This window comes from Eubalaena glacialis, chromosome 17 (assembly GCF_028564815.1).
Source record: "Eubalaena glacialis isolate mEubGla1 chromosome 17, mEubGla1.1.hap2.+ XY, whole genome shotgun sequence".
NCBI classification, from domain to species: domain Eukaryota; kingdom Metazoa; phylum Chordata; class Mammalia; order Artiodactyla; family Balaenidae; genus Eubalaena; species Eubalaena glacialis.
In genome coordinates this window covers 67,056,394-67,200,572 of record NC_083732.1, presented here as the reverse complement: position 1 = coordinate 67,200,572, position 144,179 = coordinate 67,056,394, and the positions used below count along the sequence as shown (strand labels likewise).

General features: G+C 38.4%; 2 protein-coding genes across 3 annotated transcripts; one reads left to right on the top strand and one right to left on the bottom strand.

The window, feature by feature from the left end:
- Positions 1-4,927: 4,927 nt before the first annotated feature.
- Positions 4,928-10,960, bottom strand: UTP23 (UTP23 small subunit processome component). The gene is made up of 3 exons (XM_061171969.1): positions 10,695-10,960; positions 6,715-6,889; positions 4,928-5,438 (listed from the first exon to the last, which is right to left on the bottom strand). Exons 1-3 carry the CDS (start codon positions 10,880-10,882, stop codon positions 5,058-5,060), a joined length of 744 nt encoding a protein of 247 aa, XP_061027952.1. The 5' UTR covers positions 10,883-10,960; the 3' UTR covers positions 4,928-5,057.
- A 13,786-nt stretch (positions 10,961-24,746) lies between these two features.
- Positions 24,747-109,391, top strand: EIF3H (eukaryotic translation initiation factor 3 subunit H). 2 transcript variants are annotated; one of them, XM_061171557.1, is made up of 8 exons: positions 24,747-24,913; positions 43,547-43,703; positions 94,807-94,974; positions 96,506-96,605; positions 97,837-97,986; positions 105,152-105,269; positions 107,280-107,412; positions 109,168-109,391. In XM_061171557.1, exons 1-8 carry the CDS (start codon positions 24,782-24,784, stop codon positions 109,263-109,265), a joined length of 1,056 nt encoding a protein of 351 aa, XP_061027540.1. In that variant the 5' UTR covers positions 24,747-24,781; the 3' UTR covers positions 109,266-109,391. The 2 variants fall into 2 exon arrangements, with proteins under 2 accessions (XP_061027540.1, XP_061027539.1); XM_061171556.1 differs by having other exon boundaries at positions 105,149-105,269.
- The last annotated feature ends 34,788 nt before the right edge of the window (positions 109,392-144,179 follow it).

Genomic DNA, 144,179 nt, shown 5'->3' with positions numbered 1-144,179 from the left:
TGCAAGTAAGATGATGTGGGCTGTTGGCAGTAGGCTTCCTTTCCTCTCCACGTGGAATTCTTCATAGAGCTACTTAAATAGCCTCATGACATGGGAGCTGGCTTCCCCCAAGAACAAGTGATCCAAAAGAGAGCAAGATGGAAGCTACTTTTTTTTAGGACCTAGCTTCAGAAGGTACATGCCATCATTTCCATAGTATTAGTATTCTATTTGTTATATGGGTCAGCTCTATCAAGTGTGGAAGAGGACACACAAGCTTATGAATACCAGGAGGTGAGAATTTGGGGGCACCATCTTGGAGGCTGGCTATTGCAACTATGTGTTCCATGTTTCTTTTGACATCATCCAGAACCTCAATTTGTTCTTTAATTGGTGAGGCAACACAAACCTTCATTCCTGAAGTGTTCGAATACACCGTGGTTCTGCCTCTCTTTGTTTGTAGTAGTTTTTTATTAACATTTACTATCAGATATAGAAGTAATAAGAGGCATCTTAGAGACTCTCCTCAGTTCCAGAAATAGTCCTCCCTACTCTCATCCTGTAGTAGGAATCCAATTTGCTCTTTGAAATTGGGATCAATTATTTCAGCCAGTAGAGTAACTCTCTTCTTTGCCTGTTGGTTCAGAGGAATAAGAAAAAACCCCCAAATGACCTGGTGGCAGTCTCATCTTCCAAATGAATGGAATTATTGTTGCTCCCTTGGTAGGAGCATTTCACCCTTACAAACAAGACCTCCAAGCCAGCAGAGCTCAAAGTTGTGTGGGGAGGAAGCAAACATTCTCTGAGTGGGTTACAAAATGTAATAGTGAGAGGAGCTCCTCCCATTTCTATCCTTTAATTCCTGGACCCATGTATTCTAGGTATGGAAGAGACACACCATATATTGACCTCTGGTTCAAAGTTTATACTGCATCTTGTAAGAGAATATCCAGCCTTTCAAGGTGTTGTCTCCAAACTGGCATTACTTACATAATGATGTATTATAGCAAGACCATTTAATACCACAAATTCCTTGATTAGAAGCAGTGTAGGCAGAATACCATGATGGCAAACAGGCATTTTGTTAAGTGATACTGACAGAAGCATTATGGGAAAGAAAAGAAAACTCATATACAGAATAGGCTCTGTTCCATTAAGGATAAATTTCTATTCCCTCCATGATGGAAAGGATCCAGTGTAATCAACCTGCCAGCAGGTGGCTGACAGGTTCCTTTCCCCTCCCCACCAGAATGGTGCCATACTCTGGGCTCAGTGTTGTTCACAGCAGTAGTGATAACTAGGTCAGGTATGTTGTTGAAGCCCATGCATAGTCTCCATTCTGTCACCATAGCCACTTTTTTCATGGGCCCAGTGAACAAGCACTCAGCAGCGGGAAAAGACATCTGACATCTATAGAAAGTGCCATTCTGTTCACCTGATTTTTGAGAGCCTCCTCTGCAGTGAATGCCTATTGATGGATTTTCACATGGGACACAATTATCTTCATACTTTGTGCCCATTCTAAAAGATCCATCTATATACTTCTTCACCAGACATCTTTCTCACAAATCTTCCAATCCTATTCTTTCCAAGTCCCTAACTTGACTAACGTGGTTGTAGTACTTGCACCTTCCTGCTCATCAGATTCAACCTGCAAAATCCCATCATTGCAGTGGGTCAGTGTGACATTGTGTGGAATATCAAGATGCTCATGATCTCCACAGACTATACTATGGCTGAAGGCAAATGAGCTGACTTAGCATGAAACAAGACTGTAAAGGTATACTATTGACCCTGTCAAGTAAAAGCAAACTGATTTTTGGTGGTGCTCCTAGCAAATTGTTAAAAATTGAAGCAGAAAAAAAGAAAAAAAAGGATTTTCCACATGAGGTGCCAGGAGCTGTGTTGATTTGTTCCAGCAAAGATATTACATCTGGAAGAGGTCCTGCAAATGAGTTACCCTCTGATTAACATTAAAATAATCTAGTCATGCTTCAAGATCCATCTGTCTTCTGCACAGACCAAATAGATGTGTTAAATGGAGATGAAATAAGAATCAACATTTCTGCATCATTCAAGTATTTGGTGATGGTAGTAATCCCTGCAATTCCTCCAAAGATGTCTTATTCTTTTGGTTTACTATCCTGGTAGGGAGGAGAAATTCCAATAGCTTCCCTTTGACCCTTCATACCCTAATGACCCTTAGTTCATAAATGAGAGAGCTAATACAGGGACACAATCAGTTGCCTAGTATGTCTTTAAGTTACACATTCTGGAACTGGAGAAAAAACACAGGGTGGGCTCATGGACCTACTGTGATTCAAACTTGGCATGTAACTCAATTTATCACCTGACCACCATAAACCTCCATTTTGAATGTTGGACCAGTTGCATTTTGAAACCCTAGCAATCAGCATCGATTCAGAGTCAGGGTGTAGTAATCTCCAAAAGTTCTAGATATTTCTATTCCCCAAAGCACATTCACTCTAGAAAAAGGCCACAGGTCCCTTTGGGGAAGGCTTTGCGCGGACTTCAGTAGTTTTGGCTCGCAGGCTCTAGAGCGCAGGCTTTGTAGTTGTGGCGCACAGGCCTAGTTGCTCCGCGGCATGTGGGATCTTCCTGCACCAGGGCTCAAGCCCATGTCCCCTGCATTCTTAACCACTGCGCCACCAGGAAAGTCCCTGCATTTTATTTTTTATATTTTAACTTAAAAATTACTATTTTATAAAAGTGAGTTGACTTTTCCAGCTCTCCAGTTTGGACTCTAATAATAGGCAATCAGATGGCACTGAATAAATATAAACCTTGTTAAAAATACCTAAAATTTGTGCATTTGAGGATACTGAAACAAGTATCATCAGTGTACATTTCACTTGCTTTATCACTTCATCTACATTTGACTTGCTAATCTTAACTCTTGTCATTATTGACAAATGTTATTTCTCCTCACAAGAACTACAGAACTATATTCACTTTTTTCCAGTCCCTTTGCTTTCCTTTTAAAAAAGTATTCCTACCATTAAGAATTTAAACCAGAATCATGAAATGACAATAGAAAACACTCATCTGGCTTGACAGGTAATATAGCCTGTGTGGTCCTCCTGGTGTAAAGCTAAAATTCCACTTTCCACCAAAAAAGCACCTCTGAATTCAACTGAGAATGACATTTCTATAGGAATAAGTTTGAATTTTCTCATATTTAAGAAAAGTTATTTATTTTAGCCATAAATAAGAACTTATTCATGAAGTACTTCATACATGATCATGATATTCTAAGGATACAGATTAGAACAACTATATGAAGGTATCACAGGCAGCTCAAAGTCAGGAGCTACTGATCAATCTGACAACTTTATACTTCAAACTTACAGTGCAAAAATACTTTAATTTTGGCCTGAAGGATGATTAAAACAATTGGGGAGGGGGCCAAAAAAGAAAAGCTTGATTATTCAATTCCTAATTGAATTAACCCTTTAGACATTTTAAAAATTTTTTATTTTATTTATTTTTGGCTGCGTTGGGTCTTCGTTGCTGTGTGCAGGCTTTCTCTAGTTGCGGTGAGGGGGGCTACTCTTCGTTGCACTGTGCGGTCTTCTCATTGCAGTGGCTTCTCTCATTGTGGAGCATGGGCTCTAGGCGAACAGGCTTCAGTAGTTGTGGCACATGGGCTCAGCAAGTGTTGCTCGCGAGCTCTAGAGCGCAGGCTCAGTAGTTGTGGTGCATGGGCTTAGTTGCTCCGCAGCACGTGGGATCTTCCCTCACCAGGGATCGAACCCGTGTCCCCTACATTGGCAGGCGGATTCTTAACCACTGTGCCACCAGGGAAGCCCCCCCTTTAGACATTTTTAAAGTAACATTTAAAGCCAACCTGAAAGAGTATTATTTTGGAATTTTTGCCATTTAAGATAACATTTACATCTAAAAGAAAATCATCTTCCAGAACTCAAAAAAAGTAAAGGGATGTTTTTTCCCCCCTAGGATCTTATAAACAATTAAGAAGTTCTCAAGAAAAATTGAGAGAAATGATTTTTCAACAAAGAATTCTTTATCTTGCTAGATTATCAGTGCAACAAATATAGGTTTAGACACACTGGTTGAGCCTCAAAAAATGTACCTCCTACACACTCTATGCTCCACCACAGCAGAAGAGGAAATCAAGAACGAGCAGAATGAAGAATCTAGGCTACAGAAGTGACAAAGTAGATTCTCTGGATAAGGACAGGAAATGCCTGGGTGATAGCTGAGCAACATGCTTGGCAGAAAACCTTTCCACATTGGAGGACAGAGGGCTGGCTCCAGAAGTATTCCAGGGGTAAGAAATGACCCAATATTATATTGAAAATTATGAGATCCTTTCCAGAGTTACTGGAGAATATGGCAAGATCAAGTCAGATGCTAGAAGAAAATGAGGCCATTATTAACTTCTGGAATAACAAAAAAGTAACATAAAAAACAAATTCAACCATAGCATTGCTACTTGGTTTAGTAGTAAACAGAGTTTATAGTCATCAAAATGAAAATACTGAATTTGGGATGTATAAAGATTGAAATATTAATATATTATAAAAATGGTGGAGTAAAATAAGTAAGCAAAATTTCCATTCTTTCTAGTAGGAAGTCAATAAATAATGGGCAGATCCAAAGGTAGCAGCAGATTCATATTATTTGGAAATATACAGGTAAATTCTACAACCACTACATGAGTTGAAAGAGAAAGTTTCCTCTGTGAATGTGAAAAAGGGATTATCTCTTTTTTGTCACAAGTGTTTTGGTACTATATGATTTTTTTAAACTATCTGCATATAATGTTGGAGGGTGGGGGACAGCAGTAAGACAGAAAGAGACAACAGTTTACATTAAAAAACAACCTCCAAATTCTCTAAGAAAAGTGAACATGATCACACCTAAACCCATCCACTCTGGTTTTTTTTTTTTTTACAAATAATTTTAAACAAAGGCTTGTGGGTCAATATTCATTTACAAAAATAAGTTTAGTCTTTTAAGGTAAGTACTTCCACAGTTTCAAAAAGAAATTCATTTTCATATTTGCATGTCTTTAAAAGTATCCAAAGGACTCATTATCCTGCATTCTGCTTTTCAGAAAGTACTTTTGAGGTAGATCTGTTTCGGATTCTTTTTCTTTTTCTTTTCTTTTCAGAGGCAGATGAGTTTGTATCCTGTGTTTTTTTCTTTTTCTTCAAACAGCTAAGAGGATTAGGGCCACTTATTTTCTTGCGCTTTTTTTTTCTTCTCTGTTCAGGGTCTTTTACTAAACCCTGTTCCTCTTTGAGTTGCTTGATACTTTGTTTCTCTTGCCCTGAGACAAGCTGACCTGACTCTACTGCTTTAGCAAATGCAATTGTTTTTGGAGAAGGTTTGTCCAAGACTATAGTGTTCTGAATAATGAACATGAGAGGAATTCCGGGCTTTTTCTTTACTTTCATAGACAAATTCTGATCCTATTAAAAACAAAAATAGAATTATTTAGTTCAAATATATCAATTAAATCAGATGCCTTAAAGAGATTCTAAGAACTTAAAGAGGGCTATACCGAAAATAAAAGCGATCACAGGTTTTACTTTTCAAATCAGTATGTCTTACTAATGGGAGTATATTTTATGATAAAGAAAGGAAGAGGGCTTCGCTGGTGGCGCAGTGGTTGAGAGTCTGCCTGCCAATGCAGGGGACACGGATTCGAGCCCTGGTCTGGGAGGATCCCACATGCCACGGAGCAGCTGGGCCCGTGAGCCACAATTACTGAGCCTGCGCGTCTGGAGCCCGTGCTCCGCAACAAGAGAGGCCGCGATAGTGAGAGGCCCGCGCACCATGATGAAGAGTGGCCCCCGCTTGCCACAACTAGAGAAGGCCCTCGCACAGAAACGAAGACCCAACACAGCCATAAATAAATAAATAAATATTTTTTAAAAAAAAAGAAAGGAAGAAAAACATAAAAACTGGGCACAGTTAAGTGGCAACAATGTGAACTGGATTTATCAATATTTTATATTGATCAATATTCTAAGACCACAAATTTTCTAGGACCTCGAATTACAAACTAATACAAAGGTAAATATACTAGATGATGTCCCTCATTTCTACTCTGAGATATGTTTCAGAAAGGGTCAAGAATGCTCACAGAGATTGAAAGAATAGAAATAAAGTAGGAATTAGCTGACTCAGATTCTAGACTCAGCTCTGCTTCTAATTGTGTAATTTTATAATCCTACAAGCAAATTTAAGGAAATCTGTATGTATGCAAGCTTATTCATTAATATCGACCCCGAGAGTCTCTCCTCCCCTGCTTCCCAGTCTTTAAAAGCCTGAAACAGTTCCATGCTGGTGGTATAGTCTCAAACAATATGAAACACGACTTTCTAAGAAATAATATGAAATACGGGAACGTGAAAAAACATGCATAAACATAAAATGTAAAATCTTTGCTCTACTTACCTTCCCTTCAAGAGCCCTAAAACATATCATCACATCTGTCAATAACTTTTATTTTACAAAAGGAAACTTCAGTAATTTAGAAGAAAATCATTATGCTCAAGGTTCTCTCCTCAAATTCTCAAATGACAATTGCTTTTGTTGACTACAAATTAACTTGAAAGCTTGCATTTTAAAAAGTTGAAACACTTAAACCACTTCCACCTAATTTTTCTAATGATAAATAGCTCCATATGGAGTATAAATGGAAATGATTAAGATTGACTCTGGTCTTAAAAGTGGTATCACCTGTGTTGCCACAAAATAATGGTGAGGATTCCCATCTTCAACCATGGAAAGCAGACATTCTGATCCACTCACTGAATTCTTGAAATGGGGACAGTTTCGAACCTGGCATTTTTGTGCAATCAGCTTTGCCCCATATAAGTCCTTTCCCAATGTTTCCAACTCTTTTAACACACACCTGAAAAAAAAAAGTTATTAGCAGCTCACAATTATAATAGACGCATATCTGTTGTTCACATAAATTATAAAAAAAAAATACTCAATTCTTCTTTTTAAACTACAAACCATACATTAAGCATTTCACTCTTAAAAGACCCGAAAAATGCATACATGAAGTAGAAGGAAAATAATAAAAAGTTAACATGTACTGAGCATTTATGATGTGCAGGCAGCATGCTAACTGCCTTTACATAAATTCTCGCTTATCTCAAAACAGCCCTACAAAGTTGGGCAGCTTACTTTATTTATTTTTTTTCTACTTTTATTCTATCTATTTTTATTAATTTTTCTTGGAGTATGGTTGCTTTACAATGTTGTGTTAGCTCCCACTGCACAACAAAAGGAATCAGCCACACACATACAGATATCCCCTCCCTTCTGGACTTCCCTCCCATTTAGGTTAGCACAGTGCATAAGGTAGACTTCCCTGTGCTATACAGTATGAGGGCAGCTTACTGTAAAATTATCCTTATTTTACAACACCTCATTCTGAGAGATTTCAAGTAACAGGCCCAAATTCAAACAACTAGTAAGAGGTAGAGTTGAAATGTGAATCTAAGTAGTTTGACGATAGATGCTTTGCACCAAGCACAGTGCTACAGGCTTCTCCTTCAAGTGCAAATCAGTGCACCTTCAGAATATTTTCAGCTTAGAAAAGTAAACATTCTCAAGTCACCAGCGTGTTTAAAAACAATCACAACTTTCTTTCACTTTGCATTTTCATATTAATATCAGGTAATGTTTTACAAAGTGTCATCTATAAACTACCCCTAATGGAATGACACAGTGATATTAATTTCTAGCTCCTTTCTCATCTCCAAATCTGAAACTCTTGTGGAGTCAAACATTAGTATCTTAATAAGCTCCCCAGGTACTTCCTCTGTCCCACTTAAAAATTATGAGAACTACTGAGTCAAAGATTTCTTCAACCCTAGCCAGCCCTTACCTGACTCTACCTTGCCTCACCGGCTTTATCACACCATTCGTTTTTGCTTTTTTTAAGAGATTTTGCTTTCTAAAGTCATCCATTTTGAACTCCATTTTGAGTTTCAGGCCTAAATTGCCAACTACTTATTGAATATTTCCTGTGGATGGCCCGCCATCAGCTCTTCGTCAAATTCACGATGTCTAAAATCAAACTACTTTCCTGCCTCCAGACTTCTCCAGGGCTTGCTATCTCTTTGAATTTATTATCTTCTCAGATACTGTTTCGAAATCAGAAATCCTATTTAACCTTTGCTTCCTCACTCCTACCCCTGCCCCTACCCCATCAGTGGTAGTCCTATCTCAGCTGTTGGTATCTACCTCTGTAACGTCTCCTTGTGGAAGTTCCCACTTCTCCTCTCTCAGGTTCAGGCTCCCATTATTTCTTGACTAGACAACCACAGAACGGGTTTGCCTGTCTTCATTCTCTTGCTTCTCCAACTTACCCCTCACATAGCTGCAGTTATCTTTTCTAGAAGATACTTATCAGGTCTGATAGCATTTATCTCTTGATACACACCAAGAATTGACAATCATATGCTTTAAAATAAACTAGCAGTAACTTATTCTTAAATGAATAAGAATGGCCATGTCGGGACTTCCCTGGCGGTCCAGTGGTTAAGAATCACTTACAATGCAGGGGATGCAGGTTCGATCCCTGGTCAGGGAACTAAGATCCCACATGCCACGGAGCAGCTAAGCCCACGAGCCACAACTAGAGAGAAGCCTGCACGCTTCAACGAAAGATCCCACATGCCGCAACTAAGACCCACCCGAGGGAGCCAAAAAAAAAAAAAAAAAAAAGAATGGCCATGTCAATAATTGCAAAAACTGGGTGATAGACATTTCGTTATACTATTCTATTTTTGTGTATGTATGAAATATTCCAGAAGTTAAAATAAATTCTCCAGGCGGAAAAATGCTGCAGAATATAATTTCATGCAGTACTTCTCAACCTTCTTTATATTACAGCCCTGTATTAAAAATGTTAGTATTTCTATGGCAGACAGGGGTAAGTGGACAAGGCTTGTAGCCAGAAGCAATCAACTCTGGGGCACAGACCATCTGAGGACTTGTCTGGCAGCTCCGAAGGAGATGGGGATCAAAACTTAGGGGGCGGGCTTCCCTGGTGGCGCAGTGGTTGAGAATCTGCCTGCCAATGCAGGGGACACGGGTTCGAGCCCTGGTCTGGGAGGATCTCACATGCCCTGGAGCAACTAGGCCCGTGAGTCACAACTACTGAGCCTGCGCGTCTGGAGCCTGTGCTCCGCAACAAGAGAGGCCGCGATAGTGAGAGGCCCGCGCACCACGATGAAGAGTGGCCTCCGCTTGCCACAACTAGAGAAAGCCCTTGCATAGAAACGAAGACCCAACACAGCCAAAAAAATAAAATAAATAAATAAATAAGTAAGTCAGGAGCTCTTTAAAAAAAAACCTAACCCATGAAGGATTTAAAAAAAAAAAAAAAAAAAAACTTAGGGGGCATCTATGACCCATTTGAGGCTCTGCTTGAATGAAACCCACATGAAGTTCTGAATATAGAAAGCTGTTCATGGAGTAGTGTTTTGTGAGAAATGCAGGCCATTAATATCACATGCAGAGTAAGAGCCCATTCGTGTGTGTGTGTGTAAAGAACTGGATGATACACCACATGTTAACAGTGGTAAGTCACTGGTGTGGTATTATGGGTCATTTAAATTTTCTCTGTTCACTTTTTAAAGGAAATATTCTACAAAGGAAAAAAAAAAAACCAAAAACTAAGTTTATGAATAGTAGTTCTTCATTATGCAGCCTCAACTTATCTTCTTCCCAGCTTCTTTCCCAAATATACAGTGTGCTCTAATCTCTTTCCCTGGCATTTCACAACTCCACTCCTTTGTTCAAGAGGTCCCTACAAGTCACTTCCCTTTTCTTTCACTCAAAAAATGTCCTTCCCCTCAGAACTGAACCGTGACTGGGCTCAGAAGTTATCTCCTCTATGGAACCTTCCTTGATTCCATCCTTCCTCCAATCAACCCCCCAAGATTCCATATTAGGTGTTCCCACACTTTGAAGAAGTGAGGAAACTAGGGGTCAAAACACACCAATCAGAGGTTGATTTATGCACTTTGCTGGCCATACGGGCTGGGAGATCATCCTGTTCACCAAGTTATCCTCTGGCTAGAGCAGTGCTCGGCGTATGGCTGGTGCTCAATAAACACAGTTGAATAAACAAATGACCTTGCACAAAGTTCTTGAAACATCGAGTCCTGACTTATCTTTCTGGGACTCGAAGATATTACCTCATGGGGCAGTTGTGAAGCTTGAAAAATTCTTAAACTGGGAAAAACTATGCAAACAACAAGCAATCACTTAGAGGATATAGGTCTGAGATACCAATAAATGCTCTACATATACTATACCTCGTCCGACTTCTAGCAAGTTTGTAAGTAGTTACGAGCCTTTTTCTACAAATGAGTAATCCAAGGCTCAGAGAGGTTAAGTAACTTGCCCGAAATCACAAAGCTGGTAGAACCGGGCCCAATACTGGAAACCAGGTCGAACGGCAAAGCACGTGTTCTTATCCTCCAGGATAAGATGAATATTCGCCGGACCTTATACTGTCTATCCACTTGGTAGATACTCGCCCACCCTCCTTAGCGGCCCCGCTGAACTGTCAACTCCTCGTGGGCGGCGCGCTTTGCCCCTCGAGGGCTTCCAATGGATGCCTGCGAGCAGCGGCCTCCCCTCTACCGCACCCGCGGGGCCCCCGCGCCTCCACCCGGACCAGCCAAGCCCACCTGGTGGTGCACAGCTGAGTCTCCCCCATGAGGTAGCGGGGCAGCTGCTCCCGCAGCTGGATGCGGCCCCGCAAAGCCGCCTGACAGAAGGTGCCGTCCAGCAGGATCTGGTACGGCTCGCGGACCCCAAAATTGTTGCGGAAGAAGCCAAGATGCTTCTTGGCGTGTTTCTGCCTCGTGATCTTCATGCCTGGCTTTCCCGGAGCGAGCCACCGGACCAGAAAGCAGCAGCGAACTCCCCCCAATACAACCCGCTATTGGCAAGACGAGCTTCTCCCGGAAATGAAGAACCCTTGGCCCCGGAAGCAAACGCCCCCATCTGTGGGCCTGGTTTACGTCACTCCCAAACGAGAGCGCGCTTTACCCGGTGCCCGCGCTTTAAGGGGCACGCCCTCGGGGGCGGAGCTTGCGCGTAAGTGGGAAAACGACTAAGTGCGCGATTAGAGGCGCACGTGCGCAGTCATGGGCCAGGTTAAAAGAAATACACACTGCCTCTTGCGCGTTACCTGGCATGGCATCTGAAAAATCCGCGGTATAATAATAGTGAAAATATTGAGCCTTAATATGTCGTTGGCACTGTTCTAGGTAATATACCTTATATTTTCCCCTTTAATGTTAATAATTCTCAAATGAGGGAAGAAAGCGACCAAAGTATATTGGGCGACTATGATTGGGCAGGTTTGTAGTGATTGCCTTCCTATAAAGAAGTTAAGCACGTTTACTAAGGGCACGTGGTTCTTTAGTGTCAGAACTATCACCGGAACTCAAGTCCCCTGCCTGAAGTTCAAATATTCTTGCACTCCCCCTCACCTCCCGCACACATTCCCGCCATAGGACCACTCCCACTGAAAAGCCAAATGTCAGGGCAAAAAGTCCCCATCGTTTTGCATTTCCTCTTCTCCTGGAGACCATCCTAAATCACTCGCAGTGTTTCCGGAGGACTTATTCAAGAGCTTCGTTTTCCAAGAGTCAGTGTCCCTAAACTAGAGTGCTAATTCTGCCCCTCACCCAAGCCATTTGACCTTGAGCAACTCCCCAAGAAACCTGGGTTCAGCTTCCTCACTGTCAAATAGGTTGGCAGGACTAGATGACTTTTAAGAACGCTTTTTATGTCTATAGTCTCTGAGGTAGGAGAACGACATACTGGGCTACTAACAGGGAGGTACAAAGCTGACCGAAAGTTTAGAAATTACTTGGTCAACTTGATTAATGAAGAGAGTAAATCTGAAAATTTTGAGTTCACCCGTGGCTAACTGCCACATATCCACTTCAATTCTAGGCAAAATAATCAAAGAATGGGGAGTATGGAATTTTGCATTTTTTCTTCTGGCCTGGAATCTGTCCCAGATCTTGTTTTAGCTAAAGATTGAGAGAAAGAACCAATGCAGAAAAATAACTTACAAAGTGATCGAGGTGTGTTATTTGCATTTGGGGTTTTATTTGAAGATATAGGTTTGTGAAATTGGAACCAAAATCTTCTATAATGTTAACCCTGTCTTGATTCACAGCACAACATCACTTAGATGACTGCTTTCATTTAACTGAAAATAAATTTAGGAATTGGAAGCCATGAAGAGTTATTGTAGGATTGGATTCATGGTTCTTGAGTATAATTGCTCATGACCTTCCAATCTGAATACTCTCTTTATCCCTGTGTGCCAACACCCCACTCTGACTATAATCCCACCAAAGACAGAAAATATACTATCCCAGCCTTGCAAAACAGTTTTAAAAACAGGCTCACAGATTTATCTACCAGCTCCATCCTGTTGGCCACGTTTCACTACTAAGAAAAATGAGGTTCAGGACTAGGGATTTGAGTCATACTCTAGTTTTGTTTTGTTTTGTTTTAATTTACTAGACTGTAGCATTTTTTTCAAACTCTATGTATATGACAGTGCTATTTACACAACTGACCCTTATTTCACCAATAAGAAGGCAGTCTATACTGCTGATTATCAAGTTTAAAACAGAATTTTCTGTTACAGCAGTGTTTCTCAAAACATGATCCTGGGACATGCAGAAAAGTTCTTAGTGTGCTTGTTTAATATGCCCATTTCTGATGCAAGACAAGTACTGAGGGAGAGGAATACTAATCAGAGAGGAAGTGACATTTATTACAATATCCCCAAGTCATTTATTATGCATATTGGTGTTCCAGAAGGACTGTCTGCAGTAAAGCATCACTGTTTACCCAATGCGACATTTTCATTAAATGGTCCACTGAATATGTTTTGGCCTGATGCCAAATGACCTAGTATTGGAAAATCAATATTTGGCCACAACAAAGGCAGAAGCCAAATATTGCCATTATTGGAGAAACTATTTGGATATAAGTTTAAATCTGAAATTTTACTTTGAAAATTATTATAATATTATTAAAAATTTTTAATAGTCATTGAAAAATTTTTTGACCTTAGAGTACAGGAACAGTAATGTCTCAGTATTGCTAGCTGCTATTTTTTTCCTCAGGTCAGTACACTGGATATTTTCCAGGCCAAATAGACATTCAGTTGAGGTAGGGGATTAATTTATTTTTCTTTATTTTTTCATACTCTTCATATTCTTTATTACATCTGGATCAAATATAATTTATAATATGATGTTGTTGTACATGATTTTGAAGTTCTTTCTTCATGAAATTTTGATGAAGCCAAGTTGACCTGAAAATGATTTATTCCTGCAAGGTATGACTAATTCCCAAACAAGAATTTTCATGAAAGATTCATGTCCTAAATGGAATTAAATAGGTAAATATTAAATACAATTCATAAAGGTTATTTTGTTTAATTTCATAAATACTAGTATACCAAATAATTCAGCAAAGATATCTATTGTGATATTATTCTGCCTTATATTCATATTTAAATATTTATAAATAGTTGTTAACATCCATTAGCTCCAAAGGAATACGTTTTCCCTAACGTTATCCAGCTAACATATTCTTTAAATAAATAATTTCCTTAAATAAATAATTTAAAACAACTTAGGTAAACTGGTTTGTATTGAGGGCTTATTAGTCCTTCACTAAGATCCCCTAGGATAAACTCCATCTGGGACTTGCTTACTGTGAGTTTTTATATATAGGGGAAGGTGTTATGAAGGTTGGTTCTGGAGGCTGCCACATTTTTAAAAAACATCCTTACGGTTTTCAAATTACAAAAATAACACATGCCTGTTATAACAAGAGGAATAATGAAACAACACAGAACATTCATATCCTCTTCCTTGCCCAAATAACACATGTTAATCTACTGTGTAACTTCTGTAATTTTTTTAATATTCATATACTTATTTGCCTACCTATATGCATACATATGTAGAGATTTTTGTCACTCTATGTTATTCAAAGATAGAATCATATTTTATCACTTCTGTACATTTTGCTTTTCTTACCCAACAATCCTTGTGGAAATCCTCTCCACACATACTCCAAGTCAATTGGCATAGTTCTTATTCATTATTTTTAATGGCTGCATGAAATTTCCCACAAAATCACCACATTTAACATAATGACTGTGACACAGACTGTAAATTGACGCTCAATATCTCTTCTCTTTAGTAATACGATCCTAATTTTATTCTGGACAATAGTGTGCCCAGAAAAGAGAATCCATTTCCCAGCCTTCTGTGCAGTGAAGTACAGTCATACGATTAAGTTTTAGCCAAGGGTATGTAAGTATAAGTGTTACAACGGACTTCTGGGAAAGCTGCTTAAAGGAACTTGACTTAACTTGGTGACGGGCACTTTTGTTTTTTTCCATTGCCTTTCTAACCACTCCCTGGAATTTGGATGTGACGAAGGGAACCCTAGCAACGTATTTTAGACCAAGAAGTAAACTTGAGGATGGAGGCCATGTGCTAAGCTAGCAAAGTAGATAAGAGAAGCAGCCTGGGCCATCAATGACTATGAAACTACCTTTCCAAATCTAGACTTTCTACCTCTGGCCTTGTTTTACATGAGAAGAAAAATAAACTTCTATTTTAGTTAAAAAAAATTATTTTCTTTTTTTTCTTTTCATTTTTTGAGACTGTATTTTTTTTAGAGCAGTATTAGGTTTACAACAAAATTGAAGAGAAGATATGAGACTCCCCATGTAGCCCCTGACTCCACACATGCATAGCCTCCCCTATTATCAACATCACTCAGGACTTCCCTGGTGGCGCAGTGGTTAAGAATCCGCCTGCCAATGCAGGGGACATGGGTCCGAGCCCTGGTCCGGGAAGATCCCATATGCCTGGAGCTACTGAGCCCACATGCCACAATTACTGAAGCCCGTGCGCCTAGAGCCCATGCTCTGCAGCAAGAGAAGCCACCGCAATGAGAAGCCCGCGCACCGCAATGAGAAGCCCGCGCACCGCAATGAAGAGTAGCCCCCTCTCTCTGCAACTAGAGTAAGCCCCTGTGCAGCAATGAAGACCCAATGCAGCCATAAATAAATAAATTTATAATAAAAAAAAAAATCACTCACCAGAATGGTACATTTTTTTCAACCAAGAAGGAACCTACATTGATAAATTGTTTCTTTTATATGCAGCCAAACCCAATCTTAATTGACAGAGTATGTTAAAACTACTTGCCAGAATTAGAGAATTTTATATTGGCAGAGGTTTTTGATAAAAGTTTGATGTTGGTTAGTGTTTGCCAATACAATTACCCTTTCTTTGAACAGATTCAAAATCCTAGTTTATAAGTTTTCTGTGAAAGGTAAAAGACTTTTTCAAAGTAAAATAAACTAAATCCTTTTTACATACTATAGAAATTATCTTGACATTTGTTTCTTTTGAACGTATAAACAATTTGATTTGAACTGAGAATGTCAGTGGGATATATCTCCTGTTTGGAAAAGTTAGTTAAATATGAAGAACCCCAGCTGCTTGGGCAAGAAACATCAAGGAAATGTTAGTGTCACCCAGTTGTCAATCAAAGAAAGCGAGCAGAATTTCTGTCTGTCGGCCCAGCTAGTTAGTACCAGTGGGCTCTTCCTTAAATGACAAAGGAGAAACTGTCTCTTGGAAAAAAATTTCAAGGGATTGCTCTTTGTCAAGGATATTTCTAAACAAGACAGTGATCAGGAAGTAGTTCACCGTTGGTTATCAGATGACTGTTGTCAGATGGCTGTAAAATGAGACTAGCAAATTTGCTTGCTAAATAGTTTATTTGAATGAAATTATACAGAGAACAAATACTGCCATGTGAGGTAAGTTGAAAGGAATTCATTATTTCACAATAGATCTGAATAGTGCTCTCCATTGGGATTTTACTACAAAATGTTCAGTGGCATTAATTAAAGTAGTAAAAACATACAATGGTAGAGAAAAAAGAAAAGTTAAGAAGTGGTAGCAACGTGCAAAATGTTTTACTTTGATACGTACATAACAAACTGCCCTTTGAAATTTAATTAAATCATAACTGAAACGGGTAGAGAAGTTCATACTGTATGGGGTCATTCATTTTTAACCTATCAAAGCATTTTTAGACGATTAATGAATCCTTATAAAATTACTCTAAGTAAGCAAATATTATTACTGTTACTTAAAGGAGTTTAAAGATTGAGAATTATGTCAGATTATGGCATTAAACGAGTTCCTTAAAACAGTATTTATTTATATTGAACAAAATGTTGAAGACAATCCTTTCACTCATAGTTTCGTATATATTTTTAAGCAGCAGGAGGACTTCAGGGCAGAAACTGAACTTCTGGTGGCAAGAAATTAAACAGGCTTTCAATAATTCAGTAGAATATTATTTCAAAGTCTTGTATTTATAATTGAATTACACCAATACAAGGTATTAGTTACATGATATTATACCAAATAAAAGTCTCTCTTAGAATCTGTGCAAATGTTTTCAATGTGAGATCACTTTCTTTTAATATTAGTTGGTAAGTCATACATCAAAATACTGGGATGAGAAGCTCAAATGTCATTTTAAAAATTATTATTTTAGCAAACATATAGAAAATACCCACATGCTGAGTCATAGGTATAAATGAATATTATTTTCTTTTTATTGGCTCTCTCTTTACCCTCTCTATAGTGACTTTTCATAATTTTGAACAAATCACTTAGTTCTTCAAAGTATAACCTCACATAGTATGTACGTACACAGAAGAAGACATATGACTTAAATTGATCCCAGACTAAAGAGAAAGACTTTTTCCCCATGGTTAGGGGGAGAGGTTTTCTTTTTCTTACAATAAACATTAAAAAAGAAGCACATTGTGTTCTTTGCTACTGGCAGCTATTTTGAGGTTATAGGGGTAACCAGTCAGTTTGTGGACAGAACCAAAACACGGTAAAAGACAGAGTCAAGAACCGGAGTCTTTATGCTGCTTCATTTGGAGTCTGCCCCCTTCTAGACATTTAGTTATGTGATAGAATACATTTCCTTCTTGTTTAAAATAACTTAAATTGTTTTTTGTTTACTTTTTTTTTGGTTGCTTGTAGCCCAAATCATCCTAACTGATGGAATATTTGTTAAATCTATGCAACAAAATGTACTTTTAAAGGGAAAATGATAATATTACCTGTATAATATTTTGCCTTAAAGAAGTTTAAGATGTTCTGCATATGTTCTTGTTTTATCCTAGACACCATTGTGAAGAGGCTGGGATGCAAAGTTAAGTGTTGCTGTTAGCTGCTTTCAACTATCTCCCAAAGGCATCTTTTCCATTCTAGTTAAATATTAAGGAAAGCGTTTAGTGTTTTAAGCCAAATGATTTCTTTTGGCCAAATGAATATTTGTGGACTTCTGAAGAGTTTATGAACTTAATTCAGAACTTTAGTTTTGCCCTATTTATATGTTGTTTCTTCTGGCTTTGCTTATGTCTAATTTTTGTGTCCCAGGCCTTGTTCATGAATTGTGATGGCACAGCATATTCTTTTGGAGGGGAGGAGATAGGATGGCTTTTGCCCTTTCCTCCCGTTTCTATAGAGTAGGGAGTTTCTGATCCCCTCCTTATGAGTGAATAGTATTGGAAGGTAGGCTTCCTGTTTCTCTCTATACCTGGTTACTTATGACTCCCTAAAAATGGAGTGACTAATCTGATGTTTGGGGAGATCCTGTCACCATGCCATAATGGTATCGCCTTCTCAAGGGGAAAAAAAGATCTTTGTGTTCGTTTCCTAGAAAATAATCTACAAAGAAGAGATAAGAACATACACCCCTTACAGGCTTTCATTGAAAATTTGATTGAAAATGGTGCTTCCTTGATTCCTTTGTTTCTAATGGGTACTAAAGCAGAACCATTCCTCGGTTGTATGTCATGAATGTGTGGTTACTTTCCAGATGGACAGTAAATAGAAAGGTCAGATGACTTTCTACCCTCTTCCTTCATACCAAGGCTAGAACCGATGCTAAGTTGGTCCTATAGAGGTTGCCTGCCAACCCTGAGCTCAACTCAGACTGTCAAGATGTCCAAAGGAACCTTGCCTTCCGTAGAGGTCTGGAAGAAGGCAACAACTGAATAGGAATAAACTGACATTAAAAAAAAAAAAATCCTTTGGCTCATCTGAATACTGAATAGGAATAAAGTGACATTTTAAGAAATCCTTTGGCTCATCTTTGGTGTCTTGACTCTTCTATTTTATTGCATTGAAAGGGATTTAGGTAAATCTTAGCCAAGTGAGGGAAAACAGCTCTAGTACTGGCTGGGTCTAAGGCATGGACTGGTCACAGTCTGACATTCACTGGGCTGTGTTTTCCGAATGGGTTGAGTTACGATGCCACAAAAGCAGAACTAGTCAGACTGTTTATTTTTTCATTTTTTCGCTCAGGCATGGCAGGCTATCCTTTGCTTCCTGTCCTTATGCGGTAATCACCGTGGACAGGGCCCACAGCCTGCTTTGGAAGGCCTTTACCATCCTCTCTCTTTTTGCCTCTGACTAAATTTGAAATATTTCTAGCATATATAGAAGTATGCTAAAAACTTTAGTTCCAGTGACAGAGAAAATGAAGAACATATTATTGGGAATACAGGATAAATTTATTTTATCCAGTATATGAATATCCACAGTGAAATTAATAACCACAACATCAAAACTGCCTTTTGGAGGGCGGCTAAAGTACAATTTAATGGTTGTGAGCAATCTTCTTTGGGTGATCAAATGTATTCAGTATTCTGTTATTTAATTTCTTCTGCATGTTTGCATGCTTACTTTGCTCTAGGATCTAGAAGAGGAAGTTTAGTTTATTGATTTGAGATATATCCTCTTTTATAATGTATACATTCAGCTATAAACTTTCCTCTCAGTACTGACGCAGCTGTGCCCCACAAATTTTGACATTTTATATTTTCATATTCATTCAGTTTACTGTGTGTGTTTTAAAATTTCTCTTAAGACTTCCTGTTTGATCCATGGGCTATTGGAAGCATGTTGTATAGTTTCCAAGTATTTGGAAAATTTTCTGTTACTTTTATATTTTGATTTCTAGTTTGAATCCATTGTGGTTGGTGAACATACTCTGAATGATTTCAGTTACTTTAAATTTGTCAAGGTTGGTTTATGACTCAGGATATGATCTCTATGTTCCATGGGGATTGGACAAGAATGTGTATTTTGTTGCTGTTGGGTGGAATGTTTTATAAATATTGATTAGATCCTGTTGATTGATGGCATTGCTAAATTCCTTTATATCCTTGCTGATTTTCTCTCTAGTTGTTCTATCAATTGTTAAGAGAGGAGAGTTGACATCTCTAATTATGACTGTGGGTGTGTCTATTTGTCCTTTGAGCTCTATGAGTTTTTCTCAACATAAGTTCAGCTTTGTTGCTAGGACATACACATTTAGAATTGCTGTGTGTTTTTGGTGATTGACGATTTTATCATTATGTATTTCCCACTGTCTCTGGTGATTATCTTAGCTCTGAATTCTCTTTTATCTGATATTAATACAGCCAGTCCTTCTTATTTTGATTGATGTTTGCATGATACATTTTTCCGTCATTTTACGTCAATGTGCCTATATCATTATATTTGAAATCAGTTTCTTTTAGACAGCCTATGGTTAGGTTGTTTTTATCCATTCTTCCAATAGTTGTATTTTAATAGGTGTATTTAGAACATTTATATTAATCTAGTTATTGATATGTTTAGGCTTAAGACTGCCATTTCATTTTTTTCCCCTATAATTCTGTTTTTATTTCTGTTTTCTTTTTATTGCATTCTTGTGGGTTATTTGAACATTCTTTAGAATTTCATATTGATTTATCTATGGTGTTTTTGAGTGTTTCCCTTTGTAAAGCATTTTTAGTGGTTCCTCTAGGTATTATATTAGATAAAAATAACATCACAGTTTACTGTTAAGTCATTTAACCAGTTCAAGTGACTTGTAGAAACCTGACATTCCTATATGTCCCTTAAGCAGCCCTTATTTGCTTTAAGTGTTTCTTCTACGTATATTTAGAGCCACACTAGGTAATGCTATAATTTTTGCTTTAACTCTCAAAAATAATGTAGAAAATTCAAGAGGAGAAGGAAAGTCTATTGTAATTACTCATATTTTTTACTGTGTTCTTTCTTCCTTATGATGTTCCAAGGTTTATTCTTTTATTGCTTCTTTTCTTTTTAGAGAACTTCTTTCAGTCATTCTTTTAGGGTAGGTCTGCTGGTAACAAATTGTTTTAGTTTCCCTTCATCCAAGAATGTTTTGATTTCCTTTTTATTCCTGAAGGATATTTTGGCTGGATATAGGTTTCTGGGTTGGTAATTCTTTCTTTTACCAGTTTGAAAATATTATGCAACTTCCTCTGGTCTCTGTGGTTTCTGATGAGAAATCCACTCTAATCTAATTGTTTGTCTCATATCAATATAAGGTGCTTTTTTTTTTTTTTTTTTTTTTTTTGCTTTCAAGATTTTTTCTTTGGTTTTCAGAAGTTTGACTGTAATATGTCTTGGTGTGAATTTCTTTGGATGTATCCTGTTTGGCATTCACTCAGGCTTCTTGAAACTGTAGGTTATGACTTTTCCCCTATTTGGGAAGTTTTTATTCATTATTTCTTTGAATACCTTTTAACCCCTGCTCTCTTTCTTTTGTCTTTGTGAGACGTCAATGACAGGATTGTTAGATATGTATTTTTTATAGTTCCAAAGACCTCTGAGTCTCTGTTCATTTTTTGTTCCAGTCTCCTTTTTTTTAAGTTGTGGTAAAATATACATAACATAAAAATTTATATTTAAAACCCTTTTTTGAGTGAACAATTCAGTGCCATTAAGTATGTTCACATTGTTGTGCAACAGTTACCACTGTCCATCTCCAGAACTGTTCCATTATCCCAAATTGAAACTCTGCATCCATTAAACAGTAACTCCCTATTCTTCCCTCTTTCCAAGTCCTGGTAATTGCTATTCTACTTTTTTTTCTCTACAGATTTCACTATTCTAGGTGCCTGATATAAATGGAATCATACAATATTTGTTCTTTTGTGTCTGGCTTATTTCATTTAGCATACTGTTTTCAGGGTTCATCCTTGTTGAAAAGGTTCAGCATGTCTCTGACTTTCATTTCTTTTTAAGGCTGAATTTTATACCCTTGTATGTAAATACCACATTTTATTTATTCATTCATCTGTTGAAGAACATTTGAGTTGCTTCCACCTTTTGGCTATTATGAATAATGCTGCTATGACACTGGTGTACAAATATCTGTCTGAGTATTGCTTTCAATACTTTTGGGTATATTCCTAGAAGTGAAATTGGTAATTCTATTATAATTTCTTGAGGAACTGCCATACTCTTTCTCACAGTGGCTGTACCATTTTATATTCTGTTAAGTTATGTACAGACTGTGTGATTTTTATCATTCTATCTCCAGTCCTCTGATTTTTTCCATTGTCCTTTCTTTTCTGCTGTTAAGCCCATCCATTGAGTTTTTTTTTATTTTTGGTTATTGTATTTTTTAAGTTCTAAATTTATGTTTCTTTCTTATTTATATCTTTTATATCTTGGCTGAGACTTTGAATTTCTTTTCTGACACTTTTCATTTGTTTCAAGTGTGTTCGTAATTGTTTGTTGAAACAATATGGTGACTACTTTAAAATCCTTGTTGGATAATTCTAACATCTCTGTAATTCCAGTGCTGGCATCTATTTGTCTTTTTTCATTCAGTTTGAGATCTTCCTGGTTCTTGATGTGATGAAGAGTGATTTTTTTAAATTGAGACATAGACTTTTGGGTATTTTGTTACAGAACTCTGGATCTTCTTTTTTTATTTTTTAAACTTTAAAAAAGTTGAAGTATAGTTGCTGTACAATATTATATATGTTACAGGTATATAGTGATTCACAATTTTTAAAGGCTATACTTCATATATAGTATTATAAAATATTAGCTATATTCCCCATGTTGTACAATATATCCTTGTAGCTTATTTAATAACTAATAGTTTGTACCTCTAAGTCCCCCACCCCTATTGCTCCTTTCCCCTTCCCTCTCCACACTGGTAACCACTTGCCCTCCAAGTCCATCCATTTTGCTGCAAATGGCAAAATTTCACTCTTTTTTATGGCCAAGTAGTACTCCATTATACATACATACCACTCTTCCTTATCCATTCATCTGTTCTTGGACACTTAGGCTGCTTCCATATCTTGACAGTTGTAAATAATGCTGCTGTGAACATTGGGTTGCATGTATCTTTTTGAATTAGTGTTTTTGCTTTTTTCGGGTATATACCCAGGAGTGGAATTGCTGCATCATATGGTAGCTCTCTTTTTAGTTTTTTGAGAAATCTTCATACTGTTTTCCACAGCAGCTGCACCAATTTACATTCCCACCAACAGTGTGTGCGGGTTCCCTTTTCTCCACATTCTCGCCAACATTTGCTATTTGTGCAGAACAATGGATCTTGAGACATATGTTTTAGCTGGTTTCCTCTGACACAGCTCTGGCAATGGAAGGAGGAGGGAGTCCTTCTTATCACTGCCCTAGGAGGGTACAAATAGAAGTTTCACGTTCAGCCTCCATTGATTCCCTTGGGGGTAGGACTAGTTCCTTGCTACTGCTGGAGGATGGGAGTTCCAGCTCCCACTACACGTGAACTTATACCTCCTAGATGGGAGGGGTAGTAATGCTTCATTACTGCTCTTCTTGTTTCCTTCACTGGCATTAGGAGTGGGTGGCCTCATTACCAGCTGTGGTGAAATCCTTAGTCTCCACTAGGCCTTCTTTGACATCACTCCATTGGGGGATGGAGTGGGTGCCTTATTACTGTCTGGTGGGGGTGAAAGTTCAAGCTCCCCACATGGTCTCTACTGGCAGTGTGCAGAGAACAGACTTCTGTTGGAGTTTTAAAATCTGTGCCTGTTGACATTTTCAGGTGACTGGACTTCAGCTCCAAGTCTGGGATATATGCGGCAAATAGAAACTGGAAATCATCACTGTGTTGCTCCTTGGGTCCCCATGTCCCTAACCAGTCTTTCTCCTTCTCTTCACCTTGCAGAGTCTTCTTATGTTTCTTTTATATATAATAGCCTGGGATTTTGTTGTACTTATAGGGAGGAATAGGAAAAAATATTTCTACTTCATCTTCCCAAAAGAAGTCTGGATTTTGAATACATTTTTAAAATGGAGCCTACAGAAGTTTCCAATGAATCAGGGGTAGGGTGTGAAGGAAACAGAGGAGTCAAAGATGGCCCCAAGGGCTTTGTTCTTATCAACTAGGAGAATAACACTGTCATCAAATGACAGGGGGAAGACTGTGGGAAGAACATTATTTTCGAGGGGAGGTGGTATTTGGAGCTCAATTTTTGAAAGGTTAAGTTGGAGGTGCTTGTGGGACATTTAAGTGGAGATGTTGAATAGACGGATATGCTGGTGTGGAGTTCAGTGGAGAGGTCTGGGGAAATATAAATTGGGGAATCATCAGCATTGCATGATGAGCCTTGAGATAGGGAGTAAAGATAAGGGAATGAAGATGTACAAGGACTGAACACTGCTGCTGTTCTTAAATTAACTTAATTAAAATAAATTAAAATTTAATTTTAATTTTAAAATTAGGGAAGGGTAAAGAAATCAGCAATGGTGACGGAGAAGAAAGGATCAGTCAGTGAGATAGGAAGGAAACTAGGAATCCAAGTGAAGGAATGTCATTGCTTCTAGACCCTTTCTGGTTAGGGTGATCATATTGATTTCCTATTTAAAATTCTACTTCATTCTCGCTCTCTTTCTCTCTCTCTGTATCTTTTGGCTCTGGGCTATTTCATGCAGAGGGCCCACATACACTGTCTTTGTTCAGATTACAAGAACCCATGTAGTGTGTTTAGCATACATGACTGGAAAATCTTAGTGGGATATTTAAAAGGACAAAAATTGCAAAGAAATTTTAAACAAACTGCAATATGGCTCACCACTAATTAACAGAATGACGTTAGACAAATCACGTCTCAATTTCCTAACATGGGAGTTTGTATAGCTCTTCATAGTTTCCAAGATTGGAAATGGGGATTAATTTAAAAAATTAGAAGTGAAAGCATTTTTTACGAATGGGACTTTACATAAATGCGAGCTATAATGCAGTTATGATCAACTGCCTAGTGGAGACTGACTAAACAAAGTGCAAAACATTTTAAAAAGTCCATTTTTGGGGCTTTCCTGGTGGCGCAGACGTTGAGAATCTGCCTGCCAATGCAGCGGACACGGGTTCGAGCCCTGGTCTGGGAGGATCCCACATGCCGCAGAGCAACTGGGCCCGTGAGCCACAACTACTAAGCCTGCGCGTCTGGAGCCTGTGCTCGAAACGAGAGGCCGCGATAGTGAGAGGCCCGCGCACCGCAATGAAGAGTGGCCCTCGCTCGCCGCAACTAGAGAAAGCCCTCGCACAGAAACGAAGACCCAACACAGCTAAAAAAAAAAGTCCATTTTTGCCTTTCTGAAAGCTTTCTGAAAGTCGCAAACGCACAACGCGCATGTCCAGAGGATTCCATTGCCGAAGAATGTGACTGGAAGTGAGAAAGGAGGCGGGGCCTCCCCCGGCCTTTCCTAAGAGCTCCGCCTCTCGAACGCCAGACTGCGCCTGATGTCACGTGAAGCTTGTACTTCCGCTTCCGGTTACTCACGTTTTTCTCTTTTCCTGTCCGGCTGGAAAGATGGCGTCCCGCAAAGAAGGCACCGGCTCTGCGGCCACCTCTTCCAGCTCCACCACCGGCGCTGCAGGGAAAGGCAAAGGCAAAGGGGGGTCCGGAGATTCAGCCGTGAAGCAAGTGCAGATAGATGGCTTGGTGAGTGGGGTTCTGTCTCACCAGGCCCACGTGGGGAGCTCAGTTCCCAGCCCGGTTCCGCCAGACGTGCTTCCCGGCAGCCTCCCCTCTGGGCTTGCTGAGGCTGGGCCAAGGTTTTTCCCTAAAACCTTTTTTTATCTTCACTTTCTGCTCTGGAGACGCGGCCGCCTTCTCTTCTATCTGATGGGGGAGGTGAGGGCTGAGAAAAGGGACCTAGGCTAGGGTGTGTGTGTGACAGATTCTTGGGGTCTTGTTTTGAGATGCCTGGGAGAGGGTATTTGGAGAATGACTCTTCTGGGAGACAAGTAGGTGACGGAGGTGTCGAGAAGGATCTAGGACTCTAGGGCTTTTGGAAGGGGAGAGTAAACTTTATTGCTTCCCTGCTGGGATCTGACATCTGTAACTTCACAGGTGGAGATTTACTTTGTAGCCACTTTTGAGCCTGTGGTTCAGCGCTTACCTGAAACCGCGTAATTGGAATAAATATCTTTTATGTTGGCTTCTCCTTTCCCTATCTGTGAACATTGGAGTGCCTCAGGATTTGGGTTTAGGCTTCTACTTCCTTTGACAAAGTAGATGAAAGCACAACTCTGGAGTCAGACTGCTTGGGTTGGAATCCAGCTCTAAAATTAGCTGAATGACATTGGGCATGTTACTTAATCTCTTTGTGCTTGGTAAATTAAATGGTAAAACGTGTTACCATTTAATTTTAGCTGCTGCTGTTATTATTTGTAGAAGTTACAGTGGTAGACTTTCTTTAAGGCCCCTTTTCAAAGCTTTAAATATTATTTGTATTTTGATAACTCCTAGATTTATATTTCTTGCCAGACTTGGTTCTTGAATGCCACTCTTATATATCCAACTGCCTGCTTGCTATCACTGTTTGGATATCTCATAGGTACTTCAAATTTAACGTGTCCAAAATAAAATTATTGACTCTCCCTCTCCTTCTCTCCCACTCATTAATCTTACCTCAGTCTCTCCCATCTTAATAAATGGAACTACTATCTCTCCATTTGAAAAAGTCAAAACCTAGGGATTAATGTATGCATGTTCTTTTTTTTACCCTCAGCATACAGTCCCTCAGCAAATTCTGTTTGTTTCACCTTCAAAATATATCAAATTCATCTGCTGCTCATCTCTATGCCTCCAACCACATCTACTTACAATAAAATACAGACTTCTTATACAGACTTCAGGGTCCTGCTACTCTTGTCTCTTTCTTCAAACTCACCTCATACTTTCTTCTAGGCTTCAGTCACAATGAGCTTTCAGAGTTTTGTTTTCTCGGCCTGAAATACTCTCTCAAATATTCTTCCTTCTCCGTGGCTTCTTTTGAGCCTTTAGGTATTGGCTTAAATGTCAGCATCTCAAGAAAGGCCTTGCCTAACAACCCGGTAAAAAATAGCCCCATCCCCATCACTCTTCATACATCACCTTTATTTCCTTCGTAGTATTTTCTACTGCCTGTAATTGTCTTGTTTGCTTTCTTGTTTGTCTCCTCCACTAGAATGTAAGCTACTGAGGGCAGGCAGGGATTATGGTTTTTCACCTGTTCCCAAAACTGAACAGGTTAATTAACATAGATAGGATAAACTGATGAATTTTGTACTGCTCCTGTTTCATGTCCCGATATCTTCTTTTATAAAGATTATATTAATGGCATCTTGACTTGTTTTCGTAGCCTGCATACTTTTATTAAAACATTCACTTAATGTGAACGTTCAGACCTTGTTAACTTTCCTCTTGAAATGGTTTTTTTTTTCCCTCCTGGCCGCGTTGCACAGCATGTGGGATCTTAGTTCCCCCGACCAGGGATTGAACCTGTGCCCCCTGCAGTGGGAGCTCAGGGTCTTAACCACTGGACTGCCAAGGAAGTCCCTTGAAATGTTTTTAGTGAATTGAATTTGCAATGAATTCAAGGCCCACCAAGATGTTGTCGTTGCTTTTGTGTTCACATTTATTTGCTACTATTTCCAAGCTTCTACGTAGGAACGGTTCATTCCAGCCACACAGGACTAATTTGGTTAGCCTCATGTTTAATCACATTTGTTTCCAGTGTCTTGGTAATGGCCAAGGTCAATTTTTCTTCTTTTTTTCTTGAGCCTTTCCTTTCTAACTAAGCTTTAGTCCTGTTTCATCAATTTTTTCTGTATCTTTAATGTTACCTTTCTCTTAACATGTGACCATTGTCAGACTTTCCCATATTGAAATGTTCAGCCCTGTCTCTTTTTGCTTAGTATTTTGTGTTCATTCTTAGTCCCCACTTTTTTCCTTGAAGTCAGTGGTTAAAGAATTTGTCTATATTCGTGGTCTTCCATTCTTTTTTAACTCACTGCTACTAGAATCTGCCATCACCAAGTCCCTGACTTAGTTTTTAAAAAGGTCATTGATAACATTATCAAAGAACTGTAAAAAAAAAAACAAAAAAAACAGGATATATTATACATGCAAAATAGTGTCTGTAGTACATAATTTAAATAATCACAAAGTAAACATCCACTTACCTGGCATTTAACTTGAGAAATAGAACATTATGAGTATCTTTGAAGCCCCTTCCCCTGTTTCATCCTTTTCTCCCATCCCTTCTTCGAAACCTATAATCACTCTTGTGAGCTTTGTTTCAGTGACTTCTTAGTTTTCTCTATAGCTTCACCACACAGAGTATTCCCAATTTGTTTAGTTTGTTCTGTTTATATTAATAAAAAAATGAAATATTAATTAAATCATAGTATATGTTCGCCTGTGTTTTGAATCATATGTATGCGTATCTCATACCATGATTTTGAGATTATTCTGTTCTAGAGTGAGGAGCTATAATTCATTCATTTTCATTACTATATAGCATTTCATTGTATGACTAGAACATAATTTTCCTCATCTAAATGTTAATGGACAGTTAGATGGCTTGTTTTCGTTGTGTGAAATGATATCTCTCAATAATCTTAATTGTGCATTTCAATAGGCTTGTCAGTGTGTCTTTTGTTGTACATTGTGCAGAGTCAGTGCTCAGTGTATCTTTGTAGAATGGATGAGTGAGTCTTCATTGTAGTCAAGTGGTCTCATTGTTCCTAGAGCAGATCAAGCTAATTCTTCCTATTGGACTTTTCATGTAAAAACCCACCTTGTTCCCCCCAAACCAGGCTGAATCTTACCTTTCTTATGTACATTATACTTTTGATACTCAAAGTATGGTCCAAGGACCAGCAAGACAAGCAGAATTGGCCTTGCCTGGTAGCTTGTTAGAAATGCAGAAATTTAGTATTTCAGAATTTTTCCTGATCTACTGTTTCAGGTAATTTATAGCATATTAATGTTTGAGTAGTACTGCTCTGGGCCACATCGATCTCTTCCTTTCTCTGAACTTTTTGTGGTGACAGCTGTGTTGCTCATCTTGGCGTGTAATCGTATGCTGTTACTGAAAGGTTTACTGTATATTAAGGAGAGTCAGGAGGAGTACTAGTAGGTATCCCTAAGTAAGGTAGTTTACCTGCCTTAGGTAGGCAAACCTAAGTCCATCTGACTTTTTCATCTCAGGTTGCTTCCAAGGTTTGGATAACCCTGCAGACATCCTGGGCATTGTTTCTTTCCCTTAAGGCAAGAAAGCTTGTTGAAATCCATTTCCTTTTTTAAAAAAACTTCATGACAGTGCTTGCTTCCTGTGTTTATGGCATATACACCATTGGTGACGAGCTATATTAGTGTTGTTCCTTGTAGCTTTGTGGGGATGATTGAAGGAGCTTAGCATACGTCGTATTTCACGTGGAGATGATTTAATAAATAGCATTTCTGGACCTTAGTTTCTTCTGCTTTAATGTGAGGATAAGGCATGGCCTTCCTACTGTAATAAATAAAAGCTTAACATATAAAATTTCCTACTGATGTTTAATCATTGTCAGTAACAGTTTTACTGGCTGGGATTGATTTTAATAGTTGGTATTAGTTACAGTGGGATTCCAAACTGGATGCCTGACCAAGTAAATGGACTATAATGAGAAATTTAAACTGTAGTTGTTGCAGTCTAGATGAAATGGCATGTATCACTTTGCAAATGCCTGCTTCGACATTAAAAGGTGTGGGCACAGTAAGTCTTTTACATCAGACTACTGGTTTTTTATCTTTTGCTTTCTTGTCACCTTTGGCTTCAGCTAGCTCCTGTATAATTAGAAGTTCTGATCTTATTATCCAGGATTTCATAAGTTTATCCAGATATTTTAAGCCTTGGCAACCTTTTTCTGGGCCTTTAGCACCGATATTGGGGAGAAAAGCCTCTATAAATCATTAGGCTTTGAAGAGGGTGTTTGCCAGTTCTTATTTTTGTGGTCAGATACTCTTACTTTTACTTTACCAAGTCTCCTTTAGATGGTTTTTTAGATAAAAGTTCCTGATTTCAGCACTACATGAAAACTTGGTTGCATTTGCTTTTCTCTGGGAAATTAGTTCATAATTTTGTTTTTGTAAAATATTTAAATTACGGTACTTGGATATTATTTCATTTGGCAGGATATGGGAAAATATACTTAAAGAGAAAATAACTTTATCTTTTCCCCCTGCAAACTACTGTTTGTAGAAGATTGTTCTATAAAATGGTTATCTCCTGTAAAGATTAGACTTGATAGCAAAGTATAGTATAATTTACATATCCATCTATTTGATGACAAACTGTACTTGTTTCATCAAAACTGAAGGGCTGAAGTGCGTACTGGTATACACCAGAGCCGTATTCTGGAGTTTTATTGATGTTGGTACCAAGCCCAAGCATACAAGAAAAAAAAAATGGATTTAGCAAAATAGTGGTAACTCAGTATTAACTTACTCAAAATATAAAACTTTTTTACTATTTGATTCTGAATATCAACTGTATTTTGGCATAAAATTTTAAGGATTTATTTTCCTCCCAAATAGTACCTAAATGCTACAGGTATTCATTGTATCATGATGATTAATACGAAACATTTTTTTTTCTCAATACCTTTACCTTCTATCCCTGTCCCCAACTAGTTTCATTTGATATAAGTAGCAAATGTTTATCTATGGGATAGCAGTAATGTGCTAAAATTGGATGTTTTAGAAAACAAAAAATGGTATACATTCATAGTAAGAAAAATTTGGAGAAATATAAAAAACACAAAGGAAATTAGTTTATAAGCTCGTAACTTGAGGGTGGGTACACTATTAAGAGTTTGGAATTTTCTCTTCTAGTGTTTCTCCAATGCTTTAATAAATATCTATAGTTGAAGTTAATGGGTTAAAGGTGGCTGTGCACATTTTTAAGCGTGTTGCCAAACTGCTCTCCAGACAGTTGTATAGTTCAGTGTGCTTTCCCACTTACAGAGTATACAGTGCTGTTTCTTGACACCATTGCCACCTGAAAGTTATGGTTTCTAAAAATCTTAGTCTTTATTTTTAAAATTAAGTATGCATGTTAGTATGCTTGTTACAGTGATTCATCAATTCAGTAAACATTTCCTGTCTGATAGTGATAACACTCACAGATCTGCCCAAGTCACCCAGTCTTCTGGTATTATCTTTGATTGTTCCTTAGGGTTTCCCTTGGATTCTCTTAAAGTCACTTACTTAGTAGCTGTGGTCCTAGAATGCAGAAACTCCGTGGAAAAATTCTCATTACACAAAATAAAATCAAACTTTACAGCCTGACTTTTAAGATCCTCTTTACCTTTTGTTTGTAGCCTCCAAATGAGAGCTTGTAGATATACTGTTTTCAAGTTTGGTTTAAGGGTAGCCTTGAAAACAAAACCAACATCTTTTTCTTTTGGGTAGAAGAAAACCCATTTTAGATTTTGTACAGAAATGCATAACCTTCAGTTTTGTTCTGAAGGACCTCTTGAGGATAAAGAAGGTGAATAATCACCTCCCCCTGGGATTATTATGGTATAGTTTTTATGCTGGAAAGTTGAAGTGCTTTTAATTTATTAAACCTGTTTAATTAAACACAGCCATTTCTCTGGGTACACATGGTACACAAATCAAAACGCAAAAAAGAGTAGGTAGTGAAAAGAAACTGTCACTTTCATTCCTATCTTCAACCACCCTCTTCTCAGGGGCAGTCACAGTTACTCTTTTTGAATGTTTCCTTTTGGACCTATTTTGGCAAGTATTGCCTCCTGTTAAGGAAGCAGAAACAAACTGTAATCGAAGCACCTAAAAATCACCTTAAGGCCTTCTAATTAAGCAGTGGTTCATGCTCCTGAATATAATAAACTTAAACTGTGTTGGGAAGCAGACAGCTTATAACAGCTTTGAAATTTTGTTTGTTTTGTGTTAGAGGGGAAATGAATTTTGTTCCAGCTAAGCCTTTTACTTTAGGAAAATTATCTTCTAGCTATATGTGGGAAAATTTGCTTATTGGTTATGTATATTGAGTTGGTAAAGTAAAAATTTAATATTATAAGTTAAATATCCTTCTCAGTTAACATTTATTTGAAATTATACATTTGTATGTTTGATTGCATCATTGTACATTCTGATGACTAATTTTTATGATGAGAGCAGAGCTATTCTGTTGAATTTCTTGAGGCTGCGTTGTCCTTCTTCCCCTTTCCCCAACAATTAATAGTTGATTTAACTTTAAAACTGTGGACCATCAGTGAGCATTAGATTCAAGAGAATAATTATGAAATACGGTCTTTCAACTGCAATATTATAGAAGCAATATTGGTTAAGTGTATTGGAACATTGTAACTAATCCCATATGTGTCAGGAGCAAAATATCTTTTTTTTTTTTCTTATTGAAGTTACTTGAATTTCTTTCACATCAAAACTTAACAGCAGTGATTTAAATCCTATTTATTATTTGACTCAGCCAGTTATGAAATGGAACCCCATCCCACTTGAGCCATAAAATGTGTTAAATTTAAGACTAATGCTGCTTTCTGTTTTTTGAATTTACATTTTGGCAGTAACTACCTTCTTTGTTCAGTGTTAGAAAAAATGATCCAGGCTTAAGCAAATAAGAAAACTGCCAAGTTCACAGATCAGTCAGTGAGAGAAGCCAGAATTAAATGAAAGTCTAGATATTGACTTTACAGAATATGCTAAGGGGAGATTCTGTGGCATTACAGGTTCTTTGAGACTAAAATTCTTCTACAGTAATAGCTGTTCTTTGACGGTGATTGATGTGAGAAGTTCAGGCTGTGGACCTTACTTCCCAGAATCTACAAAACTGGAATAAAGCCAGCTAGGAATCATGCATCCTGTCTGACCTCTTCTGTCTGGCTAGCAACTGGTGCAGTTTGGGCTTTACCTTTTTATTTCAGACTTTTAAGAAACTCTTGTAGTGGATCTAGTCTTTATTTTTAGCAAAGATAATGATGTTTTTAAGGAAACTTACATCCATCCATCCATACACATATACACAATATTTTGAATAAATCAATTAATCAATTTACTCACACTCTTGACTTTTTAATGCAGATTAAAAAATCTTGTCCTGAAACCCTGTGGTACTGGTTGTTATAAGAGATAGCTCTAGGTACAGATGCCTGATAAGTCTTAACAAAAATGGAAATTTGGCGTTAGGTGGCTGATTTTTAATAAGTCGTATTTATATCTTTTAAGACCGAAAAAAATCTCTGAGGAATAGACTCTGAACATTCTGAGGAGACAAGGGTAAGTGCCATGAGGGTATCTGGCATATTCTAGTCACTCACTAAATTTTTGTGGGATAGATAGATGGATGGATGAATGAAAGAGATTAGGTAAAATATTTATTGTAAAATAGTAGTTGTAATAGTAGCTAATGTTTATTGAGGCTTTACTAGGCACAGTGTGATAGGTACTTTGGGTGGGTTATTTTTTAATCCTTGTAACTATGCTGTGAGAAGAGGTACTGACTGATTTATCTCCATAGGAGATAGGTGGTAAGGTAACCTGCTTAAGGCCATGGAGCTGGCGCTCAAGCTTAATTTTGAATTCTAGTGCCCAGACTAAACTATGCTATATGGTTTTCCTGTTTGTACAGACCAGAGGTTCACATTTATGTGTACTTGAAAGAATTAATTTTAAGCTTTTACTAAAGTTTTCTCTCTCACTTGAACATTATTTTTTTTCCACAAAAATAAAGATTAATTCTAGAGTTACTGTGTACTAGACAACAAATGGAAGACAGCAAATCAAGGTTTGCAGGTTGGGGCTTCAGCTGGGCTCGCTCACTCGATAAATGATTTACTGTCTTACCTCTGTCTTACAGAGCATGTGATTCAAAGTGGAGTTCTGCTGCTGAAATGAGTTTGTTTTTACCCTTTTTAAAAATACAGAGTTCAGAATAGAATCAAAACTAAGAGAATAGTGGTCTGAGCCCAGCAAGTGCCTGTCCTCTCCTGTAGCAAGCGGGGGTTGGGGGGAAGCTATGGGTTTGATAGCTACACAGTTTAGAGTTCACATCTATTGAGATAATGTTATATTTTGAGAGACTTCGTTATCAGTGACATAAATTAGGAAGTGTTTGATTATAAACCCTCAATGTTCCACTCCTGGAGTTGGGAGAGAACTGTACCTACCTCACGTTACAGTTTCTATAAACCAGTGCTGATTAAGTGTGAACTGTTACTGGTCTGCCTGAGACAAGCACGGGATTCAGACTGAGTCTTTAGAAACTTTGACAGCAGTTTAATATTGCTTTGTAGCCAAGCTTGTGACCCCTGGGCTTGTGTTCTCTATGTCTTTAAAAATATGTTTTCACTTTCTAGTAAGTAATTTTTATTCTTTGACTAAAATATTGGTCTGTGGTGGACGGGAGGAAAATGAGTTCTTCGCTGCTTGTAGTTTGAGAAGCACTGTTATAAATGATTTTTATGTCTATTTTAGATAATAGCATCTTCCTATAACCAGAGTCTAATAATATTTAGTAGAACCTACCTAAAATAATATTGTGATCACTAAATACCACTACTTTTACCTTTTTTATTATCAGGTTTAATGGTAAAACATTTTAATAATGTCAACATTTCTTATCTGTGAACTCTAACAAGATGAACAAATAGATTCAGTGTTTGTTTACCCTAGGTGCACAGTACAGGTTGCAACCTCAGAGCAGTCCTTATGAGCTCAGCTTTATAAAAGAAGGTTAAAAATGATAGATGGTATAGTTCTAACAATTTGGAACTACTTAGGTCCCAAATCTTTTAAACTGGGCTTTCAACAGATCCTTTTTATGTGTAGTACAGAGACAGTGGGAAACCTGCTGCTTTTCCTGGGGAAGATTTATTGCCATAAGTTTGCACAAAGTTTCAATTGATATTTTGCTGATTTATAATTGGCTTAGGTTAGGCTTCTCTTAAACAGATCTCTCCGCTTGTTGAAAACCAGTCTATGTTTCTAGAAGTTACCTCTTTCACCTTGATGGTGTGTACATATGCATATTTTCTGGTAATTTTTGTATGTGTGCAGCGACATCTGTGAATTGAGTTGAAGAGTAACCGCATCAACAAGAGATTAGAATTTAAAGTCAGCAGGTGCTCAGGCTTATAGTGTGTGGATTTTTTCTTTTTCTTTTCCTTTCAGAGCCACTTAACCATGCTTCATTCAGTCCATATTTTTTTTCAATGTACCCCAAAGAACATGCTAAAATCAAGATATATTATGTCCATACCATTCTGTCAACTTAGGAGCACTGTCAAAAAAGGAATTTAAATTAGTTTGTTCTTCTTTGTGCAACTCCATACAGTAAATTGCAGTGATTGCTGTATTTTAAAATCATTTCCCTTAATTTTTTCTTTATTTGATGTTTTTTGAATTAAAAACAAATACATGCTTATTAAGACTAAGTAAATAATACAATGATTTATAGAAGAAAAGGTATGTCCTTCCACACCATTCTTGTTCATACAAACATAAATGCATAACTGCACGTATATAATACATTTTTATTACTACTTTTTAAAACTCTTTCTAACCCTTTGTGTGTCATGGGCCTCTGGGAATCTGGCAAATGCCATGGACCTTTTTTCCAAGAAAATGCCCTTAAGTATGTAGACACAAAATATTGCATTTGATTTTAAGAGGTTCTTAGATCTCTTCAAGTTCATTTGTGACCTTCAGGTTTGAATGTTTGCTTTGAGGGTTTATAGACTTGGAGAAGTATACTTGTTAATGTAGAATTTTGGGTAGTGTGGATTCTTTTTTTAGCCATGTCTTTTTTTTTGGGGTGTGTGTTTGTAAACATGTAAACATCCAATTTCTGGTGAATTAGTTTTACATAAACAGATTTTTCTAGGTAACTGAAATTGTCTGTTAATTACCTAATTAATCTCATTAAATTCTAAAATACTTTAACAGAAAAATTCTGAATGTTATACTTTGACTTCTAAAATAATACAGATTTATTTTTGATTTATTTTGATTTATTTTTGATTACTTAGACTTATTATAAACTTGAGTTATTTTAAACTTGAGTTTATATATACACATATAAAATATAAATAATGTCAGAATATAGCAGTGGTTCTTAATCTAGTTCCTTGGGCCTTATAGCATTTCAGGGGATCTTTGAACTCTGAAATTGGGGATAAAATTTGGAGTGGGTACATATGAATTGTTTCTTCATCATATAGACATTTTAAAAGTACATACAGTTTTTTAAAGTTAAGGTATTATTTATACACAATAAAACCCACTCATTTTAAATGTACAGTTTGATGAACTTTAGTAGTTGTAAATAATTATATAATGGGAACCACAATTATACAGTTATTTGTGACCTTCTGCTCTCAGTATCCTCCCCCTCACCTTGGCCCCAAGGCAACCACTTATCAGCTGTGGTTTTGCCTTTTCTAGAATTCCATATAAAGGAAGTCATATAGTACATAGCATTTTGTTGACTTCTTTCACTCAGTATAATGTTTTTGAGATTCCCTGTTGTTGTATTGATACTTTGTTCCTTTTTAGTGCTGGGTAGTATTCCATAGAATGGATAGCCTATTGCAGTTGTTTATCCACCTGTGTTTGGTAGACTTTTGGGTTGCTTCCAGGTTTTGGCTATTATGAATAGTGCTACTGTGAACATTTGTGAACATATCTTTGTGTGAATATGTTTTTATTCTTCTTGGGTAAATTCTGAGGAGTAGGAATTTGGATCATGTAGTAAGTTTATATTTAACTATACGATATTTGCAATTACTGTTTTCTATCTTTCCACCAACAATTTTCATGGAGCTCTAGCTTTTTGGAAAGGTCTTAGTTTCCACTTCCTTGAGTCAAACAAGTCAAGACCCCATCTGCTGACCCAGGACAGAGATTGGGCTGCAGACCAGTTCCTTGCCCTTGGGGATTGTATCTAGGTCTGATGTACCTTTGGATACTGCTGTGTTAGCTCACAGGGTTAATGCTCTGGTCTGTGAGTTTTCTCTTCTAGCTTGGTTGACTGTCTAGTTAAGCTTTTCAGAAATGCAGCTTATTCATCATTTCTACATGCACACAGGAGTAGAGGGGGTTGAGGTACTTCGTATTCGTATATTGCAAGGCCTGAAAGTTCTAGATTCAGTTCTTAAATTACTTTTTAACTTTGAACTTCATTAGAGTTGCTACCTTGATTAGAAGAATTTTGGGTGGTAACTTCGTAGATGTATGTTTACCAGGTAAAGATTAACCTTGACAGTGGTATTAGAAATATTGCTGATTATAAAAGCCATGGCAGACCTTTCCTGAAAGGATTTTATTAACATATTGTTTCATAATTCATCAACAAAAATGATGTGAGATTGTTAGTTTTGAATTATGTAGTAGTATCTTAGGATGTAACTGAGTCTGCTAGGAGATTGGGTTTATTATTTATATACCAGAGCTTTTGGTAAAAACATGAAAGTGTACTACTACTCCCACCCTACTGTTCATCCCTCTTTAGGCCTTTTTGTTCCCTTAAAATACAACTTGTATATTTTATGAAAAGCAAATATTAGTATTTTTTTGAACTAGTGTTTAAAACCCATAGATGGCAAATATTCACTTCACCCAGCTCTTCGTAGGGCTGACTGCTTGTTCTTCAGCTCTCTGCTCAGGGGTCATCTCAGAGAAAGGCCCTTTCCAGATCAACCTAGCTAACAGCACATTTCTCTATTTTCTTCATGGTGCTTTTAACAATGTATAAGCACGTTAATTAATTGTCATTCTAGAATAGTGGTTCTTAAACTGTGAGAATCCCCAACACTCTTTTAGAGGGTGTCCGAGATCTAAACTATTTTCTTAATAACTATAAACATTATTTGTCACTTTTACCCTCATTCTTTCATGAGTGTTTAATGGAGGTTTTCAGATGCTACATGATGTGTTATGTAAAAGACTGAATGCAGAAGCAGATAGGGGAATCCAGTTGTCTTTTATTAAGCTAGACATTAATAGGATTTACAAAACTATAAAACGGTGTCATTCTCCTATCCTGGTTAAAATTTGTTTTTGAAAAGGTAAATGTTTTACAGAAATGTGAAACAATGTCATTTTTGTATCCTGATTAAGTTTTTTGTTTTGGAAAGTAGTTATTTTTCATAAAAATGTAATTTAAGTTAGTTTGTGATGCATTTATTGTTTTAAGTGAATAAGGTATTTTGAACATTTTTTGGTTTGAATTTTCATATGTAAATATCAATATAAAAGTTCTTTGAGGTCCACAGTAGTTTTTAAGAGTGTTAAAAGGGCCCTTTGATCAAAATATGTGAGAACTGATGTTCTAAAATATAAGCCCCATGAAAGTAAAGGCCTTATGTATTTGATTTAGTTTCATATTCACAGGGCCTGGCATTGCTATAACTGGCCTGTAGAAGTCACTCAGCAAATATCTGGGTGAATGGCTTAATGAGTGAATGAAAGAAACTGAAAAGAACAGAATTCTGGTGATTCTGTGCAGGACTTCCAAGTTTTTCTGTAGTAACGGGTCTTTGTAGACATCATATTTGATAGAAAATTACTCCAATTCATCAGAAAGCATAATCTTTATTTTGGTCAGATTTAAATTGTTCCCTGGTATGGAACTGAAAGTTTCTGATGTGATTTTGATTAGAGATTCTGCTAAGTGTTCCTTTTCAGGAAGGATGGAAGATTTAACCCATCATGCTTATTAATTAACTCGAAGTTTAGGTTGATTGACTTCTGGTATAATTAATTTATTTAGATATTTTAGATTATTATATTTTATTCTATAGTATTGAGAATACTTTCTGTCTTGGAAGTTAAATTCTGTGTTGCTTTTAGCCTTTTGGGCAAAGTTAGGTTTTCATTTTTTTTTTTAAATGCCAGACACTTAAATAGTATTTTGTTCATTGGAGATTAGAAATAGTCTGCTTTGCTTTTTCAAATTGTCTGCACTGAATAGTAAACAATAGTAGGAAAAAATGGTTCCTCTAGGGTACTTCCAGCAGACAGGAAGTCTGTTTACTGTCTTGCAGGTTGAGATTCTTTGGCAAGATTTGCCCATCCTGAGAACATGCACACTTCAGAAAGCTAGGAGATGGTTCTAGAGACTGTTGACCTATTCCAAGAGCAGTACTTACTGTGCAGGGCGTATCAAGGAGGTTAATAAGCATTTAGACTCAGAATATGACAATGTTAAGGAGGTGTAGAAGAATTTGGTAATTTCAGATTCTGCTGGCCAGTTTGTTTCTGTCCCGTAAGGCATAATTTGTAGAAGAATCTTCACTTACCTGCTAATTTATAGGATAAAGGAACCTGGTCGGCACTAGTTCATAAGTAGTCATAAATATGGGGTCAAGCTATAAAGAGTAAGTTTTACTCTGCTAATAGACACGTGAATACTTCTCAGATGAACTGCTCACATTACCTTTCCTCTCATTTTTTTATTGTAGGGATCCTTCCAGGTAGGGCTTGAGCTTCTCTTTATGCTTTTATAAATTAAAGGTTCATTCTTGGGTCTGTATTTCTCAGTGTACTCACTTTTTAGCAACACAGGGAGTCTTAAAACAGGAAAGAAAACTTGTGGTTTAACCAGTTGAGGGCATTGCAATCACCTGAGAAGTTATAACAGAACAAAAGGACTTCCCCGGTGGCGCAGTGGTTGAGGGTCCGCCTGCCAGTGCAGGGGACGCGGGTTCAAGCCCTGGTCTGGGAAGGTCCCACATGCCGCGGAGCAACTAAGCCCATGTACCACAACCACTGAGCCTGTATGCCACAACTACTGAGCCCGTGTGCCTAGAGCCCGTGCTCCGCAACAAGAGAAGCCACGTCAATGAGAAGCCCGTGCACTGCAACAAAGAGTAGCCCCTGCTCCCCGCAACTAGAGAAAGCCTGCGCACAGCAACGAAGACCCAACACAGCCAAAAAAAAAAACAAAAAACCCCACCTCATTAAAAAAAAAACAGCAAAAAACAGAACAAAAAAGGAAGGCTGGTCCATACCACCTCATTAAAAGTTAGAATGAAGTAGGATGTTAGAATCACCTGGAGAATCTAAAAACAAAAATAGAAACCAAAACCAAAAAAAAAAAAAGCCCACAAAACCCCAAACCCAAAAAAACAGTATAGGAACCCCAACCCAGGTTAACTAACTCTGATTTTCAGGGATTGGGTTTCAGACATCAGTATTTTAAAAATACTGATGGCTGTCATATGTAGCCAAGGTGAAGACCTCTCTTCATTTATTTAAAAAAGCTCCCCAGGTCATTTTGATACGCTAAGAACATTTGTGATGCTTATAAACAAAATATAATAGAGGGGTATGTTTTTGTTTTGGGGAGCTATGAAGCTTTCCATGTACCTTGCTTTCAAGAGTCAGGACAGGTAGCATGACATCAATAAACAGGATTAATTAAGAGTATATCAGCACTGTTTTATGGACAGAAGCATATGATTGGTTGGAGGGAGAGAAAAATGAAAGGCCAGTGAGCATGACTGAAACAGGACATGTGTGGTGGAACGTTCCCATCTTGTGGCTTGTGAGGATAGTGCTGCTAAAGATAAAGAGCTGAATCGCATTCTTACAATCAGTGGCAGTTTCCTGTTCATGCTACTTCTTGTTGTCAGGGCACAAAAAATGTGACCACCAGTACCATTCCCTCAGTCTTTTTGCTGCAGGTCCCTGTAAATCCTTCACTGAACTTTTCTTACTCCATGCAGAAACCCTGCGTCTACAACTTAGTTACAGAGACTTCTTCCAGAGCTGTTGCCCCTGCATTCTGTTTCAGCCTTGTTATGAAAAACATATTTGGAGCCTAAAGTTACTCATTTACTGTGACGTAAGTAATTAAATGTACCTTGGTGTCAGAAGTCAATCTCACTTTCCTGATTTAATAAATCTATGTCAGATTATCTGTTTTCTCCTCTGTAAAATGGGAAAATAATATTACTGACTTTATAGAGTGATTGTGAGGATTAAATGAGTAATTGCATGTGAGGCACTTGGTGGAGTGCTTGACATAAGTGATTGATAAATGTTTACCATTCATTCCTTTAGCAAACATATTTTGAGTATTTTTTATGTGCTAGTACCTGTGTTGGGTGTTGAAGATGCGGTGAGTAAAAGCATCCCTTCGTTTTTACGAGGACATTTAAGGGGGGAGGCCATGAGCAGTACATGGATTCTTACTTATAAATACCGATAACATGTGGAATATTTTTCTGTGCACAGTAAGTTCTTGGTTATGTGGGTAGAATGTCAGAAGTTTCCCTCTGCTCAGGAGTTTCCTTTTGACATCTACGTGAGCCTGCTCTGAAGTTTGTAATGCAATTCCAGTACCTTATTTTTTGAACTAAAGAATTGAGATTTTAATGTGTATATAGGAAATAGGAAGGCTATAAGATGTCAAAGTGAAGAATGAGTTTGCTGAGTTTTGATAAAGTTGTTTTCTTTCTGAATGTTTTTATTTCATCAGATTTTATTAAATTGGCAAGACCATTTTAGTGATCACCAGGCCTTTTCTAAAGGCTTCTATTTTGGACAGCCATAAATGCTAGAGAGACTTCATCTTTAAAATTGAAATACTCTTTCCTGAAACTGTCACCTGTGGTCCTTAGTTTGCCGTTCAAAGTAAGACGCATCCTCTAGTGCTTCACTATTTGGAAAGTGAAGCTCTTTGTGAGTGTCCCTAGCGTGGAGAGAGATCTGAATTCATTGAACTGGTTCTCATCACAGAGTGTTAAACTCTCTCTCTCTTATAATTAGCCCTTTTGGGGTATACTTATTCATGTTGATTGTGTTTAGCCGATGGTTAAACCGCTGTGCTTTTCCCGTTGCTCAGTTGAATACTGTTACTGGTAAATTTTCTCTTGATTGTCATAGAGAACTGGCTGTTAACAGGTCAGCGATGCTAGAAAGAGTGAGATAATAATTTCTTTTACTTGGAGCACTGTACTTCTGTGGATGCTGTATAAATTGCATTGATTCTTGGGACAAGCATATCAGGCTGCTATGCTGTTTGGTTACATTGCTCCCAACCCCTTTACAGTTCACTTTGGTAAGAGTGAAGACAGTGTTTCAACATAAGATATTTTAAACTATTTGTTTAAACTTATTTGTTTTTAAACATAATAATTATTTTTTCTCACCTCTATTTTCTTTATAAAAGGAAATAAGGTTATTTTGGCCTGGCTTTTTGTGAAACTATGCTGGGCCCTAGTCATCAATACTCCTTTTTGCACACACAGGAACCAGCTGTTAGGAATCAGTTCTAGGATTTGTGCAAAGAGCTACGTTAAGCTCAGATATCTTCTAGCATCTCTCATTTACTTTGATTTCAACTGTGGTTCAGTGATCTCATTAATAGGGTTAAGTATCCAGGAAACTAGGTAAACTACACAGGTTGGTAGGTGTATTTGTGATAACTCTTTATCAGTTTTGTTTATCCCTTCTTAGTCATTCATGTTTCTTCTGTTCTTTAAGTGTGTGAAATGATTGTTCTTGGCAGAGAGTCAAGTTGAATAGGAATTAAACAGTTCTGTTTTCTTTTTATTGATAGTCAGTAATATTGATGATTTATTGAGCATTTATTACACGGCAGACCCTGTGTGAAGTATTTACTGTACATTTTCTCATTTTTAATAGTGTCAATAATGCTATGAAGTAGCTCCATTTTGCAAGTCAGAAGTCTAAGACTTAGGAAGATTAAATAGCTTTCCCAAGGTCACAGCTAATAAATGCTAGAGCTGTAAATCATTCCTGTTCCTGCATGACCCCTTAAGCCCATTTTGTGCCTTTCAAGAAGTGGAGAGGTCTTTTATACAGGAATGTGTAAGGTTTGTACACTCTCGCCACTTCACAGCACTGAAGTAGTACACCAGCTAGTACTGCCAGTCCTACATTAAGCTCTTTTCCCTGCTGACAGCTTGCTGTTCTTAGGAGGTCTGGATCTTACACTGGTGTAAAGTCTTTTTGGGTCTGTTCATCACAGAGTCTTTGCTTCATATCTGTTCCTAACTCATGGTTTTAATTATTAAATTACTGATATGAAAGTCATCTCCTTGTTAAAGTATGCACATGAGCTTTGGAGTTTGACTTGGTTTAAATCTTGGTTCTATCATTTCCTGGATGTGTGATCTTTAGTCATTTACTTCTCTCTGCTTCAGTTTTCTTATTTGTAAAATGAGTATGATAATGCCTTTTCCCTAAGGTAGTTGTGAGAATTACATGATTGATAATACATGTAAAATAATTAGAATACTGCCTGGCACATGATGTTCAATAATTGTAACCTGTGTTACTAACTGGTTACCAATGATTTATTTCTGTCAATAATATACTTGTTTTAAATTAAACGCTAATCAATAAGATACTCATTATCATTTTGTTGTTAGACTTATTTTTTCCCTCTGAGGACTTTCCGTTATATTTTAGACTGTATTGCCCTTTAGTCTTCAGGCCATGGGCTTGTACTGAATAATAGACTACTATTAATAAATACTATGTGCCAAGCACTATTCAAAGCCCATTAATGTATTACCAATCTCATGTTGTAGGAATTATTAATCGTTGCTGTTACTGTGAACTTTTAAATTAATTGCCTGTTCAATGATGTTACCTCTTTATCTTTATGGAAATATTAAAGGAGAGAGTAATAGTAAGAGCTGACTAATCCATTAGAGATTATTTGGTGTATCCTTCTGGTTGAGAAAAATTAGGTAGTGCTAGAGACTGGGTTCTCTTTGTGTTCTCTGTTACCAAGCAGATTCTTCATAGATACATGTTCCCATTGTTGCTTCCTCTGATTAGTTAGATGCTCTGTTCAGGAACCATCTTGAGGTGTTGAGAATTTGTCAGAGGGTTCTGCTTTTAGGTGTTCAGATAATTGAGGTCTTTATCTCTGTGTTTTAATGATACTTTTATCATCTGTGGCAGGAAATTATCTTACTATTAACAAAGGTTAACAGGATCACTTTGTAATGATCTCAGGTTGAGGTGATGTTGTTTGATTTGACTGAAGGAACTCTTGGATGCCAGACCTTTAGGGAGCCTTGACTAGAAGGTTGTGAGTGCTATACATGGACATTTTTGACATGTCTTCAAATTCCAAGAGTTTCAGATGTACATTTAGAGTATGTAAGACTCTATTATTTATGTAAGGGTAAAGGAAATGATTTGTAAGGAATTTGGTTAGGCAGGTTTTATTTTTTCTTTGAAATAAAGGAAGTGTAAACTATAAGATGGTATTTAAGCTTCTTTCTGTTTTTTTTCTTTTAGGTGGTATTAAAGATTATCAAACATTACCAAGAAGAAGGACAGGGAACTGAGGTGGTTCAAGGAGTGCTTTTGGGCCTTGTTGTAGAAGATCGGCTTGAAATTACCAACTGCTTTCCTTTCCCCCAGCACACTGAAGATGATGCTGACTTTGATGAAGGTAAGGGTACTCGTCTTACTGTGTCTTTGCAGTGCGCACAAATGGTTATTAATCCAATGTTCACCATAACCTTGGATAATCTGTTATTGGGAGTCTATCAGGGTAGCCTAGTTCTGAGTTTCTTGAAAAAAAAAATTATACAAATTCTCTGAAATGAAGATTTATTATCAAAAACTTCACTAGTTTGGCCTTTACTTATTTGGAATTTGTGATTCTGATAATTTGGATAGGAGCTGTGCTGATGTCAACTTTCCCATTATGAAATCAGCTTGCCAAATACATTGTGAAGGACAGGGATTGTCATTGTGTCCAACACCCATTTCCTGCTATAGTATTTGGCTTACTGTTTAAGAAAAGATGAGTTGAGCTATCTACTTTAGAAAGACGACACTCCTTAAGCATTTCAGGAGCATTTTATTTTTGTGCTACAGGTATAATTGCTTTGTTAGCAAAGGCTAATAGTAGTTAAAAGCTCATCCCAAACGCCAAGGTCAGCATCCTAAAGGATTTAAAAAAAAATGTAGTTGAAAATAATTTCTCACTTGTCTGAACTCTCAGAACTCATTTTGTACATACCTTTTTTTTTAATGGCAGTTAAGACAAATTTATCAGCTTAATTATTTTTAAGTGTACAATAGTGTTAACTTTATGCCACTTGTTGTGCAGCAGATCTCTAGAACTTCCATTTTGCAAAAACTTAAACTCCATATCCATTGACCACTCCTCCCCTTTTTGCCCTCCCCGAACCCCTGGCAGCCACCATTCTACTTTCTGTCTCTAAGAGGTTGACTGCTTTAGATACCACTTATAAGTGGAATCGTGCAGTATTTGTCTTTTTGTGACTGGCTTATTTCACTTAGCTTAAGGTCCTTAAAGCTTATTCGTGTTGTAGCATATGGCAGGATTTCCTTCATTTTTAAGGCTGAATAATACTCCCTTGTATGTATATACTGTACTTTCTTTTTCCATTCATTCATTGATGGATATTTAGATGGTTTTTACCTCTTGGCTACTGTGAATAATGCTGCAAATGTCTCTTCAAGATCTTATTTTCAGTTCTCTTGGATATATAATCTTGTCAGAAGTGGATTTGCTGGATCGTGTGATAATTCTGTATGTAATTTTTTTTGTAGAACTTTCATAGTGTTTTCCACAGTGACCACCAGTTGACATTCTCACCAACAGTGCGTGAGGGGTCCTTTTTCTCGATCTTCTTGCCAACACTTGTTATTTGTTGTCTTATTGATGATAGCCATTCCGACAGGTGTGAGGTGATCTTTCATTGTGGTTTTGATTTACATTTCCTTGATATTAGTGATGTTGAGCATCTCTTCATATGCTTGTTGGCCATTTTTATGTTTTCTTTAGAAGGAGAAATATCTGTTCAAGTCCTTTGCTAATTTTTTAGGATTTTTTTTGTTGTTGTTGCTCAGCTGAAGGAGTTCTTTATATATTCTGGATATTAACTCCTTCTCATATATATGGTTTGTAGATGTTTTGTTCCTTTCACTTTTTTGTTTCCTTTGTTGCGCAGAAGCTTTAATATAATTTGACTTATCTATTTTTGGTTTTGTTGCCTTTGCTTTTGGTGTAACATCCAAGAAACCATTGCCAAGACCAATGTTATGAAGGTTCTTCCCTGTATTTTCTTCTAGGAGTTTTATGCCAGTGCCGTACTCTTTTGATTATTGTTGCTTTGTAATATGTTTTGGAATCAAGAAGTGTGAGGTCTTCAGCTTTGTTTTTCTTTCTCAAGATTATTTTGGCTATTTAGGGTCCTTTGGGATTCCATACGAATTTTAGATGGTTTTTTCCTATTTCTGCAAAAAAAAATGCCATTGGGATTTTGATAGGGATTACATTGAATCTGTCATCACATTGGGTAGTATGGACATTTTAACAATATTAAATCTTCTAGTCCATGAATACAGGCTGGATGTCTTTCCATTTATGTGTGTCGTCTTTACTTTCTTTCAGCAGTGTTTTGTAGTTTTCAGTGTACAAGTGTTGTGCCGCATTGGTTGAGTTTGTTCCGAAGTATTTCATTCTTTTTGGTGCTATTGTAAATGAGATTGTCTTTTAAACTTCTTTTTATCATTCATTTTCTATATAACTTTTAATTGATCAACTTTAACTTTGATAAAATGTTATCTCATTTGACTTCACATCCTCATAGTACTTTGAACATTTAATAACACGAAGTATATTCTTACTGAGGTTAATACCTTGATATTTCAGTTTGGTCTGCGCATCTTTTTTGCGTTAAGATAATACTTCTAGAAACTAACCAAGGCTGTTTTATTTTAGGCACTTAAGTATTTGCATTATTAAAAAACTTTCGTGCAATATGCATTTTATTTTATTTTAAGCCAGTCAGGATCTCCTTGTTTCATTTGAACTACTGTAATATTAATATTAAATGTCTGTAATACTCACATAGGATTATGGTTGGGATTTCTCTTCAGTCCGTTTTGGCAGTATTAAGTTATCTCTATTCCCATATTCACCAGCCTATCTGGAGATACTTAATTAAAATTCAGTAATAACTATTTTAGATCTGGAAGACAAGGGAGAAGACCAGGGATTGTTAGCACAATTTCTTTGATTTACAAGTTAGGAGCCTGAGAGGTTCATTTGAAGTGACTTACTCAGTTTCCTTGTTAGTGGCACAGTTGGGAGCAGAATCCATTCCTGAACAGTTTGCATTGTCACGTGGCTTTCTTGGGTAATTAATTTTGTTTTATAAAATTCTCAATTTAGAATATGAGCAAGAAATAGCTGTTCAGTGCAAATATGGTAGATGAACAAAGCAAAATGTCTGACTAATTTTAGATCTTGATCATTGGAAGCTAACTTCTTTTTCCTGCTTTTTAAAAAAAAAGAATTTTTTTTATTATTAGTCATCCATTTTATACATATCAGTGTATACATGTCAATCCCAATCGCCCAATTCATCACAGCACCACCACCCCCCCCCCCTGCCGCTTTCCCCCCTTGGTGTCCATATGTTTGTCCTCTACATCTGTGTCTCAATTTCTGCCCTGCAAACCGGTTCCTCTGTACCATTTTTCTAGGTTGCACATATATGCGTTAATATACGATATTTGTTTTTCTCTTTCTGACTTAGTTCACTCTGTTTGATAGTCTCTAGATCCATCCACATCTCTACAAATGACCCAATTTCGTTCCTTTTTATGGCTGAGTAATATTCCATTGTGTATATGTACCACATCTTCTTTATCCATTCGTCTGTCGATGGACATTTAGGTTGCTTCCATGACCTGGCTATTGTAAATAGTGCTGCAATGAACATTGGGGTGCATGTGTCTTTTGGAATTATGGTTTTTTCTGGGTATATGCCTAGTAGTGGGATTGCTGGGTCATATGGTAATTCTATTTTTAGTTTTTTAAGGAACCTCCATACTGTTCTCCATGGAAGCTGACTTCTTTTATGGACTTGAGATAATTGGCCTTTGTACCTTTTCATTAACATGTGCTTTAAGAAGCTCATTAAAAAATGCTTTAATAACACCAAGATTAGAACAAACTTCAATTTAATGTTAAATAATAAAAAAAATTACAGGGCATTGTTTGCTGTGTATTATATGTGCATTTCCTATAATCATTTACTCTACATAGTTGAAGGTTTTATCAGTCCCATTTTCCAGATTAGGAAACTGAGGCCAACTTGTCCAGAATCATTTAACTGGCAATTGGTAGAATAGGGATTGAGATCTTTGGGTTCCTGGTCCCAAATCCCATGATTTTCCCACTAAAATGGTGTTGATTTTAGAAATTTAATGAAGTAGAAGCCAGTGATTAAAGGGTGTTGAGTGCAGAGCATCATTATTCTATATCATAAATTTGTTTTTGGGAAAAACAACTGAATTTGAATTAGATTTTCTTGGTTTGCCTTTGGAAGCTAGTAGGTTCTGCCATTTTTCTTATATATGTGAATAATCTAAGACAATGCTCTGTATTTCTTCATAGCCTCGTGTAGTAGTCTTAAATTTTAGGTTCTCTCACTTAATCCATTTATTTAAGTTTTTTCGATGTGAACCATTTTTTAAAGTCTTTATTGAATTTGTTACAATATTGCTTCTGTTTTATGTTTCGGTTTTTTGGCGGAGAGGCATGTGGGATCTTAGCTCCCTGACCAGGGATCGAACCCGCACCCCCTGTATTGGAAGGCGAAGTCTTAACCTCTGGACCGCCAGGGAAGTCCCCATTTATTTATCTTAATGGGCATTGGTATGCAGTCACCATTAGATGTTTATCAAACCTTGATAAAAGCTAAATTTTCCCATTATAGTCCTGCATGCTGATTATTTTAAATCATGCTAAAGTAAAGGCCTGTTGTTTTGCTTACTGCTATTCTGGTATTATATGCTTGCTAAAATTAGTATTTATTCAGGGAAGGATCTTTTCCTCTGCTTTTCACCCTATGGAAGTAAAATACTCACCGAACATTTAATAAGTTTAGTGATTATGTATTTCGAGTTGTGTTAGGTTGGGTTTTTTTGGTTTGTGTGTTTTTGTGCCTCATGTGAAGTTGAGATTTCTAATCTGTGGTCCAAAAGAGAGATGTTTTAAATTAGGGCCTGGCAAATTTTGATCTGTGGGCCTGCTTTTGTGTATAAAGTTTTATTGAAACACTCTCATGCCCATTCACTTATGTATTTTCTGTGGCTGTGTTCCTGCTACAGTGGCTTAGTTGAGTAGTTGTGACAGAGACCATATGGGCACCGAGCCTGAATTTTTTTTTTTTTTTTTTTACTGTCTGGTTCTTTAAGAAAGTTTGACTACTTCTTTTTTATATATAACTTTTTCTTGTTATTTTCCTGCTCTCAAAAGTTAAAGATAGTTCCTTCTTTTCATCATAAATTGATAGCTTTTTGTTTCTTACTTATTTCTTCTAGATGTTGCCCTTGACATTGACTCTCATCCAGAATGTATTATGGGCACTGTAATGAAAATGCTGGTATTATCAGGTGTTTGTTTCTCTGGTGCACCTGGAAGGTATCAGAATGATATTTACTTTAATTTTAATGCATTTTTCTTTTCAAAAAAATCCCACATATTATTGATATTTGTGGGAACTGTCTGTGGATAACAGGGAAGAAAGGCTTTCAATTAATGGTTGTAGACTTGTGACCAGGTATTGTGGAAAGGTAGTGGTATGAGGCCTGAAAACCCGGGTGGAAATTTCAGCTCTATACTTAGGATCTGTGTGACGCCAAATAATTCACTTCTGAACCTGTTTTTATCTGACTCGCTAATGTTTTTCATCAAGCACGTATTAATTGCTTATATACTGAACATTGGGAACATAGCTGAAGGATAATTTCCTTATGAGATTAACTTTCTGAGTAGTGCTACCATGGATGATGTTACAATAAGCTGATACAGAAAACAAGAAACAGTTGTGGCATGAAGTTTCTCTTGTTTCTTTCCACGAATTCACATTTTTTTTTTTGCATATGTGATAACTTCTCCTTTGAGTGGTTTAAATCTCGATAAACTTATGTTACAGAATTTACTTTCTAGAGAGATAATATGCTCATATTAGAGAATATATGATATTTAAAAAATTAAGTAGAAAAACTCATATTAAAATTCCCATTAGGGGGCACTATTATCAAGCTTAGGAGAACTGGAGACTAATTTGTTTTCTCAGACATGCAACCCGAGGCTTGCTGAAAGGGAAAAATATTTTCATCCGATAAGATTCAGATACTGTTTTATACAACTGAATTCCTTAAATATGTTATAAAGTGCAGTGAATTAAACACAGATCCAATAACTCACTGTCTTGTTTTTCAGCAGACTAAATCAATATAATATTGTAGGTGATACAAGAAGCTTACTTTATTCTGCATCAGAGCCAAATCCATAATTTTCATATTTGGAATAGACAATTTTTAAAATTTTCCTCCTTTAAGTCAGTCACAAAGGATGATCCTTGGCCTTCAAATAAGTTTCTTTCAGAAATGAAGCATGAAGACTGTATTGTGCTACTAAAATGCAGTTAGGGGAATGAAGTGATGCCTAACTGAGACAGTATTGACATGTGCAGCATGTGTAATTACTGAAGCAATTCCACACAGTGAAGTGATATGTACACACACATAGCTCTTAACCTTTCTGTTTATTTTCAGGTACTTGAAAATTATTTTCTTAAACTCAAGTTTAGTGTTAGAGCAGGAAACACTACTAAAGACTGTGTTATACGCTATCATTTTATCATTAAGCTACCAACAGAAGAGCAGTAAGTATATCGTCTTAAACAGACTCTTCAAAGGCTAAAATAAGAATTGGCAAAAATGTAATTAAAATAAATGTAATCACAGTAATTTTTCATGGCATAGGTGTTATTTTTCTATCACTGGGTTCGGAGAGAGTGGGTTTGTATAGTTATATTACTTGCAATACTTTCTGCATAGGTAAGCTATATTTTACACTGGAGAAAGTCTCTGCTTAATTACTTGCTTCCTGAAGTCTCACCTTCCTTCTCCTTAGTTTGCTTGCAGCCCACACCAAGTGCAAAACTGCTTTAACCCTAGCTGATGATCACTATTTCGGCTTTGTATTGCTTTTGAGTTCAGGGAAGGGTTGAGTCAGAGTGGAGAAAGCTTTTCATGTTTTTTCAGACAGATGGGGACATTTTGTAAAAAGACATGATGTTTACTTATTATTTTGTATTATCTTCCATCTGTATGAACAGTCATTGATCACTGTGGTCTGTTCGACAGATTTCGTTTTTTTAAAAATCCTGTTTTATTGCTTTTTTCCCCCCAAAGAGCTTTTCTTGGTGGAAATATTGGGAATATTATATATAGATAGTTTTGAAGTGTGTTTTGAAACTTACTGGAGAAGTAGGAGCATGTATACTTTGTGACCTCAGATCATCAAGTGGAGGTATGATAATGTTTCAGATATCAGGAAAAAAATTCCTTTTCAGCTTTTATCCAGCAAATTGCATTGAGTAGGTGGTGAAAAAAAATTGCATTGAGTGGGTGGTGAAAAAGATACAGATATGAAATCCTAGTTACTGCTTTGAAAGATTTTAAGTGGGAGAGACAAGTGTGTAAATAAAGAATTGTGAAACAGAATTAATCTAAGTCTAATGTGAGGAAGGGAAAAAATGATGGCAACACTCAGATATGAGCTACTAATTCCTTTTGGAGGATGACATCACAGGGGAGGTAAAGTTTGAGTTTGTAGGTGGTTATTAGTTGCATTTTAAGTAATTTTTAAGGAAGTTATGTCTTGTGAGTTTGTGCCAATTATTCACATTTCTGGGCCCTCATAAATAACACAGGCATCTCTAGAATTTAATATATATTCATTTTGGCATCTTTATTGTTCAGAGCTAATTATGTTCCTTGATAATATTTTTCAGATTTTGTTGCTGATTTTATATTAGGTGGAGAAGTTGTTTTTGACATCTAGGCTCTTTTGATACGTAAAAAGATGCCTGACAATGATAATTGAGTGCCTTGTTTATAGAAACTCAGGACCCATGCTGCAGTTAGCTCTATTTAAAATATTTAATAAATATTTAAATAGGATACTTAATAAATTTTAAATATTTAATAGCCTATTTCATATATATTTCATTTTAAATGAAACATTTTATAGTCAGGTAACTAGAGAGAATCTGTACACTGAATTATGGCACAGTTCTCCAGGGTACTGATGTCTTTGTTGTTTTTCATGGTAGTATTTTGAAAATGTTAAACCATTCACATTGAGTGAGTTATCACTGAATATTCAGGGTAATGAACTTTAGATTATTGCTTAAATTATTTTGCTCATTCAGAAAGCTATAGTTTGAGATTTGAAACTAACTTAAAAACCTTAACCTTACTTTATATGTTTAGTTTTTGGCTTATTAGGGTGATTAGAATATGAGGGGTAGAATCCAGATATAAAGCATCAGTCCTGATTATTTTTATGCCTTTTTTGTTCTCTCAGTTTGGGCGTCTCAAGATTTTAAATACAAGAGTAGGAACAAAGTCTGACTTCATTTTAAAAGCTTGAAAAATATTTTTGTGTTTATTGCATGTTTTAAAATTTAGGGTTTTTTCCCCCTTTTAAATGAGAAACTCCTGTGCATGGAAGGATATACTATTGAAAATGTGTTCAAGGTAAAAGATTTTTCTGCTTTAAGAAATTAAAGTGCTTTACACTGTACCCTCCCTCGGTCCCTAAAGCGTAAGTGCTATGGTTTGGAAAGAAGCCAAGTAAAACCTGTTCAAATTTTGTCCAGACTTAAAGTAATACTTTGAGATTTGAAAATTACAGGTGGATACAATACTTAAATAGTATTTAAAATTCCTAAGTTTGCCAGGTCTAAAAATGTAATCCTTAAATTACTATTCCCAGTGGTTTAAATTTTAATTAAATAAAAATTGCCTTACTTTTGAACCACAGTGACATTAGGTATAGATATTTGAATTTATTACTAAACTTTAAGGTAATAACCATTAGAAATGAACTGTTTTGGCACTAATTAAAATGTCAGAAAGCCACAGCTACAGTGTGTAATCAAAGATCCTGGCTATTTCTGTTTTTCCAAAAATGGTCCTAACCATCACAGTTCAAGCCTGCTTCCTGTCTTGCCCTGGAGAAATGCTACCTGGCTTCACCCCCCCAATTAAATACATTACCTGATCTGCAAGTTTTATAGATTGATAGATTACTTACAGTTAGATTTGACGTTTTGGTGCTAATACTGAGTTTTGCAAACTGCCTTTTAATATAGAGTGATATCTTAGTCATGCCAGTGAAGTGTTCTGTTTGTTTTGTTTTCATCTCTCTAGGTGAAATTTTCATAGCTCTTGAAACTTTTATCTGTTTGAGGTTACTCTTCAAGGCTTACCTATTATCAGTTTCAGACTGGTGTTTTCATACCTTTATCCCTTTTCAACATGAGGATTATTTGCTGCCTTTTTTTTAAATTGGTAATTTTTACTCAGTACATTTTGGATGCTTTCTGATACATTTGAGAACAAAGACAATATTTATTTTGACTTCAGTAACAATATAACGGCATAGGTTTATAATGCAACACTATATCTCCCCCCTTCTTCACCCCGTACATCTTCACCCTTTGTTTTCTCTAATATGTAACCTACAGACATTTTAATATACAGACAGCCTTTCTTCCCTCCTTGATCGGTGAGAGGATCACAAAATTACTCCAGGGGTCTTTGCAGAAATGTATCTGTCTTGTTGCTGTTTTGTAGAATTGGATACGTGAGGACCTTGTGGACATGGTTTTTGGCGGCAGGCTACTAGTCCCACAAGCAGCAACCGTGGTTGTTAAGAGTCAGGCGGCAGAGTCCTAGTTAGGGAACTTTGGACTTGGGGCACGTGTCAACAACCCCAGCAGGCAGCAAAGGCAGCAGTCACTCCACAAATAACAGTTGTCCTCAACGCTACTGTAGCTTCCAGGCTCCTCTGTTCTCACTTTACCTTCTCCTTTTCTTTTCTTTCTTTATTCCTTTGTTATTCATTCATCAAGTCAGTATTTCAGTGGGAACTATGTGCCAGGCATTTCCACTGGGCATTTTGTGCCTGTATCTGCTAAGGATATTTTCTGAAGTGTTCATTGAAGAACTTAGCTGTTCTGAGCAATGTGTTTGACTTGAAGCATGGGGAGATTTGTTAGCACATTACATTAGTGAAACCAGATTATTGTATAAAGTGAAGATTATGTTGCTATTCAGGTGCAAGTGTCTAGAAAAATTTTTGTGTAGTTGGAGAATGACTTGGGTTTATAAAGATGTGTCTGCAAGCCTACACATCCCCAAGTTTGCGATTCAGAGTGATTCCATTATTTTGTAACTTAATTTGGTTCCTAAAGATTTGTAAACTCATCATGTTTTTCATTTTCATGTTAGAAATATTTTATTTTTATTTTTGATCTCACTTGGTAGGGACTCCCAAACCTTTAGATGAAAACTTCTCTGTCAGTAATTTAATCTGTAATCAAATGTACTCAGTTTAAAAAGTCTATTAGCAAGACTCTTTTGGTGAGGTGAATTATTTCTTCTTAATTTTGAAATTTCTTCTTTTCCTCTTCATAACACTACTCCTAGCTTGAAAACACAGATAAAACAAAACATTAAAAAGATTCATTACTAGAAGAGAGTGAAGGGTTGTATGAAGAGTGGTGATATAACACCTTTATGGGTATTAGCCATTTTCCCTGGTGAATGAATGAGGAATGGGATGGTATAGATATACTGTGAAATGTTACATACTGCGAAATGTTGAAATCACGGTAAGCATGTCTGGGTTACTTCCCTGCTCCTTTAGGAGATGTTTTACATGATGAACCGTGAGAATGATGTTTTGCTATAATCCAGATTTGTATTTCGTTCTTGTCTCCTCCTCCTATGGGCAGCCTGATAAAAAATAAATAGTAACCAATTCCATATATATGGAAATGGTGTGTGTACACATTTACCATTATAGCTGTTAGTTGAGAAAAAATTTTAAATCATTTTTATACAGCTCTTGCAAACTTTCTGAAAGGCATAAAAGGAAGGGAATTTAGACTGAGTTCTGGTAAAGTTCTGGTTTATTACTGATTGTAATCATTTGTCTCTAGCCTCAATTTTCACATTTGCAGAGTGGATCACAGTAGGAACTTTTGTGATTCTTTTTGCACGTGGGAAACTGAAGCCCAAAGAGGCCCAAGTTTAAAATGAGTGGCTAATCCAGAACTAAAAATTCCGACGTGCCCATCTAATATGTAATTCACCACAATTTAGGAGGGTTGTCAGTAATGCCAGTATTTTGTTGAAAGCACTGTGAGTGATATAGATGCATGCAATTGTGACTTGTAGGCATGATATATTTACTTAAAAGTGACTTCTTGTTGTTGTCATTTACTGTCAGCACAGCTGGAATCAAATGTTTGTTCAGTTAAACACTAGATTCAGAAAGTTTCTTAAGTTTCTGCCTGTATACTAGGTATTAAATTAAAATGAAGGGCAATTCTGACCTTCAGGTCAACAGAAAATTAGTGGTAGTTGAATATATACAGTCACCTCCGGCACTCTAAGACCATTTCAGTGCTGAAAGAATGGAGAAACTAATTGAAAGTATAAATTGATCTGGGTGGGTTAAGGGAGGAAAAACACGTTCTTATTAAATGCTGTTGAATGCAATTACAAACAATAGGTTGAATAGATGGTTTAATTTGACTTAGGAGATCAGCCTCTGATGACACAGGAAGACTTTCTAGAATACATTGCTTTGCAGATGACTTAAACAGACAATACTGATAAAGCTTGTCATGTGAATTTCCTTCTTTACTGAGTACACAGTATGCTTAAGTGATATGTTGTGCAATGCTTCCAATCTGCTGTGACTGCCATCTGCGCAAGCAGAGTGAGAGAGAAGAGAACGTGGAAAGGAAATGGATCAGTTAGTAAGTTGTAAGGAATCTGTGTGAACACTGGGTGCCACTCATGAAACACGAAGCAGTGAGTGATTTTCCTTTGTAACCAGTACAACCAGCTGTCTGTAAACTGGAGGCTTGCGATGCATTCAGCTCTCAACTTCCCCTTTTGGATGTTGTGGTACCTATGCTTGAGACCAACTAGAAAATCCAGGGATAGTAACCATGATCATGCCAGCCTCTTACTATTTTTCTCTTTTTTTTTTTTTTTGATAAAATCTTTTTGCTGCTTCAGTGTTTGACACCATTGTTGAGGTAGATTTAATAATGCTAGCTAGCATTTTTATGTTGCCTAAATGGAATCTTTTTGGAAACAAATTATGCCATAAAACAAGTTTCCTGAGAAACAAGTACTTTAAAAAAGGTCAGTAAGACCTATAGATGGGAAAATTGCTTCAAAATCTTAAAAGTTGTAACCAACAGGGAACCAACCATATGAATGATGGAGAAGTTGTGTATGGGTAAGAGGAGTTGACTGGCAGAATCTATCCTGTATACCTTTGTCAGTGAGTAAATCTCTTATTTGACTTTGAGGCTTATAACTTGTAAAACAGTTCTTTGTGTGTGCGTATGGTTACCTTTTTGATGTAAACATATGAGCTCTTATGAAACTGTTAATCATGAGTCATCTGGTACCTCCTTAGGAATTAACATAACCTTATATAGATGACTAATAATACAAAGCCACTGTGGTTTCTGTGGTTTTACCAACCATGGCTCTAGTTCTAAAACATTTAAAATGAGACTTGCTCCCTCTTTAAAAATTTTTTTGGACAAAGAGATGTCTTATCAGAAAACTGCAGTAACTTAAGCAGATCCATAACTGGAGGGAATTAATAACAGAAAGTTTTTGTTGACACCAGGAAGTAGATTAAATAGTGCAATTGTGGTAATGAGTACCGTATATGATAAGCTTGAGCCACCTGGGTTTTATTAGGCTGCTTGATACTTTGATCACAATATTATTTCAAGGCTTGTCTATTTAAATTGCTAAGGTTTCTTGTCATCTTTGTGATTTAGACCATAATTTCTTTCACTGCAAAGAGATTTTTTTAAAAGAAAGGCTCTGGCCAAGCTGAGATTCTGGGGAGGTGCAAGTTCAACAGCTAAGCGAACCTTAGAACGAGAAAACCTTTTAAACAAAATTAAAAGCTTGAAAGTGCAGCAGTTGAGTATCAAGTTCATCCGACCTTGCTTGTCTTTAGTTTTTTGCTTGGATCATAATTACACTTTTGTTTATCCTGTGGTAGTGGAGCACTATAATGCTGTTTGGTGTAATTCAATTAATTATTGTTTGATATAAATACATCCATTTAAAATATATATTTCATGTCTTGAGAATGTAGTAACTAACTGCTATCGGTTTCCCTTCAGCTGGTATTAAGTGGTTTTGATGAGCATCTTTGAGAATTTATGGAAAGATTTTTAACTACTTCACCCATAATGAATGAATTATACTAATCACAGAATTTAATTTGTTTGATAAATTGTCGTGCTTTGTCTTTGAACTTGAAATTTTAAACTTTAGCTAGTCTATTAATATAGATCAATGAAATTTTTAGTCATCAAAATCAACAGACTTTCCTTCCACTAATTTAGAAATAGTCTTTCACAGGTATTTAATAGTATCTTTGTTGTGTAGTTAAGCAAATGTTTCGGCTTAGGAAAATAAATATTCATTTGGACTAGTAAATGGAGGACAGGGAAGATTTTAATAACTTAAGATATTGTTGTCCTTAGCATGATAGTAATAATAATAATTATTAAAAGTGCTGTTTTGAAAATTTACATGTAAAATGCTTTGTACATTTATTGATGTGCTGATTAATTTTCCCTGTCTTGATTCCCCCCCCCCCCCCGCTTCTTGATTTTTGAGCACTCTTACAACTATTGTAGTTTGGCTTGAAGTTTCCATGTCCCAGTGTAACTTTTAAGCCTGGTGAAGGGTACTTAAAAATATAATGGTCTTCTTTTAATATACCTGATTTGCCCTTGGTACTGAAAGACGTATGGAAGTGATAATCAACAGCCTTTTTGTTTTCCCTGATAAGACAAAGGAGAAAAGTGTTAAAAATAGGAAGAGATTTGAGCATTGGAAAGATTGCTTACCAAGAGTTTGTAACTTTCTGTTTTTAGAAAGTAGGGTAGTACTTTTAAGTTTTAGAGGTTTGTGACTCATTGAGGAAAGGTGAATTCATACAAAATGAAGAGGCATAGATTTAGGAACAAGCATGTGATACAAACATAGGAAAGTGAGGTCTGTCACTTAGAGCAAAGACTTAGTTTGGGGAAATGGTCTGAAATAATAATAGATAGGGTCAGATTATGGAAGACAGTGCGCTTGAAAACGAGGCTTAGACTTGAAACAGTTGTGTGTCATTCTGGGTTCCCCAGCAGAGGTGTAAGGGTATAAAATCAATATTTTTTTGTCTAGAGGCAGGAAAAACAGATGGATAATGAAGGTTTGGATGAAATGTGAGCAGTAGCGTTAAGAATGAAAAGGTGAATACTAGAGAGATGGAAGAAATTGTAAAAGGTTGAGCTCAAGGTTATACACATATTTTGAGGGCTTGACTTCATGTATCAAATAGCTTTAATATCTGACATATTCTAGAAGAATTAAATCCTGTTTGTCATCCCTTTTCCTCTTGAATAATTTGTAAAAAGCACCCGTTCTGTGATAATGGTATGTATGACAGAGCAGGTGGGTACAGTAAATGTGAGCTGTTGATAAACGCCAGGGCAATACGAGCTTTACTAAAATATTAAATATTTAAGATTTTTCAATTCAGGGAGCTTTCGGGGCCATTTTGAAAAGTACACGCCTTGTTTGGAATAGTCAATATGATATAGATGTGGATTGATATTTTTAGGGCTGTCTTAAGGAGAGAGGATTGATCTTTATTATAAAGCTCCAAAGGGCAGAACTAAGATCTTCTAAAAATAGAAATAAAGAGTAAAGTAGATTTACTTCACTCTTCCAACAGAACTGTCCATTCATGGGATGGAATTCTTTAGACAGTTGTGCCCTGTCTTGAGAATAGTTTTTACAAGTTGGTGGATTCATTCATTCATTTAAAAGATATTTACTGAGTGCCAGCTACCGCAGGAACTTTGCCAGATATTGAGGGATAACATAATGAACACGTTGAGGAGAGAGACATAAGACAGTTAACCAGATCAGATAATTACAAATTGTGTTAAGTAGTGTGGAAGAAATAAACAGATGCTTTAGCGGGTGGTGCCCCACCTTAAATGGGTCCCTTCAGAGTCCCTGATACTGAGGTGTATTCAGCTGTGTGAGAGCCAGGAGTAGAGGAAAACGAAGTGTGAAGGCCCTCCCTGAGGTGGGAATGAGCTTGCCATTGTTTAGCAACTTTTAGAAAGCTAGGCCGTCTGAATAAATCCTTCTGAGTGAGAAACAAGGGGCTGTGTCATTCAGAGCCTTATAGGAATTTAGGTTTTGTTTAGTAAGCAGCAAGAGGCTACCGAACTGAAGGGTTTTAAGTTAAATGGTTGAGTTAATGACTGTCATGTTCTTTATAATTCTGTGACTTAATCTAAGACTTATTTTTCTTCTTGGTGGTGTATTTGAAATATTTATGAAAACTCAGCTTAGTGATTGAATGCATTGGTGATAGTGTTTATTCCAAGGAAGTTTATCTGTGGCTACTAGATAACTTTTATAAACAAATTTGTCTGGAGTTTTTATTTTTTATTAACTTTTTTATTTTGGAAAAATTTGGGGTGTACTGAAAAGTTGCAAAGATAGTTCAGAGAGTTTTCCTATAGCCCTCGACCCGGCTTCCTCTAATGTTATCATCTTACATTCCTGTGGTACATAAGTGTAACTAAGAAACCAACTTTGGTACATTACTGTTAACTAAACTCCGGACTTTATCCAGATTTCACCAGTTTTTCCATTAATGTCCTTTGCTTTTCTGGGATCCAGTCCAGGATACCACATCACATTGCTTTTAGTTGTTGTGTCCCCCTAGTCCCCTCTGGTCTGTGGCCATTTCTCAGTCTTTCCTTGTTTTTCATGATATGGGTAGTTTTGAGGAGTACTGATTAAGTGTTTTGTAGAATGTCCCTCAGTTTGGGTTTGTCAGATAGTTTTTCATGATTAGACTGGAGTTTTGAAGGGTAAACCCACAACGGTGAGTGCTCTTCTTATTACATCCTGTTGGAGGGTAGAATGTTATCCACATGACATCACTAGTGATGCTAACTTTGGTCACATGGGTAAGGTGGTGTCTGATACCCTTTTTGAATTATCACTCTGTCTTGGAAGTCTTTATAATTTACGGAAACATTAGGACATTGATGTTTTGGTTGAAAAAGTAGAGTTTCTCTCTTGGAAGAAACAACTAAACTTTTCTCCTTATACTGTCTATTCCTAATAGTGTAATAGCTAAACAACATGGGTAGAGTTATGTATTATGTGCCTTAATATGTAACTTTTCACAGTTTAGATGAACTTTTTTTTTAACTTTTATGCTATACCATCTCAGACATACTATTGGGTATCTAAATTCATTCAGGCCAGTTGGGATCTATCTCTGACAGAATATGAATTAGATGTTGGAGAACATTCATTGTAGCTCATCAGCACTTCAATATCAGGAATATTTGATGCAGGAATTAACATTTCCCATGTGTGATCCTACGCAGTGTTATTGGCAATAGTTTGTATCCACTTCAAAATGCCTTTTGTACAAAGGAACTCGCCAAACTTTTACATTTGGTGTGAACACAACTTTGTCCACTGACATAGAGAGATGTCATGAGAGCTGACATAGAATATACTACCACTGTGAGAGCTACACAGTGTTATACAGTCTGTGAAATTATTTGAGAGATGAAGAAAAAAAGCTTGAAATAATTAAAAACCAGCCTTAAATAGCTTGTGTTTTCTTTGGGATGTTTGAAACATTTCAGCTTTTAATTAAAACTACTAAATTTTGAGCTTTCCAGTTAAGAAAATAAGAAAGGATGTACAGCCATCCCTTTGTATCCACGGGGGATTGGTGCTAGGGCCTCCACAGTGAATACCAAAATCCACGGATGCTCAAGTTTTTTATCTTATATATTCTTATTTTGGAACCTTCTGGAATTTTTTTCCCCCTTCCCTGAATACTGTCAATCTGTAGTTGATCGAATCCACAGATGTGGAACACGGGGGATATGGAAGCCTGCCTGTATTGAAATTTTAGGGACATTCCTTTGATTTCCGTTTTCTGCAGTTCTTAAACTTTTGTTTGATTATTGACTCCAAGTATCTCTTCATATTTGTTGACTAACCTTATTACTCTTCTGTGTATGGGGAAAAAAGCAATTGTACATCAAGATTTTACTATTATTAGTAAAATAGGTATTTTCCCTAGCTATTAGTAGGAAGAAATTGTCTTTTTTCTCTTTTTAACTGGGAAAGATCACTAAAAAGTAAAAATCTTGAAAGTTAGCCATGGGGAGGCAGTAATCTTTGAATGTTGTCATCATCATCACCATCATCATTATTATTGTATTGGTAATGATAACATTACAACCTCAGTTGTAATGGCTAACATTTATTGAGCACTTATCAAGTGCCAAAAATTGTGTTGAGCATTTGGTATGCATTAAATATAATCCCCATGGCTACTTTATGAAGTAAGTACTGTACTATTCCCAGACAATACTTGGTTATATACAAATGGCTCGTATAGGAAATGATTTCAGAAGAGGAAGTCACTTCAGCACTAGGTTGGAACTAGTGGAATTTGCACTAGATCTTGAAGATGTGTGGTTCCTGCTTCTCTCTCTGACATGTCCTTCGACATTACCCTCAATTTTCCCCCTAATATGCCAGCTGTGCTAAACCACTTGTTTTCTACCCAAACCAAGATCTGTCTTGTTCCTGGTTAGTGGATTATTCTGTTCTCTTAATTTGAAATAATTTTAGATTTACAGAAATTGCAGAGAGTTCTGGTATACCCTTCACCAGGTTTCCCTTATTGTTAACATCTTATATAACCATAACATCTTACATAACCATGGTGTTGTCAAAACTAAGAATTGGGGCCATTAACTAAAGTACAGATTTTATCTAGATTTCTGCAGTTTTCCTACTTATGTTCTTTTTCTGTTCCAAGGTTCAATCCAGGATACCATGTTGCATTTAGTTGTCATGTTTCTTTAGTCTCCTGCAATCTGTGCCTTTTCCTTGTTTTTCCTGACCGTGACATTTTGAAAAGTACTAGTATCAGGTCTTTTGTCCACTGTCTGTCAGTTTGGGTTTGTCTGATGCTTTCTCGTGGTTAGATTGAGGTTGTGGAATTTGGGGAAGAATACAAAAGAAGTGCCTTTCTCATCACATCATATCAGGGGGGTACATCATCTCAACATGTTTTACTACTGGTGATACTAACCTTGGCCGCTCAGTTTAGGGGGTGACTGCCAGGTTTCTCCACTGAATATTTACTATTTTTCCCTGGAAGTGAGTTACTACTCAAGAGGAGGGGAGTTAAGTTCCACCTACTGGTGGGACAAGTAGCAAAGAATTTTTGGAGGTAAGTGAAAAACACCCCAGTAATTAATAAATATTATGAGGACTATCAGGATTAATCTTAATTATCTTTTTCAATTATTCACTTTTATTAGACTGGATGTTTATTGAGCTCAGGAACTAAGACTGATGTATTGTTTCTCTTGTATGTAGAACAGTGGCATATGGTAAATGCTCAAAAAAATATTTGTTGAATGGCTAGAACCAAAAAAAGGAGATTGTAAATTGCACACAAAGCTAAATTAGTTAAACTTGATCCTTTAGGTAGCAGAATAGTATTAACAGTGTTTGCATAGTGTGACAAAAAATTTTACTGTTTTAGTTTCCTTCGTTTTAATTTTGTTTGTGATTGAAGAATAGATTCTTCCCTAATTTTAACATATTTAGAAAAAGTATTTTTTTTTCCTTAGCTTTGAAGGAAAACTGATTAGAATAAAGAAATTTAACAAAATAAATTTAGGCCAGAAGTCTTATTATATGATAGTTGGTTGAATGTTTTGAGCATACTCTATATTTAGAAGGGTGGATTTAACTTGGGAAAGCATATAATTTCTAAGTAAATTAGCAGTGATAGAAAAATCCCATCCCATTTCTCAAAAAAGGTGTTTAAAAGTTACAAATGTTATGTTTAACCTAGCTTTTGCAATATAAATGGACTCTCTGAACCCCAAGCATGCTAAATTTAACTTCCATATTGGATGCCGGTTTTACTTATGGATGCTTCTGGCTTCCCTTCAAACTGTATAAATCTTTTTTTTTTTAAAAGAGTGTCAGTTGATCCACTAAAAACAGGAAAAATAAACCATACTTGCATTTGACCATTGGTGTTTTTGCTAAGTAGTGACTAAAAAGTGAAGAGGAGTTTTCTTTAAGAAGATGTTGAAGACTTCAGGAGATTGATGATTGGTTAATCAACTGGATAATCTTTTGTTTCAGCTGCTGTTGCCACCATCCCACTAAGGATGAGTTTTGTTACCTGCTTTTTTCCCTAGATGGTTAAGCAGTCTTGCTCCAATGCCAGATTATCGTTGGCTACTTGAGACTGTTAAAATACTGTCTTCTCTTTCATTATTTCCATTAAAAAAAACCTACACTGTCATTTGCCATTGATCTTAAGGGCCCTTGCCATTCGAAGAGAATAATCAGAGCACCTATGTGTTCATTTAAATAAACTGTTAAGGAAAAAGTTTGTTGAGCTTAGAGGAGTCAAATGTCAAGTGTTTTACTGATGACGAAAATTGTTGGGAAATTGAATTATGAAATGGATGGAAATATAAGCAAATGTTATCAAATCAATTTTAATTAATAAAATGGGACCTATAACTCAGTGAGTTTTGGCATACACACGCAAATAAATGTATATATGTCTGTGTGTAAAATTTATATGTATAAATTCCTAACAGTCCCACTGCTGTCCCTTGTTAAGATGAGCCACTGATATTAACAATGTCTTGCATCTCAGTAGAAAAAAATCATAAACAATGAAATTTAGGGGTTGGCAGCATTAAAGAATTGGCGTTCACATGAGAGATTAGGATTTCTAAGAATGGGGAAAGAGGTTGATTACGGGGAGAGGTTTTAAAATAGAGGCTGTTACATGAGCAAGGTACTGATAGATAGATGCGGAGTATGGTAAAAGTCCTTCAGCTTCAGTTTCCTCATCTGTAAAATGGAGACAGTCGATACCTACAACATGGATTTATATTAGTTTTGATCATTTTGTTCAAGAGTTTGGCCTTTGTACCATTGACAGTGGGCAACTATGAAAGCTTTTTGTATTATGACAGTGTTCAGATCTGTCTTAAGACCAGTCTGAGCACTGGTGGTGGGAATGAGAGAAGGGGTAGATATGAGAAATTTGATGTCTTCTGAGTAAAGGAGTGATTTGCATTAGTGAGTGACAGCTAACTTGACTTGTAGACTAGACTTAATATGATGATCTAGAAAATTGCAGCTTAAATTCTGTTTTGAATTAAATGTATAAGAAATGTATAGGTTTACTTTTTAGAATAATCAGCCATGTCAAATTTATTTTATATCACATTGATCAACTTGTTAAAGCTAAAGGTAAAAATTACTGCAGTTATAATTATTTTGCATGTGAAACAATAGCTACCTAATAGCCAAGCCATGATAATAGCTCTCTAGTGTAGTGGTCCAGGGGTAGGCTCTTGCTGCGATTGAATGTGATCTGATCTGTACCATGGTGATAGCATCTACCTGTAGGGTTGTTCTGGGGATTAAGTAAGAATGCATGTAAAACATTAAAACAGTACCTGACTCACGGTAAACACTTAACGAGTGTTAGATATTGTTATTTTTCACAAAAGCATAACTTTGGGTACATTTGGGGTAAAATTTTGAGTTCATTATAGCTTGGAGGCATATGAAATATGTAGGGTCTGTCTTCTACTGGAGCATAATTTAACTTAATCAGTTGAGATTATGTTTATCACATTTCAAGATCAAGCCTTATTGAGTAGTCTAATTTGCATTGTATAATTCAAACTAATCAGGGCAAGTTGAAATTTAGAAGATTTTTAAACAGTGTGATATTTAATAGGAACAAATAAAGGTTTAGGCCCTGAGGGAAGAAACATAAACCTTTAGTACTAATTCAGTGTGAGGAGGACAGGCTCAGCTAGAGGTTCCTGGTAAAGTGGGTAAAAAAATGTTGTAACATAATGCAGAGGGAGCCTCACCTTGGTAGTGGCTTTAAGCAGTAGGGAAAGTGGCTCGAGTACAGACTCAGAGGGCTGTGGTCATCCTAATTCCATTTTAATTCACAAGCTCACTGGTGGAGTGAACTCCACTTTGTTCCCAGTCTGTAGCAGAACAGAGGAGGAAAGTGAGCAAATTTGCCAGCCTTTGGGTTGGTGAAGGCAACAGTAGGTCTTCAGTGTCCATATGTATGCAAATAGGCATGCATTCAAAAAAAAAAAAAAGCTTTTCTAAAATTCTAAAACTCAATCCTTTTTTTATTTTTTCTTTTAAAAAAATTTCATCCAGGCCCAGTATTTCCTTAGGGGTGATCTGGAACCCCTTGGAAAAGCCACAGTGAGACTCTTATGTCTGTGTCCTTATTGTAATGATCGTAGTGTAATACAGGCAGGCTTGGCGTCCTAGCCTTTTTTATTTGACTGCATGTACTGCCTTAACTGTTTTCATTTTATTTTGTTTTCTTAAAAAAAATTTTTTTTTTGGTTTTTGTGCTTTTCATTCTGTTTTTGGAGCAAGGGTGTTCTGCCTTACATAGTTTGTAGTCAGATTTACACTTCATCAATTTTACCCTCAAATTATTTTGATTTTTTTTTCTCAGGGAGACTAAGCATGATACAAGGATTAAATATATGAGTATGTAGTAGAAGTTCAATATCATGCTAACAGCACCTCCCCCCGTATTATAAGTATTCGGAAGCCCTAGTCATTGAACCCTGTGTTTTAGGCAGAAATAACAAATTATTTCAGAAACAATTTGTGTAGTGCTTTGGGGTCTGATTCTTGATGTAGTCATGAAATATGCTTATCTTTTATCAAGCCTTAATTATTATTCATGATTATTAATTTTAGGGCTAGAAAAATTTGAGTAGTATGAGGAAAAATCTTATTTTCAAGTATTTTGGGGGATTTTCCAAGTATTTAGGGATACTTTGAAAGTATGCTATTTAAAAAAATTTTCAGTTTATTCATATATCCTTATATGTCTGTATATTCCATGGTTTCCTGTTTTATTCAACGGGTTACTATATGTTGCTATCACTTTATTTTGATGTTCATTTTATCCCGTTTGATCAGTAGGTTATCATTCAAGGCAGCTGTGTCCTTCAGCAATGTCTCCATCAGTTAGTTGAGCATTTTATTGCTTTGTGGCATAATACGATGTTCGAGGCTCATTTTGTACTTTCCCTGTCACAGCTCTGGAATCAGTCATTTCTCAAAGGAGCCCCATATCCTCGTAGAGAAGAATGGTATCTAGAAGAGAGAACTGGACATTGAGTGTACTCATTGCTATTGGAGTATAGCAATGGGCCTTTTGAGGCTGACAGATTTAGGGAATGTATGTATTTAAGTACACAAATAACACACAGAAAACACATTCACATCTGTACTTCTATATTTATCTATATTGAAAACCATGAGTTCACACTGAAATGGCCAACTCCAGTGTACTGCAACAGAGTTTATTTTAGGTTTCTCCCTTTCCATATTTATAACTCCCTTCTCTGACAGTAAAAACACTGGCCTTTGCTATTCTTAATATGTTTACTTATTTGGTTAATTTCTCCCTCATGTAACTCAGCTATCTCTGCTGTCACACCTTTTCCCATGCCCATGTCCTCCTTACCTTGCTCAGGCTCTGACTCCACCTTCCATCCCCTTCTCCCATGTGACCTTCTTCACCCACTTGGGCTCTGATACCCTATGCCAGACCACCTGTCCCTGGGTTGCCCTGCATTCCTCACCCTGCTTAGATGCTGACCCTCTTTACTTTGCTCCCCGCGCCCCCAACTTTACTGGGTCTCTGACTCCCCATGCCACGTACTGCCTTGTGAGGTCTCCTTTCTTACTCTGTTTAGTATTGGACACCTGCTCACCTGCTTGGGCTGTGACACTCTGCTCTGGACCATTGCATCTCCCCCCCCCCCCCCAACCCCTCCAGGCTGTGAACTTTTTTTTTTAAAATTAATTACCTGTGCACAGTAAGGTTGACCCTAGTTTTTAAGACCTTTGCATTAGATGGGATTTTCTTATTGCTATTTTGTATTTAAAGACAGTATGGGCATGGATATGGGATAAATAGAGGATGCATGGAGAGAAACTTTTGTTTTCTTATTCCCTGTTACTGTGTTGCAATATACCTTCATGAGTCAGTTTTATCTCATGCTTCCTTCTTTGAAGGGTTAAACTAACTATCAGCATCACATAGTATCTCTATCTGATCTGAACATGATTTAGTTTTAGGGGAACTTTTAAGGAGAGGTTGTAGAACTACTTCTCAAGAATAATTTATATATAGGTCAAAGATTTCAACAAAACAAAAAAATGAAATCATGAAAGAACTAAAAGAAAATGTAAGTGCATTATTTAATATGCAGTCTTAGATTAGGTAAAACCTTTCTGTGTATGTTACAGAACCCAGAAGGCATAAAATGAATGGTTGATAATTCAAGGAATAAAAATACAAACATATATACGGCAAAGTGAAAGAAAGTATTTGCAGTTCAGCACTGACAAAAGGCTAATTTCTTAATTATATAAAAATTGTTTTTACAGATCGAATGGGGGGAGAAAAGAAAACAAACAGACCACTAGAAGAAGTGGACCAAAGGTGCCAGGCAGTTCATAGGAAAAGATAAACAAATCAACCTTTCATAATGAAAGAAATGCAATTTAAAATGTATAAGAAAATACTAGTTTTCAGCCTTCAGATTTGGAAAGATTAAAAAATTTTATCGCACACTGCACTGAATTTGATAGACACCATGTAGGGAAGCAGATACACTCATGTATTACTGAGAGTTTAACCTGGCACAAACTGTACGAAGAGAAGTTTGGCGGTATCAAAAATGGAAATGTTTGCTCACAGTTCTTTACCTTGCAGTTTCACTTACAGGAATTTGATTTGCACATCTCCTTACCATGTATGTGAAGTGATGTATGTACAAGGATATTTATTACAGGATGTTTAATATCAAAAGATTGAAATAACTTAATGCCTGCCAGTAAGGGAACGATTAAAATATGGTGCATCCATTCAGTGGGATGCCACACGTTTGTACAAAAATATGAAAAGCTTTATGAACAAGTGTGGAGAACCCCTCAGATATATTTTTAAGGGAGTATGTTTTTCAGTTGTTTGTTTTTTGAGCATGCGACTATTTTGTTGAAAATATGTGAATTTATGTATTTTTATGTGTAACAGACTTGTATATGCTAAGACTACCTCTTTAACGATACGTCTATAAACCAGAAAGAGTGGTGATGTCAGAGGGCGTAGGAGTGAGAGGGAGACCTTCTTTTCAACTCATTAAGCATATTATTATGAAAAGTGTTTGTAAATAAACATCTCAGTGCCACTATATAAGATGAATATACAGTGAGGGTAGCAGGAAAAGGATTTCTTTTTTGAAAGACAGATAATACTTTTCCTGAGTCTTCCTTAATTGTGGTGTGGAATCCTGTCTTGATTCTTAGTCATTTATTACACCAATACATTCTCTAAATGTTTTGCCTAAGTTCCACTTAGGTTTGATTTTAAGGCAGTACTTACTTTTAGTAGAAGATAATAAGCAAGGTGGTCTTTTCTGTAAACCAAAATTTAATTGGTCTTTACTGCATTGATGATTTTTTTTTTTTTTTTGGTATAATCGAGGTCCTGAAAAAATGCATAGTTTATATGTTTGTAAATCTAACAGTCTTTTCAAATGCACTGAGAATTTGCCATTAAGAGGAATCTTGGGTGAGTTTTATAAAGGGAGTGGTTCTTTCCTCTAGTTTCTTTCAGTTTGTTTCATATTATTGACGTCATGGTAAAATTTTATTGGATTTTGAGAGCCTTTCAGAGTGCTTGCAAAATTATGTGTATATCCTTCTATGCTTATCCCTGTAGTCTATTAGATTTAGTTCAGTCCAGTAAGTAAAGAGGGTAGTGCCACAGTGGGATGCTAGGGAGTATTTCTTAGGAAGTTGTTAATTTAGAACACAAGACCTTATCTGCCAGTGTAAAAAAGTGAGCATTGGGAAGAGGGAATTTCATATTTGTGATTTCACTAGCTATGAGAAAAACCTCTGTTCCAAGAGGAATAATATAAAAAGTAATTTTGTCTAATCTACCAAACCTTAAAATTGAAAATAGGGACTTTGTACATCCCCCTCCTCATTTTTTTTTAAATAGAAGGGCATTTCTTTTGTAGGCTTTAAAAAATTTATTTCTTTTTAATAGAGGTTCCTGTGGTGGTGTTTTGAAACTAAATTAAAATTTAAATGACTGAAGAGTACATATAGAGTGACAGGCAAGAATTGCAAGATTATTTAGTACATGTTAAACAACCAAGACAAAGAACACTTGAGTACATTATTTGGAGTGTCCTTGGGGCTTTATAAGCGCACCCCCCCCCCAAATGCTAGGTTTGTAGGGGGTGGGGGAGTGATGGTCAAACCCAAAAGGTGGCATTTGGCCTTGAACTGGAGTCTGCTCTTAGCACTGTTAGCAGCATTTTTTTCAAAGTGTAGAGTATGTATGTGTATCGTGCATGCAGTGGACACATGGGTTGTTATTTATAAATGGAAAATGAAGGTTTTTCTTGCATTTCTTAACTTAATAGTTTAAGCAGTGTTTGCTGTCATTAGGAGCTGCCATCAGGCTTAGTAATGTAATAAACTATGTTTGCACTAAGGCTGTTTATTAAAAAATGCACCTTTGATCTAAGAACACTAGGAAACAATGTTTACCAGAACAGTGAGCATTGGGGTTGAGTGTATTCTCAGAGATACAACACTGTCACTAATTTTGGTGAAAATTCTATGGATTAGCCATGATACGTGTTCATATTGCTCTCACATTTTATTTGATTGTCAGAGCCTTTCATATGTTGAGTATAATGGCTTTCTTCTTAGTCACTTGCTTAATTTAGCAAATATACTTAAAACATTTTCTACATGTGTTTTAAATTTTCTATTTATTTAAAATGAATACACAGAGCAGAACTAATCTTTGAATATTTGCTGTATCAATTATATTAGACATTTTTATTTTACATGCTGAGAATGATAAGCAAAGTAGGTTATAATTAGATCCCAGTGTAAGTCAACCTAGAAATGGTAGTTGGGATCAAAAAGTAATGTTAACAGCAGTCTGAAGGATTAATAAATCCAGTATACCCTTTCCTGGGCTTCAGTGTCTGCAACCTTTCAGTGAGTTGCCTTAGCTCAGCTAGAACTTATTTTCAAATTTCTTAGCGCCCCCCCCCCCCCCCCGCCCCACATTTCCAACAAGTGCTGTTGTGCTGGGGTTGAGAGATAAAGGAGGAGAGGAGCTATTTTTCTTTTTAATTTTATTGCCCTCCATCTGATTGTTTCAGGTTGCTGTATTTTCAGAAGTAGACAAGTGACTTCGGTAGTTAGTGTTAGTGGTCCATCAGAGAACTGTCAGCTCCAAGTCATAGGCCAGCTCTTTGCTTTTGCTTAAGGCCAAATAGTAGGGAAAAAAAACATAAAGAAGCAGGGCCAGTGAGATGAAGGTCCTGGGCTTGTTATCTTCTAAGAACAAGTATGACTGACTTTTAGTAATAATTGTGAAAGTAGAACTGATTTTCAGCAGTTATTAAAGTGATAGTGATTATTTTGGGTAGAAATATATTCTCATTTGTGGGAGGAGTAGATATGGCATTAAGATATCAGACCCCTTCGATTTTCTGGGATATGTTCATGTTTTTTTTAAAAATAAATTTATTTTATTTATTTATTTTTGGCTGTTTTGGGTCCTCTTTGCTGTGCGCGGGCTTTCTCTAGTTGCGGCGAGCAGGGGCCACTCTTCGCTGCAGTGTGCGGGCCTCTCATTGTGGTGGCTTCTCTTGTTGCGGAGCACGGGCTCTAGGCGCACGGGCTTCAGTAGTTGTGGCATGCAGGCTTCAGTAGTCGTGGCTCGAGGGCTCTAGAGCGCAGGCTCAGTAGTTGTGGTGCACGGGCTTAGTTGCTCCGTGGCATGTGGGATCTTCCCGGACCAGGGCTCGAACCCGTGTCCCCTGCATTGGCAGGAGGATTCTTAACCACTGCATCACCAGGGAATATATACACTTTCCTATTGGTGAGATTCATTTCACCTGTAATAGTTTAATTAAAATACAGAAAATCTGACTTTTCAATGTGATAGGGCCTCTGACTACATTTGAGTTTTTAAGAATATATACAGTTTTAAAACCCTGTAAAAATGCCCCAGATTAAACAAATGTCTCCTGCCCCTTCTAACTTAAAAAAAAAAAAAAAAAAAATTAAGAGCCAAGTAGAAAATACTTCATAAAGCTTATCAAATGGCTGAGTCAGTGTCTCTTGAATTCCTACATCTATTTACAGGAGAAGTAAATAAAACAAACACAATTTGTTGAATAATTATAAAGCAAGCATCCACATAACCGCTACTTTAGTCAAGAAATAGAACATGGATAGCACCACAGAATCTCCCTGATCATAACTCCCCTGCATTCCCCCTGGAAGTAACTAGTATTCTGACTTTTCTGAAGCTTTATCTTTTATAGTTTTACCAGGTATGTTTTTATGCATTATGAATTTAATTTTATCTGTTTTTGAACTTTATAAATGTAATGACAGTATATGTTTTCTTTATGTCTTGCTTGTTTTACTCAGCATTATATTTCTGAGGTTCATCCTCTGTAGTGCATTCATTTTTTTATTGCTGTATTCTATTTGAATATATCACATTTTATTTATTCATTCTGTCCTCAATGGGCATTTGAATTGTTTCCAATTTTTATATGAAATTTCTAGGTTTTTAAAAGCGCTGTATATGTCAAAACATTTTGTATGCTAAAGTTGGCCATTTATGACTCCTCCTTAAGTTATGAATACCAGAGAGATTAGACACCATTCTGTGTTTAGCGCTCGTACTTGAGCATATTCAGAGGAAGGCATTTCACTACTGTCTAATATATTTGTGGTGAGTTTGACAGTAGGTGCTTGTTGCAAAGTTTTTGGAACTTTTCCCTTGGTATTCAAATGTTTCTTTAGTTTTTCTGTGTTATATGAATATCATATAGATAAAAATGAGGGAAATTATGAGTTAAATTGGGCTGACTAAAATGGTATTTATCTTTATTTTTTATTGCTTTGCATTGACAGTAACATTTTGTTGTGTTGCATTTAAGCTGTGGTCGGAATGTGTCTCTTGACCTTCTGAAGTACTATATTTTTAACTAACCTTAGCTTGTATTTTATAAGTATACGTAGGCAGTAGTCAGACCTGATTCATTCTAGCTTAGTGTCTTGGGCATTTTAGGTTTCTTACTTGAATGAATGATTGCTTTTGTGACCAAGTTTTTATTACAAGTATCTTTAAAAGGAATCATGAAGTATATAAATAACTTAGCAACCCACATTGTTAGAGGTTTTTGTAAATTTAGGTGGTTTTCAGTATATTCGAAAATTATTCCAGAAATGAAAGCAGTCATGGGAAAAGCAGTTTGGAAATGATGCCGTTTTAAAACCCTGTAAAAATGCCCCCAGATTAAACAAATGTCTCTTGGCCCTTCTCTTAAAAGGAAAAAAAGAAAAAATTAAGAGCCAAGTAGAAAATACTTCATAAGCCTATCAAATGGCTGAATCAGTTTCTCTTGAAGTCCTACATCTATTTTTCTTTAGATAATATAGTAACAAATTATGTAATCATAAATTATCGCAGTCATTTATTTGGAAACTTTCAGGTTGCACTTTTGATTTGTGAATTTTGTTATACCACTTTGTGATTTGTGTTTCTTTTGCTGGAGCACCACGGTTGGAGCAGGCACGATGTGGATTTCTAGTCCTTTTCTTGAATGTGTAAACTTTGTTGATTCCTACTAATTGAAATTGTTTTGCAGTATTCCTTTAATGTGGTACACAACCTAAAATGCCTTTTGGAATTTTGATGTTTTCTTGGTGGCTCATTTAAGCTTTTTGCACGAGCTAATGTTAAAGTTGCCGTGTAAAGTTGCTGAGCGTATTCCATTTTTCATGTTACCTGCTCAGTCTGTCTACATTACCTAACTTCAGGCTTTCATTATCATCTCTTGCCTGAATTATTGTGGTAGCCTTTTAACAGGTTTCCTTGCCCAAGTCTTTTCCTTTTTAGTCCATTCTCCCCTCCAAAGTGATGCCTTAAAACAAAACAGAAGTCTCAGAGTGTCACTTTCCTACTTAAAACGCTTTTCTGGCACCTCTGTACCTGCACAGTAAAGTCCATGTCTCCCTGGCCTATGACGCGTTGAGATTTGGCTCAGGCATATGGTTTCCACCTTCTTTCTTATCCTTTTTCCTGTGCACATTATATAGTATGAGATTGTTTTATAGCGTTCCCTAAAAATTTGGAGTCTCTTACACTTCTGTGCCTTGCATGGTGGTTTCCTCAGGCTCGACTCCGGCTCTTACTTTTTCTGTCTGGCAAGCTCTTACCTATCCTTCAAAACTTAGCACAGGTTTTGAACCTCTGTAAAGCCTTTCCTAATGCCCCTATCCCCATAGTCCCCTTTGTGTTAACTCTGCAACCCATATACCTTGAATTTATCGCATGGTATTGCTATTGTGGCTTTCTTACCTACTCTGAACTGCTTGAAGGCAAGGATTATGTCTTGATTCAAGGCTGGCTGTCAACTTTTACCTTAGTGCCTAGAAAAAGAGATAGGTGCTCAGGAAATGCTGGCAGAAGTCATCTGGAACTGGAGTTGAGACTCACTCTGTAATGGCATTTGAAAATCTTTTCACATCTTCCTATTTTTAGCATAATATGGATGATTTGAGCCCATTTGGTCACTCATCTTTTATTTTCCAGGATATGTAGACTGTGTTATCCTTTCTGATTAGTAGGTAGTCAAGATATTTACAGAACCATCACAAATTATATAAAATTCCCTCCATAGGGCTTATCATTGACTTTGAACTTGGTGTAAAATCAATTCCTGATGTGATGCTAAATGTTTTATATTTTAAGTAATACGGTTTTAATTCAGAATATGGAACCCCAGATAAGCTTCATAAATAACACTTGTAAACTCTTCCCTAAGGCATTTGTGATTAGTTGTTTAGTCCAGTAGAGAAGCGGCAGAAATGGGAAGTTGAGTATTCATTTTCTTCATTGATGACTTCCTGTGTTTAATAGTAGGATTAGTCTGTAATTGTGTTCTCTTTTCTACTCTCAGTAAAGTTTATTGTATTGAAATGCTGTATAAAATCCATGTCTCTTTCATGGATACTAATGGAAGTAGCTGATAGTGTGAGGTGATGGAAGCATTTGATTTCTAAACACTTTTCAGTTTGCATTTGAGTTCTGTTACTCGAGGGGACTGATCCTTCACAGCTGTTAGAAAATGTAAGTGGGTTCCTCTCCTGCTGTACAGATCTTTCCTTGTTTGGGAACCTTTGATGGCACAGTAGGGGCTTTTAAAAGTGTCACAAATGTAAGGCAATTTATACTGTAGTAAGCATAGAATTTTGTTGTTGCTGTTTATGGCAGAAAATTGAAAGTTAAAAGTAAATGGAGGAGAAAGGTTGCTGAGCATGGTGTGCTTGTGAAAGCAGCCTTTTTTGAATTAATAATGCCATCTCTCCTGGTCACCTGGGCTTTCTCTCAGTTTTCCTCTCCTATTTCTTCTACTCCAGATTCTCTTATTGGTGAATTGAAAAATAAAAGCAGAATAGATTGATGAATCACAGGCAAGAAATAGCGTACATTTTGTCTAGATTAATGTCCTAGGTTAATATACTTGGGGGAAGGGACTCAATCAGCCATCCCATGGTAGAAGCAGTCTATTGAATAGGTCCGTGTTTTGAACTGAAGGATTTACTTATTACAGAAATAGTTCTCCAAGTACTCTGTGAGGCCCAGCTGTTAGAACATTGCTGAGAAAAAGAAAGCACTCTGTGGTTGGAGAAGATGCCTCTTTAGTACCTTTTTATTCTCCATTAGGCTTTTACCACTTAGCATGGAGATTACAGCCATCACATTGGAATACTAACCTTAGCAACAGATGTGATCCTGAAGCATGTTACTCATTTCACCAGATGTTCCATTTCTCTTTAGGGCAAACTTCTGGTTAGTTTCTAGTATCAAACACTATAAGAAATCAGAATTTGAAGTTTATTTTAGGCAGACTGTGGTTGTTTATAAATAAGAGAAAAGGCACAGTCTTTTATAACCTGAAAGACTGAGTGATTTGCATAATATCAAATAAATTGTGCTGCAGCTACATTTTACATTTTGTAATTGATATTGCCTGTATATTCTGTTTGAAAAGGTTTGGGAAATATGTATTTCAACAATATACTTATTTCTTATGAAATAAACAGTAAAGTAGTAGTCTTCGTTGATTGTGCAACAACTATTTATGATTTACATACTCCTTCCAAAAAAGCATTTGAAGCAGATATGAGTTTCTTGCTAATTTGACAATTTAAAACATTTTATAATTGAACAAATTGTGGATATTCTTAATCATAACATCTGCAGGATGTTGATTTATAAAAACAATAAAATGTTTTCATGCTATGCATACTTCCTGTAGTGTATGCTTACAGTTCAAAAGAATTATTTTCTTATCTGTTTCCTTCAATCTTTGAATTTTAGCACTAGTCATAATTCTGAGTCTGGAAAAGATTTCACGATATTCCAAATTTCTGTGTTTTTCCTTCCCATCAATAATGGTTTAGCAGTTTTATGTAACATTAGAAGCATTACTTTGTAAAAGTAGCAGTATCGAGGAATGCATCATCTTGTTTCTTTTGAATAATATGAATATAGTAGCTGCAATGTAATTGAAAAATGTGTATTAATTGAAGAAAGGGAGGAATCCTGGCATCTTTTCTTTTGGAAACTTTGCTGTTTTCGTGTTCATTCTACATCTTCACTGTAGGGGGGGGATCCAGCAAGAACAGTTCTATAGTGCGTTTCAGAAGATACACTCTCCCTTCTTCCTACTTTCAATCAAATATTTTGGTAGAAGCCCTCATGTCTGCAGGACTTCCATCTGGTGAGAACTTGATCCTTTCTGCCCAGTTTCATCTTGGCTCTCTCCCGTGGTTGTAGCATAATAGCTTCTCTTTGAGATTAAAACACAGAACAAAGACAGGCTCTTTTTATTAATAGTCAAATGAAAGGCTGCAGATTTGTGAATAGTCCTTTCTCCAGATAGAGAATTATTAGAGACAGGTCTTATTTTCTTCCTTTAAACTCTGTATTCTAAAATTGTACTACTATAATGGACAGTTCTTACACTTTCCTTGTCTGTAAAATGGGGATAATAGTACCTACACTGTAGAACTGTTGGGAGGATTATCATAAATACATGTGAGGTGTGTAGGCTAATAATCAATGTAGGCTATTATTATTCATCTTGTGGCTTAAAAAAATAAAGCTGGCTAAAATTAAAAAGAATTCAATGTATATAACCTGCCTGGGTTATATAAATCACTGAATACTGCTATGACCAGAGCATTTACAAAACAGCATCTTCATGATAACCAGATTTTTTATTTTTTGCTTCCGCCCAATTTTGGTATTGTTTTCTTATAGTCCTTTTTATGAATATTAATATCAACCTTTTTTATTCAAAAATTGTTATGATTTAAATAAACAGTTTTAGCTTATGTCATCCATCCCTATGCACACACACCATTGCGAAATTGAGAAATTTAAATAGAAGTTGTTATAGACTGAATGTTTGTGTCCCTCCAAAGTTCGTATGTTGAAACCCTAACCCCCAATGTGATGGTACTTAGAGATGGGGCCTTTGGGAGGTAACCAGAGTTAGATGAAACCATGAGGATGGGGCTTTGGTCTGATAGGATTAGAGTCCTTCTAGGAAGAGATACCAAGAGCTTGCTCGCCTTCTTTCTTCACTATGTGAAGGCATCAGGGAGAAGGCTGTCAAGCCAGGAAGAGAGCTCTCACCAGGAACTGAATGAGCCAGCACTTTGATCTTGGACTTCCCAGCCTTCAGAACTATGAGGAAGTAAGCTTCTCTGGTATTTTGTTATGGCAGCCCAAGGGGAGCTCAAAATTGGAGTAGTTAGGTAGGAAGTAAGCTGATCTCTCTCTTACTGAAGGGATACATTCATCATATAGGGCATTGTGACAATGAAAAGGCATTCTGTTTAATGTCTGGGGTATGGCTCTGTCTGTTCTTATTCCTGATACAGCAGATGTCTATTGAAATTTTTGTTTTATGACACCATCTGTAAAATGTTATTGTTTGTGGATGGTAGGTATTCTGAGATGTTTTGACCTTAAACAATCATGTGAGTTTAGTTGATTTTCTCTGGACAGGCACTTAATGTAGTAGTCATAATTCAGCATCAGATGATTATCATCTAAGCAGAGGTCTCAGGAAAAGTTCATGCACCACAACCATAGCAAACAACATATCACAACATTTCATTTTTATATATTCTCTTGATTAGGTTGTTGAATAGAAGTAACAGGCAATTGGAAGCTAGGACTTTTACCTCCAAGAAATCAAATATTTCCTGCTCAATTGGCTTCATACCATCCTGCATGTCCTTAATAAAATTCCATTTTAATTTTGTAGGAAAGGTAAATTTATTAGGTACAGACCAAGCACTTAGAATAATTTTTACTTTTTACCTATTGTGAGTAATTTCACCAGAGTATGCATCTTCTACCCTCTTGAAATGTGACCTGTAAAATGTTTTGTGAGGGTATTTGAACCATGCTGCCTCTGAAGACAGGAATATCTTTTTAAAGAGTTTTTCATTTGGTTTTGAGAAGTCCTGGAGAAAGGACAGTAACATTGCCTAATCTAAAGAAAAGTAAAACAGAAGAGAGATGCTTAGAGAGAGAGGCATTGTGGCACTGAAAGCAAATATCATGGATATTTGCTAATTACTGTTGGTAACTTAACTTTTTAGGGCCTCACATGAGACACTGTTCACTTAACTTATGCTTTTGACCTCTTTGTTTTGACCTGATTGCCAAGCTTCCTTTTCCCAGTGAAATGCTTGAGGAAGCAGTCTTCTCATCTTTCCATTGCTTTCTTCCTCAACAGCTTTCAACTGATTTTAATTGTGAGTTTTGCTGAGAGCTTCGTGTGGCTTGATCTCTTCAGTGTAATGGACAATTCTGTAGCAAATGGACCCTACTTTTATGCTCTTTGATCTGAATGTAGCCTTTGACATTATGAATTTGTCTCCTGGACCTTCTGCTGCAGTTCCATAGGAGCATCTGGTTTACCTCTTGAAATGCTTCTGTTATTGAACTTCTCAATTTCTTGCATCTCTTTTTTGCTTTTTCTCTTCCTATCTTATCTATATCTTTAAACTTAACTATCATTTTTGTGAGCATGTGAATTTTGTTATGAATTAGAGAACAGAATGTACTCTGTTTGAACTTTTAGCCCTTGTTAAGTTTTTCTTTTTTAAATAAGCTTTTTGAATTATAAAAAATTAATAGAACAATATTTCAGAGAATTTGGAAAAGAGGAAAACTTATCCATCTTGTATCTTTAACATAATGATGGTTAATAATTTGGTATATTTCCTTCTAAGTATGCTTTAACATTTTAAATTTTAGAGTGCTTTTACCTTTTGTATCTGTTTCATATTATGTTGCATATTATTGTGTTTTTGAATGCTTTTCACCATTGTTAAAGCTGTATTGTGAACTTTTGAAGGCATAAATGTATCACAATTAACTTCTTCCTATTGTCAGACATATTAGACAATTTCTAGTTTTTTGTTATAAACAGTTTTTGATGATCACTTAAAAACATACCCCTCCCTCCAGTTATGAATTATAATAACCTTTTTGCTGATTTCCAGCAGAGGAATCAGAGTTAAAGGACATAAATGTTTTTATGGTATATTGAAAAGAATGTGGGCTTGGTAGCTGGGAACATCTAGCTTTGAGCCATGGTGGTCACTTACCTATTATGTGGGCAATTTACTCGTGTAACAAATGGAAAAAGTAATATCTTCCTTACATATGAAGTATAGGGAGTATCTGATTTATTGATTGAAATATAGGTGCTCAGTAAGTAGAAGCTTTTCTTAGAGCCAGCATTTTTCCTTAAAGGTTGTTGCTCTCAGTAGTATATGAGAGTATCATTTAAGTGTGACCATATACTTTACCACACAAATTGGGAAACTTTAGTTCCAAACCAATGCCAAGTAATGTGGGCTTTGGACAAATATAAACTGGAGCCCAGCCACACTTGGAACATATGTCACCCTGCAATTAAACCACATCTTCACCATCATTGTGCATATTTTTTTAAAGTTACATATTTTTCAGGTGAAAATTGACATATTTTGGTTCATATTTATTTGATTACAAATAATGTTGAATTATAGTCTGCCCAATGGAGTAAAATTCTCCATTTAAACATAATCTTAAATATTATCTTTATTTTCCCACAATATGTTCTTCTGAAAAAGACATAAGTAAATTAGCTACATAACGTCGATTCATTCTTTCTAAATATAGAGACAGTCTTCTACAGTGCTCATTGAGGTTTCTAATCCAGTGTTTGCAGTGTTCCAGATTGCTTTCAGGATTTTTTTTTTCTCTTTCCTTGATATTAATTACTCTGGATAAACTTGCATTTATTATTATTCCTTTTGTATATCATAAGGAAAGCTATCATATGATTCATCTGAGTTTTTTTTTTTTTTAAGAAGGACTTACTAAAGCACCACTTGTACCAGGCAGTGTACTTGGTGCTGAGGACACAGTGGTTTTACTGTGAAAATGTAAACACAACAAGGTGATTATAGTGTAGTGGAATAATCTTATAAAAGCAGGAGCACGGGTACACAAAGTAAGGGCACTTAGCCTGGACTAGGGAACCTGGAAAGTTTCCAGAAAGAAGGGGTTTCTGAGCTAAGACCTGAAAGGTGAGTAATACATGTCTAGCCTTTCCCTTGTCTGCCATGTATATTAGTACTGCTGTATTAATTCAGGCTTGTGGTCTACCCACCCTCCGGTCTTTCTATAATTAGTGTTAGTAAATAGTATTGTATCAGGAGACAAGTTATAAGAAAGCATGATCGCCATAATTGGCCCCCAACTTGCAGATCTCAACTGCACATGTATTTGTTAATAGTTTTTCTAAACCAATTGAAAGTGCTTCATGTCCCTGGCCTATATCACAGTTTGATAGTAGTGCATTTTATATTGAAACACTTAAAATATGAACATTAAAAAAATTTATCCTTCACTTTATGCCTTCAAATTTTGGTGTTTTCAGAGGAAAAGGCATTGAAACAATTGTGTTCATATACATTTTACATATTGAAGTGTAAGCTTGATTATGACTTTCCTGGAAGACTTCTCTACATTCCTAATAATTGTTAAGTTCTTAAAGCTTGTATGTGTGCTCTAAAGGATAGTGAGTTGGTCAGTGTGTCTCGGATGATAGTTAATAATGGTAGTTTGTTTTGGTTACCACTTTTATATCATTTACATATTTTTGTTTGTTGAATTTGGATTTTTCATTCTTATTATTGTATTGTAATTCCATCTCAAAAATGAGGGGGGGGGAATGGTTCATTCAATCGTAAAAATAGTAACAAAATCACTGTGTCTCAGAATAATATGTGATAATGGAACAGGGTTCCCGTGCCTACATCAGTGTTCTGAGGAGAGTTGGGACTTGCTCCTCAGGGAGCATTGGCGGTGTTTGGAGACATTCTGTCTGTTATCGCTTTGGGGAGTGCCGCTGGCATCCAGTGTGTGGAAGCCAGAGGTACTGTGCAGTATGCTACAACACACAGGACAGCCACCACGACAAAGAACTATCTGGCCCAGAATGTCCGCAGAAACTCTGGCCTCAGTGGAATGTGGATCTGTATATGCTAGGAATGAGAATCTAAGAATGTGATGATTTATACAAGCAATAAAAGAAAAGTGAATAAGAATCACTGTGGCACATGCCTCGAAAGTAGGTTTTATGGACTTCTTGAATAATTTGCCCCTAGTCCCCAAAGTTTTTGGTTATTTAAGAAACTTTGTCAAGTGGTGGCACAGTGCCACCAAAACATTTGTGTGATTTAAAGCTACAATGACAATTTTTATAAATTAATAAAGTTTTTCCAGGACAAATGTAATACTTTCCAAAGAACTATTTCCAAAAATAATCTTGTCGCTAAAGATGGACAAGAGTCCCAACTACCAGAGCATCATTCAAAGTAGCACTTTTTTTTTTTTTTTAAAATAACACAAGTAGAAGTTGCACTATTGCAGATAACCTTGTAAAAGCAGCTGTAAAGTTAGTGACAAATGCTGTGTTTGGAGAGAAAGTAGAGTACCTATATCCTTTCCTTTACAAAACTACTGTTAGTTAATATTTCGTAGTTTCGATCACATAGAAAATGCAAAAGCACTTCCTATTAACTGTGCATGTTACTAGCTAACTCAGCTTCACTGTTGATGTGCACAAAAGCATTCATCCTTAGCATATATGTGATTCTTGTATGAAGGAAAAGTGCCAGGCGATTTTTTGTTCATCATGGAAAATCCATGATTCAAGAGAAGAGTTTTTATTTAACAACTGTTTTGTGAGTTATATAGACTAGAAAAAGTACTGATAGAGTACAGTTGTGTTTCTGGCAAGAAAAAAGCATTGCTGCCACAGTGCCTGCCCACACACTACTTTATTTACAGGGAACAGCTTCATTGGCTCTAGAATTCTCCTCCCCTCCTCTCCTTTTTTTTTGCACCTGAACATCTATGAAATTGGGATGTACTTTTTAATCCATGGTGTTTTATGATTAAAGTTGCTAGCTCTCTTTCCTTTCTTATGCTTTAGTGGAGTTTTAGACTTGATGAAATAATGCTATTATGCTTTTCAATCTTAATTTAGTATGGAAGAAAATAGTGAAGATAATAAAATTGAAATTTCAATCTTTCAATACTTATCTTTAGAATATGTTCAATGAAAAATGTGTGGGAAGAGATTAAATCTGACCCTGCTTTTCTAACCTGCCTGTGAGGAGAAAGATACCTGTATGAATCTTTGACGTGAGAGTAGAGGTTACATTTTTATACCTTCTTTATAACACAGTCAATGACAGTAAAAGCTATTTTCATTCCTTCCTTCAAATAATTTGCTAAAGTGGCATGTTTTAGCTAAACATATAGTATCTTGAGTAGCTTTATAGTATTAATTTTGAGTAAAAATACCACAGTTTTTAACATTGAGATTATGATAGTGGGATGAGGAAAGTGTTCCCACTTTACTAAGCCTGGATAATTTTAATTTATTAGAAGAAGAAATTGATGAGATTGCTAGACATATTAAACTACATCTAAATAGTGCAGCAGGATATGAATAGCTCCAGAGCTTAATGAAATCAAGGATTAGAATCTAGTCTATTTCATTCATATATGTAGCATCATCTGACAGGAACGAAATGCTGGCTGCTTTTCCTGATGAGACCTACAAGTCTGAGTAAGGAGCTGCTAATTTAGTAGAAATAGAATGAGAAAAGAACCTTCTTAGATATATAACCTGTAATCCAAGTCATCCATCTCCAGGCTGTATATTTAAACCCTGGAGGTAAATGCAAATCATCTCTGTCACTGATACACAGCAGATTTGTTTCGTTTTTAATTTTATTAAAACTTTTATTTATATAATTAAAATTAGAATAGCTTTTTAAAAACTTGAAATCAGTGGTTTTCATGAGTGCAAATGTCCATTAAATGTTCTGCAGATGATTCAAGTGTGAGAGAGGTTGTTCCAGTTGCTTGTTTGTCTGAACTAAGGTTGTGTTGGGAGGAAAATCTAGTGATGTTTTTTGAACCTCTGCCCCCTCCTTCAGGGATTAGCCTCAGGCCTGTTTTCTGTGTGAGGAACCCACTTATGCTCCGTAGTCTAGAACTCTTGTCACTTCTTAAACTGTGATCCTTGTTATACTTCTCCCCTTCTTCTGACCATTCTTACTGTTAGGATTTCTAGACCATAGTTTTTAGTGAAACTGACTTTGTCCCCCATTTATCTCTGGAATATTAGCACCTGAAGGCACAATAGAGATAGTTGATTCCAATTTCAAAACCTAGCAAAGAAACACATGAAGTTTTATTCGTGGGGGATTTTTATCTGGTCCCTGCCTTAACCCTTTTAAAAAATGTCCGTTTTCTCACAAGGGTAATCATTGCTATTTTACTACTGTTTATTATGATCACCATGAACATGTGATAAGCATTAATCCAAATCATTTTTTCATTTGAGATACATTAAAAATTAGATGATTTTAAAACTGTATTTGTAAGGGCAGTTTGGTTATTTGGAGGTTTTCCTCTGCTTTATTTTATTGTATTTAATGGCAAAGCCAAACATGCCATTCAGGTCTGCTGTTTTCTCAGCCTGCAACTATTCTTCTGTGCTGTATTATTTTGCAAAGTAAGAAGCCAGGCCTTTAATTCCCAAGCTTGATTTCCTGGTTGTTATTAACAGAGATAGTTTGTTCATTTTAAAGGCCCAGAGAACTATATGTGATTATCCGGATATTTTCTTTAGGGAACATTAAGCATTTGAGTAGACCCAGGAATGCTGGCTGTCACCCTGCTCCTCTCTACTAGAATGTCAGCTGCAGGAACCTTTTCTGTCTTTGCCCTGTTGCTGGACAGCACCTAAAAGTCCAGCACATTATAGCTTGAAATAAATACTTGCTGTGTGATTGTATGAAGGGATGAATGTATGAATTTGCTGTTCAAGATTTTTCTTCCCCAGAATATAAGGAGGAAGCCTCTGTAAGCTGTCTGTATTGCCTTTATCTGACCATCAAAATCTATTCTGCAAGGAAGAGATATATATCCTTTGGGGATAAAAGAGGGTTTTTTGTTGTTGTTAAGGTGATATTACCTGGTTTGAAAATGCTTTGAAAGATTGCAGATGGCACCTTTTTCCAAGGCTCGGCATACCCAGCTCGCTCTGTATCTGGACACTGCAGTGAGGGACAGTTATTTTTGGTGATTTGAGTGGGGGGTGAACAATCTGAAACAAGTTCAGGGAAAGTAAAACAAAGATAGCCTTTTCCTAGATAGTTATTTATGCTTCCCTAGGTATTTATTTATTTATAGTTGTGCAGTGTATTTCTGTCAGTGCAGCCCATAGAGGTTAATTCTATTTCAAACATCTGGCAGGATCCTGCCTGCCAATTGCGGAAGAGAATTATTTGGTCTGTTTTGTAGCCTTCCAGCATCTTTCTGTAATACTTTTCTTGCCTTTCAATGATTTTTACTTCTCGCCTTTACGCTCTGTTTCATCTTCCTCTCTAATCCAAGAGGTCCGCCATAGAAAAGCATCCTTAGGAACCTCAGATTACATAATGACAACTGATTAGACAAGTCTCAGTAATGGCTTCTAGAGATCTCTGTGTAAAAACTCCAAAAGATAACAGGATTACTGAGTTGCTTGAAGATGGTTTTTAGTGTGTGACTGTAGAACTGTATTTCAAGGAACGTTTGTAACATAGCAGGATAAAATTTGTGCTAAGTGTATTTTTATAACATAACATTTTTGCTAGAGACCAGCTTTCCCCCAAAATGTGTATTCTTCTCAAATGGAGAAAGGTTACCTCTCTGTTGGGATCACCACTCCTTGCCTTTAGAACAGTCTTAGCTTACTAGCTCCGGTCATATCACCTGGTGGGTAAAGGAGTGTATTTTCTCTTGGGAATTACTAATCTAAATCACAGAGTTGTTTAGATGAAGCCTCCATCCAGCTTCCCACATGATGGACTTCCTGGTCTTGGTAGGACAAGGGTAAAAGTGACAATCTGTTGGGTGTCCTGCTGGGGTTTCCTTGGGACCTTCGGCCTGTCATTTTTACTCTCCCTGAACGGTGTGTCTTTGGTGATCTCAGTGCTGTCTGTGCTACTGTTTGGCTGCCCCTGAACTGAATTGATTACTGCTTCACATCTTGCCTCCTTCCCACCTTCCCCCTACATGTGCACAGAGGAGTGGAAGTTCCCTGAGAGCCAAGACCACATTTGGCTTGTTCTCCATTGCATCTCAGTGCTTGTTACTCTCTTTTGGATCTTAGCCCCTTTGAGAATTTAGTGAAAGCTTTACACCCTCTCTCCATAAAAGTGAATATTTGTATGGTTTTGGGAAAAAGAGATTGTAACAGGAAAAGTAACACGGCCTCATTAAAAACAAGCCACAAGGATCAAGCCTCAGATTTATTGTGGGGGCTATGAGGGTTTCTGCTTGTTCATTTTCTCAGCATAGACCTCTTTATTCCTTACCCCATAAAAATAAGTTTGCGTGAAGCTGAGTGTGTAGGGGAAGAGATGGGGGCAAGAAAGGGTTGGATGGAGAGTGTGGTTACAAGTACTTCTGTTTCTATGATATAAATAATCCATAGGAAATTATTTGCTCTTCCTCACCTTTTCTTTTCTTTAATTCCTGTCACTTTCCATTCTTGCCAGCTTTCCCTTCTTTGGGTTGCAATTAAGGATACTCGTAAAAGATTCGTGTCCTTCAAGCTTTCTTCTTATAGCATCTTTAATACTGATTTTCTAATCCAAATTGTCCTGATGTTTGAAGGTAAAGGGCACTGTCTTTGGACAGTTGAGGCTGCAGGAGTGGATCACCCTACTAAGAGATAGGTGGCACGTTAGAAGGCTGTTTGCTATATTGAACTGAGCTGAGCTCCGTCACCTGGGTGGGCAGTATTTCCAGTAACCTTTACTCAGTCAGTGCCTTGTGTAAGGTGGCACTGCTGCTCACTCTTCCTTCCCATTTCCACCCGTACTCTCAGCACGATTTCTAAAGTCACCTGTTGGGGAGGGGGCAGGGAGCTTATTTCCTTTATTTGGAAGAGTTACAAATGCAATCAGGAGATAGAAACTTATATAGCACAATGCAATTATATTGTTATATACCCAGTAATAATAGAACACCCAAGATTATCTTTTCTCGAAATCTAATTTCTGTAGCTTGTCTCTTTATTGACTCTGTTCTTTATTGTACTGAAAATAATTAGCTTACAGTTTTAGTATCTAAGAAGTATTTTTTCCTTTTGTAATCCTTTTTCATGGTAGACTGTTTTTTGATCATATTCATATTTGTACATAAACTTTCCTTTGACTCAGATAAATATCATAACCTCTAGATTATAGCATTTCTGAATGATAGGTGATGGTGGAAACCCACTGAGCTCTTCTTGAGGTTATTCAGTGCACCAAGCTCTTGTTGCTAAGGCTTTCGTTTATCCTCTTTACTACTTCATGAAGTCGATACTGTTTTTATTCCCATCTTACAATGGCAGACACCTAGGCTGAGACAATTTGTCATAGGTCACACAACTAATATATGTTAAAGATGGTGTCTTAGTCAGCTTGGGCTGCCCTGACAAAATACCGTAGACTGGATGGTTTAAACAACTGGATGGTTTAAACAACAGGAATTTATTTTTCAGTTTTTGAGACTGGAAGTTCAAGATCAAGGTGCCAGCAGGGTTGATGTCTAGTGAAGGCTGTCTCCTTGGGTTGTGGCTACCTTCTCACTGTGTCTTCACACGGCCTGATTACTCAGTACTGCCTATGGATGGAGAGAGGAAGCAAGCTCTGAGGTGTCTCTACTTATAAAGGCACATACTCCATTGTGAGGGCCCTACTCTCATGACCTCAACTAAAACTAATTACTTCCCAAAGACCCTGTCCCCAGATACCATCACACTGGGGGTCAAGCTTTTAACCTATGAATTTGGAGTGGGTCACAGTTCAGTCCATAGCAGATGGTATTCAGACCAGGTTGGCTACTTCAGATTCTGAATAGTCTGGTACCATATTCTGTTCTCTGCTCCCACAGTTTAGGAGCTCTGGTATCCAGATTATTTGGTGACCATGTTAAATGTAATAAGTTGGCCAGCAAAAGAAAAAGCTGTTGATACTTGTGTACGTACTCCTTTAATATTGTATGTATTGCACACTTCTTTTGCCGAAAACCATGGAAAATAAAGGTAAGAATAAATAAGAAAACAAAAATCATCTATGATCCCACTCCCCGGAGAACTGTTGCCATTACCATTTTAGCATATTTCTTTCTAGTTTTTCTCTTTCGGAGGAGGGCGCAACCTAGGTTACTCACATATTCTGCTTTTTTTCCTCCTCTTGGCATCTCACGAGCATTTTCCCAGTTAAAATTTTTAGAAACATTCGAAATGATTTTTGCCTTGGAGAAAACAGATTTGAGAGCTACTAAGAAAGTAGAGGACTATATGAGCTGAGTGTGGGAGAAGGTGGACAAGATTGATGACTCAGGGCCTCTCACTGAGGGAGAAAACAGAATTAGTAGGCATGGAGGGTGGGATTGATAAAGTCAGTGTATACTTTTACCGAAAAATGCTCATTAAGCAAACAGCCATCTGGACTGGAGGTAAGTTTTTTAAATTGCCATCATCATATGGTTGGAAGTTGAAACCACCATTTTCTAGGTGGGGAAGTTAAGGTTCAGAGAGAGAAATAAATGCGTTAATTGACCACCAGCTCCTATTGAAGAGGGGGTACCTTTAAAGCTCATGTCACTGTAACTTTTATCAGGCTCCCAGCACAGGTGATACTCAGTAAATGGTTTCAGAATGAACAGTATTGCTTGTATACTGCAAGCAGTACTTCCAAAAAATGATCATTTGTTCTGTATTTTGAATATTTAGTGCTCACTACTGATGCATCCCATTCTGTGTTTTGAACAGCCTAAGTTTGATAGGTAGTTTCTTACAGGATGGAACTATTAATTCATTTTGGTAGCCCTTTCTTCTTTTATTCCCCTGCTGCTGCTGCTGCTGCTGCTTGTAACTTGTACAAACTGTTTTCTGTGTTATGACTCATGAGCCATTGTCTCCTTGTTTTACTTTAAAAACCTAGATTTATAAAAAAGGTAAATCAGTTGTGATTGTTCTATTAGAGAAATGCTTTTGCTTCTCAAAAAACTGTACAATAGTTTTCCTTTGAAACCCCACATGAAAATTTCATTTTAGGCTTAAGAACTAGATAAAAGTTTTACCTACTTTGGGATCTTACGTTTTTCTCTCTTTGGATAATATAAATTACCATGTTTCCCTTTTTGATTTGATTGCCAGAGCCCAGAACTAAATTTGTGTGTTTTAACCAAAATATCTATGGCTAGCTTCACTTTGTTCAGGTCTCTGCCTCACCTTCAGTTTCCACCTTCTTTAATCTAATTTATACTTTCCCTAGATGTGATTTTGCTGGTTATGCTTTTTAACGCAAGCTACTTCGTGTCCTTTGTGAACATGGTAAGATGGAGATGGATTGATTTATCTATCTATAATTTCCTAATAATTGTGACCATTCTCTAGTACATTAACAACAATTAGGTTTTTGAAATATTTCTTGTAGTACCTAACTTTGTGCCAGCATTAAACAAGTACTTGATATATAGCTGTAAATATGACAGGGGCGTTACCTGTCCTCATGAAAGAGCATGAAATATATATTTTTCTAAACCCAGAGATTCTCATTTGGTCTTCTAACATACTGTGCTCCTACTTGTAGCAAGTGGTAGCAGTGGTCAGTAGGTTATTCTTTAAGTGAGAATTCTTCATGGTGATAGGTCAGGAAAGGGGGTCTATATCCCCTTGCTCCCATCAAAGTGAATTTACTTTGTTTGTGTAAACAGATCTCAAATGACATACAATTAACTTAGTTGCTGTTCTCTGTCATTCACTTACGTGCATCTGTTTTCATGACCAAGGACATAAATGTATATATATTTTAAAAATTCTCGTAACCTCAAAGAAATAGGATTTCTTGGCTGTGTTTCATGATTTGGTTAAGAAGATACAATATGAATTTGTTGCAGGATATATACACAGTATTTTCTGTGAAGAATCCAGTTTATTTCATAGGAGACTTCTTGAGATACATTAAAACCTCTAAAAAACCCTGATTTCCAATAAGTTTCAAAGCTCTTACTAGTTTTAAAAGATAGAGTAGCACACACATCCTCTTCCCTTATTCCCAGCTTGGCATACAGAAGAAATTACTTGTCAGAATTCATAAACACTTTAAAGAAGAAATTGACCCACCCAGGACAAATGAACATTTTAAAAAATATTTCTGGTAAGATTAAGAAAGGCAGTATTTTTGTTATTTCTTTTTAAATAGAACAGGTTAATATCTAGGTAGAGTAAATTTATATTGGACTCTATATTTCTCTATATTGTGAGAAATTGAACTCTTACCATAGTTCTTAAGCAGTCCCAGCGTGGCCTTAATAACAGGTGTATTAATGGGGGGGGGGGGGAGAAAGGATGAATACATAATGCAGACTGGGTGAAGAGAATATGGAAGTTCTAAGAAATATGTACTCTATAGTTCTCTCTACCCAAAGTAGACTCTTATTTAATTCTTTTTTCAAATGCACATTCTGTTTGCTTAAATCTACATCTGCTCCTAGCTTTGAGCATTGCCTGAAACGTATGTGTGGCTTGGCAGAAAATCTGATATGAAGAGGAAAGCACAGAATAGTTTGTCTTATTAAATAACGAGGCAGAGCCTTCACAGCTCATAGCCTGTCCGCGCTCACGGTGTCTCATGGTGCTGCTGGGAAAGAGGGTTGTGATAATTTTCTTAAAAGCCCTCCTTAGATTCGCCCTAATGCTAGAACAGATATATTTTGATGTATTCCACTTTCCTGTCATGTTTGTTGTTATCATTGATTTGTTTCAGAGTTGTGGGGTTTTGTTTGTTTGTTTGCTTTTAAAGCCATTTGCATCTCTTGTTTGAGCTTAGATTGTTTCTTTGTTTCAAAGAGCATGTACAACTACATCTGGTCTCTCTTTGTTCCTTTTCTTGATCTGTTTGTGCAGGTCATCTTTGATCTGGTCCAGTGCTTAGTTTCAAATAGTAACATAGAATGCAGTGTTTTAGGAGTTTGATTACATGTTTGTGATAATTTCAACTTTGACATTTAAAAATCTTTGAAGGTGGCTTTATCACTTAAAATCTTACTGGTAGTGCTAAATTACTAGTTAATTTAGTGATGAAACATGCACAAGCTGTGGTTTCTGAAAACCTAGAAATTGTGTATTTCTGCTCTATCTCTATTATGCTTTATTGATTCAGAAATAATTCACTCTACACTTTACTAACAAAGAAGAGATGAGATTCTGTAAATGGATGGTTGCCTGGGCTTCGGAGTCAGAAAGTCTAAAGTCCAGTTGAGTCCTGCCACTTTACAAGCTGTGGTAAACAGCTTTTCTAAAAGGATTTCAGTAATCGTGATTAGCTCATTAGAATTATTGTGAAGAATAAAGTCAGATAACATATGTAGACCACTTAGCAGGAAGTGTGACATAATAAGTGCTCACTAAGTGCTAGTTTCTTTCCTGGTGCTTAGTCTTGTCCTTTTCCTCCAGGCTATATCTATGTATATTTTTAATAAGATTTTATTATAATATATTTTTAAATGATTTGGATTTATTTGATACAATATTAAGTAGTCAAATAAGACAATAGATCCATTGAATTGTTTTTAATTTTTAAAATTTAAGTTAGTTTATTACTTGGTCCTTTAATTGTTCCCCAATAAGACATCTATACCCCCCCCCGACACCCCCACCGCCCCACCCCAATCTGCCAGACAGATAGTTTTAGAGTATGCTTCAGCTTCAGTTTTCTACTTTCAGCTCATCCCAGCCTGGCCAACTGTGGTAATTCTTTGTTCCTGTTTTTTGGCAGTAAATTGCATTTCATGAGGACTCACTTAAAATAATAAAATAAAGATGGTTTTTAAAATGAAGGTGAGGAATTGGAGGTGAAAAGAATGCTGATTAATTATTGTGCTGAACTGAAAAGCTTCGAATTCATTGTCCTTCCCGGTGATCTTAAGGGGAACTCATATCTCAAACTCTTGTTCGGTTGTTTGCCAGTGTGTGAGTCCAGATACAGCATTTAAATATAAGGCAGCATATTATTTTCAGTGTTTTCATATTTGGAGATAAAACGAGAGAAAGCCCAACAAATGTGGTGGATTTTTGAAAGGAATAGTTATTGGGCAGCCTGCCTCAGTTAAGACTGTTTAGCTCTAGGCAGTTTAAAATTGACTGTTTTGCAAAGAGGGTATCTGGAAAAAGTGAATGTGAATACACTGGTGCCAGATTGTGGGCAGTTACTCGGTGTTGTAAACCAGGCTCTCCTTTGCTTGCGAGCGGCTTAAGCAATGAAGGCAATTGTAGAGGTTGAAGAGATTTATAAAACTTCACCTCATTTTTATAATCCTTCCAAATTTTGTAGCACCACCTCAATTGCATCTAAGTGTAGCTTTTGTATTAGTAATTTGAGTTGGCTTGGTAGTAACTACCAATTTGTCTTTGAAATTCATTTGCTGTGCACTGTTTCTCAGTCGGTCGGCAGGGGGTTTGCTTTTTAAACTAACAACGTTTAAAACGTTCTTTCCTAAACTTCTCACTACACAATTCTGAGCCTTTCTATTGAATATTATCATATTTTAAAGTAATCCCCCTCTCCCCAAAAGTTTTCCCTTGCTATTCATCTTTGGAAAGTTCTCCAGAAATATTTAGCCATTAACTCAGAAGTTAATATCGTTGGTTGAAATTGCCACTTGGGCTTCTGTTAAATACGAGAACTTTAGAACAAAAATGAAAGTGTCTCTAACCCTGAGCCAACTCGGCAGAGTTGCCAATAAATGCTTGTCTCTTATTTCATTGATCTGCATTAACTCAACTATAGGGAGGTGTGGCACTTTATATCAAGGAACTTTGGTTTTCTTTTCCTTCTCCTTTCTCTTTTGTTTCTTTTGCTGTAATTCTCTTCCTTCTGAGAGATAGGAGTGAACCTTATCTGTCTAGCCACATCTTTTCTACCCTTCTTTTAAAACTCCAGTGGCGGGTGGTGGCGGGGAGAGGGTAAGTGAGGATGGCTGGGAATGAGAAGGAAATAGCACCAGCCCCTACGCACCAGAGCCTGCGGGCTGGGACACACGTCCTCACAGTCTTTTCCAGATAGCTCGAGCCCTTCCCCTTTCTGTTTACCCAGTGTCCTAGCTAAACTGGGTCTCTTGTTTGTGCCTCACCTGCCCACCCCCGGTATCCCTCCCCTCCACCTCCAGCATAACTCCTGAGAGGGACTAGACTAGCAGAGCCACTAAAGCAGTGGCATTTGCCTGGGAGATTAGAATCTGGAATGATCGTTCCTTATTTCCTGTGTAAAGTTTACTGGCACGTCACTGTATCACGACTTTTTTTCCTTGTCAGAGGGTAAATGGGTGTCAGCTGGTGTGGCAGCTCAGCTCAGTTGATTAATGGGCGTGTTGGGAGCACAATTTTGAGACGGTTTAGTGGGACAGTCTGCTGTGCATTTCTTATCCCCACTTAGGTTTACCGGGAAGCTTTTGTAGGGTTTGATTTTGTACTTTTTGAGAACTTGGGTTGGAGGAGGAGGAAAAACTGTGAAAGGAGACAAGGGTCACATGTCTGTGTTAACATTAGAACAAGGACATAGACCTAAAAGACTGCAGAGATTAAAATTCACTTGGCTGTTTCTGAGTTGTCTCTTGCTTGCATATAATAGAACAAATACGACTTCTTTAAAAAAATTTTTTTTATTAAATCGAAGTAACCTCTTTGTTTTGTGCATTTATTGGAGCCTCATATGTGTAGTTCCAGCGAGGACTGGGCCTCAGTGCACCCCAACTTCACTTTGGAGCTCTAGCACCCTTACCCTCACCTTTTCAAGGATCACTTGTAGTCTTTTTAGATCCTTTCTTTCTCTGATACCTCCAAGAGGACATTCATTTAAAAAAAAAAAAAAAGTTGTGTGTTTTAATTTAAAAAATTGGGGTGGTAAGTCTGAACCTAGATGAAGAATGACCTGAAATTTCACATGTTTTTTGTGTGTAATAGTGAAATTCCAGTTCATTGTAGATTTTCAAAAGCAATTTTATTAACTCACCTGTCATTGCTCTTAACCCTTAAATTTGTATTTTCATCCTATGAAAACTCTTATGACCTTAAAAATAAATTTTTATTAAAGCCTTGTAGAATCTTGTATGTCATGATTTTCTAAGCTGTAGAAGAGGAAAATAGAAGTGCTCCCCCCACCTCCAACCTCGCCCATAATATAGAGGTTTATTTCTTCATCCCTCAATCCCCAGAAATAAATACATTGGCATTTATTACAATGGTAACTCCGAGGGCGACAGGCTTCATTCATAGGCTTAGTCTTTAGTCTCTTCTCTAGCTGAGAGAAACACTTCATTTTCCTCCTTATCGTTATTACCAAGGGGCTGTAAGATAGGTAAGACTCTGGATGAAGAAGGAATCTGGAGGTTTGCTACTGATTGTAAAGTTTTCTACTTCATGCATCCTGAAAATGCTATTATAAAATCTGTTGTATTCAGGCTGTTTGACTTAGTAAGATTACAGAATATTTTTCATAGGAAAGCACTTTTATTTTAATTATTAATGCATGCTACCTGCTTTAGTTTATAGAAAAATCATTACTTGTAATTAGCATATCCAGTGAACAGTGTGGAATCGTAGCATTTTGACTGGGATGAGCTCTCAGATCTTTTTGGAGATGGGAAAACTGAGCATCAGAGAAGGACAGCAAGATTCCCCACGGCAGAAATCTCAGAGCCGACGTGAGAACCTAGATCCGGGTCTAGGATTCCGGGTCTTTTCTTCTTTTCTACTATTGCCAGTTGGTAGAATCTGTCTTCTGCTTATATTACAGCTAAATTGTACATTGACAGATGTTTTAGAAGTACCAATTTTAAAAAACTCATCCTATAAAATCGTGTTTGTACTGTCAGTTGCTTGGTAATTGCTCCCCGTCTCCTCTTTCCTATCCCTTTAAAATAAATATTAAATTTAGTTCTGGCTCCTGTTTTACTGGTGATATTAGAATTTTTCATTCATAAGTTACATTTGATTAAATTTTACTAGCCAAATCAGTGATTTTACTTTAAAAGAGTTATGAAATTTTAAAGCAGAAAGAGACAATAGCGATGGTTCTATCCCAGTTTTATGTGGTTGATAGGAATCTGTTAAACTGGCTAGGAAGGGGGGTATCTTATATGCTAGAGAGCGAAAAAATTAAGATAAAAGATAATTGATTCAAGATTACCATGTTAATTTTATACTGCTTCTTCTTGAGGCCATCATATTGTATATAAAAAGAAAACTTCAAAAAACACATAATTCTTGAGTAGTTGATGAGTTGGCTGCCATCTTTTATCATAAGAAATATAACCTTCCTTGGAATAAGCAGATTTATACTTTCTTTACCTAGTAACAAGTGTTGAAAAGACCGTGTCCATCTGGGGAAGTTTCTTTTATACTTTATGGTCCTGAATTTTGTTTGCTTTGTAAAACCGTAGTGCTATAACCAAGGAAATGACAGACATTTAACTTTACTTTTGCTAAAATCTGATTAAGAGTTTTGAAAATGAAATGGTTAGATTTTGAGTTAAGCAAATATGTTTACTCAACACAGTCATGCATTTTTATTATAATAGAAATAGCTTGAATATTATGTTAACTATAAAATTTTCTCCTGTTTTACATATTTGCTACTCATTATTGGCCTATATTGCTTTCTAGAATACATTATTTATTATAGTGTCTGCACCCATTTTTCTAGTAATACGGCTTTGAGTTAATAATATACATTATAGTCATTAACTTGACATGTAAAAGTCATCCAACTGTTTCATTCTATACATGGTGATTAAAATATAACTATTCTAATGAAAAAAAATACTGGTGATTACTTAACACAAAGGAACACACAGACAAGAAAAAAGAATTCTTTTCTAAATTTAGCACATGCAGCAGGGGGCACCAGTTGAAGGCAAAAATGAATTCTTATATTTTTAATCAGCTACAGCTTGTATCCTGTTCATACTTAAATAATGTGGTAGTTAATTGTTTTCCTGTTGGTTTTCTTGATGGTTTTAACTTCTCAGTTCTAAAAGCTGTGTTGAAGACATCGATAACTACTCTCAACTTATTAATTCAAACATAACTTCTTAAAACCAACCAATTTAGTAATTACACAAATTTTTTCCTTAAAAGTGGAGACACATTTAATAAATAATTACTTGTTTGGAATAAGGCATTATTATTACATTTTTAGTACTGTTTCTACAAAATGTGCTTTTGTTGATGAGAAAAGGAGTGCCCTAATGATTTGAAAGCTTAATTTGTTTTCTTTATATGTGAAGCGAATGAATTTAAAATCTGGAAACCTGTTCCCTTTAGCTAATAAATAGTTGTGTAGAAATTTGTTTCCAGAAGGGCTTGTTTTTAATCTGGGTAATGTCATTACATAGTTTTTCTTTTGTCCCCCTCGTCCCCATCCTCTAGTCCAATATCAGATGGAAATGATGCGGAGCCTTCGCCACGTAAACATCGACCATCTCCACGTGGGCTGGTACCAGTCCACATACTATGGCTCGTTCGTCACCCGGGCGCTTCTGGATTCTCAGTTCAGTTACCAGCATGCCATTGAAGAATCTGTCGTTCTCATTTACGGTTAGTAGGAGTTTCCTTTATTATTCTTTTCTTCCCTTAATATTATTACTACTACTACTATTTTTGCTTTCTGTCTTTTCGCCTCTAAGAGCAGCCTGGCAGGCCTTCTCAAGTAAATACCAAGCCTGTTTCTGCAGCAGCCTCAGCAGCAGCTAAGTCTAGACAGGGTTTCCTTCTTTCTGTTTATTTTTCTTGCTATCAGAGCCCTGATGTGTACATTTTGGAATGCTGGAGTAGCTGCTTCATTTTTATTCCTCCATCTCCCCTCCCTCATTTGAAGGGGCTGGTGGAACTAGACCAGATGTCTAACAAACCCCGATTGCTAGAGTGTCTGGCTCTGTACGTGACTGACCAATCATAACACAGTGTGCCAAGTTTTTTTATACCTCTGACAGCAGCGTACAAAACCTGGACTGTTTCTTAGCACAAAGATTTTTTTCTTTTCGGCCTATTTAATGGTGTTTCCTCAAGCTCTCCAGACCAGATGTTCTGTGCTGTATCAGAACTGTAGGCAATTTAACAGCTTTATAGCCTTCCCCCTCCCCAAACACTCACAGTTTGCCATATCTGGCAGACTTGCATATAGTTTCCAGCTGAGAAGTAAATGTAACGTCCTGAGTATCTGTCAGAAAAAATACTAATGAATACGATCAATCTTATGAGCTGCCCCCAAATTGTTTCAGTATGTTAACAATTGGATTACAGTAAAGAACAAGTTGTTAAAGTGTACTTATACTGGCTGGAAACATTGCATCATCAGACCTTGATGAATTTTCCACTTGTTTCAATCTAGTTTGGTTTTCATTTTATCACCTATTGCTAAAAGTTTCACTGTGTTAAGTTTCAGGCAACATGAATGTTAACACAGGTTTTAGGCGAATATTGGCATGCCGGAGCCGTTATCATGCAGCAAGTGCTAAGTAAGCTCCCTTACTCACGGAGTGTTTAAGCAGTTAGCTTTGACAAAATTAGTTTCTCTAAAACTAAAGAGACACTTGTGATTGCACTTTGACTTTAGTGGTTTTGTTTTTAGAATCTGCTTTAACTAAAAAATTTGAACAGTGATTGTTAGGATGGATAAATTTTGGAAGGGCTGTTCATTTAAATTAGTGGACTAAGAACTACACAATGCGTCCAGTGAATTTTCATGTTTAATATTCATTAGTATTTTCCTTCTAATTATACAAGGTGTATGTAAGATGTATAGAACATATGCTATATTTAATTCTTGTCAAGATTGCTGGTTCTAGCTGAGGAATAGATTTGAAAATAACTGTGTTTTGTATCTTCTGTTTATACTTTCGGGAGGAAGTTATTCTGCCTCTTATAAGTAGGATGATAGGTTCCTGCATTTTCACTTACTGTTTGCTATGCTGGTTTGAATCTGCTTCAAACTGTGTTCTGATTATTTATTTTGATCTTCGTTTTGCAAAGACTATGATAATTAACAGAATGTGCCCAGAACCAGTGTCATTTGGGCACTGGTAGCGACAGAATTCTTAGTAATTTCTTTTTCTTTTCCTTATTTGAGATCCCATAAAAACTGCCCAAGGGTCTCTCTCACTAAAGGCATACAGACTGACTCCTAAACTGATGGAAGTTTGTAAAGAGAAGGATTTTTCTCCCGAAGCGTAAGTGTTTGGGGGCCTATAAGGCATGTGTTAAGGATCGGGTGTTTTTCTTTTAAGATATTAGTTTGCCACATGTATTGAATCCTCGGTGGTGGTGTGGTAATGCTTTTGCCATGTGGACGGTAGAGGTTTCTGCATGGCTGAGTGCCACTTGATTTCTCCCTTTCCATGTTTAAACTGTTCTTTATGGAATGTCTCATCTGTTGTTCTCAGCATGGGTGAATTCAGTTAGAGTGGGGATTAATTAGCTACTGGATTTGAAGAAATATATGATTAAATAAAGGGAGATGGGATGAGTGAGTGTTCAGTGGCTGTCAGATTGTAAGTTCTGTGTCAGAACAGTTGTGAGCTGTTTGTCTTATTTTCTGACCTCCTGTTTCATTGGGGGGGGCGGTGTGTGGAAAGATACAAATATTTTTTAGGGTTCAGTAAGGAATGTGGATTTTTTGGATATTTTATGGGTGACAGGTATGCAAAGAATTAATTGAAAAAGCTGTTTTGTGATCCTACATAATGGCATTGCAATATTTACATTAAAATTTTAAAAATTCAGAATTCTTTGATTTTCTGTTAATTATAGGAATTTTTATTTCTTATTAAAGTTAGTGCTTTTGACTTCATGTAGGACAGACAGTTCATTACTAGTTTACCATTTGGCTTCTAAAGAAATTAAGATGCAAAGAATTTAAAAAGAAAAGCTAACTCATGAACAATTCCTGGGCATGGTAGTTATAACTAAACTATGAGGAGTTGCGTTCTTGCTGTGTTCTCAGCCACTGCGTGTGGAGTAACGTGTGAGTGTCCTGCTACTTGTTAATCTCTCGAGTTCAGTTGGCTTTTAAAGTGAACTTTCCAAAAACTAGAGTATTTCTCTTTTCTAGCTATTTTAAATGTTTTAGATGTAGATCATATAGCATGATTTCCTGTGGCATTTACATTTTCGTATCTGAAATTTTGAAGATACCTGATTGTGAAGAAACAATAGTTTCTTTTGCTAAGAGTCTTATTTTCTAGTCTTAGAGCTCCAACTCGGATCATTTTCATAGTTGTTCAAATCACTCGACTTATGCTTGACTCGGTAAAACTCTAGTTTCTCTCCCTTTTTAAAAGAGTGCTAATGAGACAAACAAAAATCCTGAAGAGGGCCTGTAATTAGGGAAAATGTATGAAATAATCACTTTAACACTTACTTCTGACCACCAGACTAACGTATTTTTAACATGCTTCACAGATTGAAAAAGGGAAATATCACCTTTGAGCACATGTTTGAAGAAGTGCCGATTGTAATTAAAAATTCACATCTGATCAACGTCCTAATGTGGGAGCTTGAGAAGAAGTCAGCTGTAGCAGATAAACATGAATTGCTCAGTCTTGCTAGCAGGTAAGCGGCCCTGTCTAATGAAAAGTCCCTTTTTTAATCACTTTCTGCAAAAGAGTCTTTTACTTAGACTTTAACCTGTGAAACAAGAAGAAAATTACTTAAGCGCATTTTGAGGTTCTTAAGACATAGTAACAACATGTAGAACTTGTCCAGCTCTGCTAAAATCCCAGGAAAAACACTGTGGTTATTGATAAAGTGAGATGGTGTTTGAATACTAATAGCTCCTGTTGTTGTAGGAACCCTCTGCTGCCTTTTCTGTGTCATTTTTGCTTTGAGATGGTACATGCCCACAGGGGAGGGGTGTTTTGATTTGGCTCAGCTTTATTTATTGTACAGTGTCCTTAGAGGCTATGGTATTATGTCTGGATGTTTAATAATGCTTGGGAGAAAACCAAAAATGCTTCTCTGTTTTACTGTGGCATTTGCCCTTGTTCAGATGTAGACTCTTTTAGCAGTAAACTTTCCATTTGAATTTTCAACCAAAATTAGAATTTTCTGAACCTGACACTGGCTTTTGCTATCTTAGACAGTGGTGACATCATTTGCTTCATCGTGACTGCTTTAGCTATCTAGTTGCTAAGATATTATTTATTATATTGATAAAATGCTGACTGAGGTGTTCTAAAACAGATTATTTCCTTTATGGAATTAATGTTTCATTTCCCCTCATTTATTGCTTTTAACAGAAATATGAACAGAGTCATGTGTATAGCTCCTCTTAAATTCCCTTTAAGCTTGATGTTAGTGATTGTTTTGTGGCAGGAGAAGGCTAATAGCAAGTAGGTAATCTATCAGTATGCATTTGCTGAATGGCTTAGAAAAACAAGGTGTGTTTTCATAAAGCAACCAGTTTGGAACAGAAGCTTAGTTATTTATCAGGTTTCTAGTTATCCCAGATAGAAGCTAGTACAAAAGAATACGCAGGCTTTGTACTTCTTCAATATAAGACAAGTAGGGATAAACCCAGAAGGACCAGTGTACCCAGTGTTCTTCTCCATGCACTGGGATGGGTGGGACTGTGGTTGAAGTGCCACCTTCATTGCATGAATTCATCGCAGAGGCCACTAGAAAGTCTTAACAGGGGAAGGAGATGGAAACTGGATGGTAAATGGAGTGCTCAGTAATACAGCCAGGTTGCAAGGGTCATTTGGCACTAAAGAGTGAGTGTACTGTTTGACTGCAAACGTATGTTCACAATAGTCCTTTAATTTGTCTCTCTTAGAAGGTCATATTTTTCTTCATTGCTTTCACAAACACACTCGGCACACCTGTATTTAAAGCATTGAGCTAAGCACCTTTTTCAGCATGCAATTTGATGTATTAAGTATATAGTTATATAATAATTTTAAATTTACTATGTGAAAGCTTTTGCTTACATATTATTTATGTCTTCACCTTTCCCCAAGCTTCCTTTATTGAGGATACAAAACAAATACAGCCCTTCTCTGCTTTCCCATTACCAATGAGCTGGTCTGTAATGTCTGTTTGTCCAAAGCAGCATTTAGAATAGCCAAGAAAATGTTCCCAGTTCGCCATAGCAACTAAGATCTGGACAAATATTTTATTATAGTTTTTATCTTCTGTATTTTATGTGAAATAGGAAGAGAAGACGTTTGCTTTCCATGTGAAGTTATTTAAAAGGGTAAATTGGTGTTCCTGTTGGGAGGAAAAAAAAAAAAAAAGAAGCAACCTTGAAGCCGTGCTTATACTAATGGACTGTTACATTGGCACAAATTGATAGTACTAATTTAAAAGACTGAAGTGTAACCTTTGTACCTCTCGAATTTTAATTTCTAACATTAGTAGCATGATGATGCTAATCATCATTTGCCATAAAATTTTTTTCTAAGAAACCACATCAGAAATCATTCTGAAGTAGCTCCTTAAACATTTTGCTTGGTCTTGCTTATCACAACCCATATGCGTGTTCCAGTCCTTTGATTTACCTGATAAATTTGCTTTATGCTATGAATAAAACATATTGTATTCCCTTTCATTTAAAAAATTCTAATTCTTAATTTTAATTTTATTAGATGGAAGTTCTGGTAATGGTTATTTCATAACAGCCTTTATTAATATTTAAAAATCTGTTACACAAGCCTTTGGCTTTTCACACATGCAAAAACAATTCTGTTCTTATTTCCTCTTTAAAAAAGTAAACTAAGGGTGGGCATCATACATGAAGGAAAATAAGGACAAATTGATACTGTAGCCAGAGCAGACTTACCACTGCACCTCTCGGTTCACATCTGTTTAAGTTATCTGTTTTCAGTTCTTTGTTTCCTTGGCAATAAAAGAAAAGACTATATTATTGAAACTGCCAACAATAAGTCCCTGTTTCACTATTCTCGTTGAACTGGTACTGAAAAGATCCCCATAAAATTGCTCTTGGTAGTGGACCTGATTTCCTATGAGTGTTATCTGTGAAATAGTTCTGTATTATTGTTAATTCCTTTTGCCCTTCAAGACCTGTACTGTGCAGATTTTCACGTATTTCGTATTGGTTAGATTTCTGAAGAGCACTGTAGCAACAGAAATGTTCTGAAATGTTTAAAGTCCACACACCTGCGCTTGTGCTCTTTCACTATAATTACATATACCTACAACACGTAATGTTAGTACTTTCCATTAAAGACGCTTTTTAGTAGAGAGGGAAGTTCTCTTCTAGTAGCACCTTTCTCATTGCTAAAATCAGTGTAGTCAGTCTCCAAGATGTAAGGTCTGGAAAAAATAATAGATCTTTTTCTGCAATGGCAGTTACCTCTTCTTAATGGCTTTCTCCAGTGTCACTGCTCTCTCCTCGATCACCCAGTCAAGGATTGGTGGTGATCTTTCCCTTCTGTGAATTTCTTTTGCACTTAAGAACATGAATGACTTATTTAACAAGTAATCATGTAGTTAATTACAGTATTTCTTGTATTTAATATAGTTCTTTGGGCCTCAGTTCTTCCACTGGTGAAAACGAGGGATCAGTGTCTCCCCTGAGGCCTCATCCAGGTCTCTCTTTTTCTGCACCCTCTCTCCTTGGGTATCTCCAGTTCCTCTCTGTACTGGTTCTTTTCTGTTACATTTATTGACTGGATTTTCCCATTAATTTTTTTTTTTTTTTTTTTTTAATGCTCGACAGTTGAGAAAAATTGAAAGGATAATAAGTAATACAGTGAACACCCATAAACATTTACCTGTATTCACCAGGTGTATGTGTTGCTACATTTGCACCTGTTCTCGTTCTCTCTCCAGACGTAAATGGGTACTTTCTTTCCTGAACCATTTGAAAGTAAATTGCAGACGTGGCACTTAACCCCTAAATACTTGAACATGCATCTCCTAAGAGTAAGTAAGGACATTTAAACTTGTGTAAAGTCACCGTCATCTTAAACAACAAAGTTAAAAAAACAACACCTTTTGACCTCGTGCCGTTATTATCCATCTCCTTTAACCTTTTACTTCATTTTCTCCCTTTTTTTTTTTTACAGTCAAACTTCTTAATAGGATTTTCTATATGTCGCTGTCTGTATTTACTCATTTTCCACTTATCCTAAACACTTAGTATTCCATCTATTCTGTGTTGTTAGAGTTCTCGCGGAAGTTGCAAAAGATGACTTTATCACGATATTGCTGGATGTTACAGAGCGTTGAAAATTTAATATGTTGATAATACCTTCTTCCTGAAATACTTTCTTTGTAGTTTAGGATACTACCACTGGGTTACTTCTGGGTTACTTCTCATTCTCCACAGTCAACCTTCTTCTGCTCATCCCTAAATATCAGTGTTCCTTGGGGTCTGTCTTCCTGTGTGTGATTCCTGGGGTGATTTCATCTTATTCCTTGTCTTTTGCTACCTTAGGTCAGGGCCTCATTATTTCTTTTCCTGATTACTTTCACAGTCTCCTAACTTCCTGCTTCTAACCTTTTCCTCTTTCATTGCAGTGATCTTGCTAAATGCAAATTGTATGATCATATTACTCCTTTGCTTAAAATTTTTGGCTGAGTCCCCATTGCCCTTGGAGTAGCATCCGAACGTATAGCCCAGCTTCCAAGAGTCTTTGCACTGTGACTGTTTGCCTCTTCAGTTTCATTGCTCTCTTTTTTCCCAGTCTTGCCCTTCTCCCGTGCTTCTGATGGACTGAGTTACTTGCAGTTCTTCAGATGTATCATGCTTTTCATGCCAGTGTCTCTGACCATGCTACCTACACACAGTATCTGCAGTGTCCCTCTGCATCTTCCTTGTCTCCAACTCCCATCTTCAGCTCCTTCAGAAACTCAGAATTCAACTATCTTTTATGCTTCTGTTCTGTTATAGAATCTACTACCACTGTGTTGCATTTCTTTTTGTGTTCCTTGCTTCTCACTAGAATGCTTTGAGTGCAACAATGTCTTATATAGTATCTTATAACAGAGTGACTGGAAAAGTAAGTATGTACTCAGTAACGTGTGTTGAAAGAATGCATGTGAGAGGACACAGTATTGTTAAATTTCAGCCCTGAAGTTACTTGGAAAGCACTGTAACTAAATAATCAGTGGATCTGGACATTTGATTAGCTATTGGGGAAAAAAAAAAATCATTTTAATTCCCAATCTTGCACCATCAGCTCAAATTATGGATGAATTAAAATCAGACTATTAAGAAATTGGAAAAGAACAGAAAAGTGAATACTTAATCTGATGTCCAAAGAAGAAATATTTAAAAGTGAAAAATGATTCACAAAATTACAATGGAATAAGATAAATATGAAATAAAATTTAATTTGAAAAAAGCACTTGATTCTTCAGTTAAGTCATTAGACCAAGCTGCTGGATCGAGGTAAGATAGATAGTGCCAGACCTGGGATTAAAAGATAAATTTATCTACACACACACACACACACACCCACCAGATCTATGCTCTTTCTATTATTTAAGATAAAGAGCCAAAGCTTTAGGTTACAGATGGAATCCATGTTTTAACTGGATTTACTTTTAGTCATTCCCAATATTCCCAGTCTGTTTCTTCCTCAGCCTTTTCTTTCTCTGTAAGTGCCGTAACCAACCGTTCAGCTGCTCAAGCCAGGAAACTGGGAGTCGCCCTTGATTCCTCTCTCAGTTCTGCCCACTTTTCTCCATGTTCACTGCCACTGGGCTGTTCCAAGCCGCCACTACTTCTCTCTGCAATGCCACAGTAGATTGTGTGTGTGTGTTTGTGTGCGCGCGTGCAGTTTTAAAATAAAATTCATGTAAAATAAACTCTACCATTTTAACCATTTTTAAAGAATACAGTTCAGTGGTTTTTAATACATTTGCAATATTGTGCAATCATTACCACTGATTTTGAAACATTTTCATCACCCCAAGCAGAAACCCCATGCCTGTAAGTAGTCACTTCTCCTCCCCTCATCCCCTTGCAGCCAGTAGTTACTTTCTGTCTCTGTGGATTTGTCTCTTCTGGACGTTTCCTATAAATGGAACCATGTTGCAAGTGGCCTTTTGTGTCTGGCTTCTTTCACTTAGTATAATGCCTTTAAGTTTCATTCATATGTCAGTACTTTGTTCTTTTTATAACTCAGTAGTATTTCATTGTATGGACAAATCACAGTTTGTTTATCCATTCATCCTTTTCGGGTTTTTTCCCCAATTTCTGTCTGTTTTGAATAACGCAGCTGTTAACATACATGTACAAGTTTTTTTGTGTAAGCATAAGTTTTCAGTTCTCTTGAGTATATACCTAGGAGTAGAATTGCTGGGTTATATGGTAACCCTATGTTTAACTTTTTGAGGAACCACCAAACTTCTCCACAGTGGCCGCACCATTTTACATTCTCCCCACAATGTACGAGTATTCTAATTTCTCCACATTCTTGCCAGCACTCCACAGTGGACTCTTAACCGTCTCCTGGTTGCTACCCTCCGGTGTAGTCTCTGCATAACAGCCAGGCTAAATCGTTTTAAAATTTAAGGCAAAACATGTCACCAGGGTTCATGTCAGAGTCGCGGGTTCTCATTCACACTAAGTGACCGTGTGGTTGGGGTGTTGTGTGAGGCAGCTAATGGCTCCTCGTATGTGCTTGTCTGGCCTCCCTAGCCTGTCTCTGTGCTCCTCCCATGCCAGGCCTCCTTTTTTTTACCTGCCTAGTTCTTACCCACCTCAGGCCTTCAGCACTTGGGCTTTCTTTCACCTAGAATACTTTCTGCATGGCTGATTCCTTCTAATCTTGTGCTTTCAGCCTGTCACCTTTTAAAAGAGATATTCTGACCACACTATCTAAGTGTCTTATCTCCCCTCTTCCTTCCTCCCCTCTCCCCATCAATTGTAAGCTCAGTGAAGACCGAGACCAGGAATGTCTCATTCACTAGTGTCTCCTTATTTGCTAACACTGAGGCTGGAACATAATAGGTGTTTAGTAGATACCTGTGTGGAATGAATGAATGAGTACTATTTGTCAGCTAGTTATTTTTAGAGTACGTATATGTGTAGTGGGCCTTAACATGGTAGGAGATAGTTGTGGGCAGAAATCAGTGAATATGGTGGATGTTGTACTAACCATTAGCATCACTTTGTAAGAAGATTTTGGTAAGTAAGCTGCAGTAGAAATTTATGGAGAGGAAAAGAAAGATGAATGACTGTACTTGAGATTCTGGGAAGGGCAGAGGGGAAGGAGCCCTCTTTCTTCCTTTGGCTTTGCAGAATAAATACTGTTGTTACTCTTTCAGAACCTGCTAGGTAGAGAAATCATGTGCCAGAAGTCTCAGTCTGTTTGCCGGTTCTTCCTTTCTGTGGCTACTGATTTGAACGCTCTGGAGCACAACCGGGGAGAGCGGACGTGGGGCTCAGGAAACGGATTCAGGAGTACTGAGCCTAGGTTCAACTTGATTGTTCAGAAAGTACCCATTTTAGATACCCTGCTAGATATGTTTAACTCTTTCTACTCTGACATGTGTATGCTCTGACACTAAGAAATTGAGCTATTTCAGATACCCTTGTAGTTAATAGTTGTGGGTTCGATATGGAAAGTTTAATAACAAGCTGACTACCATTCTCTCCTCTGCCTTTGCTTTCCTGTATGTGTGTGCTTTCATTTTTTTTTAGCAAATGGCAGATCAGTTTAATATCTCAAAACTACTTAGAGCAGTGGCAGAGCTATAACTTTCGAGTATGACATGTCAGTATACTTACTTTATATTTCAGCAGTCATTTGGGGAAGACCCTCCAGTTGCTGATGGACAGAGTGGATGAAATGAGCCAAGATATAGTTAAATATAACACATACATGAGGAACACGAGTAAACAGCAACAGCAGAAACATCAGGTTGGTATTATGGGAAAATTCAACAAACATAGAATTCCTTTCGAAGTATGGTGCTTCAAGAGTCATCTTCAAAATGATCTAAATTATCTTTGATAAAGCATTGACCCTTAGCTAGTAACTCTATCATGTTTTAAAAGATTATTCTTTATATAGTATGTTCCTAATATATTATTTACAAGTTGTACTTAAAAATACCTATCTTGAAGAGAGCTGGTAGATTAAGCTCAGATTGTAATGCCAGGGTTATGCAAAAAAGAGATACATTTATTGAGAAAATCAGAGGCAGAGAGATTCTAGAGGGTCACAGCTCATTTCTTTACTAACTATAATTGGTTTGCTAGTGGCTCATTGCAGTACAGTTATCAGTCTTCAGTTCATTTAAAACACTGAGCAGTTGTGATTAAGAGCAAGCAATTTTGATAGGAAATAATAGACCAACTGCTGTGAAATAGATAGTATAATACAGATTTACCTGGAATTACCTGGATATTCTCATATGCACATCCACACTGCTCTGGCCATTTAATCTTAATCTTTATTAGTGTTGCCTGAAGGCCACATGATTTTCACAGTTCCTGGAATACTGTTTTGGACTATATTGCTCTGAAATGTTCTTAGCATTTGATTCATAGATAAGTTGATTCCAGAATGTACATACATGTGAGTGTTTGACTACTCTGTTCATTGAAATGTACTTTAAACTAGATGTTGGTAACTGTAGGATTTTAAGCACAACTAAGTGGTTCTGAGAATATCATATTTAAAAAATTAATTTAATACCAATGTTCATATATTTAGTGAAATTTAAAATACTGTGTTTCTACACACATAGAATTTTTAAAACACATATAAATCTATAAAGTATCTTTTTTTTTAACTGAAAAGATGGTGGTGAAGATGGTGATGGTGAAAATCTCTTATAAACTGGGGAGAATAAAACCAGCCTGATTCCATTCCCCTGCTGGTTCTTCCCGTAGGTAAAAGACCCAACTGGAGGATCAAATTGAAAATCTGTCACCAATGAAACAGTTGATTCTGGAAACCAATCTTAGGAGATATTTTTTAGAATTCTAGTATGTCATAAATTTTTGCATTTGACATTTATTCCTACTTAGCACCATTCATAACCCTTTTTAGATTTGTCTCACTTCTACTCTCATACCCCATAATGAGTAGAAATTTTTGCAAAGCAAGTTACTTCCCTTACCTAAGGGCTTAAAATTTTTACTAGCCTACCCTGGTTTCCCATTACCTGACCTTTTAAGGCTGTGTGTGGGATATTATTTCCTCTGCTATCATAAACAATCCACAGCTATTAGCGTCTTGATTGTAGTTTGAACTATAAGTTTATAGTTGATATATACCTTTATATATAACCCCACTTTCTCTGCACTGAGTCATAAGAATCCAGAGTTTGAAAGTTTTTGAAGCATTATCTGAGCTAGTATTAACGCTTTGGTGTAGAGCTAAAGCACAGATGATTATCTGTTGTTTAGGAATTGATAGTATTTACTGTTATAATAATAACAGGAATGGTGACGTTATAATAGTAACATCATCAGTATTATTGTTACTTTGGTCAATAAGGATAAAGCTGAAAGAATTCCCCAATATGGTATTTCATTACTTGGTTCTTCAAGTTAAGATGAATCATACTTGTAGTGCTGTTTACCCCGTTGTCGTAATTGGTCAAGTTACTCCCTTTCGCTCATGAATCTTGAGCTTCTTTGCCTGTAAGCCCCATGTTTCTCACATAACCAGTTTTGTTTTTCTAAATCATTAGTTATATAATCTTAGAGCTCAGAGTGACACTAGAGTTTACAACAAGGAAGTTTTCTTTGACTGTTACCATATTTAGCCTCTTAGAAGCAAGAGTTATGAAGGGTTGCATTTATAAAACCGAGATTGGAGTTCAAAGCAGTGGAGTTTTGCTGATCACATAAGTGAGGGAGGTCTTTTTTCTCCCCAGGTAGAGGAAAATAACCCAATCATTTCCTCTCTGAATTTTAGTATCAGCAGCGTCGCCAGCAGGAGAATATGCAGCGCCAGAGTCGAGGAGAACCCCCGCTCCCCGAGGAGGATCTGTCCAAACTCTTCAAACCACATCAACCCCCTGCCAGGATGGATTCTCTGCTCATTGCAGGTATTGTTAGCCAGTGCATTGCATGGCTGGTTTTCTTTATTCTTTAGGAAGCAGAAGACAGTGAGAGATTCACAGGGTAAGGCATCTAAAAGTTAGTGTATTTAAAATGGTTAAATGATGAACTTGAATCTAGCACCTGTAATTTCTGAAATTTAAGAATTTGTCAGTCTTTGTTGTTTCTAAGGTCCTTTCAGTGCTTCACTCTGTGTTTATCTAAACAAACACTTTTGAGATGGGATTATATAAACTTTCTAAAATGGGAAGGTTTTGTATGAGTCATCTTTCATGGAAACCAAGAAAAAGTGTTTATCATCTCATAATGCAAAAGACCATTGAGTTCAAACCCCTTACTTTCGGTGTTCTAGCCTAGCCTTGAGCCCAGTGTGTAAGTGGGTGTTTGAATTGAACTGAAGTTTTTGATTCAAAGAACTATTTCCCTTACTTTGACTTGTATTGTAGCAACATAAATGTAACTCTCCATGGACTTTCTCTGGGGATAAACATTTAACACTGCCTTAAGGTAGTAGAGCCGTTGTGTCCTATGCTAGGACTTGATTTTGAATATATAACATTCATGCCCTTATTTAGCTATAATCACCTTATTTCTGTGTGAATGTTGTTGAATACTGTTTGATTCAGTCAGCCAGTTGTCTGAGAGATCTGTTAGAGTGAAAATCCAACTCAGAGAAAAGCGGGTCTTCTGCAATTTCTCAATTCTGTCGATATATTTTTAGTGTGGGGGAAATTCCAAATTCCTTAAAGCTTTCTGGTACCTGTATAAATGAGATTCGGGAAACTGAGACACATTACTTACTTAAGGGCCACTTCAAGCAGAATTGTATTTCTTATACTTTCAAGAAATGTGTAACTGTTGCCATCAGATTAGATCATTCATTTTTAGACTAATGCAGTGGTGGAGCCCTTTCCTCACATGGGCTCCCTGCTCATGCTCTGCCTGGGCTCTGGGGGTGCAGGAGGAGGCTGTTGATATTTCCGGAGCACAGACTGAAAACTACTGTAGTTAACATCCGGGTCAGGGGGGTCTGGTTAGTTTACAGTTCTGTGATTCTGTGTAGAAAGGTGTCTCCTTTCTACCTGGCTAAGAAGAGCCAGTGCTGTTTTCTCACTTGTCTTAGTTACAGTGTTGGTCTGGTCTGCACAGTCAGTACGTTTTGATTGACAGCTAATATGTGCTTAACTGCTGGTAATCTTTTTAAAAGTTGTTGTTTTTCTTCATTATCCATGTGACCAAGAGTGGAAGATAGCTTATTTAAAAAACAACAACAACAAAACTTATATTCTTTATTATTCCTTATGAACGAATAGAATTCTTGACTCTTTTTAAAAAAATTTTTATTGAAGTATAGTTGCCATACAGTATTATGTTACAGGGTTACAATTTAGTGAATCACAGTTTTTTAAGGTTATACTCCATTTATAGCTATTATAAAATACTGGCTATATTCCCTGTGTTGTACAATGTAGCCTTGTAGCTTATTTTATACCTAATAGTTTGTGCCTCTTATTATTCCCTACCCCCATATTACCCCTCCCCCCTTCCCTCTCCCCACTGGTAACCACTAGTTTGTTCTCTATATCTGTGTCTGCTTCGTTTTTGTTTTTGATTCAAAACATAACAAAATAAAATTCTGATGATTCTGTATTATGCTGATTTTCTTGTTTGACTAGTATTCTGGGTCATTTTACAGTTTGTGGAACATTATGACTCTCTTTCTCACTTTCCCAAATGCACAGGCCAGATTAACACTTACTGCCAGAACATCAAGGAGTTCACTGCTCAAAACTTAGGCAAACTCTTCATGGCCCAGGCTCTTCAAGAATACAACAACTAAGAAAAGGAAGTTTCCAGAAAAGGAGTTAACGTGGACTCTTGAGATCACATTGGGGCAATTCTCGGAAGAAACACACTTGCATATTGAAAAGTCTTTCTAGCAAATAATAAAATAATAATAAAACAATCTCGACTGCTTGCTCATTTGGTTTTAGACATATTATATTTAGCTTCTTATTTTTGTTTAGCTTATACCTATGTATTTCCAAAGATAAAGCAGGCTTGACCAGAAGCATCCCCAGGCTCAGACCCACAGGCTCCGTCACCTTTGTCACACCTCTGTGGTGCTGCATTTCAGCCACCGAGCCCAGTGCCGCTTGTCCCGATGCCTGGCCCAGAGGCCCTGGTGCCTACTGTGAGATCTGGTACTTCTTCGCTCCCAAGTGAGCGCCCCTGAATCCCCAGGCTTCCTGTGCTTGCCCTGGCACCCCTGGTCCCCAGGCCTAGAATCGCTTGGCATGCTTCCCATGGGTCCGCCTTTTCATTTCTTCAGGTGATGGTTGCCCAGTCCCCATGCTCATAGGCCATTCATCGGGCACAAGAATTAAAAAAAAAAAAATCATTTCACCAAAGGACCATGTTCTTGTATGAAAATGAAATTGATTCTGTGTGTGTTTGTGTTTTCTTTTTAATTGAGGACTTCATGTTTATTTCTTTTATACCATGAAATATAATTATGCTAATAACAAGTTTTAGGAGTGGGGAAAGAAGAATTGGGAGACAAGTGCTACACTGGGGGGAAAAGACTATTTTAATAATTTTGTATTTGAAAGAAAAAAAAAATCCTGCCATTTGTATAACACCAAAATCAGTGAGATTTACCAGCCAGCGGAGGTGTGCCTATGAGATTCTTATGGATGGTTTTCCCTTTGAAGACATGGCTCCTAAGAAGATGATCAAAGGAATGGGTGGTGGGTAAGAAGAGTTGAGAAATCCTTTTTTGTTTTTTGCAGTAACATTGTTTTCGAGGCGAGACTGGGGCTCTGGGATCAGTCAGCTGGATCGCACCCCGGCTCTTTTCCCTTTAGTGGGCCCCGAGACACGTTGTGCCTCCCTGTCCTCATGCAGAGGAGGTGAGAGAAGGAGACCAGTGTAGGGTGCAGTGGGCGCTAACAGGGTCCACGGGGAGCAGTGGTTGGTGTCGGGCAGCCTCAGAGTGAGCTGTGACGAAGGGCGCGCCCTGGGCCCTCTGTTCAGGATATTGGGTTGTTAGCAGGTTTTTGCTTTTAAAAAGATCTGGCCCTCGAACATCCTAGAATTCAAGTCCTTGCTCACATGTAATTAATTTTCCTAGGATAAATTCCTAGAAGCGGACTTACTGGTCAAAGGGTATATATAATTCTAAGGCTTTTAATTGCTATATTGCCTTCAAGAAAGGTGATACTGATTTGCACTCCCGCCCATGGTGATTCCTTGTTAGAGTGAACACATTTGAGTGTGATTGTGTTAGGCAGAGGGGCTATATCGATAAAGCTGGTCATGGTCCCTGCCTTTGTGGATGGTATACTCTTGGTTCATTTCCCTGCATTCTAGTTGCCTAGATTTGGAATTTTGTTGTGGATAAACAAAGTGCCCTTGAAGTATCAAAGAGCAAACTAGAAGGAAGGAAAGTCAGTTCAAACAATCTTATATACTGTTTTCCTCGTGGTATATGTTTAATTTAACAGGATTCAATTGTATTTTTAAAGATGTGGCTCTTTCTGAATTCTGTGTGACTGTTTAGGTCCTCATAACTCAGTAATATGTGAGTACACACTTAACAGAAGATTTCAGTAGTTTTTGAGTTAGGAATTACCGTAGTGGGAAAAACTGTTTAGGAAAACATGTCAATGGAAATTAAATCTCCACAGTATGTAGTGTTAGGGAATAGCTTCTGTTCGGCATTTGATTTGAGTGCTATATTCTGACAGTCTTCAGGAACAAATACATGTGGTTCATCTTCTATAAATATTTGCAGTTTCTTCAAGTTGAAACGAGAAAAGCTCATAAACTGAGTACCAAGTCTGATAAATCATTCACTTAACCCAAGAACAAAAAGAACAGAAAAAACTAGCACGTTAACCTAATGGAAAATTAAATGTTACAAAGTAAAAGTAAAACCTAATTGATATTTTATCCCATAATCATGGATAATACTTTATAAGTTTCTAGATAATGTAACATTTTTAATTGAAAATACCTCAGAGAATGAATCTTTAGCCTCCCCAAAATACCTTATTCTTTTAATATGGAGGTAAACTAAAGGAACTTTTTTCTCCATTTTTTGAAGCTTGGAAATGGAGATGTGGTTATCTAATGTTAATGTCATTAATGGAGCTCGGTGTAATTTCTCATTTACAGCATCTAAATATTTAAGTTTTAGTGTCTTCTAAAATGTTACTACACTGTTCGCAGTATGTTTTTACAACATTCTTTGGAAAACCTATGTCAGCTTTACTTTCAAACCATGCTGGCATTGAGCTCTGGGGTGGATATCAGAATGTTATGAAAGAATTTTTTATTTAAGTTGTAAATTCCATCTTATAGTAAACATTTCTCCTTCAAATTAAATATATAATATACCATTTATCAGTTTTCTCTTTTCATTAGGCATCTTTTTCTTTGATAGTTCTGTCATAGAGATGGGCTGATAATACTCAAATTGGGTCAAACCAAATGCCTATAAGGGCTTATTTTAGCAAATGACTCATGTGCCCATCTATAGAAAGCACGATCAAGTCGTCATTGCCAACAGAGGATTCCTTCTTTATTTGGCATGTATGGAACTGGGGGGGGACAGTGGTTAGTAGATAAGTAATGAAGGGAAGGATGAAGATCTGAGTCTGTTAATATTGACAAAGATGAGAGGAAAGCAGTAGATGGTTTCTGCATCCCACAGCCTAAGAATGTGCAGTGGAGGAGTTCAAACCTGCTTGTTGGGCAGTGACTCCCAAATTGGAGTCTGAACCTCTTTGAATGGATTGGAACAGGGGTTGGTCTGACTCCAAGTTACTTGCGATAGGGAAGGAGGAATGGGGAGCCAGAGCTATTGGGAAATTACCGTTTGCTGGAGCAAACAGCTGTGGCCTAATACCCGTTGCCTTCAGCTTCCTTTTTACATAGATACACACTCCCTATAATGCACCTTAAGCCTGCTTGGCTCTGCAGCATAACACAGAATGGCTATACCGAAGCCTCAGTAGTGATTTTTAGGAATACAGTTCCTGGATGTGGCATGGTTTCCAAGAGCCACCACCCCCAGCTTGGGGAGTTTGGGTCATTCTGTAGGGGCTTGGCCTGTCCTAGATATTTCTTTAAATACCTATATCCTCCTTGTTCTCAGAGGCTAAGTTCTCATATGAATTGTCATATGATCAGTTTATTAGAATCACAATTTGATTTGGTGGGATTGATTTTGAGGTCAATTGCATTTTCTTAAAACTATGAGTTAGGCAACCCATTTTCAATCCTTTCATTGAATCAATGGCTAACAGACTACCAAAGATTGGATGCAGTCTCAGAGTCTCACTAACTTAAAGTATTCCGTGGAACCTTCAGGAGTTGAGTGGATAGTAGGTGGGGTGCTGAATCCATGCTCACTCCTAGGACTTGTTGGAAGTCCTTTTCAGTAGGTTGCAGATACACATTTAGTTTCCATGTGCATTCTCCCCTACTCCAAAAAGAAGTATAGGAGGATTGTAATTGACGGATGCTGTACTGTAAAGAAATGTAAAAATGATTTTTCTCTTCTTTTAATCCAAAAATTACTGTTTTTACATTTGGACAAAAGTGAAGGGCTCTAGCACTTCATAAGACCCTTAATGCAGGGTGGCCAATTTCCAAGTGTCTTTATTTACAGTCACGTTGATTGCAGTAGGAAAATATTGCTTCTAGCATTTGTGTCAACCTCAAGACATAAACCCAGGTGTCATTTCTATTTCCTTCAGTCATATTTTTTTTCATTGACCCTTCTGCAGGGCACAGACATTTCTGGCATCTTCCATCTTCCTTTGTGGACCTGGAGGCAAAGGATTTGTTTAACTTTTCAGCAGTGTTTACTGCTTCTGACGGTAAATGGTCCTTGCCTTTTCTTCTTGGACTGGAGTCTCTTCTTGCCAATGTTTTACTTTGTATGTATTGGAAACAGTTCTTGTTTTGTCAGATCCCCTGGGTAATCTTTCCCCGCCCGCCTTTGTTTATCTTGTCATTTGGCTTTCACTTGCTTAACTCATTCTTAGATTCAGTCTGCTTATGATTCTTTAGTTTTGATTCTTACCCTTCTCCATTTTGAGGCTTTTAAATTGCATTTCATTCTTCTTAAACAGTTGCAGAGATTTTAATTTTTTCCCTGATGGAATCACGCATCTCTGAATGTCATAATTGTCCAATCAAGCAGGCAAGTGTCCCAGTAACCTCATCTCCTAATCAAAATGGTGAGGGTCTATTATTTTTCTCTTTGATGCATGCAGCCACCATTACTACTAATGAAAGGTGGGAAACTAGACCTCTAATGAGATACAGAGAGGAATTACAGCTGATGACTTCTAGCCCACTGTACTATTACAGAAATGCACTCTCAGGAGGCAGTGGGCCAAAGAAATACAAAATGCATGTGCTGCCTACATACAGTATCTACTCTGGTCTTGGTGGGTGGTATTATTTTGGCTTGTAGTCCCTCTGATATTCCATACCTGTGGAAGGGGACCCCTGTTACGGAGGCGAAAGACCCAGATACTTGGAAAAGGAAGTGAATAGACTAATTGCATTGCATTTGAAACAGCTCTCTGAAGAACGATTTCCTACATTAACACGTTGTTTTACAGTTCACCAAGTACTTGCTCGTGTATTTTCTCATTTGAGATTGGAAAGGAGTATGGATGTGTTATGAAGCCAATGTGTTTGGTACTTGGTAATTCCTGCTCAGGGATGATGAAGCCAAACTTCAAAAAGGTGTGATTAACTAAAGCTCCCACACTGCTAGGTGGCAGGACCAAGACTGGAGCTCAGGCCTTGATTTCTCTTACGAGTACTTGGCACCATCTCCCTCCTAAACACAACTCTAGGAAAATAGTTCTCAGTTCAGCACGGCTTCCCATTTGTATGAAAGCTTCACTTCTGTGGTGAGCCACTCTCTCCCCTCCTCCCACCAATTTTGGCGAACTGTTTTTGTGCCCTAATTCAGCCCACCCCCTAAATTCATAGGATCCCAGTGGTGAGCCCCCAACCTCCATGTTTATAATTAGGCCAGGGTGGACACCTTACCCAATTAGTGACCCTTTTCTGATAAATAAGAATTGAGATTAAGGGATTCCAGTGTCCATTTGGGCTCATTTCTTGCCAAGAGAATATCTAACCTTGTTAACCATTTTGTAATATAGGGCTGAGTAGCAGAGAAGAGCTTAGGGGAAGAAGCAACAGAGGTACAAAGGTGGAAGAATGCTTCCAAGTTCCTTTAACACTTGGATTTTCTGTTTCCAGTCCCTTTCTGAGGCCTGTTTGTGTTCCTGCCCTTGGGTCTTAGAAAAACACTTTTGAATCTTCTTAATAACACTGCCTTTTTTCCCCTTCAAATTTGAGTTGGTTTCTGTTGCTTTTAACCTCAAAAATGCCTAATCCAACTCATGTATATACTAAGGCTTATTTGCTATTAGGCCTGAATGGGTTAGAGAAGGTACAGCCTTACAAGGCAATAGAAGAATCAAAGTTGTTTTGCAAATACATTAATGACATTTTAGAGCAGGAGGGAACCCAGCCTGAGTTATTGGCCACCACACACACTTTTTTTTTTTTTTTTTTACTTTTTATTTTATATTGGAGTACAGTTGATTAACAATGTTGTGTTAGTTTCAGGTGTACAACAAAGTGATTCAGTTATACATATACATGTATCTATTCTTTTTCAAATTCCTTGCCCAATTAGGTTGTTACAGAATATTGAGCAAAGTTCCCTGTGCTATACAGTAGGTCCTTGTTGGTTATCCATTTAAATATAACAGTGGCACCACACACACTCTTATTTACTGATGAGGAAACAGCCTTCAAGAGCTATAAATGTTGTTTCCAAAATAGCCTAGATCATTCACTCTTCTTTTGTATTATTCTGTGTCTCAGCATTTCTTCAAGAGCTTGAGTGTTATCCCTTCATGCTGAACCTTTCTGTTTTTGAGGATGCTCTCCGATGCCCCCTGGAGTTGAGGTGTGTTCTCGGAAGCATTTGGAGCACAAAGGTCACACTCTCGAGAAAGAACAAGATGTTAGGGGCTAATTGAAAACCTTTTGTAATTTATCTCCTCGTCACCCTGACTGTTCCAGCTAGGAAGAGGATGGAAGAGGTGAGCTTTTGCTGCTTTGCTGGAGATTGGTGGTGTAAACAGGTGGCCGGGTATTCTAAATTCGGTCTGAGATGAAAACATTTCAAGCAAACAAAATTAAGTTAGATTCTTTTGACAGTGAAATATTTCTTTAGAGATGCAGATGTCAGTTTTATCAAAGTACAAATCAGCATTGGAAAAAAGGATCCTTGATGGGGTGTGTGTATGTGTGTGTTTAAAAGATCCTCCTGACAAAACATGTTGGAATGCTGTGACTCACCTTCGCCTCTGCCTTGGAAACTTAGGATGAAATGACCTGTGGAGTGCGTCCCCTCCCCTTCCCAAACTTAGGGGAGGGGGGACCTGGAGCAGTTTGTTAGGAACAAAGACATTTGCATTTGTGATGTTCATGTCATTCTGCGTATGCTTCTGTGAATTCACAAATGTACAGAAATTCAGAAATCATCTGGGGTAGGAGAAGGAGAAAGGGGAGGTGTTGATTTTGCGTTTTGACAAAGCCCTGATGTGGCAAATCTCAGATGACAATCTCCCGTCTGGTGTGGATGGACGGTAGCGACTGGGGGGGGTGCTCTGCTGAAAGTCATTAGAGGCTGGCCATGTAGATCCTCCCTGGATTCTGAATAGATGTAGTGTGAGCAGTAAATCATTGCTCCCAATTTAGGCACACTTGGGCCACAAGATGATTTTTCTCCTGATGCTCTTATGTAGTAGATGCTTGTCTCTCATTACTTCTAGGAAGAAAAGTCAACCAACCAACCAATTAAGAGCAGCATTTTTCCTTAAAAAGAATTGAGTGTCGCTTACTCTGTCAGTTCAGTGCTTCTGAGTCTCTCTTTACGTCTAACGTGGCAAGTGGGTTTTAGCTTTGCAAATGGAGCATCGCTGTGGGATGAAAGTAGAATCACAAACTTACACTTTCTAAATGGTAACTGTTGTGTGTTTTCCTCCGTACTATACGTATTAATGTTGGAGCACCTTCTGGTGGTCATTCAGCAGACAGATGTGTCACACGTGGTGCTGAACCCTGGGACTGGAATTGCAGGCAGTCCTGACCCTAAGGGACTTACCCATGGGCAGTGGTTCTCAAGTGTGGTCCCTGGAGGAGCATCACCTGTGAACTTGTCAGAAATGCAAATTCTTGGGCCTCCGCCCAGATTTACAGAATCAGGAGCTTTGAGGGTGGAGCCTAACCGGTGCTTTAACAAGTGCCCACGTGTTTCAGAGGCTTGTGAAAGATTGCTCTGGAACAGTGGCACCTGAATCTGGCTGTGTGTCATTATTGCCTGGGGAGTTTAAAGTCAGGTCTGAAATAGGCCTGGGAATCTTTCTTTTTTTAAGCTGATTTTGGGAGGACAGAATGCAATAAATTATTTTAGAGTAGTCACCTCTATTAGAGGTTAAGAGTAATAGTCATGTCAAGTCCTGGAGAAGGATTCCAGACAGAGCATAAAGCCAGGGCTGCAGGCATGCCTGGCCAACACCAGCACAGAGGAAGAGGTGGGAGAGAAGGGGAAGGACGCAGTGGGAGGAGGAAGAGGAAGAGGGAAGGAGAAGGCGAAGGGTGGAGGGATCCACGCATCCAGAGAGCCTTGTATGCAGGCACCAGGGAGCCTTCTCTTGAGAGTCACCAGCATTTCAAAGCAGGTGCGCAGGGAGCCCGAGACAATAGCTATAGCAGGGCTTTGTTTACCTGACTGCTGATGGCAGCGGCCACCTAGAGGCAGCGGTGTTAACACTGCAGAGAAAGGAAACCAGTGTGTGCCACTTAACATCCTTGAACCGAGCGAAGGCAGAGTGACATGAGTTCTGTTTTGAAATCTCTTTGAATCCCGGCAGCAGGAAGGAGAGGGAGTTGTGACATTTTGCCTTCTACCTTCACCCCTAACTCCCCCTAATTAGGGTCAAGGAGTCAGATTTTTAAAAAACAGAGACGATTCAAATATATATTATTTTTCTAGCAAAAATGTAATTGCTGAACACCGTCCCCGTAGTTAATGGTGAAAAGTACGTTGATGTTAGAAAAAAGATAATCACACTGTATGCTGTCTCCGTGGTCAGTCCAAATCATGCGCAATTCTGTTTGAGCTGATAGCTCCCAAATATGACCCATTACATCTTTTGAGAGGTTTCTTGTATATTTGGGCACCATTGGTAGAGTGTTACACCACAGTATGAGAGAGATTCAGCATTCGGTGATGGGATTTCTTCTTCAGCACCTTTATAAAATTGGCAGAGAGAGTGCATTTTTAGCAACCGCATATTCTCGGGTGGAAAGAATATTTTTGGGATGGAGACTGAGTGGCCTGTGTGGGGAAGGCATATCTGCATACCTGAGGCCATTGAAACAAATCATTGGAGGCATTGAGAATAGAGTTCTCATCTTGCTTGCTGTCAATATCCCTTTCTTCCCCTCTGTTTCAATTCTTTTTTTGCAGTGTTTTCTGAAATTGCCTTTTTTTTTTTTTTCAAAGAAAAGCATATAGAAATTTAGATTTAATTTGTCACAGCTTGCATTTAAAACTCTGGAAAAATGAGAAGTAATTGGAAGGTAACAGTAGCATCTGTCTAACCAGTTGTTTCAAAATATGGCAACAAAATATTAAACTCGAGGCTTGCTATTTTTGTGCCCTGATGTCTGTCATTGGTTATGATAGATTTCTAACCTCCCCACCAAATTAATATTTTAGGAGGGGGCAGGGGAGGATGCATATGACAATTATGGACTTAGATTATTCCTAAAGAAAATTTGTAATAATGAGGCCCTGACTGTAAACTTTATATATACCTTCCATTATTTTGTTTTAAAAAGGAGGGAAAAAAATAAACCCGCTAAGCGTATATATACCACGTTGTTTAATTGACCTGGACTAAAAGGCAATCTCAGATTTTGGGTACTGCCATTGGAAAAAAGCTTGAAACTGATTTGGCACATAAATTCTATGAAGAATTTGGATTTAGAGGGAGAGCAAGCAGTTTTGATGGACGATGCAGTTTATTTGCATTACAAATGGGAGGAATGGGATGTTAAAGTATATTAAATGAACATCCAACGCCACACAAGCATGGAGCTTCATTATTCCTGTAAATGGAATTAGCCAGCAGCAACAGCAAGAACTATTCAGGTTATCTTAGTGAAATTGGAGTTCCATTTGCCAGTGGAGCAAGGGGCAGTGTGTCTCAAATTGTGCATGCCCAGAACAGTTGTGTGGGCATTCTGGGGAGGCAGGAGGTGGCTGCAGCCAGGGGACTGAGGATGACAATGCCTGTGAAGTGTCGCAGGCTCTTTGATGGGGATGGAGGGAGTGGAGGTGTTTCCCAAAATGTGTTTTGCCAAGGAAGTCTAGTTTTGTGGGATATTCGTAGGTGCTACTTGGGGGAGGGGGGGAACCCCAGAACTTTTCTGGTCAAATAAATTTGAAAAAGGCTTGCTTAAACAGCCTTAGACTAGTTTTTTACTTCAATATTAGCACAACCTTTAATACACAAAGTGAAGTGTAAAGTTTTTTTGTTTTGTTTTAACATCTTTATTGGAGTATAATTGCTTTACAATGGTGTGTTAGTTTCTGCTTTACAACAAAGTGAATCAGTTATACATATACGTATGTTCCCATATCTCTTCCCTCTTGCATCTCCCTCCCTCCCACCCTCCCTATCTCACCCCTCTAGGTGGTCACAAAGCACCGAGCTGATCTCCCTGTGCTATGCGGCTGCTTCCCACTAGCTATCTATTTTAAGTTTGGTAGTGTATATATGTCCATGCCACTCTCTCACTTTGCCACAGCTTACCCTTCCCCCTCCCCTAAGTGTAAAGTTTTAAGAAGAGGCAGTGTAGCTAGTGGCTGCCCTAGGCAGAGAGCTGGTTAGTATGTGAGCACTTTCACTTAACTGAGTGCGGATGGGCCAGTTGCCCCTGTGTTCTCATTTTCAAAATGGAGATAATAGTATTAGCTTGACCTACCTGAAATTGCCAGTATTTGACCTACAAAAAAATAACAATTTCTTATTGCTTAGTCCAGTGCTATTAGCACAGTATATCTTTGTACAATAATGCATACCTCATAGGATTGTTGGGAGAATTAAATAGGATAATGTGGGTATAAAAATTAGTGAGTAGAAACCTCACTTAAAATAGAGTCAGGAGGCCAGAAGAGGGCGCTCTCACATCCTATGCTCTTAGCCGAGCCCTAAGATAGCAGAGCCCAACAGAAGGAAGAAAGACTTCTTGCCTGGCAAGAGCTCAGCCAATAAGAGACTGTCACAGCTCAGCCAGTGAAAAGCCGCTATACTCTGAACTCTCAATTGCCCCAACGGACTCTGTTCACTACTGCCCTCCCAACTTCCTTTTCCCTTTAAAAAGTGTTCTCCTCTCCCTGCTATGTGGGGACTTGCACACAGCTTACTATGGTTGCAGAATTGCAATTCTCTGTTGATCCCAAATAAACCCATTTTTGCTGGACAAATAACTGGTGGTCTCTTTGTTTTAGGTCAGCATGGGTGAAGCTCTCTGCACTCCTAGGAGCAAGCATTCCTGAAGGGCCAGTTGGTTGTGTGGGCTATATGACTGAATCAGTGTGACCACAGAGCTCCAGGACTGACGGGATTCCAGGCGAAGTTTGCTAGAGAGCAGAGGTCAGCAAGCTTTTGTCTGTAAAGGGCTAGATAGTAGATATTTTAGGCTTTGTGGGCCATGTGGTCTCTACGGCAACTACTCAACTCTGGGGCTGTTGTAGTGGGAAAACAGCCTCAGACAATATGGAAAGGAATAGGTGTGGCTGTGTCCCAATAAAACTTTATTTACAAAAATCAGGCCGGCCTGGATTTTGCTCCAGGGCTGTAGTTTTCTGACCCTTACTTTAGACAAAGAAAAACAGTGGGTTGTAAAAGCAAGAAGGCAGAATTGGGTATTTGGAGACCTGATCTGCTACTGGCTGTGTCAAGTTGACTTCTCTGAGCCTTCGTTGAGCCTTTATCAAGTATTTTCTGCCCTAATAAGCTCATAAACTGAGGACAGCATGGAAGGAGAGCCATAAAGGCAGTCTAAAACCTATGCAAACATATAGTATTAGTTTTCTAGGGGGATTATCTGTGCATTTATTCAAAAAATCCTTTTTTAGTATCCTCTGTGAATCAGCACTTTGGAGATATCGTGGTAAGTAAGACAGATGTTGTCTATGTCTATATGAAACACACATTCCCTTGGGGGTATTTATTTCTGGAGTGTTGTTACATTATTTAAATGGAAAGTGGTGATGTAAAAATTATTGATTCCTCTACTTTTTACAGAAGACCCTTTGTCCTGAGTTGAAGAGATTGAGCTAAATGAGAAGGTGAGTTCTTCAAATATAACCTAGTCCAGAGGAGAAGAGATTGCCTTTTCCCAAGAGACATACTAAATAGGACTTAGGATGAAGTCAGGCTTCGTTGGTATTTGAGCTTTAGCTACAGTCCTGTGTATAAGAATACTATATTCTGTTTATACAGCTGACTCCACTTCCAGCCACAGATGTTTCCGGCACCTGGTTAATTTCTCCAGGAAAGGCCAATGCTCGTTAAGACTCCCAAGTCCCAGAGCTAAGTTTTATGAGTGGGGAAACTGAGGTACTGAAACTGGTTATGGGATTGGCTCAGATCACGGACGTAGGACTCTGGCCAACACAACTGGCGGGTCCTAGGAATGGGACCAAGGTCTGTCTCCCGGGGACTACCTGACTCTCCAAAGCAACTGAGACTTCTCAGACCCCCGACTCCAATTAGGCTTAAGAAGCATTAGAGGGACCTGAGACCCTGCTGGGAGAGAACCCGTTTTCACAAAGGAGAGACTTGAATCAGGAAACCAGATGCTGCTTCAGGGCGAAAGAAGTTTGGCAGCATCAGAGCTGTGAGTCCGAAGGCTGCAGTCTGTCAAAGACAAGCGGCGCAGTGTGGAAACAGGGTCTCTTTTCTTTCTTTCATGAGCTGGTTTCTTCCGTCCCTTGAGTGGCCTGTATTGAGGTTGTCTCTCCGGAGAAGTATCCTGGAACCAAATAGATTCCCATCTAGATGGTTGTGATATCATTTGTCTCTTGCAGTCTTACTGAACAGTAGTAACCAACTGGGGGCACAGCAGAACCTCCAGAAGTGTCCCCAGCAGGGCTGGAGGAGTGGGAGTGTTAGGTTTAGTTTGAATACACTTTTTAATGTTATGGTTTAATTTTGTATTTGGGGAAATTAAAATAAAAAGGGAATCTGTTGGTTTTGTAACTTGCCCATCTTGGCACTTGCCAAAAGGGAAGCTCAATCAAATTTTCTTGGTCACTTGGGATAACTAGTCAGTCTAAAAATTGTTGGGAGATACGGAGATTTTAATGTTTATCAAAGGAAGGCTGAAATAAAAGTAGACTCTTTCCTAGTTGCCTGGCTAAAACAACAAGCTCAGAGTAAGGGGATTCTGGACACAGTCACAGCGATAATGTGAAGACTAAAAATAATAAAATCCCTCGTCTTTGGAAGGGCTGATGCTAGCTTTCATCACGGACAAGAAAGGTTAGCAAGTGGGCTTTGCACTGTGGATGGAAAGCCAACTGATTTGGTTTTGCCAGAACTGGTGAGAGCCGGGAGTGTCAGTGCAAGAGCATGTCTATCACTATGACCTCAGGTCCCAGAAGCCCGACTCCAGCAAGTAAGTCACAGATATTCCCTGGTGATGCGAGGTCCAAGCTAAGCAGGACCCCAACAACTCAGGATGCAGAGGTCAGACAGCCCCTGGCACGGTTCAGAAAATTTATCAGCTCCTTCTTTGAAAGGCTAGAAGGAGGAACAAGATGTCAGGAACAGAACTTGTATTTCTGTATTGAATACAATACTTTTAAGCCATCAAGATTTGAGGGTTTTTATCACCACAGCAAAACTTTATCGTGATTAGCCTCAGTGTTCTCATCTGTAAAATGGGAGTAAGATCAACTCTGTACTGCTATTGTGAGAAGGCAATAAATTAATGCTTAGAAATTGTCTGGTCAATGCCTAACACACACAAGGTACTCAGTAAAATGTAGTGTTGGTGCTGATGTTGATAACAGCTTTTTTCTCCAGCCATGGGTATGGTCACTCTCACAATACAAAGGCTCTGAGGAATGGGGTACTGGTATCAATTCTATAGGGCATATTCCTGTTGTTGTTTTCCCAGAGGATGAATTAGATATGCTCTGATTCATCTACACTCTCTCAACTGATCTTCACCATGTCTGCGAGCAGGTATTCATTTTACACATATATTTGAGCACCTGTTATATATACACCAGGCCTTGTTCCAGGCCCTGGGGAAACAGTGGGGAATAAGCAGGAATTACTGCCTGTGTCAGTACGAGTCCTCCAGGTCCTTAGGAAGCAGATGCCCTTCGAGAGAGAAAGAGGAGGGAGCTGGAGGGGTGGGGAGAAACTTCCGATGGGCTTGTGAAGGAGAGAGGGCAGGGAGGAGCACAGGGTAGCAAGAGTCTCAGACTGCAGCCCGGTTCTGAGAAAGTTTTGGCCAGGTGAACAGGGAGCCCTTGAAGTGAAGTCGTCTGTCGGAGGAGTCCCACATCTGGCAGGAACGACCTGCATTTCGTGCTGACCTTGATCAGTGACTGGGAACAGCCTATGGGAAGCGAGGCCTTGGTGCAACACCATGGTGGATGCAGATGAGCACAGCGGCTGGGGCCAGCGGTCACTCACCCTCCCTGCAGCAGGAGACCTGAGGGGCTACCACACTGCCTTCCTGGCATGGACAGTCTGGAGGGGGAGACAGGCATTAAACAAATAGTCACGTAAGCAATCAGTGACTTGCAATTGTGATTAGAGCCACGGAGGAGAAGTATAGGAGACCACAAGGTGGTAACACAGAGAGCCTGCTGTTATGAAAGTCGGGAAGGCTTCCTGGAGGAAGGGATTTCCTGGGGCTGAGGGTGGAAAGACAAGCAGTAGTTGGCCAGGTAAAGAGGGGCTAGAAGAGTATTCCAGAGAGAGTGAGAGGCTGGGGCTATGGACCTTCGGCAGGGGGGTGGGAGAGAGAGAGGGAGAGAATAGAAAAGAGAGAAGGGTAGAGATAGCAGAGATGATGTCTGACAAATTGTCATAGAAATTCTGGGGGTTTAAAAAAGAATTATTCCTATTCCTTCCTCATGTTCTCTCCTTTGGGATTCAATGGTTCCATTTTTTTTCCAGGAAAAAGACCCCCACTCCCACCCCAAGCATACATTCTAAGGAGACCCAACTCAGACCTCGTACATAAAGTATCAAAGAAGTCTGGGTTTATCTGCTTCTCGGGGGGCATTGAGACATGCAGGTCTTATTGATGAGACTTTATCAAATCCTTGATACCAAGGGCCTCTCGGTGTTAGGAGAAGTCCCAATCATCTCTACTGTATTAAAAAATGATGAAATGCCAAAACAGGTTGTAAAATTAGTCTTGCGAGTGTATCTCAAGGACACACTATGACACGCTAATGTTTGGAGACTGACAGCAGGAGTCCAAGCCTGAGGCCAATGGCATCTTATCCACCCAACCCTGCTACCTCCTAGCCACAGGCCCTGTTGAGTCCTCGGCGTGTGGGTGACTCTGTGTAGATGGCAGAGGATGGCTTGTGTACACTGACCAACAGGTTCGTGCAGAGCGGTGTTGAGTGAGAGGGACCAGGAGATCGTCCAGATTTCTTTTGAGCTTTTTCCTGAAATCCATGGCTTTTCTTAAACTCTTCAAACCTTAGCTGATTTCTAAAATAGGCTAATGTCCTTAAAACCTGTTTCCCTTCATCTGTTCACCCCAGCTGGACCCTCTGACCTTGATAATCAAGGGCACCTGACATTAGAGCATCTCAGATGATTCCTGGCCTCTCGGGACAGGAGGACCCACCTTGAGCTCTGATGTTGTTTGTTTCCATTTAGTTCCCATGATCCTGTTGAAGGCTGTTGTCTTGTCCTCTTCTGCCTTAAATATATTAGCAATACGTATAAATCTCAGCAGCTTTCCTCTGGAGGAAAATAACATTTCTAATACTAAAAGAAATCAGTTCTGCATGGTGAAGCGTTCAATTCCGTTTTCTGCCCGTCTGTGCACCTGAAGAATGTTTCTTATTAGATTAGAATTTGTCTTAGGCTGTATTAGCATCTAGTGTTTTATCTGCTCTTTTCTGTGGGGAAGACTCCCTCCCACGCACCCTCCGTAGCTCATTTCCAAGTCTGTACGTCTCATGTGCATCTGCTGTTGCTTTACCAAGGCCTGAGTAGTTGCTGACAGTGATTGGCAGAAAAGCGTTTCCAAGAATATAAAAAAAACAAACAAACGAAAAGAATGAGAAAGAAAGAGCTGAGGAAAGAGAGGGAGAAAAGTGTATCAACTGGAGAACTTTTGCTGAAGGATGACAAAGAACAAATAGGCCTCTGCTTGCTTCATATGATTGATTGTACAGATCAAAATGTTGGCCCTCTGAGTTACAGCTACCAGCTGGTATTTGCTGTATCACCCATATGACACCCTTACTTGGCACCGATAAATCCTGTATTCAAAGTGCCAATCGGGGAGTTTCTTGCTTGCATTTTTCAGCCCCTACTGTTCTTGGCTTTTAAGCACAAGAATTCGGGGTTTGTAAAGGGAGGAAGGGTGGATATGGGGACACCATTGTTTCCATTGCTTGCCCAACCATGTCAGCTGTGGTTTAGTCAAGATTTAGGAGTTAGACACAATTTACGAGTCAGAATGCCTAGGTCCAGAGACAGTGGGAGGGTCAGCTCTCGCCTTCTAATCATTGTGTTGTCTCTCCTCTCCTTCCCACTATCATTCCTTTAGGGAGAGAAATCTTAGGTAGTGTCTATACAGCGTTCGAGAACCCATGTGGAAAATGTAAGGCCCAGAGAATAATAATCCTACAGGTGCTGCAGGTAGATGACTTTTGTGACATGATCTTTCTAAAATGGAGCCCTGAAAATGGTCCTCCCCCTGCTACAAATGCTTCTGTGTTGGACTTTATTGCTCCCTGGATACACCCCACCTTGAGCTCTGACGTTGCCGCCGGCAATTTGATGGGCAAGGAGTTTGGTGAACTAGCCCCCGCAATACCCTCTAGCATCCTCTGGTGCAGCTTCCTTCACACACACCTTATGTGCCATAAGAGATGTCAAGCAAGGTCCCACCAGGAAAATAGGAACCCTTGTGAATTCTTAAAACAGAGGGGACTGAATGCAGGGAATTGATCAGACAGGCAAAAAAGGGCTGAGAAGCCATCAAGGGATGATGTGGCCACCCAGAGATTAGCCAGCAGAGAGTCATAGGTGTAGGGACAAAGGCCACAGATGGGGCTTCAGTCACCTGGCAGAAGCAGGGACCACGTGGGCCTGTCCAGCAGGAGCCACTGATGAGACAGAGCTGTCTGAGTCAGGGAAGAAGGGGGAGAAATACCCTGGCTTTTTCTTTCTCTTTCTTTCCTATCTTAGTCTGCTCAGGCTGCCGTAATGGAAATACCACAGCCTGGGAGGCTGAAACAACAGACATTTATTTTCACAGTCCTGGAGGCTGAAAGTCCAAGAGCAAGGTGCTGTCAGGGTTGGTTCCTGATGAGGCCTCTCTTTCTGGCTTGCAAACTGCTGCCTTCCTGCAGTGTGTTCACATGGTCTTTCCTCTGTGTGTGCAGAGAGAGAGAGCACACTCTGGTGTCCCTTCCCCTTCTTATAAGGACTCCAGTCCTATCAGATTAGGGTCCTACCCTTTCGATCTCATTTCACCATAATTACCTCCTTAAAGGCCCCACCTCCAAGTACAGTCACATTGGGAGTAAGGGTTGAACATATGAATTTTGAGGGGACATAATATAGTCCATTACATTTCCTATCTCCTACCAGCACCTCCATGGGCCAAGTCAATGGCTGATGTGGGAACCTGGGAAATGCAGCCCATTGGGGCCAGGGGCTGTGTGATATAGGACAAAGCATCAGGTCAGTGTATGTGCGGTGTTGTACATGAGTAGTGGGTTTATGCTCAGAACTGGGGTTCCATTTGAAGAGAAATGGGAGAATGGATTACAGTTGGGCAACCAACAGTGTCTACCTCAGAGTGATATTTAATCTCTTTATGCTTCTGGTACTAATGATGTTTCTTGCCTTGTTCATGATTTCTCTTTGCCTGGAACTTTCCCTACCCCCCTTTTCTCTTTACTAGCCCTTTGCCTGGCCAAGTTCTCATCATCAGTGCCATCTCCTCTATAGCTTATAGGTTTTCATTTATTTGACACATATTTATTAAGTACTAGGCACTGTTTTAGGCTCTGGTGACATCAGAGTCAACAAGGTTCCTGCCTTCATGCAGCTTACATTCTATTGGCAGGGGGGAGCAATACATAATAAATGAGTAAAGACATAGTATTTCAGGTGGGAATAAATAAAGGAGAAAAATCAATCAGGGTAAGGAAGACAGGGAGTGCCATAGGTACAGGTAGTATGTTGATTTGATGCTAGATTGGCCAAGAAAACCTCAGAAATAAGTAGTGTCTAAGCAGAGAAGTTGAGAACAGGAGTCATGAGGGTTTCAGAAAGCTGAATAATGGCCCCCCAATTATATTCACACCCTAATCCCCAGAACCTGGGATTATGCTGCCTTACCTGGTGGAAGGGACTTTGCAGATGTCATTAATGATTTGAGATGGGGAGATTATCTTGAGTTTTTCTGGTGAACCCAAGGTCATCACAAGGATTTTTATAAAAGGGAAGCAGAAAGGTCACAGTCAGTCATAGGAGATATGACAACCAAAGTAAGAAGTTGGAGTGATGTGAGGAAGGACCAGGAGTGAAGGAATGCAGGTGGCCTTTAGGAGCTGGTAAAGATAAGGAGACAGATTCTCTTCTGAAACTTGCAGAAGGAATGAAGCCCTGCTGATTCCTTGATTTTAGATTTCCAGCCACCAGAACAGTAAGAGAATGCATTTATGTTGTGTTAAGCTGCTAAGTCTATAGAAGTTTGTTACAGCAGCAACAGGAAACTCATACAGTAGTCACTGGGGGAAGAGTATTGCCAACAGAGGAACAGAAGGTACAAATGCCCTGTCGTAGGAAGGTACCTGGTGTGTTGTTCCAGTTATTGATTATTTCCACAGTTAAAAACTTCATTTACATTAAATCTTTTATCAAACACTTGTCACAAGGTAAGCACTTTTCTTCATTCCGCACTCCCCACACTTCCTGGGCCTACCTCACTGTTAAAATTGCTTGTTTGTTTCTGTTTCTCCTCCTTGGATGATAAACTCCTTGAGTGCAGGGGCCTTAAGTTTTTCATTGCTTTGTCCCCAGGGCTGACGTAGAGTAAATATTTAAAAAACTGTTGCATTTTGAAAGTTGAAGACACTTCAGGAAACTTCCCTCCATTCAGATAAACCCATACGACCATATGATGGCCCATAGAGTAATATGGTAATACTCCTTGGGTATTATCTACCCATTGTGGTCTGAATATTTGTGGATTAGGCAAAGAAAGTTATGATAGGGGCACAGACTGACTGTTCTCAAGGTTTTCAGAACTCTCAGCTGGGATATGACATATTTGATCAGGTTCCCTCTTCATCCATGGGTGAGGGTAGGCCTGTTCTTTGTGTGAGGGGTGTTAATGGGGTCACTCATTAATGGTGATGGGGTGGAGGGGACCACTATGTCTGGTGAGGGGAGACTTAGGCCCTCAAGGTCATCACCTCATTAAAGATTTTGCTGCTTAGTTCCTGTGTAATCCTTTCTGAGCCCAGCTGCTATGGTAACTGGGGAAGTTATCAAAATCCTCCTGTAGGTCTGAGGATGCACCCTCCCTGCCGTGCATCTCCCTGGGGTGGTCTTTGGCTCTTGTCTGCCTCCCAGCTCAAGCACAAGCCTCACCAGCTGGGGAGAGGCACTTTCATCAGAACCCTTGGAAACTATTCAGGGGGATTGTATGCTGATTTTCAGGCTGTCTGCTCACCAGCATCTTCCTTACTTCACACTCTAAATACTTGAAACTGCCATTGGGTCACCCTTAGCTCCCTGCAATTAACCATTGGCTTTGAAGATCAAGCTGTGCTCAGCATTTCAGTGATGACTACAGATGCAGGGAAGGAGGTTGAGGCTCTCAAGTAAGACAGTTGTTATTGGAGGAGGGAGAGAGGGAGGGAAGGTGTCAGAAGGAAGATGAGTGTCTGGGTGTGGGTGCAGGGGACGGCAGGGTGCTGGGGAGAGGGAAGGGGAACAGGAGAGAAAGTCCAGAAGTGTAGGGGAGGGCAGGGGATGGTCTGAACACTGGTCATGGGGACAGGGCAGGAAGAAAGGGCTCACAGGGAGTGGGGAAATGCAATGAGGACTTGGCAAAGGTGTGCTGGGCATATGTGTACACATCGGTTTGTGTGTTGCGGCAGCACTTAGAGATGGAGGAAGTCTGGGGGGATGTTTATAGAGCACCAGAAGCAGAGTGAGGGCCTCTACATTTGTTATCTCTTAGATTTCACTCCAAATGTGTATGTGGCAGGCATTAGTCTCATTTTTTTTTGGCTGTGCCGCGTGGCATGTGGGATCTTAGTTCCCCAACCAGGGATCGAACCTGTGACCTCTGCAGTGGAAGCATGGAGTCTTAACCACTGGACCGCCAGGGAAGTCCCCATTATTCTCAGTTTTACAGATGAGGAAATGAAGGCTCAGAAAGGTTAAGCAACTGACCAAGAGGGCACATGGCTAGGTTGTAAATGGCAAGTGAGGATTCAAACCCAGCTCTTTCTGAGTGTAGACCCGTGGCCCACTCGACTATTTATCATACATTTAAAAAGCTAACAAACGGGGCTTCCCTGGTGGCGCAGTGGTTGAGAATCTGCCTGCCAATGCAGGGGACACGGGTTCGAGACCTAGTCTGGGAAGATCCCACAGGCCGCGGAGCAACTGGGCCCGTGAGCCACAATTACTGAGCCTGCGCGTCTGCAGCCTGTGCTCCGCAACAAGAGAGGCCGCGATAGTGAGAGGCCTGCGCACCGCGATGAAGAGTGGCCTCCGCTTGCCACAACTAGAGAAAGCCCTCGCACAGAAACGAAGACCCAACACAGCCATAAATAAATAAATTAATTAAAAAAAAAAAAAGCTAACAAACGCTGGGCAGTGGATCTGCCCCTTGGAGTTTCAGAGCCCTGAATAGGCTAATTCATGCTGCAGTGACAAATGATACCATCTCAATGACCTACAAGCCAATGGTTTATCTTGCACTCATGCTTCGTGTCCATTGTGGGTGGCTTCAGTCCATGACTCAGACTGATGGAACAACCTCTACCTTGAAAGTTGTGTTGCTTGTAGTGAAAGAAAAACAGAATATGGCAAACTCTCAGCTGGCTCTTAAAGTCTCTGCTTGGAAGTGGAACACATCTCCTTTGCTCATGTTTCTCTGGCAAAATCAAGTGGCACTGCCAAGGCTGCTGCCAATGGGACAGGGATGAAAGTCTTCCCCCAGGGAGGGCATTAAATGCTTTTGAATATCAATATATCTGAACACAGGCAACGAAGAGTTTTCTATGGGACTTCACCATTCCCTGAGACCATCTGGCCTTGGGTGTGGCTGGTGCATGGCTGGTTGCAGGTGGTCTACACCAGGACAGGCACGGTAGATGGGAAGAGAGGCAGAAAGACTGTCTTAAGACCAGGAGCTGTGTTAACATGGCATTACCTAACCCCTTGATCCTGTTTCTTCATTGGTAAAGTGGGGGTAATAATATCATGCTCTCAGGGTTGTTGAGGATCAAGGGAGATTGTAGATACAGGGCTGCACGTATCAAGCGGTCAATAAATGTTATGTTTCTCAACCAGCCTTTCATCCCGGCTCAGCAAGGACTAAACAAGGGAAGAGGTCACATTTTGAAGGTGAAGGAGTTTGGCAGATATACAGGTGATTGAAAGTCCTTACAAGCAAGGAGATGAAACTGAAAGGAATGAAAAATTAGAGGATCCAACAGTGGATTCGGTAGCCGGTGGATAAAGTGTTGATTGTAAGCGGTCATTGCTGATGCAGCAGAGCTGGTTGTGCGTGGCTTCCTCCGAAAGGCTTGTTAGAATTGAATAGTGGCTCATCTGCCTGAATTTCTAGAGGCAGACTTCCATGAAAGGCTGGTGAATGGACAGCACATGACTGGAAGATCCGTGCAAGGTGGAGCCTTCTTTCAAACAGTCACCTCTTTGAGGACAATCTTGAAGCAGAAATAAAATGCTAAGAGACAATGGGAACTTGTTTGTTAATCCCTCACTCAGAGGAGAGCCCTGGGATTCACTATTTTTTGCAATGCCGTGGATGATCCCAGCATTACAAGGGGCTCACTTGTGCATATATTTGGCAGTTTCATGGAGCTTCTTTCACAAAATTCTTAGAACCCAAATGAATCAAGCTACTCAGAGACTCATATTTCATAAAGGCAAGAACTGGCTTACTTATCTGTTGCTATTTTGCAAAGTTGTTGATGTATTTTCCCTTGGCTGGCAAGATTTTCTGGCATCCATTGGTCAAGAGTTTTGGATAACCAGCCTCACTCCACCATCCTTCAAGATGCTGTCATCAGGAGGCCTTCCTACCACCCATTACTAGATGTGTTCTCCTTTATTTTTGAGGCTGTGGAGCAATTTGTCTGGACTTTTCTGGGGGTGACCTTGAAAAAGCTGCTTACTCTCTTTTTATCTTATTTTTTTTATTATAAAATGGGCATAATTGGTAGTACCTAGGATTGTTGTAGGAATGGAATGAGGTTATCTTTAAGTTCTCAATGCAGTGTCTGGCACAGAGTAAAACCTCAGTAACTGCTTTCTTCTCCCTCTCCCTCCACTTCCTCTCCCCCTCCCTCCCTCCCTCCACCTCTTCTTTCTCCTTCATTATTATTATTTCTCCTTCCCCTCCCCTGCCACTGCCTTTCTCCTCTTCTTCTTCTTCTCCCTCTCCTCCTCCCCTTCCTCCTCCTTCTCCTTCATCTTTTTCTTCTCCTCCTAATTCTTGTGTTCTTCCTCCTCTTCTTCTTTCCTCCCATTTTTCTTTTTCTCCTTACTATTGTTTATTTTTAGAGTTTGGTAAACATTACTCCATAACAAGCTTCTTTGTGGTTTCTTCTAATATTCTCTGCTCTAAACATGACAGGTACCAGTCAGGGTCTCAGTAAGAAACAGATCACATAATCATATCGTGTAGATAGAGGAGTCTTTAATAAAGAAACTGTTTATAAAGGCTTGGGAAGGATGTAGGGCAACCACAAGGAGTGTTGCAAATCTCTGAACCGAGTAGCAGTAGGTACTGGTCAAACCTCTAGGTCTGGAGGGGCAAAGAGAGTGTATCAGTTGATTTTTGCTGTGGTAATAGACAACCTCAGTATCTCAGTAGCTTATGACAACAAACATTCATTCCTTGTGCATGTTACCTGAAGGGTGTAGGCTGTTGGTGATTCTGCTTGACTCTGCTGGCCTCGGCTGGGTTTACTGGGGCTCAGCTGGGCTTAGCTAGGCTTGGGTGACCTCCATATAGCTTCTCATTTGAGAACCCAGGCTGACAGTAGTCTTTCACTGAGACTATTCTCATGATGGAAGGCAGAATAAGAGGGGCAGAGCCAAACCATGCAAGAACACATATAATGCTTCTGCTCTGATGAGATGAACGTCATACCTGCTTATGTTCCATTGACCAAAGCAAGGCAAGTGGCCAAGTCCAAAAAAATCAGCAGGGTGAGGGTTATACTCGTGAGAGTGAAAATGAAAATTTGTGAACAAATGATACAGTCGATCACGGGGAGGGAGTGATTACTGGAACCCGGAGACAGAGAGAGAGAGCTATGAGGAGACGGCTGCCTGACAGGAGCGGTGACTGCATCGAGGGAGCAGTCAGCCATGGAGCACAGAAGAGGGAAATGGGGGAATAAATGCCTCCCTCCCTCCAATCTCTGGCCAGTTCTTCCTGTGTCTGTACCCAACTAGAAACCAAAGGCAAGAACGTTTATTCTGTATCTTTGCTGGTCAGTTTCCTGGGACAGACAGCAGAGTGGAAAACATTAGAGAGTAAATCTGGGGAAGCAAATGGAAGATGATTTGGTTCTTACTCAAGGGCACCATGATCTGATTCATGGTAAGAATATTAACATTGCAGAAAATGTACCACAAGCATTTCTTAAAAACCAGCAACTCCTCATTCCTAAATGACTTAGGAGGAATTCCAGGCTGATGGTTCATAAAGTTAAAATGGGGGAAAAAATTAAGAAGGCAATAAATCTTCTTGGAGATTATGCTATAAATCTAGGGGAAAACCCTTCTGGGTGACGTAAGGCATAACCTTTAACAGCTAATAGTCTAAAAACTGTTTGCATCTGACCATTCTGAGTCCCTAAGTGGTTTCCATTCCAACAATGTCATTTATCTTGTGATATTTACTTTCTTGTGGTAAGTTGCAAATTTTTTTTTCGCTCAGTGCGTCTGTGATAAAATAAACTCGCCTGAGTGAGATGAATGCCAGCCTATTAACAAATGTCACTTAGAAGGGGATGGAGCTAAGCTGGCCCAGCAAGAGATGTAAGAGGTTTGTATTCCTCAACACCAATCTGGAGGAGATGATCATCTCCACATTTATGTGTTCTTACAGCCATGTGATGTAAGAATTCTAAATTCTGAAAGATTCTTGAGCATGATGGTGAAACAGGGCAAGGGGTCTTTGCAATGCCCTGTATCTTTCTGTTAACCTTTCTCTCCTCAAATTTTCCTCCAATTCTTCCAGAATATGGTACTCTCATGCTTCCCCTGGTTGTCAAGATACCCTAGACTCCAGGACCTGGATTTCCCCATCAGGTCTGCTTTCTGTAGAGAGAGAAGGATGCTCAGGATCTTCTGCCCATATTCTCACCTCTTCCCAATAAGGGTGCAGAATTCTGCCTGTCCTCCCATTGTTCTCTCCACCCATTTTCTAGCTTCCTTTTTCTCACTGCAATACAAGAGAAAGAGCTATGACTCTGGGTGGTCAGGTCCTGAGATATCGATGGAACTCATTGTTCATTCTCTCTCTGTCTGATTCCCATGTGTATGATAAGTTCTCCTATGGGTCCTGCCCCCAGGTAGTAACCACACCCAAGGACCCCTGTTACAGGTTGGCCATCCTCATTCATTTGGCTGCTCAGGTCAGAAGCTTGGGGTCTGCTCACAGATCCCACCGTCTCTGTTGGAATGGGAAGAAGCCTAAACTTCATGCACCTCCTCCATTGACCTTAGAAGCCACTTTATTGGAGTGTCAGAGGCTTGTTCTGTTTTTAAAAGAATAATGTTTTGTTTTTATTTGATAGTTGTTGCTGTGTGAATGCTTTCTTAGCCAACAACTCCAGAGGAGAGGGGCAGTTGGGAGTAAGATTTGTGTACCAAACCTGATCCCAAACCTAAGCCCTTTCCTTAGGCTTAATTTCATTCCCCCTTTCCATCCCTACAAAATGTAGTTGAGGGGATACCAAGCACAGAGGACTTAGTGTTGAAAGAACTGGGTTCTACTACCAGCCTTGCCATGAATTCAACTCGGAGATGAAACTTTGGGTGAATTATGTAATGCCTCTGAATGTTTTCCATTATCAGACAGGATTTAATTGTAGCTAACATAAACCAATCTAGCTATTTTTAATCAGAAAGGGAATTAGGTGCTCATAAAATCCTTGAATGGTTGGGAGAGTGGGCTGAGACTTCAGGAGTGATGTCCAGAATCATCCTGCTTGGGTAGCTACCACCTCAGCCGCAATCATGAAGCTAGAAAATCAGGAAGCTGACGCAGCAAATGATGGGTCCAGGAATACACTCTCTGGGTTGTAATCCAAGCATAGATAACAACAGCAACAATTGCCTTCAGAACTATGCCACAGCTTCCAGATCCACCTCTGCAAAACATGAACCCTAAAACTCCTTCTCTTACGTCCGTGAAGTCAGCAACTGGATATTGGGACTTCCGGCATTGCTACTGCAGGAAACCCAGTGCCGCCATGAAGCTGATCAGCAGCAAAGTCAGAAGGATCTGAAATGAGACCTTTACCTTCATTACATGGAACAAACGTCATGCAGTTATATATGGCTGGCCAACCTCCAACCTAAATCATGTTCAAATTTTAGCTCTAATAGATTATGGGAAATACCGTTTTTAGTTTTTTCAGTCTTTGCAGTTTTAGAAGACATGCTAAGATAGTGGGTATAGAACTTTTTTGCCTGGAAACCAAAGTTAAGAAGACATTTTAATCAGCACTCAGATTGTGTATGTGTGTGTGTGTGTGTGTGCACGTGCACCCATGGGTTCACATTTTACAAAACAGTATTAACTTTATATGTAATGCACTTTTATACTTTCTATTCTATTCTAGTCTATTCTGCTCAACTCTGCTCCACCCTACCCAACCCGATGCAACTCTACTCTCTCCAATTCTATGCTATTCTATTTCATGCCATTCATCATGTTTCATTCCGCCCCATTCCATTCTATTTCATGATTTCAAAAAAGCTTGTTGTGATAAATGACTTTTAGATTTCCTAAGGGATTGTAGTCTCGAGTTGATAAACCCTGTGCTAGAGTGAGAGGGGTTGCTGGCCCAAGTGTGCCATATCCACTGCTTAAGGGCTTTCCTGGAAAGGTGTTTCTGCATTACAGAGTTCTAGATTCTGTAAGGTGGCACCGTCTTGGCTCCTAGTTCCTGAGAAACTCCTCTACTTTCACAAGTTGCTGCAATGGTTTGGTAGGACAAATCACTGAATGTGTGTTAATTGGTTGGACTGCCTTTCTTCTCAAAGAGGATGTAGGAGTTTTCACACTGGTCTCCTCCGATTGTTTCCTTACTCCTTACTCCAATGCAGTGTTCTGAATTGTGGGGATTATGGAAGTGGGAACGCATTTCTAAACCCAGTGATCACACTATGGAGGAGGCCATCTATCATTGCCATGCTCTTCTTTCTTGCTACCAGGTGGTTGGTGGGATGGAGCTTTTATATGGATCTCTGAAACCTGCAGTGGGAAGATGTTTTAACTGTGAGTCTTTTCCTGGCATGGTCTTGAAAGTTCTTTTCAAGAGTCTTTTCTTCTCAGTCTGCCAGCAAGCACTCAGACCACACATGTAATAACTCAGCCCCTGTGCTGTTTCCTAGTGAGGGGCTAACTGCCTTGGGTACTACCAGCTTGGCTTCCAAAACATGAGGTAAGAGAGAGATGATGGTGATGATGATGATGATGTTGATGATGATGATAAGCACAATTTTCATTTCCATACTGTTCTAACTAGAAGAGATTTCTTTCTCCTTACCTACTGATTCAGTGCATTAACCACATTTTCCCTCTTGATTATTCATGATTTCTAGATCTAATACTTAAGGTTAGTTCCTAATCCCTCCTCTTCCATCTAGTAAACGCCTATTTATCCTTCAAAACACCAGTGCAAATTTCACCTTTTGGGGGGGAGCTCTGAGTCTCCTGGGCATCACTGGCCCCTCTTCTGTGCTCCCACAGCACCATTTACATTTCTTTGTAGTTATTATTGCATCTCATGATTTGTTCTGCCTGTGCCTTCTCTTAGGTTAATCATTGTGAATACAGAGCTGTGCCATTTTCATTTTTGTGTCCGCAATGCTTGGTTCTCAAATAAATGTTGAATAAATGAACAAATGAGTAACTATCCCAACAGTTCCCTTCCAAGCCTGTTTGTGTTTTGTTGAAAATAGTTTCTTCGTGCATGTAGCTTTAAAAATGTTAAATGGGACACAACAAGTTCTTTTTAATAGAATTTTGTTTTGCAATATTATGATTCAAAAAACGGAAAAAGGAGGAGATACAAAGAAGACAGATTCTTCCTCTCTGAGAACCTCCACCTAGAAGTGGAGACCAGAAATAACAATATAGAACTAACAAAAGCCTTTACTGAGCGCTTAGCCACGAGCCAGACCTGCAGTGGCTGCTCTTCAGTCATGACTTTTTTTTTTTTTTTTTTAAAACGTGATGATCCATTTATTTATTTATTTATTTATGGCTGTGTTGGGTCTTCGTTTCTGTGCGAGGGCTTTCTCTAGTTACGGCAAGTGGGGACCACTCTTCATCGCGATGCGCGGGCCTCTCACTATCGCGGCCTCTCTTGTTGCGGAGCACAAGCTCCAGACGTGCAGGCTCAGTAATTGTGGCTCACGGGCCTAGTTGCTCCGTGGCATGTGGGATCTTCCCAGACCAGGGCTCAAACCCGTGTCCACTGCATTGGCAGGCAGACTCTCAACCACTGCGCCACCAGGGAAGCCCCCAGTCATGACTTTTAATCCTCATGCTAGCCCATCCTGGCATTACTATCTTCATTTTGCAGGTGAAGAACATGAGGACTGGGGAATCTAAGTCATAAGAGCATCTCACTTACTGGTGGGAGAGGTGGGAGTGGTAGGGTGTGTGCCGAGAAGCTCTTGTCCACTTCTAATACCACAGATCTGCCCCACCTGTGTTGTGACTTTACATCTTGACTCTGAGAGAAAGCACTATAAAAATATGTCTGAATCATAACAACATAAAATAATATGGGACTTGAATTAGCTCCATGTATTGTACAATATAAGGCATGTTCATATTTGTTTTTAGAGTAAATATTGCCGATTCTTTTTTGGTTATGATAAAAACTCAAGACAGGCACAAACTATGGCCCCCACAAATGGTGAGTGATACCTCTTTTCCATGTTAGATTCATTCCCCTTCTCTGTGAACCCTTTTTCTTCCCACTCCTCCAGGTATGTTTTTCCCATCAATCTTTGTGATAGAAACTCTTAGGTACCTCCTAATATCCAGTTCTTCTTTGCCCTTGGTAACAAGAACCCTGATTTTCAGCTGAACACATTGCTACCAGCTAAAAGACTATATTCTCCAGCTTCCCTTGCAGCTATATGACTGTGTTTTGGCCAATAAGATAGATGCAAGTGGAAGTGATGGTGAAAATTGTAGAAAATGTGATTAAAGAGAGAAAGTGGTCCCTTCTTCTGTTTTCTACCCTGTAGTCTGAAACTCAGATGTGATGGCTGGACCTCTAGCAGCCACCTTGGATCAACAGATAGTAGAGTAGAAGGCCAATGGAATCTACGTCCTGAAGTTGGAGAATCACTCTATCAGCCCTGGACTGTCTACCTCTGGACTTCTTTTTCTGTGAGAGAGTAAAATCTAGAGTGTTTAAGCTACTGTGAATTTGGATTTTCTCTCACAGGTGGCCATACCTAATTCTAACTGATGTAACCTCTCACTGGCTCACCAATGATTTTAACTTATACAGGCATAACCTTGTTTTATTGTGCCTCACTATTGTGCTTCACAGGCAGTGCATTTTTTACAAATCTAAGGTTTGTGGCAACCTGGCATCAAGCAAGTCTATAGACGCCATTTTTCCAACAGCATTTGCTCACTTTGTGTCTCTGTGTCATATATTGGTAATTCTTGGCAATATTTCAAACTTTTCATTGTAATATATTTGTTATGGTGATCTGTGATCAGAGATCTTTGACGTTACTCCTATGACATTGTTTTTTAGACATAATGCTGTTGCAAACTTAATAAACTACAGTGTAGTGTAAACATACTTTTCTATGCCCTGGGAAACCAAAAAATTCTTGTGACTTGTTTTCATTGTGATGTTGGCTTTATTGTGGTGGTCTGGAACTGAACCTGCAATATCTCTGAGGTGTGCCTGGATCTGTCAGACTCCAAGGTCTTTGTGAGGTCCAAGCGCTAAGTGCCTAGAGATGGGTCTGACACAGTGTTGTAGGGGGTCAAAAGGGAGCACATCTCATTTCTTCTGGAGGTGGGTAGAATCTCTTTGAGCTGAGTAACATACCAGTGTTCTAGTTTCAAGGTGAGCTCATTGCTTTGAGGCTCTCACACAGCAACTTGGGCTACAAAATGTAAGTTCCATTCACTCAGTTCTCAAGTGGGGCCCAGCCCAAGGACACCCTTACATTAGCTGCTGAGGGCTTGGCTAACTCTTAGCTTTCTCTTGACAAGGGCAGTGTGTGGAAATGTACCTCCTCACCTGAGACATCCTCATGCTGAGAGATACTGTCTCCTATGATGCTGGTAATCCTGCGGTCATAAATGGCAGGATGGGAGCTATGGAATCCAAGATATGGAAGCCAAAAGAGAACTTAGAGACATCTACTCTAGCTGATTTATTTGGCAGATGGGGTAATGAGGTTTTTAGAAGTGGACTGACACACTAGAAAGGGACAGAGCTGGGATAATGACATGTTTCCAACTTTCTAGTTTGGTGTTTTTCTCGAACATGGTATTTGATGTTGCCTGGTATTTTAGTCCAGATTCCCCAAGACGTAGATGCCATGACAGTATTAAATGTTCAAGAATATTCTTAGGAGAAATGCCTGTATTAGAGAAAATGGGGAGGGAGCTGGAAAAGCTCGGGAGAGTTGACAGACTGTGATACAAGTCTGACTCCAAGTGAAGAAAAGAGGGAGGGAAGTTTGGGCGGAAATGTCCTAGCCTACTGTCTAGCCTAAGGAAGCCCCGGCAAGGCTGCTGGTAAGTCTCTGAACCACAGTTAGCCATCACAGGAGACCCGTGTTTCCCAGAAATAGGTTGGCCTTGGTATCCCTAATGCACCAGCAGCTCCCAGGAATTGTGGCCTCAGCACAAATGCAGCAGTGGGTTTCAGAGCTGCATCCCTTGGTGAATTATGCTCCTTGTAATAATAGTTAGAGGTCTACAAGATATATTCTCATGGCCGCCACACCTGGCATTGATCCTTTGCCAACTCTTTTTTATCCTAAATATCATTTATACTTGTGTGCATCCAGTTTGTGTTGTTATAGAAAGTAGGGAGATAGGTACATTCTTTGTATGGGGACTGACATGGCTGAATCTTCCATTTCTTATGACTTTGCAGTGGATTTTGAGCCATGCAGCTAAAGCAATCGAGGTACCCTTTGATGGGGAGAGGTCTAGTCATTGAACCTGAGAGTCATGGCCCTAAAGGTAAACCATGGAATCAAAGCAATGGCATTACCCGTTTTTTCCACATTTGTTTGGGGGGCAAGTCAACAGGACTGCTGGCTAAGGTCACTGACATTTTCTAGAAAGTTGTATTAAGTGAGAACTTATGCAAATTCCAAATACAGGCACATGGCTACTTCTTCATCGTTGGATTTCCATATGTTTCTCTGCTTGCTCCTTTAAGTCAGGGTTGCTGCAAGGCAGATGGGGGATAGAAACATGTGTTGTGTACTGTGGATTCTGAGCCTCACATGTGATCTGCAGAGCACGACAGAGCACCTGGTGGAACTCAGAGACTCAAGCTGCATAGGGGCTGCTCACATTTCCTCGGCTCAATGACTACCCAGCGTTCTCCAGACCCAGAACTCCTGTGGGTGGAGCACGTGTGCCCTGTGGAAGAGGTAAGGGTCTCCGATCGGGACTTGGCCACGTGGAAAGAAGCAAAGTCTGCAACAGAAGGTACTGCCTACCTAACTCCCTATTTTCTGCTCCTGCATGCTGGTGCTCATATTGCCAGAAGGAGGGGTGAATTTACTTTACATTCAATAAACATTGATAGCACACCACTTATGCGGGGCCACAGAGATGAACAGAACATGATTTTCATCCTCAGGTAGCTCACAATATGGTGGGTTGATGGTTCCTAAACAGAGAAGTAAATCCAGTTTGATGTGGGCAGTGTGAGTGGAATGAGAGAGAGAGAGAGACGTGTTACCAGACATCAGAGGAAGAGCATCCAACTCAGGCTGCAAGTCTCAGGAGAGTCTTTCTGGAAGAAGCAGTATCTGAGTCTTAAAGGAAAAGCAGAAGTTCACCAGTTAAGGATGGGAACGTGGCTGGAGCTAGTGAGAAAGCAGAAGGGTGATTGAGAGAGAGAAGTAGGTGGCTAATCAGTGCAGGGCCTTCCATGACTCAGTGGCAGAACAAGGAGTTTAGATTTTATTTTAAGTGCAAGGAGAAGCTGTGGGCATTTGTCACACAAGGGAGTAAGATGATCTGAGTTTTGTTTTAGAATTTTGCACTGGCTGCTCTGTGGAGAATGGATCATGGGAAGGCACGAATGGGAGCAGGGAGACCCATTTTGCTTGTTTATAATAGTCACGGGAAAAGAGAATGGTGGTCTGGATTAGGAGAGTAACCAGAGAGGTGGATATAAGTTATCCAGCTCATGACATTTTGGAGGATGTGCCTATGGATCTAGATGACAGACTGGATGTGTGTATGGAAAGGGCAGGGGGTGATGAAAGAAAGGGAGTGATTGTTGATGACTCCTAGGTTTTTGGATACATGCTGGTCCCTTTTACTGAGATGGAGGAGGGGCAGATTTTGGAAGCAGAGCAGGAAATCATGAGCTTTCTTTGGGAAATGCTGAATTTGGGGTGGCCTGCTAGAGATACAAGCTGAAGTGTCAGATAGGCAATTGCATATATAACTCTAGCTCAGAGCAGAGGTCAGGACTACATGGTAAATTCAGGGGTCATGAAGACATTGGGGCCATTTAGAGCCCCAGACCTGCATGAAATCACCAGTGAAGAGATAGTGTAGACCAAGAGGCAAGGCTGTAACAGAGCTGGGTGCGCTGACATTTGGAGTTCAGAGAGGCATGTTGAGAACACGCCAGGCAATGTGCTGGTGCTTGGCAGACATCATTTTATTCAGCCACTTAGTCTCCATGTGTTCCGTAGTAGACCAACGATCATCTCTCTGCTTTGCTTCTCAGATCTGACCATAACTGGGTAATCTAATCCACACTGCTCAAGCATTTCTAAACTGTTGGCTGAATCAAATAAAGGATGACCCTTTTATGACTGTGAGTTTTGACAATAAGAGGGTTGCTTCCTAGAACTTACTGTGAGAAGAAAGAAACCAGACAGGCAGCTGGGGGAGAGAGGGAAGCATTTGACTAAGGGGAAGCCTCCTCACCTCATCTGATAGAAATGCTTGGCAATGAACCCATGAAGAAAGGAAACCCAGGAGCATTACTGCTGCTGGAAATATTAGGGGCATGCTGCCTTGTTCTAAATTTTTGTCTAATTTAGTCACTGACCTTACACCAGTACAGAGAGAATGGGTCACTACACTAGAGTGTGACAGATCAAAAAGAAGGGTTGTGTTTTTTTTATTTTTGGCTCTCCTTATCTTACTCCACTTTCTACTTCCAAATCAAGATGGCGCCTATGGATATAAATATATAATTTCGCCGTCAAGCTAATTGCATAGATCAGAAATCATGGAGCAAATTGTCTTGAAATCTAAGGGGATGCAGATTAGAAGTGAAGTTGACAATGTGTCATATAAGGAGACCTACACAGTGATTACTCCAGCAAGTGAAATACAGGTGACATCCTTTGGGTACAGCCAGAATTGTCACGTGCTGACATCAGTAAGAGGTCAGAGAATGGACATTGACACTCAGTTTCTGTCTCTTGTAAGAACATACCTAAATGCTGGTAATAAATACTGGAGTTCCCCTGTCTACCCCTTCTTTTCTTATACATTTATATTTGTGTACCTTTAACCATTTTAACAGGAAGATATATGTGGTCTATATTTTAGATCAGGGGTTCTCTGAATTCTGTATAGTTTCCATTTTTCTTTCTTCCAATAAATTCTGGACTCATAAGTAGAAGACCTGGGCTCTACCCTTTTCTCTCTTGCTAACTGATGATCCTGGATAAGTCATTTAGCTTTATTGAGTTTAAATTTCTTAACTAGTAAAAAAAAAAATGTGGGGGATTGATGAGGCTTGATGTAAAGGTTAGCCAATATTCCAGAAGCAGAAACCTTGTGAGTGTTCTGTAAAATTTGTATAGATACGGAGTATTTTTTAAAATTAATTAATTAATTAATTTTTGGCTGCATTGGGTCTTCGTTGCTGCACGAGGGCTTTCTCTAGTTGCGGCAGGCAGGGGCTACTCTTTGTTGTGGTGCGCGGTCTTCTCATTGTGGTGGCTCTCTTGTTGCGGAGCACGGGCTCTAGGTGCATGGGCTTCAGTAGTTGTGGCACGCGGGCTCAGTAGTTGTGGCGCACGGGCTTAGTTGCTCCGCGGCATCTGTGGGATCTTCCCAGACCAGAGCTCGAACCCGTGTCCCCTGCATTGGCAGGCGGATTCTTAACCACTGTGCCACCAGGGAAGTCCCGATAGGGAGTATTTATAAAGAATATAGAAAACCAGCAGGAGCATTTAGAGATCATGCTGTTCTGGGTCATCAGACAAAATATTCCATCCATGAGATGGCTTAGGTTGTGAACTATTTATTGTCTTTATAAACAGCCAATTAGATGCCCCAAAACCAATTCTCTTAATTGAAATAATAGAGAAGTAGCAAACTTTGCAAAAGGGCAGGAGTGTGAGTTATTTCTGCAACTATATCTAGAGTTAGCCAATGTTTTATTTTCATGAATTCTTTGGGATACCACACAGAAAGACAAATTTGGAGCACATATTCAACACACATTTATTGAGCCCTTACTATGTGCCTCTGTGCTAGGCACTAGAGATAAGAAAGCAAACATAAGAAGCTAGATGAGGTCCCTGTCCTCATAGAGATAACAGTCTGGTGGGACATACAGACAAGGGAAGAGTCACAATGCAGTGTGGGAAGAACTTCCAGAGAAGAAATACAGAGGAGAGAGCCTAATTCAGATGTGGAGGGGACCACATCAAGGAAGGTTCTTAGTTGACAAGGGCTACCATACCAAAATACCAGAGCTGGGTGGCTTAAACAACAGAGATATATTTTCTTACAGTTCTGGAAGCTAGAAATTGCAGATCAAGGCGCTGGCCAATTAAGTTCCTGGTGAGAACCTTGTACTTGGCTTGTAGATGGCTGCCTTCTCACTGTGTCCTCACACAGTGGAAAGAGTGAGAGAGAATGAGAGAGAGAGAGATCTCTGGAATCTCTTCTTATAAGGGCACTAATCACACGTGATGGCCCCACCCTCATGACCTCATCTAAACCTAATTACCTCCCAAAGGCCCCATCTCCAAATATCACCACATTGGGGCTTAGGGCTTCAGTATGAATTTGAGGAGGTGCACAATTCTGTGCATAGCAGGGGCCTCCTGGAAGAAGTGAAATCTAAGCTCACACCTCCTGAAGGAGTATATTAGGAAGGGTAGATTGGTGTGGGGAGAGATTGGGGCAGAAAATGAGAAATGTTCCAACTGAGCATCCCAGATTACTCACACCCTGTGTTTTTAAGCAGGATGTTCTCACCACCTGGAGGCTCCTGTTTCCTCAGCCTCTGCCTGATGATCTTACACCTGTGTTTCTGCACCCCCATCACATGGTCTCCTTCACAAGTGCTCCCCCACCCCCAGGCAGGGCTAATCTCATCCTCCACGCTCCCTTAGCAGATGTTGGTCCTTCTCTGGAGAACTCATTCTGGTCTATCCTATCTCATATTCATTTATGTACAACTGTGTTTCCTTCTTGAGCTGATAAGGAAACAGAGCTGTACATAAGTAAATATGAGGTAGGATGGAGCAAAGTGAGCAAAGGCAGGGCTTTATTTGTGTATGTGTGCCTCCCCAATAGTATCTAGCATGGTGCTACCATACACTGATACTCTTGCTTTCGATTAGCAACAAATAATCCTCAAAACTCAGTGGCTAAAAACAAT

Bases quoted from the DNA above. Each gene is read 5' to 3' on its own strand.
- EIF3H (XM_061171556.1), top strand. From the start codon at position 24,782: ATGGCGTCCCGCAAAGAAGGCACCGGCTCTGCGGCCACCTCTTCCAGC. The intron at 94,975-96,505 runs GTTAGTAGGAGT...TCCTTATTTGAG, and splicing joins ATCTGTCGTTCTCATTTACG to ATCCCATAAAAACTGCCCAA. The intron at 107,413-109,167 runs GTATTGTTAGCC...CCAAATGCACAG, and splicing joins GGATTCTCTGCTCATTGCAG to GCCAGATTAACACTTACTGC.
- UTP23 (XM_061171969.1), bottom strand. From the start codon at position 10,882: ATGAAGATCACGAGGCAGAAACACGCCAAGAAGCATCTTGGCTTCTTC. The intron at 6,890-10,694 runs GTGGGCTTGGCT...TTTTTTTTTCAG, and splicing joins ACTCAGCTGTGCACCACCAG to GTGTGTGTTAAAAGAGTTGG. The intron at 5,439-6,714 runs GTGATACCACTT...TGTTTTTAATAG, and splicing joins ATTATTTTGTGGCAACACAG to GATCAGAATTTGTCTATGAA.